Source organism: Oncorhynchus mykiss, chromosome 12, assembly GCF_057628025.1.
Source record: "Oncorhynchus mykiss isolate SJ-2025 chromosome 12, ASM5762802v1, whole genome shotgun sequence".
Lineage (NCBI taxonomy): Eukaryota > Metazoa > Chordata > Actinopteri > Salmoniformes > Salmonidae > Oncorhynchus > Oncorhynchus mykiss.
Window position 1 is genome coordinate 81,141,532 of NC_143033.1, and position 104,578 is coordinate 81,246,109.

Below are 104,578 nucleotides of genomic sequence, written 5' to 3' on the forward strand. Positions count from 1 at the left end.
TCATTAGGAATAATCAGATTTATTTTAGAACAGTCTGGTTTAAGGTTACAGTGGTTTAAGAAAGGCAAGGAAAAGAGAAACAAGGAAACTGATGTTCCTATGGGAATGTCAATGGATGGTTCAGAGAGGAAGAGGGAAAAATAACTGCCAACATCAGTTGTGTTTTTATCTCTGTCTATTCTAGTCTCCTCCCTCTCATCCCCTTGTTTATGTGATGTTTACACTCCTCATGCCTTGGCATTGGAACAAGCCCCTTGTGTGGCTGAACGTGTTCTCTGAAGTCCAGAGCCACGTCTGTTGCCTCTTAATGATGATCCTCTGGGGATTCTTTCCAGCAGGCGGTGTGTGTGTGTGTGTGTATGTATGTGTGTGTGTGTGAAAGTGCATGTGTGTGTGTGTGTGTGTGTGTGTGTGTGGAAACTGTGACCCACTTCTTTGGCATCCGTCTGCTCACTCTGCCATAAAGGCCTGATTGGTGGAGTGCTTCAGAGATGGTTGTCCTTCTGGAAAGTTCTCCCATCTCCACAGGGGAAGTCTGGAGCTCTATCAGAGTGACCATCGGGTTCTTGGTCACTCCCCTGACCAAGGCCATTCACCCCCGATAGCTCAGTTTGACCAGGCGCTAGAAAGAGTCTTGGTGGTTCCAAACATCTTCCATTTAAGAATGATGGAGGCCACTGTGTTCATGGGCCCTTCAATACTGCCAAAATGTGTTGGTACCCTTCACCAGATCTGTGCCTCGACACAATCCTGTCTTGGAGCTCTACAGAGACTCATTTGACTTCATGGCTTGGTTTTTGCTCTGACATGCACTGTCAACTGTGGGACCTTATATAGACAGGTGTGTGCCTTTCCAAATCATCACCAATCAATTGAATTTACCACAGGTGGACTCCAATCAAGTTGTAGAAACATCTCAAGGATGATCAATGGAAACAGGATGCACCTGAGCTCAATTTCGATTCTCACAGCAAAGGGTCTGAATACTTAAGTAAATAAGGTATTTCTGTTTTTCTAAAAAACTGTTTTTGTCATTACGGGTTATTGTGTGTAGATTGATGAAGTAAAATTTGTATTTAATCCATTTTAGAATAAGGCTGTAATGTTACAAAAATGTGGAAAAAGTCAAAGGGTCTGAATACTTTCTGAATGTACTGTATGCCCACCAGACTTTTACCTGCCGTGCAGGGCATCTTGCAGGGTCTATCGGTCAGACGAGTGAAAGCAACAAGGAGCAATAATCAATACCTGTACCTTCAGTATGTCTGAAGGCACCACAGCAGTAGAGATGCCTGAGGATTTCACTGAGTGGAGTGGATGAGGTGCTACAGGGTTTGGGTGAGGGACTGGCTTCCTGATAATGGCTTACCTGATTGTGTTGTGAGTGTTTGTCTCTGTTAGGTGGATGTTGGCTGGATAGAATTAGAACATAAAGAGCAGCCATCAGCATTAGGAAAGCGTGCCAGCCAGCCAGAAAGCCCTGATGGTTGCTATTTAATCAAATGAATCAAAGCCTGCTTACCACAGCCTTTCTCCATGATTTTGCATTATGAGCACAATGTACTAATTCAAGTGGCATCACAATTCTATGTGGAGAAGTAATCTGTTGAATACATTTAAATTGGTTACAGCATATTTGTTTGGACGGGATGGTCTAGCTGAACTGTGTGTGTGTGTGTGTGTGTGTGTGTGTGTGTGTGGTGCAGTGTTGCTCTGTGGGCTGGCTATGTCTGGGCTGAGGGTGAGGTCATCATTGCGTGGGCCATACACTCGGACCGACCATATGTTACATGAAAACAGCGTGAAAGTCCTAATCCTTGATCGCAAAGCATTACACAACCTCTCTCTGCCAAAGGGCAACCCATCTGTCCCTCATCATCATCCCAGGCAAACAAATATGATGGGAGGAACTCATTATAGTAGATCTGTAGATCTATCCAATGGCCAACTGTCCAAGGGCAAACATTGGCCATTGTTTGTGCTCCTTCTTTTCACTCAGGTCATGCACTGTCTGACTGTCTGTTTCAGTTTGTTCACAAATGTTGAGGGCACCAAACCACGAGTAAAACATTCTCTCCACTCAAGCATTTTTCTGATGGAGAGAAACATTCAAAAGTTTCAGCTCCCAGTCCTCTAGTCGTTCATTCTAATTTATTATGCAAAAAATGGATGACAAATGTTTGAGATCTAACCTGTTTGCTGCACATAGGCCGATTGATCAATAACCAGGACCTAACGATATTGGAAATGGGCCAGGAATGATCAGTCGTACCTAGGGGGGTTAAATCCTGGGTATGCCATGCATGATTGTAACGTTCTGAGTGTAGTGGGTGAGAAGTCAGGCGCAGGAAGCAGAGAGTTCAGGGGAGTGCTATTTTAATGCACCACAACGGCGAACATAAGCCAACCCCACGAAAACACAGGGCGTAATACAAAACAAACGCCCCAAACAGGGGGACTTAAACTGTCCAGAAAAGACCCACGAAATGGGAAAGCACGTAACTCACAGACGTGCACACAAGTTTACACAACACAGAAGGTCACAATAATTAATCCCGCACAAGGAACCAGGCGGGCCGGCTGACTAAATAAAGCCTCACTAATTATACATAATTCAAAACAGGTGCACTCAATGAACACATAAGGGAGGGGGAGGAAATAATCAGTGGCAGCTAGTAGGCCGGCGACGACGACCGCCGAGCGCCACCCGAACGGGAAGGGGAGCCACCTTCGGTCGGAGTCGTGACAGTACCCCCCCTTGACGCGCGGCTCCCGCAGCGCGCCGACACCGGCCTCGAGGTCGACCCGGAGGACGAGGCGCAGGGCGCTCCGGATGGAGGCGATGGAAATCCCTCAACATTGACGGATCCAAAATGTCCCCCACCGGTACCCAGCACCTCTCCTCCGGACCGTACCCCTCCCAGTCCACGAGGTACTGCAGGCCCCTCACCCGGCGTCTCGAGTCCAGAATGGCCCGTATCGTATACGCCGGGGACCCCTCGATGTCCAGAGGGGGAGGAGGGACCTCCGGCACCTCACCGTCCTGTAGGGGACCAGCTACCACCGGCCTGAGGAGAGACACATGAAACGAGGGGTTAATACGATAATAGGAAGGGAGTTGTAATCGATAACACACCTCGTTTATTCTCCTCAGGACTTTGAAAGGCCCTACACACTGCGGCCCAAGCTTCCGGCAGGGCAAGCGGAGGGGCAGGTTTCGGGTCGAGAGCCAGACCCTGTCCCCGGTTACAAACACGGGGGCCTCACTGCGGTGGCGGTCAGCACTCCTTTTCTGCCGTCCACTAGCTTGTTGAAGGGATTCCCGGACGGCCCTCCAGGTCTCTTTGGAGCGCTGCACCATTCCTCCACCGCAGGAGCCTCGGTCTGGCTCGGATGCCACGGTGCCAGGACCGGCTGGTACCCCAACACACACTGAAAAGGGGACACATTAGTAGAGGAGTGGCGTAGTGAGTTCTGGGCCATTTCGGCCCAGGGGATGTACCTCGCCCACTCCCCTGGCCGGTCCTGGCAGTACGACCGCAGAAACCTACCCACCTCCTGGTTTACTCTCTCCACCTGCCCATTACTTTCGGGGTGATAACCGGAGGTCAGGCTGACCGAGACCCCCAGACGCTCCATGAACGCCCTCCATACTCGGGACGTGAACTGGGGGCCCCGATCAGAAACGATGTCCTCCGGCACCCCGTAGTGCCGGAAGACGTGGGTGAATAATGCCTCCGCAGTCTGTAGGGCTGTAGGGATACCGGGCAACGGGAGGAGACGGCAGGACTTAGAGAACCGATCCACAATCACCAGAACCGTGGTGTTCCCCTGAGACGGGGGAAGATCGGTCAGGAAGTCTACGGATAGATGTGACCATGGCCGTTGTGGAACGGGGAGGGGTTGTTACTTCCCTCTGGGAAGGTGCCTAGGAGCCTTACTCTGGGCGCATACTGAACAGGAGGAGACATAAACCTTAACGTCCCTAGTCAAGGTAGGCCACCAATACCTCCCCCGAAGGCTCCCTATTGTCCTCCTCACCCCAGGGTGACCCGAGGAGGGTAGGACGTGAGCCCACCGAATCAGTTGGTCCCGAACACCAAGCGGCACGTACTTCTGCCCCGCCGGACACTGAGGAGGCGCGGGTTCAGCCCGTAACGCCCGCTCGATGTCCGAGTCCACCTCCCATACCACTGGTGCTATCAGCTTTGAGGCGGGAAGGATGGGAGTAGGTTCGGTGGACCTATCCTCTGTGTCGTAAAGGCGGGACAGTGCATCCGCTTTCACGTTCTGGGAGCCCGGTCTATACGATAAAGTGAACCGGAATCGGGTAAAAAATATGGCCCACCTTGCCTGACGCAGGTTCAGTCTCCTAGCTGCCCGAATATACTCCAGATTTTGGTGGTCGGTCCAGATGAGAAAGGGGTGCTTAGCCCCCTCAAGCCAGTGTCTCCACACCTTCAGAGCCCTGACCACCGCTAACAACTCCCGGTCACCCACATCATAGTTACGCTCAGCTGGGCTGAGCCTCCTCGAGAAGAAAGCGCAGGGGCGGAGTTTTGGTGGCGTACCCGAGCGCTGTGATAGCACGGCACCCACCCCAGCCTCGGACGCATCCACCTCCACTATGAATGCTAGAGAGGGGTCCGGATGGGCCAACACGGGTGCATCCGTGAACAGCGCCTTCAACTTGTTGAAAGCTCCGTCCGCCTCTGCTGACCACCGCAACCGCACCGGACCCCCCTTCAGCAGTGAGGTAATTGGAGCCGCTACCTGGCCAAAACCCCGGATAAACCTCCGGTAGTAGTTGGCAAAACCCAAAAACCGCTGCACCTCTTTTACCGTGATCGGAGTCGGCCAATTACGCACGGCCTTACTGCGGTCACCCTCCATCTCCACCCCCGAGGTGGAAATGCGATAACCCAGAAAGGAGACGGCTCGTTTGGCGAACACACACTTCTCAGCCTTGACGTATAGGTCATGCTCCAGCAGTCTACCAAGCACCCTGCGTACCAGAGACACATGCGCGGCGTGAGTGGCTGAGTAGATCAGAATATCATCGATATAAACAACTACTCCCTGCCTGTGCAGGTCCCTGAGAATATCGTCTACAAAGGATTGAAAAACGGCTGGAGCATTCTTTAACCCATACGGCATGACGCAGTACTCATAATGGCCCGATGTGGTACTAAATGCGGTTTTCCACTCGTCTCCCTTCCGAATACGCACCAGGCTATACGCGCTCCTGAGATCCAATTTTGTGAAGAACTGCGCTCCCTGAAATGATTCCACTGCCGTAGCAATGAGAGGTAGTGGGTAGCTGAATCCCACCGTGATGGCATTTAGACCTCTATAATCAATACACGGACGCAAACCTCCCTCCTTTTTCCTCACAAAAAAGAAACTCGAGGAGACGGGTGAGATGGAGGACCGAATGTACCCCTGTCCCAGAGACTCCGTGATATGTCTCCATAGCCAACGTCTCCTCCTGGGATAATGGGTACACGTGACTCTTGGGAAGCGCAGCGTCTACCTGGAGATCTATCGCACAATCCCTTCCCGGTCGATGTGGTGGTAATTTAGTCGCCTTCTTTTTACTGAAAGCCAAATCGGCATACTCGGGGGGAATGCACACCGTGGGACCCTGGTCTGGACTCTCCACCAACGTGGCACCGATGGAAACTCCCAGACACCTTCCAGAACACTCCTCTGACCACCCCTGGAGAACCCCGTCTCCACGAAATTTTAGGATTGTGCTGGGCCAGCCAGGGAATCCCTAGCACCACTGGAAACGCAGGCGAGTCAATAATAAAGAAACTGATACGCTCCCTATGATTCCCCTGCGTTACCATGTCCAGTGGAACCGTGGTCTCCCTGACCACCCCTGACCCTAATGGCCGGCTATCTAGGGAGTGCACGGGAAAGGGAGAATCTATCGGCACAAGCGGAACACCTAATTTAGTAGCGATTCCGCGATCCATAAAGTTCCCAGCTGCGCCTGAATCGACTAGCGCCCTATGCTGGGAAGAGGGGAAAAATTTAAGGAAAAAAATCAAGACAAACATGTGACCAACAGGGGGTTCTGGGTGAGTTTGGTGCTGACTCACCTGGGGTGATCGAGAAATGTTCCGCCTGCCATCTCGACTCCCAGACGGACCCCCCCAGCACCGATCGGCCGTGTGTCCTCTCCGACCACAGCTGGTGCAGAGGGAGCCTCCTCCTCCGGTACCCCTCGGCACAGTCCCTCCCAACTCCATCGGAACGGGAGTGGCGGTGCTGGGTGGTGGAACACACAGGACCCTCTCCGAACGCCCGCGGGAAGCCAGCAGATTGTCCAGTCGGATGGACATGTCAATTAGCTCATCCAGGGAAAGAGCGGTGTCCCGACACGCTAGCTCCCTGCGGACGTCCTCCCGGAGACTACACCGGTAGTGGTCGATAAGAGCCCTGTCGTTCCACCCAGATCCTGCTGCCAAGGTCCGGAACTCCAACGCGTAATCCTGGGCGCTCCTCTTCTCCTGCCGGAGATGGAATAGTCGCTCTCCCGCTGCTCGGCCATCTGGAGGGTGGTCAAACACTGCGCGGAAGCGGCGGGAAAACTCTGGGTAGTGCTCCTTCGCTGAGTCTGGGCCATTCCAGACTGCGTTCGCCCATTCCAGAGCACGACCCGTGAGACAGGAGATGAGGACACTCACCCTCTCCGCTCCCGAGGGAGTGGGTCTGACGGTGGCTAGGTACAGTTCCAGCTGGAGTAAGAACCCCTGGCACCCCGCCGCCGCTCCATCATAGACTCTCGGGAGCGTAAGACGGAGGGTGCTGGAGTCGGGAGATGGGGAGTCCTGAGGGGGGGGAGCCGAAGGTGGAGAGAGGAGACCACTTCTCTCCCATCGGTCCATTCTCTCCATCACTTGATCCATAGCCGTTCCGATCCGATGGAGAACGGTGGTATGATGTAGAACCCTTTCCTCCATCGATGGGAGGGGATTGGCTGTTGCTCCTGCTGACTCCATTCCTCAGGGTGCGGGATTCTGTAACGTTCTGAGTGTAGTGGGTGAGAAGTCAGGCGCAGGAAGCAGAGAGTTCAGGGGAGTGCTATTTTAATGCACCACAACGGCGAACATAAGCCAACCCCACGAAAACACAGGGTGTAATACAAAACAAACGCCCCAAACAGGGGGACTTAAACTGTCCAGAAAAGACCCACGAAATGGGAAAGCACGTAACTCACAGACGTGCACACAAGTTTACACAACACAGAAGGTCACAATAATTAATCCCGCACAAGGAACCAGGCGGGCCGGCTGACTAAATAAAGCCTCACTAATTATACATAATTCAAAACAGGTGCACTCAATGAACACATAAGGGAGGGGGAGGAAATAATCAGTGGCAGCTAGTAGGCCGGCGACAACGACCGCCGAGCGCCACCCGAACGGGAAGGGGAGCCACCTTCGGTCGGAGTCGTGACAATGATAAAGATGATCCATGCTTGATCAACAGCGGGTCAGTAGACTTACTGGATTCCATTTGCATGGTCTCCTGATTTGAGCTTTTGAGACCAACATACACCATGAACAGATATTGCGAAAGGATAAATATATACAGTACCAGTCAAACGTTTGGACACACCTACTCTTTCCAGAGTTTTTCTTTATTTTTTTTAAAACTATTTTCTACATGGTAGAATAATAGTGAAGACATCAAAACTATGAATTAACACATATGGAATCATGTAGTAACCTAAAATATATTTTATATTTGAAATTCTTCTCCACCCTTTGCCTTGATGACAGCTTTGCACACTCTTGGCATTCTCTCAACCAGGTTCATGAGGTAGTCACCTGGAATGCATTTATATAAACAGGTGTGCCTTGTTAAAAGTTCATTTTTGAGATTTCGTTCCTTCTTAATGCGTTTTAACTAATCAGTTGTGTTGTGACAATGTAGGGGTGGTATACAGAAGATAGCCCTATTTGGTAAAATACCAAGTCCATATTATGGCAAGAACAGCTCAAATAAGTAAAAATACATGACAGTCAATCAATCGGGAACATTTTAAGAACTTTGAAAGTTTCTACACGTGCAGTCGCAAAACCACTAAGTGCTATTATGAAACTGTCTCTAATGAGGACCGCCACAGGAAGGAGACCCAAAGTTACCTCTGCTGCAGAGGATTAGTTCATTAGTTACCAGCCTCAGAAATTGCAGTCAAAATAAATGCTTCACAGAGTTCAAGTAACAGACACATCTCAACATCCACTTTTCAGAGGAGACTACGTGAATCAGACCTTCATGGTTGAATTGCTGCAAAGAAACCACTACTAAAGGACACCAATAATAATAAGAAACTTGCTTGGGCCAAGAAACACAAGCGGTGGAAATCTGTCCTTTGGTCTGATGAATCCAAATTTTAGATTTTTGGTTCCAACCGCTGTGTCTTTGTGAGACGCAGAGTAGGTGAACAGATGATCTTTGCACGTGTTGTTCCCAAGGCGAACCATGGAGGAGGAGGTGTGATGGTGCTTTGCTGGTGACACTGTGACTTACTTAGAATTCAAGGCACACCTAACCAACATGGCTACCACAGCATTCTGCAGCAATACGCCATCCCATCTGGTTTGTGCTTAGTGGGACTATCATTTATTTTTCAACAGGACAATGACCCAACACACCTCCAGATTGTGTTAGGGCTATTTTACCAAGAAGGAGAGTGATGTAGTGCTGCATCAGATGACCTGGCCTCCACAATCACCTGACCTCAACCCAATTGAGATGATTTGGAATGAGTTGAACCGTAGAGTGAAGGAAAAACAGCCAACAAGTGCTCAGCATATATGGGAACTCCTTCAAGACTGTTGAAAAAGCATTCCAGGTGAAGCTGGTTGAGAGAATGCCAAGACTGTGCAAAGCTGTCATCAAGGCAAAGGGTGGCTACTTTGAAAAGTCTCAAATCTAAAATATATTTTGTTTTGTTTAACACTTTTTTGGTTACTACATGATTCCATTTGTGTTATTTCATAGTTTCAATGTTTTCTCTATTATTCTACAATGTAGAAAATAGTACAAATAAAGAAAAACCCTTGAATGAGTAGGTGTGTCCAAACTTTTGAGTGGTACTGTATATCGTATACAATGTACAACATTTTGATTGTAAAGCTGGTAAAAAAAAAAAAAAGACAATGCAATGGCTCGCAGTAAAACTATCTAAACGCTAAGGCACTCATTCGTAGGCTACGTGGCGCTGTCCATGCTCCTGAATGACCAGTATGGCCGTTCACAAGCATGCGGTTCTCATCGTTGCCCAACAATGAAGTAGTTCACCCCATATTATCCTTTTTATCCCCCCCATTTACCTGTGGCGAGAGGAGAGGGATATAAATTCATCACACTGGCCCGGTTGCGGATTGCGCGTGAAGGAGGGGCGTGAGGGAATCCCGGGCACGAAGGGTTACAGATATCGCGCTATTGTCGTCCGTTATCAAAGGAAGTGAAGGTGGAATAATGAATGGACCGCGATATGCAGCCAGGGAGAAGAACATTCTCTCGAATTTTTAAAGGTTGAGCGGAAAGACGATGTGTTTTGTTATGTCACGGACTGTTATTGCCTTGGGAGTCCAAAGAAGTGGATGGATTCCTGGGCGATTCAGCGACAATGTCAACGGGACTGACTGAGCTCGAGGAAGCATCTTTGCACGTCACGCACCGTTGTTCAAGCAGCATCAACCGCGAAATGAACATTCTGGTGTATTGTGAACATTTAATGCTGTAGGTGTAACTTATTTTAGACACCGCCAAAGAATTGGTGCAGTAGACTATATTGCAAGTTAAGTCTCTAAAGACATTGTTGGTGGTGCACAAAGATGCTCTAAAAACAACCGGAAGAAGTGAAGGTGACAGTCGACTATCAACATGGGGATTTATGAGTTAATAATTTAATTAACATACAGGCTACAGCGAAATAACTTTATTTTAGAGACGTAAAAGCCCGAAGACCCTGCTCGTTTCAGATGCTACGGGACATCCTGGCATTTGGTGGTTTTCAAGCGGTTCCTCAACGTGACACCACACGCGCACTGTGAGCTTTGGCTCGAAGTGAGCAACGCCGCCGTCTCGGCTGTGTTATTTGAGTGAGAACCAGACAGCCAGTGGATGCCGCAGAGTTGTTTGGGTCGAAACCGAAACAAGTGAAGGGTCAGGGGGCTGTTTTGGGGAATTCCCCATCCGACTGCGCCTTATTACAACATGGATGACTCGGGGATAATTCGGCGTCGGAGGCTGCAGGTGAGGTCCGGGTGTAATGTGTTTGATAGTATCTCTAATTGACAGTTAGTTCCATGTAGGCTACACTCATGTCAATAGAAATCGTACAGAATGTGCCATTGAGTTGAGATTATGTTCAATACAATTTTTAGGCTAATATGTTAATAACCAATTACCCACACACAACATCCTTTTTAGAGCATGTGTTATAACAACTGTGTTATGCATTTATGACTTCATATGCTCAGCTGTAGAAATCTTGATTTAATGTATCTCAGCAGAGGTCATATTCATAAGATACTTGGCGACTCTATGTCTATAATGCCATTCAAGGTAATATCTCCATAATGAAAATGTACCGCCATGCATATTGATATGACATGTTCATATTACTAAAGCCTACGTGTTCATCCATTATGAAGTAGCCTGGTTAAGTACGGGTCACCCCTCCCCCTTGGAGTGTGATTCAGTCAAGTGAACTGAGCTGAGCGGTCAGCCAGGCAGGCAGGCAGGCAGGCAGAGTGCCTTAGGGCCTGATTAGGGCTGGGCAGTATAGTGATGAAGAGGAGGGAGGATAGAGAGCTGGGAATGGAGAGACTGGGGTTGACCATTACTCAGTTTCTTTATTGTGCTGGGAAAATCCACATCGTCAACTCTCTCAATTCCATCATGTGTGGTGGGGTCTGTGTCGGTGCACATATGCTTGACTTCACAGTATTTTATTTTTTATTTTACCTTTATTTTACCAGGCAATTCAATTAAGAACAAATCATTAATTACAATGATGGCCTGGCAAGAGGCAAATGGCAATGTAAGACAAAATGGACAACACAGACAGAAGACACTGGCGACAGCAACACAACAGCAAACAAACAGTGGATGTGTGTGTGAAGTAAAACATAAGGCAAAGCAAACTAGTGACATCGGGTGACAACTAGAAACATCTACATGTCTCAACAACAAGCATGAGTCATGAATGTGCATAAGGAAGATGTGTGTGTATGCCAGTGTGCTTCTCTCTGTGTGTTTATGAGGATGGATAGTGTCTGGATGACCATCCTTCAGATACATCCAACAGCTCATCTCCCTGGAGTCTCATCATCCCAGCCACTCTCACAACCGTTAGTGTCTGTTTAAAATTCCCCTTCTGGCGCATCTCTCATCTCTCTGCGCCATATGGTGGGTGACACACCCCACTCCCACAGAGGGCAGGTCAAAGGCCAGCCCCATAATGCACTGCTTCAACATGACTAACATGAAACAAACATCTTTGTATCTGCTCCACACTATCCCTCCAGCCTCCACACACGCACGCACGCACACACACACACACACACACACACACACACACGTATATACATGTACAGTATGTACAGTAGCATACAGGGGGAGGACCGACCTGAATAATGTGTGGGTTATTGAGGATTGTGTGCCAGCCAGTGGGGATGACATGACACTTCCATACTACAGTATCACCCTCCTCCCCAGCCACTTTCCATCTGTCAGACATGGGACGGTAAGCCAATCACTGACACTGACTGAGGTGATGAGTAGGCCCCTGTCTAGGTTCTGATCAGCCCCCCAGACTCACTTTCTAACCATTGTCCTTCGTGTGTCCACGAAATGATGGGGCCAGCGGTGGTGTAGCTGTGGGAAGGGAGTCCAGCCGGTACTGTTTCATTACAGCCGGGGACATTTCTCTTCCGGCTCAGACAGGAGGAGCTGAAGGGCATGACGTCAGACGACCATTTATAGTGCTGCTGTTTCTCCTATCTCGGGAAGCATGGCAGGGTCCGGCAGCAGCATTACTCTCAGCCTGCCTCTGTCTGATCCTCATGGCTGGCTGGTGTCTTAGCCAGCCCATCTCATTATCAGAGAGCTTCACAGAGATTACTGCCAGGAAGTGGTCTGGGGGAAGATAATTAAAATAGCACCATATTGCTGATATTGAGGTGTTGTACAAAAGCTGAAGAACATACGTTCATCCAGGTACTTTTTGCAGGTGCTGGAGTTCTAGGTGAATTTATGTTTAATAGAAAGGAAAACACTGCACACTGTTGCTCATGCTCCCAGGGGATTTTATTACAACAATGTTTCGACCATTAGGTCTTCATCAGCATCCATATCCCAGCTGGGGATGGAAGGTTCTATATACAGGGCTTTCAGAATGCATTCAGACCCCTTGACTTTTTCCACATTTAAATAGTTTTTTCCCCTTATCAATCTACACACAATAACCCATAATGGCAAAGCAAAAACAGTTTTTTTAAATGGTTGCTAATTTATTAAAAATGAAAAACAGAAATATCATATTTACACAAGTATTCAGACCCTTTACTCAGTACTTTGTTGAATCACCTTTGGCAGTGATTACAACCTAAAGTTTTCTTGGGTATGACGCTACAATCTTGGCACACCTGTATTTGGTGTGCTCTGTGAGGTTGGATGGAGAACGTTGCTGCACTGCTATTTTCAGGTCTCTCCAGAGATGTTAGATCGGGTTCAAGTCCGGGCTATGGCTGGGCCACTCAAGGACATTCAAAGACTTGTTCCAAAGTTATACTTTTTTTTGCAAATGTATGTTAAAAAACCCAGAAATACCTTATTTACATAAGTCTTCAGACCCTTTGCTTTGAGTCTCAAAATTGAGCTCAGGTGCATCCTGTTTCCATTGGTCATCCTTGAGATGTTTCTACAACTTGATTGGAGTCGAGCTGTGGTAAATTCAATTGATTGGACATGATTTGGAAAGGCTGCATATATATAAGGTCCCACAGATGACAGTGAATGTCAGAGAAAAAAATCAAGCCATGAGTTCAAAGGAATTGTACGTAGAGCTCCGAGACAGGATTGTGTCGAGGCACAGATCTGGCGAAGGGTACCAAAACATTTCTGCAGCATTGTAGGTCCCCAAGAACACAGTGGCCTCCATCATTCTTAAATGGAAGAAGTTTGGAACCACCAATACTTCCTAGAGCTTGCCACCCGGCCAAACTGAGCAATCGTGGGAGAAGGGCCTTGGTCAGGGAGGTGACCAAGAACCCGATGGTCACTCTGACAGAGCTCCAGCGTTCCTCTGTGGAGATGGGAGAACCTTCCAGAAGGACAACCATCTCTGCAGTACTCCCCCAATCAGGCCATCATAGTAGAGTGACCATACGGAAGCCACTCCTGTGTGAAAGGCATATGGCAGCCCTCTTGAAGTTTGCCAAAAGGCACCTAAAGGCTTTCAGACCACGAGAAACAATATTTTCTTGTCTGATGAAACGAAGCTGGAACTCTTTGGCCCGAGTGCCATGGGTCATGTCGAGCAAACCTGTCCCCATCCCTATGGTGAAGCAGGGTGGTGGCTGCATCATGCTGTGGTGATGTTTTTCAGCGGCTGGGACTGGGAGACTAGTCAGGATCAAGGGAAAGATCAACGGAGCAAAGTACAGAGAGATCCTTGATGAAAACCTGCACCAGGTCGCTCAGGAACTCAGACTGGGGTGGAGGTTCACCTTCCAACAGGACAACGACCCTAAGCAAACAGCCAAGTCAATGCAGGAGTGGCTTTGGGACAAGTCTCTGAATGTCCTTGGGTGACCCAGCCAGAGCCCGGACGTGAACCCGATCGAACATCTCTGGAGAGACCTGAAAATAGCTGTGCAGCGACGCTCCCCATCCAACCTGACAGAGCTTGAGAGGATCTGCAGAGAAGAAATTCCCCAAATACACGGTTGCCAAGCTTGTAGCGTCATACCCAAGTGGACTTGAGGCTGTAATTGCTGCCAAAGGTGCTTCAACAAAATACTGAGTAAAGGGTCTGAATTCTTATGTACAGTGCCTTGCGAAAGTATTCGGCCCCCTTGAACTTTGCGACCTTTTGCCACATTTCAGGCTTCAAACATAAAGATATAAAACTGTATTTTTTGTGAAGAATCAACAACAAGTGGGACACAATCATGAAGTGGAACGACATTTATTGGATATTTCAAACTTTTTTAACAAATCAAAAACTGAAAAATTGGGCGTGCAAAATTATTCAGCCCCTTTACTTTCAGTATAGCAAACTCTCTCCAGAAGTTCAGTGAGGATCTCTGAATGATCCAATGTTTACCTAAATGACTAATGATGATAAATACAATCCACCTGTGTGTAATCAAGTCTTCGTATAAATGCACCTGCACTGTGATAGTCTCAGAGGTCCGTTAAAAGCGCAGAGAGCATCATGAAGAACAAGGAACACACCAGGCAGGTCCGAGATACTGTTGTGAATAAGTTTAAAGCCGGATTTGGATACAAAAAGATTTCCCAAGCTTTAAACATCCCAAGGAGCACTGTGCAAGCAATAATATTGAAATGGAAGGAGTATCAGACCACTGCAAATCTACCAAGACCTGGCCGTCCCTCTAAACTTTCAGCTCATACAAGGAGAAGACTGATCAGAGATGCAGCCAAGAGGCCCATGATCACTCTGGATGAACTGCAGAGATCTACAGCTGAGGTGGGAGACTCTGTCCATAGGACAACAATCAGTCGTAAAAATTTAACTTTCTGGCAACAATGCAAAACGTTATGTTTGGCGTAAAAGCAACACAGCTGAACACACCATCCCCACTGTCAAACATGGTGGTGGCAGCATCATGGTTTGGGCCTGCTTTTCTTCAGCAGGGACAGGGAAGATGGTTCAAATTGATGGGAAGATGGATGGAGCCAAATACAGGACCATTCTGGAAGAAAACCTGATGGAGTCTGCAAAATACCTGAGACTGGGACGGAGATTTGTCTTCCAACAAGACAATGATCCAAAACATAAAGCAAAATCTACAATGGAATGGTTCAAAAATAAACATGTCCAGGTGTTAGAATGGCCAAGTCAAAGTCCAGACCTGAATCCAATCGAGAATCTGTGGAAAGAACTGAAAACTGCTGTTCACAAATGCTCTCCATCCAACCTCACTGAGCTCGAGCTGTTTTGCAAGGAGGAATGGGAAAAAATGTCTGTCTCTCGATGTGCAAAACTGATAGAGACTTACCCCAAGCGACTTACAGCTGTAATCGCAGCAAAAGGTGGCGCTACAAAGTATTAACTTAAGGGGGCTGAATAATTTTGCACGCCCAATTTTTCAGTTTTTGATTTGTTAAAAAAGTTTGAAATATCCAATAAATGTCGTTCCACTTCATGATTGTGTCCCACTTGTTGTTGATTCTTCACAAAAAAATACAGTTTTATATCTTTATGTTTGAAGCCTGAAATGTGTCAAAAGGTCGCAAAGTTCAAGGGGGCCGAATACTTTCGCAAGGCACTGTATATGTAATATTTCCATTTTTTTATGACATTTGCATACATTTCTAAAAACCTGTTTTTGCTTTGTCATTAAGGGGTATTATGTGTAGGTTGATGAACAAACAATTGAATAAATTTTAGAATAAGGCTGTAACAAAACAAAATGTGGAAAAAGTCAAGGGGTCTGTCACGCCCTGACCTTAGAGATCCTTTTATGTCTCTATTTTGGTTTTGTCAGGGCGTGAGTCGGGGTGGGCATTCTATGTTTTTGTGTTCTATGTTTTCTATTTCTGTGTGTTTGGCCAGGTGTGGTTCTCAATCAGAGGCAGCTAGCTGTCTATCGTTGTCTCTGATTGAGAACCATACTTAGGTAGCCTTTTCCCACCTGTGTCTTGTTGGTAGTTGTTTTCTGTTTTGTGTTTCTGCACCTGACAGGACGTTTTCGTTCATTCTCTTTGTTATTTTGTTTTGTGTTCAGTTTAGATAAAAATAACATGAACATTTACCACGCTGCACTTTGGTCAGATGATTCCTCTTCTTCCGACGATGAATGTTGTTACGGGGTCTGAATAGTTTCCGAATGCACTGTACATCACAATCACTTGTATTCTATGAATGAGGATTTCTTATTGAAAGGATAAAACTCCTTGAGATGCACCATCCCGTGTTGAAACGGTCACCAGCGCACCATGTTCTGTTCTGGGCTGAATACACAAGTATATTGTGGTGCATCCGGTGGAACAGTGACTTATAACTGAGAGTTCAACCTCCTGAACTGTATTTGTAATGCTGCCAACCACAGCAATCACAGGACAATACAGTCTATTTGAATATATTCATAGACATTTGACGTATGTTTTTGTCATTGTGTCACAAACATCCCAATGTCGTTGCGACTCAGAAGGACCATTTAGACTCCTCAATCCACAGTGCAGAACCTTCTGGAAGAGCAGTCATCCTCGTCACAGGGAGGGGGTAAATATAGAGCATAATTGTTTTGCTTTCAAATCTGTGATCAGTCAGTGGGAACAGTACGGTTGTGACAGAGCTCCATCTGTCGTCATTCCGCTCCAGATCCATCAGATTCAGAGCACCAATCTCTACCGTCAGCCAGTCGCTGTGCTTTTAGTGTGTTTAACATTCAGAGAGCGGAAACTCAATTACAATCTCTTTCATTAGTCTCAGCTTCCTGGATTGACTAAGTCAATGACACAATGGCTGGCCATCGATAAAGTCTATATTTCAGTGTGACATGAGTTTCTCCCCATATGGCCTGACAAAGTGAGAGAGCATTAAAATATTGGTTCAACAATGAAAATCATGTTGTTTGTCAGGCAGTTTGAGGGGGTGACCTTTATTCATTGCATATTTTTTTAATCGAAAACATGACATTATAACTTACATTATCTGACATTCTCATGCAAATCTAAAGCAAATTAATATTCAGGAGGGGAGGCACCTTTTGTCAGACCACTCTCCAGACCCGATGTTATTCCATCATATATGAGCTGATTGGATACATTGGCTCTCAAGCAGCTAATCTCCTCTCCTGAACTCATTTGTTTTTTTTGAACCTATACGCTTTCCTGAATCCCTTTACTATATCCCTCTTCCATATCCCACTCCTGAGTTGGCTCTGTGGAGTGACCTCCTCCTAAGTATCCCCGGTCCAGGGTCCAGTTTCTTTCCTCCATGGTAGGGCCCTGTCCATTGTACTGATTCCTTCTTCCAAGGTAGGGCCCTGTCTATGGTGCTGATTCCTTCTTCCAAGGTAGGGCCCTGTCCATGGTGCTGATTCCAATGCAGGACATTTAAAACTTGTAGTGTATTTTACGTTGTAAAAGGCTTCTGAAGTTTGCAATTGTCATGCTGGTATAAAGGATTTTGGAGACAGGCGCAATAGGTTTTTTTAATACACCCAAAACAAACACGTATACAAAAACACTGGGCTGTACCCAAACAAAAGAGCGAGGGTAAACCTCGTTGACCAACACAGGACAATACCCATAATACACAATATATATAGCACGCAGCATAACTACTGCACCAACGCATAGGCACTCACACCACCAACGGACATGGGAACAATAACCGACCCCCCAATGGAAACCAAAGGACACATATATACAAATACTAATCAGTGGGAATAGGGGACAGGTGTGCTTGATGAAAGTTTTGGAGGGATCCGTGAAAGCAATTTACATTTTGAAATTTCAGACTTGATTTTCTCTTGCTTAAAATGTATCAACCCCGACAAACATTTCCATTAATTATAATCAACATAATAATTCACATTTCCTGTTGCTGCTGGATTATTTTCCTGATGTCCAAATTACATTTAAATTAATTTTCCAAATTAAGATCCTACACCTGTAGGGCCCTGTCCATGGTTCTCATTCCTTCCTCCCAGACAAATAGAAGGTCGCATTCTCTTTGATGCACCACATTGTTCTCTTTGTTGTCTAGACATGCCTCAGACAGGCCACAGCAGTAAAGGGCCCTACTGAGGACATCAGACAATGAGCAGACTCATTTTGATTAAATGCTGTAGTTGGCTTAGTGCATCCTGCTTTGTTCCTTTGGTTTCATACCTCTATATTCGGAAGGTTTTCTCTTCATTCTTTCTTACTCTAACTAGTCTGCACTTGTAGCATAAAAATATTTCCGCTCTTTGTGTGTCAAAGCAAAACTAGATAATCATGTTATGAGAGGTTACATGACCTGGATGAAAAATTATGCGCAATGGAGAGTATCTATTGAAAGTGCATTTCAGTACAGGCATAGACTCAATATGGATCTATGCCACAGCTCATAAAGTGGCAATTATAAAGTAATTCACTGGTATGTGCAGTATGACGGGTACGATCCAGATAGCTTATGATGTTGTGTCTGAGATATGTTCATACATCTTCCACATTACTAGTCTTTCTCTGCACTGTCTTCCCTCCATCCACACTTTCAAGTAATGTACAGAGCTCTGATGGCTCAGGATCAATTAGTCTGACCAATGGAGGAGGAGTGAGGAGGAATCAATAGGTTGAATATTCGGTCATCCTTGTAAAGAGGAAGTTGTTTCTATTAACACGTAAACCCATGGGAGGAGCTTAACATACACCAACAACTATCGATGACCTTCGGCTTGTGCTGGGTGTAATACTCATGTGAGAATCTGACCTTACAATGGTGAGGTTACTTCTCTTTTGATCCAAAATGATTTATTTCATATTTACTCCTCAATCAAGGTTCTGCTGCCTTCTCTTCCAAGCATTCATTGCTTTTACCAACTCTCTCTGGGGTAAGACTAAATCTGTAGAGTGTTCCATTTGACACTTCAAGGTAGCTGAGTGTTGAAGGTATTCTGCTACGTGGGAGGTTTGTCCCTGGGATACAAAGACATTCTACTTGACAAGCACACACTGTGGAGAGGGTTTCTCTAGTTGTTTCAGAGGGAGAACCTTATGAAGAGGATCACACACACACATGATTCAGTCTATTTCCTATAGGGATGGGAAAAAATTGATACAGTTACATATCACAAACATTATTTTTGGATGAAATGAATTATTAATTTGTAATAATAAAAAAGAATAAAAAATAATTGTAGGTAGAGATAGTTGGCTGTAGCTGCGCCAAAACTCGGGTATTTTTCATCCTATAGCTTGTTCTCTGCCTTCCTTTTAAATAGTGAGCCAACATTATTTCAGCAGTTCTTTTTCCCATACAGATCAAAACTCATTTTATCATGGCTCTCTCGTCTCTCTGCAGCAGACATATAGTGAGCAATATGTTCGCAACATCAAATCGCAATATAGAATCATGATAATTCCAATACATATCGTATCAGCTCCTAATATTGGGATGATATCGTATTGTGAAGTCCCTGGGAATTCCAAGCCCTAATAGCTTATAGTATACATGTAAGCACACACACACACACACGCACGCACGCACGCACGCACACACACACACACACACACACACACACACAAACATGTACACTTTATCTCAAGATTAACCTAATATTGTATTGATTAATGGCATCTTGACTGAGTCGCTCGTCATTGACAGGAGTGGATGTGGAGTTGCTAATGCATTAATTAGCGCTCTACACAACACACACCTGGGAAACGGGCTCAGTGTTAGTCACCAAAGTGATGCCTGTGAGCACTTTTCTCTCCATTATCTCTCTGTTCACCTCTTCTTGGCCTTCTCTCTCTTGGCCCCTCTTTTCCCCGATTTATTTTGCAGTACCTCTTGGTCAATTTGAAAATGTTCTGTCTCTTTAATGTCTGGAGAGAGTGGGAGTCTGTTGTAGTAAGCAGTCTATAGACAAGGTATGACAGCAATCCATGCGTTAGTTTTATTTTCCTGGCATTGTTTCCAAATGCTAAACCAGTGCCTCAGTTAGAAGCATTTCAAAGAGAGAGAGAAAGAGAGAGAGTGAGAGAGAGAGAGGCGCTTGGCGGTCGGCGTCACCGGTCTTCTAGCCATCATCGATCCACTTTTCCTTTTGTTTTGTCTTGTCTTCCCACACACCTGGTCTCAATTCCCTCATTGCATATTGTGTATTTAACCCTCTGTTCCCCCCCCCCCCATGTCTTTGTGCGGAATTGTTTATTGTAAGTGCATGTGCACGTTTTCTCTGGTGCGCGACCGGTTTTGTACCCATTTGTTTGTTGTTCTGGTTTCCGGTGATTTTATGATTAAGACTGCTCCGTTGATTACCCAGTTTTGCTCTCCTTCGTCTGACTTCCCTGCCACCAGTTATGCACTCCCTTACAGAGGGAGCGGTAGAGAGAGTGTTGGTCCACTTCAAAGCACTGGTCCACATTGCTGAAGTACACACTCACATATACAAGCACATAATGCACTTACCCATCCTCTCTGTTCTGCTGTTTCCTGGTATCTTTCCCCCTACGGAATTCACAAACAAAGACACACAGAATACCATGTACTGTGTATATTAATGTCCTGTATATGTGAGTCTTTATAGCAGAGGCGAGGTCCAAGTGGACTAAGAGACTGAAGGGAGGTGTCAAGTCATAACATTCCATTGTTTAGCTTATGTACAAATGTGGTGAGGTGACGTACAGTGGTTTAGTTGATGTCTGTTTCTCTGTTTCTAACCACCTCGTAACCTGTGAATCCCTCTAATGTTACCAGTACCTGATCTCTGTTGTCCTCTCTTTTTCTGCCTTTCTTCCAGAAGGATCTGCCACTGCCCCGCAAGAACAGCAGGTTAGTACATCTTCCCTCCCTCCTGGCCAACTGGGCACTCCCTATGAAACACCCCCCCCCCCCCGAGCATGGGGAAGTGTGTGTTTGGAAACAACAACTCTTTTATCAGCCGAGGGCTCTACTGTCCTGGTTGGAAGATTTCATCCATGTTGAATCCCTGTTAAGACATGATTAGCATTTCAACACCCTATTGTGGGTTTGAGGATACTTGAGAGGTACTTAGAGGGGAATTAGAATGAATGGAGGAGGCAATCCTGCTGTCTGTCTGGGTAGACAGCGCTCTGCGTCTGATTGCTTTCCATGGTGCTGAAACACTTCCTCCTCTTTCTTTGTCTGTCTCTGTCTCTGCCTCTCTCGCTCTCTCTCGCTCTGCCTCTCTCGCTCTGTCTCTCGCTCTGCCTCTCTCGCTCTGTCTCTCGCTCTGCCTCTCTCGCTCTGTCTCTCGCTCTCTCTCGCTCTGTCTCTCGCTCTCTCTCGCTCTGTCTCTCGCTCTGCCTCTCTCGCTCTGTCTCTCGCTCTGCCTCTCTCGCTCTGTCTCTCGCTCTGCCTCTCTCGCTCTGTCTCTCGCTCTCTCTCTCTCGCTCTGTCTCTCGCTCTGCCTCTCTCGCTCTGTCTCTCGCTCTCTCTCGCTCTGCCTCTCTCGCTCTGTCTCTCGCTCTGCCTCTCTCGCTCTGTCTCTCGCTCTGCCTCTCTCGCTCTGTCTCTCGCTCTGCCTCTCTCGCTCTGTCTCTCGCTCTGCCTCTCTCGCTCTGTCTCTCTCGCTCTGCCTCTCTCGCTCTGTCTCTCGCTCTGCCTCTCTCGCTCTGTCTCTCGCTCTGCCTCTCTCGCTCTGTCTCTCGCTCTGCCTCTCTCGCTCTGTCTCTCGCTCTGCCTCTCTCGCTCTGTCTCTCGCTCTGCCTCTCTCGCTCTGTCTCTCGCTCTGCCTCTCTCGCTCTGTCTCTCTCGCTCTGCCTCTCTCGCTCTGTCTCTCGCTCTGCCTCTCTCGCTCTGTCTCTCGCTCTGCCTCTCTCGCTCTGCCTCTCTCGCTCTGTCTCTCACTCTGCCTCTCTCGCTCTGTCTCTCGCTCTGCCTCTCTCGCTCTGCCTCTCTCGCTCTGTCTCTCACTCTGCCTCTCTCGCTCTGTCTCTCACTCTGCCTCTCTCGCTCTGTCTCTCGCTCTGCCTCTCTCGCTCTGCCTCTCTCGCTCTGTCTCTCACTCTGCCTCTTTCGCTCTGTCTCTCGCTCTGCCTCTCTCACTCTGCCTCTCTCGCTCTGTCTCTCACTCTGCCTCTCTCGCTCTGTCTCTCGCTCTGCCTCTCTCGCTCTGTCTCTCGCTCTCTCTCGCTCTGCCTCTCTCGCTCTGTCTCTCACTCTGCCTCTCTCGCTCTGTCTCTCGCTCTGTCTCTCGCTCTCTCTCTCTCACCCTCCTTCTCATACCCTAGCTTGTGTGTGGTAGGGAAACAGCTCCAGTGTGTTATTGTCTGTGTCAGCAAGACAAAGATATGGCTGAAATGATTTATTGTGTTAATTAAATGTTATAATAAGTTAATAATGTGGTAGATGAAGCTTTTATCATTCTATCATTGTGTGTGTGTGTGTGTGTATGTGCACGCTTGTGTGTGTTTATAATCACAGCATACATAACAGAGACACAAGCAGTCTCTCTGTGTAGTCTCTGTCCCTACTTCCATCCAGTCCCTCTCTCTGCCTTTCTTTGTAACCCGTCTCTTCCCCCTGCCCATATCACCCACACCATACCCCTGGGAAATAAACCAGGAAATGAACCTGGGGACTGTGCTGACCTCTGACCTCAGTGCCCACTGGTCATCTCCTCTATCTTTCCCTCACAGTGGTATTCAGCTTTCATTTTGTCCCCCATTTAGTAATCAACTCTATGCTCTCCTCCAGAGATGTACCATCTGGGTTCATTCTGTCTCAGTCTGGTTCCCATTCTAGGCCTCCCTCCCCTTAGACCAGTATCATCCATATCATCCATTATAGATGAGCTCACTGGAGTAGGCCTCACATTCATCTACTGCCTTGATCTATTCATCTGGATGGGGTGTCTCCTCTATTGTTCTCAGTAGGCTTGTATTTATCAGCACTTTTGTGGTTTTACATTTGCTTGGATGAATTATGGAATAGATGTGCACATATCTAATTTAAAATATCTGTTTTTTGTTATGCACAACACGTCCACTTGTATACACACATATTGCAGATAAACACACACACCTCTACCACCTTCTAGCATCAGCTTCAATTAACAAGTTCTGGACTTCTTTGAGAGTATTCTCCTGCTCCCTGGGATTATGAATTCATCATCCCTTCCCTTGCCATGGCCTTTACCCTTGAGACACAATCCACAATTCCCTGTCTGCTTTTTTGTTCCTATTTAAAATCAAAGACAGCCTCCCTCCCTCCCTCCCTCCCTCCCTCCCTCCCTCCCTCCCTCCCTCCCTCCCTCCCTCCCTCCCTCCCTCCCTCCCTCCCTCCCTCCCTCCCTCCCTCCCCTTTACTGTCGTTTGTCTACCGCCACATCACTCAGACACCGGTGCACATCTAAAGGTTGAGGGAGCGTTTGCGATGACATTTTCAAGGGACCCTGCTGCTTCCTGACTCTCACTTCTCAACTGCTCTCGTTGCTTAGCATTACGCTAAGCTACCCTCACTACGCAAGCAACATGTTCCGACGCACCAAAAGGTACAATATAAAACAAAGGGCACTGTTAAATAGGTCAGTGTGTCTTGAGGGGTGGGGGATTCTGTCTTTGTAATACGTGATGTTGTTCCCTGTCCTCCCTTTTGTTTTTATCCTTCTCTTATCCCTCCCTCTCTCCATCACCTCATCTATCTGTGTTTCTCTCCCTCTCTGTGTTTGTGTATCAGCTAAGTGTACATTAGGAGGTGGTTAGCATTGACAGTGCGACTGATGTGTTTGTGCTTATAAGGTCACCGAGTGTGTGTGTGTGTGTGTGTGTGTGTGTGTGTGTGTGTGTGTGTGTGTGTGTGTGTGTGTGTGTGTGTGTGTGTGTGTGTGTGTGTGTGTGTGTGTGTGTGTGTGTGTGTGTGTGTGAGAGAGTGTCCATCTGGTTTTGTATTTTTGCCCAGTACTGCTGAGTGAGGCTGTCAAGTGGCTTAGAGTAGTGTTTATAAAGATTGCTGTGTCAGGGGTTCTACGGACATCCTCTATGTACCAGCTAAGATAGGACTGTAATATAATTTGAGGCTTAATATAGTTTTTACTAATCAGTGACTCAAAAAATGAAAGGTGACTGTTTGATTATATCCATGGCTCTGTTTGAATCAGGTTGACTCAGTGATGCTGAGATAAACTCTTTGTTGAGCGATGACTGTAAGGGAATACGTACAGTTGAAGTCAGAAGTTTACATACACATAAACTACTCCACAATTTTCTTGTTAACAAACTATAGTTTTGCCAAGTCGGTTAGGACATCTACTTTGTGCATGACACAATACATTCTTCCAACAATTGTTTACAGACAGATTATTTCACTTATAATTCACTAACACAATTCCAGTGGGTCAGAAGTTGACATACACTAAGTTGACTGTGCCTTTAAACAGCTTGGAAAATTCCAGAAAATTATATCATGGATTTAGAAGCTTCTGATAGGCCAATTGTCATAATTTGAGTCAATTGGAGGTGTACCTGTGGATGTATTTCAAGGCCTACCTTCAAACTCAGTGCCTCTTTGCTTGACATCATGGGAAAATCAAAATAAATCAGCCAAGACCTCAGGAAAAAAAATTGTAGACCTCCACAAGTCTGGTTCATCCTTGGGAGCAATTTCCTAACACCTGAAGGTACCACGTTCATCTGTACAAACAATAGAATATAAGTATAAACACCATGGGACTACGCAGCCGTCATAACCCTCAGGAAGGAGACGCATTCTGTCTCTTAGAGATTAACGTACTTTGGCGCGAAAAGTGCAAATCAATCCCAGAACAACAGCAAAGGACCTTGTGAAGATGCTGGAGGAAACAGGTACAAAAGTATCTATATCCACAGTAAAACGAGTCCTATATTGACATAACCTGATTGGCCGCTCAGCAAGGAAGAATCCACTGCTCCAAAACCACCATAAAAAAGCCAGACTACGGTTTGCAACTGCACATGGGGACAAAGATCATACTTTTTGGAGAAATGTCCTATGATCTGATGAAACAAAAATATAACTGTTTGGCCATAATGACCATCGTTATGTTTGGAGGAAAAAGGGGGAGGCTTGCAAGCCGAAGAACACCATCCCAACTGTGAAGCAGGGGGTGGCAGCATCATGTTGTGGGGTGTTTTGCTGCAGGAGGGACTGGTGCACTTCACAAAATAGATGGTATCATGAGGATGGAAAATTATGTGGATATATTGAAGCAACATCTCAAGACATCAGTCAGGAAGTTAGGCTTGGTCGTAAATGGGTCTTCCACATGGACAATGACCCCAAGCATACTTCCAAAGTTGTGGCAAAATGGCTTAAGGACAACAAAGTCAAGGTACTGGAGTGGCCATCACAAAGCCCTGACCTCAATCCTATAAAAAATTTGTGGGCAGAACTGAAAAAGCGTGTGCTGGCAAGGAGGCCTACAAACCCGACTCATTTACACCAGCTCTGTCAAGAGGAATGGGCCAAAATTCACCCAACTTATTGTGGGAAGCTTGTGGAAGGCTACCCGAAACATTTTACCCAAGTTAAACCATTTAAAGGCAATGCTACCAAATACTAATTGAGTGTATGTAAACTTCTTACCCACTGGGAATGTGATGTTTCATAATAAAATATGAAATAAATCATTCTCTCTACTATTATTCTGACATTTCACATTCTTAAAATAAAGTGGTGATCCTAACTGACCTTAGGCAGGGAATTTTTACTAGGATTAAATGTCAGGAATTGAGAAAAACTGAGTTTAAATCTATTTGGCTAAGGTGTATGTAAACTTCTGACTTCAACTGTAGCTCTCTGACACAGAATTTTATAAAACAGTTAGTTCTAGCCATGATCAACATCATTTTGCTTTAATCTCAGAGAAGTGTTCCTACTGTGCCCCAGTCCCTCTGACTCACAATGACTTCATTCTCTCCTGCTGATTGGCCAGGGATTAGGCTGCCTCTGGCCTGTTATTACTGCAGTTTTAACACACACACCAACACACACAAACACCCACCAGACAGAAAATACTTGACTTAGTCAGCATGCTGATTAACAAGAAGTCTGTTGTGCTGATGGTAGTAGTTTCATATGAATTTGTGTGTTCCAATCATCTCATAGTGCCCCTATATTATTATTTTCAAACACATGTCTATATTCTATATATTATTGTGTTACCATTTTAAGTTAGCAGCTAAGTTATCAACATCATTCCCTATTTGTTTTGAATGGACATGCCATTACATTATCTACATTATCTTCAAGTCACATCCTCAAGTCAAAGCGGCTTACCAAGTGAGGAGAGAGAGTGAGGGAGAAAGAAAGGGGTAGAGAAAATGAGAGTGGGAGAGAGAGGGAGTGAGTAAGAAAGGGGTAGAGAAAATGAGAGCGGGAGAGAGAGGGAGTGAGTAAGAAAGGGGTAGAGAAAATGAGAGTGGGAGAGAGAGGGAGTGAGTAAGAAAGGGGTAGAGAAAATGAGAGCGGGAGAGAGAGGGAGTGAGTAAGAGCACAGGGCCCAGGGGTAATATCTCTATCTCAGCCTCCATCAAGGACCAACACACTGGGGTTATGTGAGCAGTGAAGACATGCACAGGCCTCTCTCTCTTTCTCTCTCTCTCTCGCTCTCTCTTTCCCTCTCCTTATTTCTTTCTGTCTGTATCCAGCTCTTTACAGTTTAAATGACGAAAGAGAGGATGACAGAGAGAAAGAGAGCTCGTGAGCGAGAGAACGTCCTGGGATGAGTGTCCATTCAGTTGTAGTCAAGCACATGCGTGCACACAAGTCTCTCCTCTTTTTACGTGGGGGTGTGTGTGTTTCCGTGTGTGTGTTAGCTAAATACAGATGTAGTGGGTGGGTGTGTTCAGGATGGAAGGAGTGAGAGGTAAAGAAGATAAAGAGGGAAGGAGAGATAAAAGGAGAGATAATGAGTGTTGATAATTAGACAGTGTATGTCCCTCAGGTGCTGGGCTCAGGTGTACCTCATCACAAAAATGATCAGAGCGAAAACAACACGTCTCCATCCCCAACCCCTCCCTAGACCACACAGACACACACACACACACACAGACACACACACACACAGACACACACACACACACACACACACACACACACACACACACACACATATCTCTCCCTCCCTAATGGCTACACCTTAACCCTTACAAACAAACAAGGCGAGACCCATCAGAGAAACAGGACATCAGACCCACTATTACACAGTACTTAAAACAAGGCGAGACCCATCAGAGAAACAGGACATCAGACCCACTATTACACAGTACTTAAAACAAGGCGAGACCCATCAGAGAAACAGGACATCAGACCCACTATTACACAGTACTTAAAACAAGGCGAGACCCATCAGAGAAACAGGACATCAGACCCACTATTACACAGTACTTAAAGGTAGACTCAGTAATATGACGTTGATGCAGAAAGTAAAGAGCGTAGTGGGTCAATTTTCTCAACAACTAAGAGCATTGAACCACAAGGCTTCTCCACTGTTTGGTGCGAACCCGTGCTCATACGCAGATACTGTGTGTGACTGTGAGAGTGAAGTCTCGCATCTCATTTATCTCAATATATCTTCGGTGCTGCTCGTGGCAATGTGATTTCGCTGAATCTACCTTCAACCAGTACCACACATATCACACATCGAAGGAGATAAGTGGGGTGTCGAGATACCTGGGCCAGACCAAAGAATCCGTCCTTCTGAGTGGTCTCCTGTCTCTCAGGGGATGTTTGGATTCAATAGCAGTAGCTTTGGTGGAAGTGGTAGCATTACTCCTCTCTTAGAGTATAAATCCATTCTGTGGAGTAATGGGGCTTTTATTCTCTTTGATCTTCTTTAGTCCCGTCGGAGCCTGACTTCAGTTCCAGGAAAAATCTACCCCCTCAATACTGAATCTGAAGAATGCCACTCTTGACACTGTCCTGTTTCTCTGTCAGCCTCTATGTTTCTAGACAAAATAAGGGATCTTTGTTAATCAAAGACAATAACAAAAAGCTAATGTTTTGTCTCAGAGACTGCAACTCGAAAGCTGTTCTAGCTTTGAAGTAAGCGCCGGGACCAGTGGTATTCAATGTTGGGGTTGTAATTTTTTTTTTTTATAATTAAGAGTGAAGATTATTGTATGGGACAATTATACAAACGTTTTTGAGAAAGATCATTTGAAAATTGTTATTTTATTGAGTAAATGTATTTATTGGTTTCTTTTTTCTTTTTTTGGGGTGAAAAAATAGTTTGAATATCACTGCCCTAGACACTGATCTACGGTCAGTTGTGATTTCCCTTAACTGGCTATAGCCCCCACAATAGTATGGCATTGGTTGAAGCTCAATGTTAAATTCAGGTACACAACACACTCCCAGCCTCTGGCCATGACCCATCTGGGTTGTTAGGCAAACAATAAAATGTGGGGCAACAGTTTTGATTAAATGTATAATTTATCAATCTCACATGCTCGTTTCTGTCCATTAAGAACCGACGATGTGCTACTCTTTTGTTACATTTCTGACAACGCTAACACCCAGCTAGCACAGTGGATCTGGGCCGATTCCGGCTGAGAGTCGGGCACTCGGCTGAGAGTTAGACTTGGCCGACGTCATGTGGCCCGAGTCTGGGCCGCCTTCGGCAGTATTACTTATGGCTAGGTTGTGGGGATTGAGCTCGGGACAATTTGGCCCAAATATATTACTTGGAACTTGGGCCGATTGTGGTTACTCTCTGGCAGATGATTACACAGGCTGCTGTATATAATTTACATTTCATTATTTATTTATTTTTCCATATTTTCTCATTGTTTCTGTTATAAAAAATAAAATGAACATTTAAATTCTTTAAGTAGTATTTTAGAATGTTGATACTTTGTGCAAGACAATTAAAACCTTTGTGGATGGGGCCTCCTGAATGGTGCAGAGGTCTAAGACACTGCATCGCAGTGCACATTGCATTGCTACAGATGCTGGTTCAATGCCCATGCCGGCCGTGACCGGGAGACCCATGAAGCGACACACAATTGGCCTAGCGTCGTCCGGGTTAGGGGAGGGTTTGGACGGCCGAGATATCCTTGTCCCATCGCGCTGTAGCGACTATCTGCCAGGCGCATACACGGTCACCCGGTGTATTGTGTTTCCTCTGACACATTGGTGCGGCTAGTTTCCGGGTTAAGCATGCAATGTGTCAAGAAGCAGTGAGACTTGGCTGGGTTGTATTTTGGAGGACGCACGGCTCTCGACCTTCGCCGCTCCTGAGGTCGTATGGGAGTTGCAGCGATGGGACAAGACAATTGGATGTGATGAAAAGGGGGTAATAAATCAATTAAATTATTTAAAACAATTGTGGATGGGTATAATTTGTATGTATAAAATGACTAAATCAGGTAATTTTTATAAATGTATTTACAATTGCATCGAGCCACTTCTGAAGGGATTCTGGTAAAATGCCGGCAAAGTCGGCTGAATTCCAGTAGATGGAAACATCGGGCCGATTCTGGTCAATCATTCATTTTGATTTCCGGCCGAGTCCGACACCCGATTCCGAGCTGATTCAATCAGTTATGGCCTCCCGGAAAAGGGCCGCTTCTGGGCAGATTTCTCATTCCTAGCTGGGCATCTTTTAAGCCGAATTTCAAGAGTTCTAAAACCAGACCAAAGCACTTGGATTGCTCAGCAACAGCGCTAGTAGCTAGCTTTCACCAGTCGGATGAGAGGCAAGCTACAAGCAAAGGAAGCTTGCTATATTTTGCTATGGAAGGTTTTTCACATGGCTGAAGTCATCTGTGTAAACTGTTGACCTTGAAACTTGCATGTAATCAGAGCACAAACAAATAAGCACAAATAAGATAGCGAACGTCCTTGGGTGCTATTGCCAGTTAGCTAGCCAACTAATGTTAGCCTGAGACCAACTCTAAACTCTCAAGGAATACGTTGTTGCCCTCATCCATCAAATGCACTCCATCCCTAAGGGACATCCCAGGGACACACTGCTTATCAGGGTGGCAGGTTGTGTTCCCTGAAATGCATACACCAGATGATTGATAGAGTGCCGGGCCCTCTCTATGCACTTGTTTATCCTCTGGCCCCACTGGAACATCCAGCTCCCCCCGCTGCGCGATATCAGAGAAGACCACCATTGTCCCGGGAAACATTTGGATGACCAGAAGTAGGATGTCAGGGGGAGAAGTAGGATGTTAGGGGGAGACGTAGGATGTCAGGGGGAGACGTAGGATGTCAGGGGGAGAAATAGGATGTCAGGGGGAGAAGTAGGATGTTAGGGGGAGACATAGGATGTCAGGGGGAGAAATAGGATGTCAGGGGGAGAAATAGGATGTCAGGGGGAGAAGTAGGATGTCAGGGGGAGACGTAGGATGTCAGGGGGAGACGTAGGATGTCAGGGGGAGAAGTAGGATGTTTGGGGGAGACGTAGGATGTCAGGGGGAGAAATAGGATGTCAGGGGGAGAAATAGGATGTCAGGGGGAGAAGTAGGATGTCAGGGGGAGACGTAGGATGTCAGGGGGAGACGTAGGATGTCAGGGGGAGACGTAGGATGTCAGGGGGAGAAGTAGGATGTTTGGGGGAGACGTACAGTGTCAGCGGGAGAAGTAGGATGTCAGGGGGAGAAGTAGGATGTCAGGGGGAGACGTAGGATGTCAGGGGGAGAAGTAGGATGTCAGGGGGAGACATAGGATGTCAGGGGGAGACGTAGGATGTCAGGGGGAGCTGGCGCAGAACACAGAGCAGTTTGTGTCACTTCTTGCACTTTGTGCCTTGCTCTCCGAGCCACCTAATGTGACAGTCAAGAATGTATGTGAATAGTTCATTGGTAGGCTATATGTTGATTATTTGTATATTTTCCAGTAGCATGATAGATTGTCTTGTTAAATGAGATCCAGGTTATTTTTCCAGTTTACTCCATATTGGCTTAAATGAGTTTTTCACTTCCCTCTGGAAAATCAGCTGTTAATATTAAATTAATACTAATAACTACATTATTTCTGTTGCCATTTGTCATTACTGTGTATTTTTACTTTACTTGTATTGCTGTGTTATGGTGCAAAAACTAAAATGTCTACATACACTGAGTGTACAAAACATTAAGGACACCAAAGTTTAGAATGGGCTCCAGATTGGTGCAGCGGTCTAAGGCACTGCATCTCAGTGCTGGAGGCGTCACTACAGACACCCTGGTTTGAATCCAGGCTGTATCTCAACCAGCTGTGATTGGGAGTCCCATAGGGTGATGCACAATTGGCCCAGTGTCGTCCGGGTTTGGCTGGTGTAGGCCGTAATTGTAAATAAGAGTTTGGTCTTAACTGACTTGCCTAGTTAAATAAAGGATAAATAAATAAAAAATATATATAAACAAAAACTTCCTAATATTGAGTTACTGTGGGTGTTTGATAAGGTTTCAATTCTAAGCAACCTGCATACACATTGTTTGAAGTACAATAGACCAATGTAGCTATTGTATTAGGTCAAAGCTGTGTGCTGAAAAACCTTGGTACAGCATGGGTGGAGTAGTAATTGTAGTGTCCATGAATATCCTTTCTTTTTCGGCTTCAGACCAATGCCTACTTCTTACTTAAAAAGCTTGTTTTTGTTTTGAACAGTTATAAGGATCTGGGGAAGGTGAGCTGATCCTAGATCTATGCCCCAGGGCATCTTGTATGAGGATCTGGAACTTGTGTCTCAACTTGTGTCTCAGCTGTAAGAGGGTCAGTAGAAGGTGACTAGGCTCTGTTTGACTTCTCTGGTGGCGGTAATGAAATTAGCCAGAGCTCTGCTTGAGGGCTGGCATGTCCATTTCAACATCCGTCAGTGTTTAAACTCTCGGGGATAATAATGCCACATCCATCATCTGTATATAAAGTGTAGACATACAGTAGGCTGGGTCCCCTCATATATAAAATATACTGTACATTTTCGCACCTTTATCTCTGTGTGTTTTTAGGAACTCTCAGCTCCGTATATCCATTTCAGTAGCAGTATTTCAGTAGTCGTGTAGACAGTTTTCCAGGCTGGGATGGCATCGCCTCTCCTCGGGTGTCTGTCCAGATTGGGTTGCTGTGATGTGCTGATGCTGGCGACTTTGTCCCAGCCCATGGAGGACAGGAGGAAAGGATGCTGGGAGATGGAAGGAATGTGTGATTTTGGATTGACTGAGAATATTCTTGATGGCTCTAGATGGGTATAGCTGTTGAGTGTCAGGATAGAGGACAAGACAAGGCACTCTCTTTTTCACTGTAATATTCTGCACTCTACCCTGGTTTTCTTTGATTGGTATGTCATCGATTGTGGTCACATAGTGTAGCCTACAGTGCCTTGCGAAAGTATTCGGCCCCCTTGAACTTTGCGACCTTTTGCCACATTTCAGGCTTCAAACATAAAGATATAAAACTGTATTTTTTTGTGAAGAATCAACAACAAGTGGGACACAATCATGAAGTGGAACGACATTTATTGGATATTTCAAACTTTTTTAACAAATCAAAAACTGAAAAATTGGGCGTGCAAAATTATTCAGCCCCTTTACTTTCAGTGCAGCAAACTCTCTCCAGAAGTTCAGTGAGGATCTCTGAATGATCCAATGTTGACCTAAATGACTAATGATGATAAATACAATCCACCTGTGTGTAATCAAGTCTCCGTATAAATGCACCTGCACTGTGATAGTCTCAGAGGTCTATTAAAAGCGCAGAGAGCATCATGAAGAACAAGGAACACAACAGGCAGGTCCGAGATACTGTTGTGAAGAAGTTTAAAGCCGGATTTGGATACAAAAAGATTTCCCAAGCTTTAAACATCCCAAGGAGCATCAGACCACTGCAAATCTACCAAGACCTGGCCGTCCCTCAACTTTCAGCTCATACAAGGAGAAGACTGATCAGAGATGCAGCCAAGAGGCCCATGATCACTCTGGATGAACTGCAGAGATCTACAGCTGAGGTGGGAGACTCTGTCCATAGGACAACAATCAGTCGTATATTGCACAAATCTGGCCTTTATGGAAGAGTGGCAAGAAGAAAGTAATTTCTTAAAGATATCCATAAAAAGTGTCATTTAAAGTTTGCCACAAGCCACCTGGGAGACACACCAAACATGTGGAAGAAGGTGCTCTGGTCAGATGAAACCAAAATTGAACTTTTTGGCAACAATGCAAAACGTTATGTTTGGCGTAAAAGCAACACAGCTCATCACCCTGAACACACCATCCCCACTGTCAAACATGGTGGTGGCAGCATCATGGTTTGGGCCTGCTTTTCTTCAGCAGGGACAGGGAAGATGGTTAAAATTGATGGGAAGATGGATGGAGCCAAATACAGGACCATTCTGGAAGAAAACCTGATGGAGTCTGCAAAAGACCTGAGACTGGGACGGAGATTTGTCTTCCAACAAGACAATGATCCAAAACATAAAGCAAAATCTACAATGGAATGGTTCAAAAATAAACATATCCAGGTGTTAGAATGGCCAAGTCAAAGTCCAAACCTGAATCCAATCGAGAATCTGTGGAAAGAACTGAAAACTGCTGTTCACAAATGCTCTCCATCCAACCTCACTGAGCTCGAGCTGTTTTGCAAGGAGGAATGGGAAAAAATGTCAGTCTCTCGATGTGCAAAACTGATAGAGACATACCCCAAGCGACTTACAGCTGTAATCACAGCAAAAGGTGGCGCTACAAAGTATTAACTTAAGGGGGCTGAATAATTTTGCACGCCCAATTTTTCAGTTTTTGATTTGTTTAAAAAGTTTGAAATATCCAATAAATGTCATTCCACTTCATGATTGTGTCCCACTTGTTGTTGATTCTTCACAAAAAAAAATACAGTTTTATATCTTTATGTTTGAAGCCTGAAATGTGGCAAAAGGTCGCAAAGTTCAAGGGGGCCGAATACTTTCGCAAGGCACTGTATACAGTACTATCACAGATATAACAGATGTTTCACCGGATGTATAAATCTGAAGCATACGGTTGGAATTTCCACTCACCACCAAATATGGTGATGAGAGGAAGCCTACTGGCCGGCAGTGGGAGAAGATGTAGCAAGATAGGTTTTGGCTGACATTCTGCACATTTTCTCATAGATGAAATCTGGAGTAAGTTTTGTAGACTTTACCCTTTGCCAAAGTTTAGAAAAAATTGAATTGTTTAGGGAGTGGTCGAAATGTACACAATTGTTACCTGGCGGAAAATGGGGGAGGGTCATGCTTTTAAAATTTCAGTCAGGGGGAGGGTTTAGTATTTTTCTATTTTGTCCAGAGGAGGGTCATGTAATTTGTAGTCTAAGGCACTGCGATGCTAGAGGCGTCACTACAAACCCGGGTTCGATCCTGGGCTGTATCACAACTGGGCGTGATTGGGAGTCCCATACGGCGGTGCACAATTGACCTAGCATCATCCGGGTTAGGGAGGGTTTGGCTGGGGTTGGTCATCATTGTAAATAAGGATAAAGATTTTTGTTCTTAACTGACTTGCCTAGTTCAATAAAAAAAATACCAAACCCATTGCAATAGATTCGGGGATGTGCCAGATATAAGTGTATTATTTTCACTGCCAAAAATGATTAGCTCAGTGCTTACAGTGGCACAGAAAGGTCTGGGTTTTGATGAATAAATTCAGTGGAGTGGGTGTGTGTTACGGCTATCGTCGGAATGAGACCAAGGTGCAGCGTGGTAAGCATACATTTTGAACTTATTAAATGAACACCAAAAAAACAAGAAAGAATAAACGACACGTAAAGTATTGTAGCGCTAAACCAGCAACTAACAAAAACAAGATCCCACAACAGAAAGTGGGAAAGGGCTGCCTAAGTATGATTCCCCATCAGAGACATTGATAGACTGGTTGGGAACCATACTCGGCCAAAAACAAAGAAATAGACAACATAGAATGCCCACCCCAAATCACACCCTGACGTCACCAAATAGAGAAATAAAATGGCTCTCTAAGGTCACGGCGTGACAGTGTGTGGTCTTGGTTTAAGCGTCTCTTTTCCAAGCTTATAAGGATAAACATTTAACACGATGGGCCAGAAAAGGTTGAATACATTGGTCATGCTGTCAATTCAGCATGACTTCTTGTCACACCCTGGCCCTAGAGAGGCTTTTATTCCCTATTTTGGTTAGGCCAGGGTGTGACTAGGGTGGGCATTCTAGTTTCTTTATTTCTATGTTTTCTGTTTCTATGTTTTGGCCGGGTATGGTTCTCAATCAGGGACAGCTGTCTATCGTTGTCTCTGATTGGGAATTGTCGTGTCTTTGGCAATGCCGGATTAAGTGATATGACATGCTATTCTATAAAATCCTTTCTCCGTAATTAATATTACCTGATTGAGCTAATCATATAAATGTAATTAACTAGAGAGTCGGAGCACTACGAAATAATATCTATAGAGCTGTTATCTTCCGAATAAACTCTTAAATATTTTACATCAACAGCAGTCAATATTAATCGTCACCTTAATTTAGTCTCATCTGAAAGTTGTAAATTCTTGGTTATCTTTATGAACCCTGGCTAACAAGTTGAATCAGCAATACAAAATTGGGTTTAATTATTTATTTACTAAATACCTAACTAATCACACAGAATTACATATACAAAGAATGAATCATACCTTGATTACAAATTACGTCATAAAGGAAAACATCCCTAGTGGGCGGAACAGATATGACAGCTTGTTACACAAAAGAAAAGGGTCTGGGTTTGAGTGAAAGAGCGGGAAGACTGAGGAACAAAGGGCGAAGCTGTGCTATCGTAAATACAGTATCTTATGCATTCTAAATTACCGCCCATTTGGAAAAGGAAAATGCAATAAATATTTACTCTGAGCTGTGCTTCGTTAGATTGGTGGTAGATGGAAGGCCGTGTTGCCAAACCGAGTCCTTTGTCCTTTGAAGAATGTCTCTGGTGTTCAATTGGACACGTTGTAGTAACGTTGTTGTGTGATAGACGGGATAGTCTGTCTGTTCTTTCCCAGCCTGCGTTTGCAGCTGCTGTTGCTAACTCAACGGCTAGGAGATATCACTTCTGTAATGAATAAGAGTTCAAAGTTCATACCATTCGCAACCAAAGCTCATGCTGATGTTGGCTTAGTTCTGTAGTTGACATGTTAGTCCTTTTAACGCAGAGGCTGCAGACCTCACGTACTTGGAACCGGAGGTTATATTAACTTCAAGGCTTTATATAGGAAGGGAGAGGAGGGCGTGTTTGAAAAGTTTTATAACCCATGTCCCTTCACAGGGGCGGGCCACTGATTGAGCAGAGCCCTAACCTTATGAAAACCCAAATCTCTCATTTGGAAGCTAAAATTATATTTCATCTCTTCACCAATAATTTAATATTCAAACATTTAAATTGAACAACAATTCCATGTGAATCCGATAACTACAATGTGCAGACTTTCCACTGTAGAGTTTATGTCATCTTATCATTGATGAGAATGTCTCAGATGACAACCGAACTGACATCATATTCATTAAGTACCACCGCATATGTTCAATTGGTCAGATGACCAGAATATAGTTCATTTCCCCCCACCGTCTGATGTTCCCAGAATCTCTATGTTAACCAAGGGTTTTGCAAATGTAACATCAGTAGGGTAGAGAGAGGAAAAAGCAGAGAAGAGGTATTTATGACTGTCATAAACCTACCCCCAAGCCAACGTCATGACAGAATCATACTTAGGCAGCCTGTTTTGCCACCTTAGTTGTGGGTAGTTGTCTTTGTTTGTGGCCTGTATAGCTGAAGTAAGCTTCACGGTCATGTCCTTATTCTTTGTTTTGTTGGTGACATTTAGTAATAAAAATAAATGTACCATGCTCACCATGCTGCACCTTGATCCGGTCATTTCCACCCTGACGACGATCGTGACACTTCTGCCTTGTTCAAAACAACTGGAAACTCGGAACTGTGAAATCTCAGACTTCAGTGCGTTCAAGACAACTGGGAACTTGGAAAAAAATGAACTGGGAAAATACGTTTTGAACAGTCATCCAACTTGGAATTCCAAGTCTGGAACTTGAACCTCTTTCTAGAGCTCCGACCTGAAGATCACTAACATCATGAATCGACTTTGTTTTTTTTTCTTTGAGTTTTCAGTTGTCTTGAAAGCACCATAAATCCAGAGAATGCCAGACTTTGATGACAAAGTTTGATGAAAAAATTTGCCCACAAAGGACCTCCTCGCCACCCTTCTGTTCAAGTGAGCACAGCACAACATGGTGAGTTCTGTCACGATCGTTATAATGAGTGGACCACGATGCAGCGTGGTATGGTTCCATCCTCTTTATTAGGTAGTGAAACTCAAGGAAAACAAGAAAACGCTAAACGAAATGTAAAGCTCAGGTAGTGCTCGCAGGCAAATCTACATAGACAAGATCCCACAAAGCACAATGGGGAAATGGATAGCTAAATAGGATCTCCGATCAGAGACAACGATAAACAGGTGCCTCTGATTGGGAACCATACCAGGCCAACCTAGATATATAATTCACCTAGATAACCCACCCTTAATCACACCCCGACCTAACCAACATAGAGAATAAAAAGCTATCTATGGTCAGGGCATGACAGTACCCCCTCCCCCCCCAAAGGTGTGAACTCCGGCCGCAAAACCTGACTCAATAGGGGAGGGCCTGGGTGGGTATCTACCGTCGGGGACGGCTCCGGTGCGGGGCGAAGTACCCACTCCGCTCGTAGATACGTCATCGGAGGAACCGGACCGTAGATCGTCGCCGGGGACTCCGGACCGTGGATCGTCGCCGTGGATGGTCGCGGGAGGCTCCAGACTGGGAACCCTCGCAGGAGGCTCCGGACTGCCGACCGTCGCTGGAGGCTCTGGACTGGGGACCTTCGCCGGAGGTTCCGGACTGCGGAACTGTCGCCGGAAGCTCTGGACTGGGAACTGTCGCCAGAAGCTCTGGACTGGGAACTGTCACCGGATGCTCTGGACTGGCAACTGTCGCCGGAAGCTCTGGACTGTGGAGGCGCAGTGGAGGCCTGATGCGTGTGGCCGGTACAGGTGGCACCGGGCTGGTGACACGCACCTCAGGGCCAGTGCGGGGAGGAGGTACAGGATGCACTGGACTGTGGAGGCGCACTGGTGGTCTGAGGCGTGGGGACAGTACAGGTGGCACCGAGCTGGTGACACGCACCTCATTGCGAGTGCGGGGAGAAGGCACAGGACATACTGGACTGTGGAGGCGCACAGGAGGCCTGATTCATGGGACCGGTACAGGGGACACCGGGCTGGTGACATGCACCTCAGGGCGAGTGCGGGAAGGAGGCACAGGACGTACTGGACTGTGGAGGCGCACTGGAGCTCTGAAGCGTAGAGCTGCCACAACGCGTCCTGGACAAATGACCACCTTCGCACGGCAAGTGCGGGAAGCTGGCACAGAACGCACTGGGCTGTGAAGGCGCACTGGAGACACAGTGCGTATCACCGCAAAACATGGTGCCTGACTGGTCACACGCTCCCCATGGTGAATACGGGGAGTTGGCTCTGGTTCAAAACCTGGCTCCGCCAACCACCCCGTGTGCCCTCCAAAAAATGTTTTTGAGGCTGCCTCTTTGGCTTCCGTCGTGGCTGCGAACCCCGGTGTCGTCGTTGTTCCTCCCTCGCTGCCTCTGTCTGCTCCCATGGAAGGCGATCCTTTCCAGCCAGGATCTCCTCCCATGTCCAGGACTTGGAGTACAGGGAGAATACTGTAAGAACGGCTCATGTTCTGAATTATGTTGCTGTACATTTCAGAAGTGCTGAACAAATAGTTATATTGACTACGTCCATCCTAGCTCGCTCATTAATGTCTTAATCGAAATTACGGATGGCCTCTTATCCGCTCATCGTCCCCTTATGTCATAGTTTGTACGTCTAAATTACCAGTAGAAACCACATTTGTTTAAGCAAGTCAGCCATAGGGGGAGGCAGGTAGCCTAGTGGTTAGAGCTTTGGACTAGTAACCTGAAGGTTACATGATCAAATCCCTGAGCTGACAAGGTAAAAATCTGTTGTTCTGCCCCTGAACAAGGCAGTTAACCCACTGTTCCTAGGCTGTCATTGAGAATAAGTATTTGTTCTTAACGGCCTTGCCAAGTTAAATAAAAAATATTAGCTGTTTTTTTAAATGCAGTAAATGAGGCTGAATTAACTGTTTCGCTGCCAGACAAGGCTCCGCTGATAGCCAGGTGTAGCAATGGTAAGGATTCACTCCATGGTGCTGAAAAGAATGCTCTGCTGTTGGGATAGCTTTATGTAGGCTTTTTGTGGGCACCGTTTGTCACCTTTATAGTGCAATTCATTTTTTGGGGGGGGGGTTAGCCCCACCAGGATTTACAGGCTAAAATCGCCACTGGGTCTACCCCTTGTAGCTTTAGATAAATGTTTTTTTTAAATGCCTGATTATATAATGTCGTCTATATCAACACTTTAGTCCGCAGAGCTTTATGCTAGAAGCAAGCTATAAAATGCAGGGGAAAGACGTGACTCCGATGATGAAGGGATATCTTTGATTTGTTTCTATGCCATTCAGAGGCTGCACTACAACATTCTATAGCCGAGGAGACAAAACATGTACTTTTCTTAGGAAGTAATGTGTGATTCTGTCACTAATTGACAATCAATATTTCAACAAGCTATTAAACAACATACCAGTGGGGGAAAAAGTACCCAATTGTCATACTTGAGTCAAAGTAAAGATACCTTAATAACAAATGACTAAAATAAAAGTGAAAGTCAGTAAAATACTAGTTGAATAAAAGTATAAAAGTATTTGGTTTTAAATTTACTTAGGTATCAAAAGTAAATGTAATTGCTAAAATATACTTAAGTATCAAAAGTAAAAGTATAAATCATTTTAAATTCCTTATATTAAGCAAACCAGACAGCACCATTTTCTTGTTTTTTTATTTTATTTTACGGATAGCCAGGGGCAAAACATGTGTGTTTAGTGAGTCCACCAGATCAGAGGGACTAGGGATGATCAGGGATGTTCTCTTAATAAGTGCATGAATGGACCTTTTCCCTGTCCTGCTAAGAATCCAAAATGTAACGACTACTTTTGGGTTTCAGGGAAAATGTATGGAATAAAAAGTACATTGCTTTCTTTAGGAATGTTGTGAAGTAAAAGTAAAAGTTGTCAAAAATATAAATAGTAAAGTAAAGTACAGATACCCCCCCCCCCCCCCCAAAAAAAAAGTTTATATTTAACTGTTTCGCTGCCAGACAAGGCTCCGCTGATAGCCAGGTATAGTATAGCAAGTACATTTTACTTAAGTACTTTACACCACTGTGGATTTCACGTGACTGGACAGGGGCACAGCCATGGGGGAGCCAGGCCCAGCCAATCAGAATGAGTTTTTCCCCACAAAAGGGGATTATTACAGGCAGAAATACTCCTCTTCAGTTTAATTTTTTTTTAAAATTTAGATTGAAATAATAATGAAATGAAAAATGCCTTATTAGGATATACAGTCATTCTACAGAGCCTTTGAATTTACTTTTAGAAACATCAGTTGTAACTGGTTCTGTTGTTGCTCAATTTTTACAGTTGATAGACAACTTCAGCACTGTTCCAAACTTAGACCATCCTCTTTTTTAAACATTAGCCTGTTTAGAAATCACAACCTCTCTGGTGCTGCAGCATGCGCTCATTCCTTGTCATGCGCTGTCGTGCTCTTAAAAGATTCTGCCTGTTTCCAGTCATGTAAAATAATGTAGAATTGCATGAAATGCTTTTATAAAAGGCCATTTTTTCTCAGACCACAAATAAGATGATACATTCATGCAGTGTATTAATTATAATGGATATCTTTTCACAGCTACCCTTGTCCGCAGTGTAATGTGAATCAACAACCTTCTGGCTACTTTGCCATGTAGGCTAATGCTTACAAAATGAAGGACAGTTTCTAAAACTGCATATCTAAAGGCTCTGGTCTATGCTAGGAGTGAGGGTAAATGGTAGGCATGTACTCTGCTATCCACTATTATTTTGGGTCTAGGGGAGGGTCACTTGATTCTTTTCAAAACTTTGGGTATGGTCGGGTAAAAATAAATTTTACTGATGGGAGCGCCATCCATTTTCATTTCAGAGTGGTCTGATTTTCTTCAGGTATCCCTCATTATAAATAACGTACAGTCCCTTAGAAGGGGTGCAGGGGAGAATTGAGTTATTGCACACACACACTTCGCAGAGTAGGCGTTCCCTAACGGAAATATGCTAATATATGCTAGGCCACGCCAATAGGATTTCGCTAGCTCGTGCTTGGCTCTGCCCACCTCCATGCTTGTTCTGCCCACTATGCTTAATTTGATTACAATGGAAACGACAGACTGTGGTCTATCATGGGTTAGTTACAAAAATCTTTGGTACTATTGTAGCAATTGTTTACACCATTTAAAAAAAAAATCTTATTGCACCCACATCATACATTCACTATATTTTGTTCTTTCTCTCTTTCACATTATTGCTTCTCCTTTGTCATTTTATTTTCATCTCACATGGTCTGTGAAATGTAATAACTACAGAGTCGGGTGTCTCTCTCCTCTGTCTCCTCTCCTCGTCTCACTGGTCACCCTCTCTCAACTCTTATCTGTGTCTCCCCTGATGCACATTGCGTAGCAACAAGCCAACATGTGATCTGAGCCCACCGCTCAGTGCTCTCTCCTCTCCTCTCCACGAACTCTCTCCTCTACCTCCTTCCCACCTCTCCTGTACCCAGTAGTCTCCTATTCTACCTAAATCTCTCTTCCCTCCTTTCCTCTACTAATACCTCTCCTTCTCCACCCATCGCTCATGCTACCCTCTATCCATCTTTCCCCTCCTTTTCTCTACCAGTCTCAGCTCTTCTCCACCCATCTCTTTCCCCCTCCTCTATCCATCTCTCCAGTGCCAGATGTAAACACCTGCTGTATCTCAATTCAACCTCAGCTTCTCTCTTTCTTGCTCTCTCTCTCTTTTCCTCCCTCCATCACAGCTCTGTGTGTCTCTCTTTCTTGCTCTCTTCCACTTTCTTGCATTCTCTTTGTCCTTCAGAAAATAGTAAGTTTCAAATTTGTCATCTCATCCATATAAATACAATATTGCACCTGCCTGTTTGTTAGCATGGAGGGAGACATGGTTTGGTTTGGCTGCATCCCTTGTTCTCAGTTTCCGCCTGAAGACATACCCTAATCTAACTGCCTGTAGCTCAGCCCCAGAGGCAAGGATATGCATATTCTTGGTGTCATTTGAATGGAAACACTCTGAAGTTTGTGGAAATGTTAATTGAATGTAGGAGAATATAACACAGTAGATCTGGTGGAAGAAAAGAGAAAGAAATAGCATACTTTTTCTGTTTTTTATTGTTGTAGTATCATCTTTCACATGTACTAGAATAGCCACACAGTCAGATAGGATGCTGGAGATAATTTTGATGGATAACACAAGAGGGCAACTGTAGGTGTGCAAAGTTTCAGACTGATAACTTCAGGAATGGGTGAGCGACATGACATTTAGCATGAAGTCACCCAGGTGTCCCACACAAGTTGCCCAAATGTACCCGAGTGGCCAAATTGGTGAAATGACCTATAACTATATACAACAGTGCAAATAACTATATACAACATATCAAAAAGCAATTCTAACACACAAAAAAAATATATAAAAATGTTTTTAAAAAGATTGGGGAAAAAAACATTTAAAAAAAATTTAGACCCTTTGGAAGTCCTGTACACAATATTTTGCAGCCTGTGCCATGTCCCATAGCAGTCTCTTTCTGATGTAAAGCAGAGGCAAACTGAACAAGTGGTGCAGGTCATGCGACACAGAACACAACGACGCCTCCATGCTGTGCCCTTTTGGCCCTGAGGCACAGTCATGCCTGCAGTAATGCACTGTGGCATATGAACACCACTGGAGGCAGGAGTAGAGGGGGCAGAGGTAGAGCGGGCAGCTTGGCACCGGGGGCTCCCAGTCGGAGTTGCTATCACTGTGAAAGAAAATATTTTTAAAAATGTGTATTGTATGAGCCTTTTATCATCACATAAAATAAACAGATATGTATTTTATAGAGCAGAGGGAACAGTCACTAAGGTGAAGTGCTGTTCCATTCAACTCCGGCCATTGTTGTGGGCCTGCCCTCCCCCGAACAGCACCCAATGGCTATTTCATATGGAAATGGAGAGGAGTAGCAGGCGCAGTGGCCATGTGTGTGTTTGCTGTTCTACTCCATTCCATTTGAATAAAAAATGGAAAATATATATATCTGACATGGAATATATATATATATATATATATATATATATATATATATACACACACACACATACATATATACACACACACCCAAACAAACCAACAAACACACACACACACACACACACACACAAACAAACCAACAAACACACACACACCCAAACAAACCAACAAACAACACACACACACACACACAGGTTATGAGTCGTACACATACATACACGCACACTATAGCCAATGTGTACTTTACACATTTCATTACACATTTCATTGCAAATTGCAAAAATATTTTTGCCAAAAAAAATATATATGTATATATTTATATTTCATAAAACAGCATTAGCACTTACCCGCCCAGAAGTACGTCCTGTCCTTGCAGAAACAGCTCCTCAGCTCCTGTTTGAATCATAACACTCAAAGATTCCTCAAACAAAAAATCAGTCTCACTTTCCCGATCAATCTCTTCTATAATCTGGTGCAAATCTGTATACTTGGACTTCGCTTTTCCTGATTTATTCGCCATGATGTCTTCAATGAAATCGTTGAAAAAACACTTTCCAAAATATTACTTTCCAAAACACTGCTGTGCGTAACAAGCGTCACTGCAACAACTCTGATGGTCAAGGCGAGAATGGAGTTCGTTACGCATGCGTTTACAAACAAGGGATGGTGGTCCTACCCATAACCATCACATACTGGCGTTTACCTCAGCTCATTGGCTATCTACCCAGCTAGATTTCAAGAAGATCAGTGGTCATTGGGCAAGAAATACAGTCAATCAACAAAGCTTCGCTAAAATTATTGGTGCGCAATGAAGTCATTGCTCGTTGTCTTCAAATCAGTTCACTTCGGTCAATACTCCCCGCAAAAAAAAAAAAAATCACATTTGGCTGTGTTGCAAACATCCAGAGGATTGCACTGAAACCAACCATGACTAGATAAACAATTGTTTACTGTGTGTAATTACGTCGAATGCTCCGTAAAAAGTTGATAGAGATGGAATTCACGGCACAAATGGTTTACAAAATGTTTCGATTTAGGCTATAAAAAGGGATTTTATCAAAGAAAACGGCACTTCATTTGATCACTGGGACCCTCAGGAAGAGAAATAAGAGCAAGATATCAGAATGTAAAGTCATAATTTTACCTTCAGATGTGAATGTGTAAAAATTATCATGGCGGAAAATGTTTTTTGTTGTTGATCGCTTTTCTCAAACAAAAGCATGGGATTTGTTCTCTGTAATAGCTATTTTGAATCGGAAAACGTAGTTTGATTACCAAGATTCTAATCTTTTGAAGGATGTAAGACACTTGCATTTTCAATAATATTTAATGTTACGACGTTGTATTTTTAGTTGTCACTCTGAAATGTCCCCTGATGTTGGTCCTTGTACGGGGATCGCAGCCATAAGAGGTTTTAATGAGGTCTGTTCCCTCTGCAGAGGATAAGCATAATAAGGTGATGAGGGCTCCTATTTGCCATGCATTTTGTTCAAGCAGAAGGACCTGTGTTTTTTTGTGAATGTGTGTGTTCGCTATGTTTCATTGTGTTTACATTATAGCGTGTCTGTGTGTGTGTGTGTGTGTGTGTGTGTGTACAGCACTGTGAAAGAACTGGGTCATGTTTACCTTACACCTGTGTAACAGTGTTGCTGCCGTCCCTCTCCTCGTTCCAATCTGGACTTGAGCCAGGGACCCTCTGAACACATCGACAACCAGGTAAACAACTACTTCAAGGTCTCAGAGTGAGTGACGTCACCGATTGAAACGCTACTAGCGGGCACCGCTAACTAGCTAGCCATTTCACACTGGTTACACCTGCAGGGATGATGAGCACCACTGGGAGAACATCCTCCCTTTCCCTACCTCATTTCTCTTTGTCTCTCTCTCTCTTTCCTCCCTCCTTTTTTCTCTTCCACATGATTTTATTCCCTTTCTTCTCTTGCCCTTGTTCTTTTCCATGTCTTCTCCCCACCTATATTTCTTTCTCTATCTCTCCCTTCCTTTCCATCCCTCCTAATTTATTATCTCCTCTCAATCTCCCTCCTTCCTCTTCAGTGAGAAGCCCCAGGCAGTGAGCAGCCTGTCAGCTGGGAGGTTGTGTGGAGTCAGCCGGTTCAGTCCAGCCTTAGTCACTGGGGCTGAAACAAACAGCCACATCTCCCCACTGTCCTGTCTGCCTGTGACCCTGAATGAGCAACCAGAGAATGGGTCTGGGCCCCAAGGCCGTGGGGGACTGGTCCTAAATTATAAAGCCATTACACCAACACTAATTTCCCTTTAAATAATGAGTAAGGGGTTGTACTGATGGGGTTGAGGTCAGGGCTCTGTGCAGTTCAATCATGTTCTTCCACACCGATCTCAACAAACTATTTCTGTATAGACCTCGCTTTGTGCATGGGGGCATTGTCATGCTGAAACAGGAAAGGGCCTTCGACAAACTGTTGCCACAAACTTGGAAGCACAAAATCATAATTCAGGGGGGCAGGTAGCCTAGTGGTTAGAGCGTTACCGAAAGGTTGCTGGATCAAATCCCCGAGCTGACAATCTGTCGTTCTACCCCTGAACAAGGTAGTTAACCCACTGTTCCACGGTAGGCCTTCATTGTAAATATGAATTTGTTCTTAATAACTGACTTGCCTGGTTAAAAAAAAAAACTGTACATTTAAAATGTCATTGTATGCTGTAGTGTTAAGATTTCCCTTCACCATGAAAAACAGCCTCCTCCACCACATTTTAAAATTGGCACTATGGGGCAGGTAGCATTCTCCTGGCATCCCCTAAACCCAGAGATGTCTGTCAGACTGCCAGATGGTGAAGTGTGATTCATCACTCCAGAGAATGCGTTTCCACTGCTCCAGAGTCCAATGGCGGCGAGCTTTACACCACTCTGCACATGGTGATCTTAGACATGTGGTGGCTGCTCGGCCATGGAAACCCCTTTCATAAAGCTCCCAATAAACAGTTATTGTGCTAACGTTGCTTCCAGAGGCAGTTTGGAACTCATTAGTGAGTGTTGCAACCAAGGACAAATGATTTTTACGCACTAGACTCTTCAGCACTCAGCGGTCCCATTCTATGCACTTGTATGGCCTACCACTTCGCGGCTGAGCCGTTGTTGCTCTTAGACGTTTCCACTTCACAATAACAGCACTTACAGTTGACCGGGGCATCTCTAGCTGGGCAGAAATTTGACGAACTGACTTGTTGGAAAGGTGGCATCCTATGATGGTGCCACGTTGAAAGTCTCTGAGCTCTTCCGAATGGGCCATTCTAATGCCAGTGTTTGTCTATGGAGATTGCATGGTTGTGTGCTCGATTTTATGCACCTGTCAGCAACGGATGTGGCTCAAATAGCCACATCTACTCATTTTGAGGGATGTCCACACCTTTTTGGCCATGTAGTGCATCTTAAATTGCATGTGTGTACGTTTGCCTGCGTGCCTTTGTGTGAGTGTGTACATATATGTGTGAACACTTAGCCATATTTATTTCCCACGGCATTGAGAGTGCATTTATCCTGCTAGTCTGAGAACCACAGAAGTAGAATCTCAGCCAGTGAGGCTCTTTGTACTCTGGGTTTCTCACTGATGCCTATGAGCGCCCTGCACTCCTTTAAATAGCCCCAGTTGCTGAAGAAACAATTAACCACAAACGTGATGAAAGCCAAGTGAAACAGTGTTTAATGTGCTCGCCGCCGCTTTCTGGTCCCACCATCATCTGCAGTGAAATTAAACGTTAATTAATACGTCTCCAAAGCCTCTACCTCACGTTGAATTAGGACTGAATCTGGAGAGGCCCAGTGCTGGGGATGAGGGCCACAAATTAGGATTACAGAGGCATCCATCAGTAGCAAAGACTAAAGAGTTGAGACCTTAAATGACCATAACTATAAGCTTGATGATGGATCGTATTTTATAGGATAGGGAATGAAAACAAAAATGAATGAACTCACTTTGGTTAGTGGTTGGGTATATTTGGGTTTAGGCTAACAGCTGGTTTTGTGATCAACTCTTTATCAACATTCTCAGTAATAACCACAAGCACAGGAGTACAATCTTCACAACTGAAACAAACAGATAGAGCAAACACAGGGGTTGATTGACCTGATTTGTTGCAGAGTCATGCTAATCATTAGCATTACCTGCAGCCTGACTAGACTGTCTGTGATTGGTTGCTAGCAGCACTCTGTTACTGTCTCCCAATGGAATAGAGGAGGTTGTCTCTGCGACTGCCTCTGTGTCTGTCCGACTGGGTGATCCTACAGTCAGCTCACGTCATGACTCAGCAATCAGCCTATTAGTCCCAGTGACTCTGCATTTATTCAGACGGAAAAACACTCTTCTGAAACAACGTCAAAGAAACTGTGTGTCTGGTGGTGGGGTGTGGTGATAGTGAGGGGGGGGTATGTGTGTGGTCAAGGAGAGTTCCTCTCACGTATCTGCCTGTGTGCTGGGAAAGGCTGAATGGATATGCCTGGTGCCCTAAATTGATGACATATGTCGTGTAGCAATAGTTGAGTGGGGATTAGAATTCTTCTCGGGTCCCAAGATCTGACCCGAGACATATTTGTGTTCTGTGGGTGTTCATGGGTGCACACTCTATAGGCAAGGCTGTACATATGCATATATTTATGCCACCAATTAACTGTTTTTTTACTGTTTATTGTTAAATGAATAAATTATTGTATTTATTTTTAAGTTATATAACAACATTCCAACCTTGTTTAGCATTAATATCTAGTCTAAATATGGCATTATTCCGCTATCTCTATCTGTTTTGGTCAGTATTAATTGAGGACTTTAATTTTTAAGGTGAAGCAAAAATTCCACTATTGTGGCTAATCCTTATTGTGGCTAGCTTCACACAGGTGTGGGACACAACTGCTGCCTCTCTGCTACTGCCCAGTCGGAAGGAAGAAAGAGTGGGAATTGCACCTCGATGGAATTGCACCACTGTTGCACTGGTCATCAGCATCTGCTTGTCGTTGAGTTAGCAATTGGATTCTCACGGTAACAGTCAACCACCAGACCGAATATGGATGACTATTTAAATCAAGTGTTATCAAGTGTTACTTGATGACATCATGACAACTTGGGGTCAGTGGGTTCAGAACAACAATGACAAAAACTGTATACAGAAAAATACCCAAAAGGGCACTTGAGGAGTGGGATGGCCAAGGGGACGGTCCTCTGACACAGGTAGACCCCCCCCCCCCCATCTGTGCCACTGGTATAAAGTAACTTCTCTGGATCCCCACATGGTAGGAGCTCATCCTCCCGTTAACCAGACAGGCACTAACAAAGTATAGACTGCTGATCACTGTCCATGGTGCTGAAATTGCGACATCTATTCGATGATGGGCTTTCTATGGTAGCAGAAAGGAATGTAGCCTAGATCTTTATCTAATGGATAAATGTTTATTGGTAGGCCTATTTCTTCATCCTTTCCTCATGTTCACATTTCACGACACTATACATGGTGTCGCAATGCTGCCATCTTTAGACTACTTGCTGGCGGCAATAATGTAATTACTTGTTCAGTAATTAATGTTGGAAATTCAAACATTGCAAATTGTTAAATAACTTTTTTGATGCAATTTATCTCTTTCAATAATATGTTGAAGGAGAATGAGAGAAAATTAAATATGTTGTACAATTGCTGTATTTGAAGCACCATTCCCTTCTGCCCAGTTTCCCGGATGTTGCTAGAGCAATCAAGCTGTTTTTACCAACCCTGTAACTGTCGCTTCTGCAGAGAGATAGTTTTCTAAACTTAAACACATGAAGAGCTAGGCCTGCCTGAGAACCATTAGGATCCCGGTCTGATGTGCGCTTTTGAACACGTGAGTAAGCTTCATTCATTGCTCTGGCGCCGTCGTAGCCTTGACCATGGAATTTGTTCACTGATATCCCCTTACTTTCAATCAGTTAAATGTTGCATTGTTCGAGGCTTGAGGCACTTTTTGGGAAGGAAAATCTTTCCGCGCTACAGAGGGCTACACCGGTCCGCTAATAAAGGACTAGTAAAGGCCCAGTGCGCCACTTTTGTGAAGAAATGTATTTTTTATTTTTTATTATTATTATTTATTATTTTATTCCGAGTTTTTATTTAGGGGGATTTTCAGCACCCTCAGCACCCCTACTTCCTGCGGCTATGGCAATAGGCATGTCTGTATAACCTCTCCCCTGTGTGACAGAGGTAGGATGTGGAAAAACAGCTGGACTCTTCTCACATTCACGCGCTATATGGAACTAGGATTATCTTTCTAACTGGTTGTAGTTATATGCTTGCCGTGTCCCACGAATCAGCAAGTTGGACATTTTCGAGTTTCCTATTTCCGACCAGCATATGAACACAGCATCTCTCCTCCTTTCCTTGACGGTAAAGCCAAGCCACACTGACTGACTGGTAGTGCATACAGTATTAAAGAGGAGTGGATGGGGCAATATGTCATAGTGCTGGTGATGGAGCTATCTGAGTATGTTTTAAATGGATCTGAGCTGTGGGCTTTTAGAGTGCCATTAAAGAGGCCTCGTGCCATTACTAAGAACGCCTGTGTGTGACTCAGATAGAGTCATCATGTGTAGTACAACATGGAGGAGGGTGTGTGGAGTGGAGGTTCCAATTAGGATTGAGGTTCTCCCATGGATTTGAGAGGATCCTGTTGTCTTCCCCCTCTCTCTCTCTCTCTCTCGCTCTGTATCTCTCCCCCCTTCCTACTCTTCACCCTTATCTTGCATGAGAGGAGACGGCTGGGGATTGATGGCAAATTGAATGTTCTTTATCGTCTTGTTCCTCCTGCAGTGAGCCCTGCATACACACATGTCCACACACACAAACACACACTTGAACACACTAAACCACAGACAAACACACACACATACTTGCAGTAACACACTCTATCTTTTATGTACCACACTAAACCTTCACAGAAGGTCTCCTACTAATACATCATTGTTCATAAAACTCCCTCTATTTGTCTTTCTCTGTGTTTCCAGTTGTCGTACCAGTAACAGGAAGAGTCTGATCCTGTCCACCACCTCTCCCACTCTGCCCCACCGCCCACACTCTCCTCTGCCCCTCCCTGGACACCTCGGTACGTACTACAGCCATCTCGGACTGGAAACATCTTACTGTAAACACGTCATTATACAGTACCTCTCCCCCTCTTTCATGCTCTGTCTGTTTCTCTATTCCCATTCCTTTATGTTTCCAGGAAGTAGCCCTCTGGACAGCCCACGCAACTTCTCTTCTAGCACCGCGGCACACTTCTCATTCGCCTCTTCCAGAAGGTAACAGCTCCCTGACACTGTGTGTATGCATGCGTGTGTATGTATGTGAGAGAGGGAGGGAGAGTTGAATACCTGTTAGATGCAGGTCTAGCACCTCCCAGTGAGAATGATCACACCTCTCAGAGTCAGTGGTGAGAGGAAGCCAAAGAGCCTAGCCAGGAGGTAGGAATGTGTGTATGTATGTTTGAGATACACAACAACATACACATGTGAAGAGGTCCAATCCAGTCATCCCTTCTCTTCCCAGTCAGTCAGTCAGTCAGAGTTAGAGGAGCAGAGGCATGAGCAGTAATAGCTTTTTGTACTCACTGTTCGTGTTTATCAAATCTTTCTGCCAGTCTGTCACTGCAGCATGCTGCAGCCCCATAGAAACACAAAGGCCACTCCACTCAATTCCCTCTCCCTTCGGATGGCTCTTAAGACTAACACAATACGGTGGATCAGTTGTGTTATACAGGGTGCAGGCGCCGCCTCATTCGCATATTTCCATATTAGTTCGATTCGTGGATGCATTGAGGATGTTGGGCATAAGTCTGATGCTCTCAGGTTTATTACTGTACATTGTTTTTCTCCTCTGAAGGGCGGATGGTCGACGATGGTCTCTGGCATCTCTGCCATCCTCTGGATATGGCACCAACACACCCAGCTCCACGGTAGCACAGATTTACCCTGCTTTGTCTGACTTACTTCACTTTCTCTGTCTCCTTTCTCTTTCTAACACCATGGCACACTCTTACTGTCTCTGTCTCCTTTCTCTTTCTAACACCATGGCACACTTTTACTGTCTCTGTCTCCTTTCTCTTTCTAACACCATGGCACACTCTTACTGTCTCTGTCTCCTTTCTCTTTCTAACACCATGGCACACTCTTACCGGCTCTGTCTCCTTTCTCTTTCTAACACCCTGGCACACTCTTACTGTCTCTGTCTCCTTTCTCTTTCTAACACCATGGCACACTCTTACTGTCTCTGTCTCCTTTCTCTTTCTAACACCATGGCACACTCTTACTGTCTCTGTCTCCTTTCTCTTTCTAACACCATGGCACACTCTTACTGTCTCTGTCTCCTTTCTCTTTCTAACACCATGGCACACTCTTACTGTCTCTGTCTCCTTTCTCTTTCTAACACCATGGCACACTCTTACTGTCTCTGTCTCCTTTCTCTTTCTAACACCATGGCACACTCTTACTGTCTCTGTCTCCTTTCTCTTTCTAACACCATGGCACACTCTTACTGTCTCTGTCTCCTTTCTCTTTCTCTGTCTCTGTCTCTGTCTCCTTTCTCTTTCTAACACCCTGGTACACTCTTACTGTCTCTGTCATTGCCTCAGGGTCTTCTTCAGTTTCTCTCTCTCATTCACACACTCATAGACACACACACATACCGGCACACACATCATCTCTACCCACATTTTCTCTGTCTTTGATTCTCCTCCCTCAGGTCTCTCTCTCTCTCTCTCTCTCTCTGTTTTCCTCACTTATGTAACACAACATCAGAGGCCTGGGGACTGCTCTCGTTTGGACAGTGAGAGAGGGAGGAACAGACGAGGGTAGCTAGATAAGTACCAGACCGGTGGGATAAGAGAGGAGAGTAGAAAAGAGGAGAAAATAGATAGCGCAAGTACATGCTGTTCGGTGCCCAATTCACCACAGGATCTATTTAGCTAAATACCCCCACTGGAAATAATACGCCAACAAACAACACATATATATCTGAATGAGCCCAGACATGGAACTTAGTATGGAGCTGGCAGGGTGGCTTCAAATCAAATCAAACTTTATTTGTCACATGCGCCAAATACAACCTTATCGTGAAATGCTTACTTGCAAACTCTTAACCAACAATACAGTTCAAGAAAGAGTTAAGAAAATATTTAACAAATAAACTAAGTGAATAAAGTAACACAATAAAATAACAATAACGAGGCTATATACAGGGGGTACCGGTACCGAGTCAATGTGCGGGGGTACAGGTTAGTTGAGGTAATTTGTACATGTAGGTAGGGGTAAAGTTACTATGCATAGATAATATACAGCGAGTAGCAGCAGTGTACAACACAAATGGAGGATCAATGTAAATAATCCGGTGGCCATTTCATTAGTTGTTCAGGAATCTTATGGCTTGGGGGTAGAAGCTGTTAAGGAGCCTTTTGGCCCTAGACTTGGCGTTCCAGTACCGCTTGCCGTGCGGTAGCAGAGAACATTTTTTGGGCTTTCCTCTGACACCGCCTAGTACATACAGTAGGTCCTGGATGGCAGGAAGCTTGGCCCCTCTGTAGCGCCTTACGGTCAGATGCCGAGCAGTTACCATACCAGGCAGTGATGCAACCGGTCAGGATGTTCTCAATGGTGCAGCTGTAGAACCTTTTGAGGATCTTGGGACCCATGCCAAAGCTTTTCAGTCTCCTGAGGGGGAAAGGGTGTTATCGTGCCCTCTTCACAACTAGTACCAGTCCTACCACAGAGTCCCCTCCTCTCCCCTGGGACTGAGTCTGATCATGGCTATGGTGGAGACAGATCCATTTGGGAGTGAAAACTGTGCTTTTTCAATACCCTGGCAGACATATTGAGAAAGCAGCATCAATGAATAACAGAACATTTATAACCATGAAATGCAGTGACAGAGATAATCTTCCCGTCCTTCCATCCATCCTTGTCCTGATTGTTTTAAGCAGGGATGCCAATTGGGATTGATTTGGGATTGAGCCTGTGGTGAATGTCAAGTCCCATTGATTTGACTCAGCAGGTAAATGAGTCTGTGTCTGAAAGGGACAGATTAATGTAGCAGACCCTGGTGCTGTGCTCACTTCATTAATGTCTCTCTCCGTCTCTCGGAGGTGAGACAGATGGATGAGGTTAACTGTCCCCACTTCCCAGTATAGCCACTACCAGAGCCACCAGAGTACATGATTAGCTATGGTTCTGGCCAATACAAAAACTGGATTTCATGTATGAGAGAACATCAATTGTCTTCTTCTTTTGTCTTCTGTCCAACAACTCCACTCTTCCTCCCTTCTCTTTCTCCTCCGTCTCTCTCTCTTCCTCCCCCTCCAGTCCTCCAGCTCATCTCAGGAGCGGCTGCACCAGCTGCCCTTCCAGCCCACCATGGACGAGTTGCACTTCCTGTCCAAGCACTTTGGCAGCACGGAGAGCATCACCGACGATGATGGGGGCCGCTGCTCACCACACATGCGACCGCGCTCCCGCAGCCTCAGTCCTGGACGCTCCCCCTCCTGCTATGACAATGAGATCGTCATGATGAACCATGTGTACAAGGAGCGCTTCCCCAAAGTAAGACATGACACACACACAGACACACATCCACACACACACACAAAACATAATTGTCTCTCACACTTTCAAGTGCAAGTAAGGATAAGGATTGGTTATAGCACACTGGTATGAAAAGGAAGCAGGTTATGGTGTTTGCTCAGTGTGGTACTGTATGTCAGAGAAACTCTCTTCTATGGAAGTTGAGGGGAAACGAGGCTGTCTCCTCTCTGATTTGTATGTCAGGAGTTATGTCTACTTTTAAACAGGTGGAAGTGAGAATGATGGAAATACCACGGGTCAATGGAGCGAAACTGAACTATTTCAGTTTTGAATGTAAAATATGAAATGGGTAAAACTCTCCTAACTCTGTTTCCTGTATCTCCCTCTCCCAGGCCACGGCTCAGATGGAGGAGCATCTAGCAGAGTTCATCAATGCCTTCTCCCCTGAGAGCGTGCTGCCGCTGGCCGACGGGGTCATCAGCTTCATCCACCATCAGATAGCAGAGCTGTCCAGGGACTGCCTGTCCAAAGCTCGCGAGGGCCTCATCACCACTGTCTACTTCTTTGAGCTGCAGGAGAACCTGGAGAAGCTGCTCAATGACGTGAGTCACAGAAACTCTGCAACTATAGGCTAAGATGTCATGATAGGTGCCAGGACAGGTCAGTTCTGGGGTTATAGAGCTGCCCATAAGCCACTCTTATGTTGCAGTGTATAACATCAGCATAGCCCTGAGTTTAATTGTTGAATGGGAGCCACATTGTCTCAGTATCAGGCTCTTCTCAGGTCTGGGTGGCCTAGCTGCAGGCTGCTGAGAGGCACATTTAGTTCCTATCATCTCATTTCAAATGACAGCACTACGCCTTTCAGAAGGATAAGAATGAGTAAAGGAGTAAAATAAGGCTAATTGTGTAATAGTGTGTGTGATTTGTGTGAGCAGATAGAACCTATCACGGAACTTCCTCTGCATCCCTGGTTTGGCGGGTTGATTAAATCGGTCTGATTATTTTGGGTTGCCAGTATTCTGTTTGATTGGATTAGTTTTGCCTGGAATATGACTGTTCTCACATCCAGCGCTGCTGCCAAGCTTTGATTTATTTTGTATTTTTCTGTCTGTCGCTGTCTCTCTCTCTCTCTCTCTCTACTTCTCTCTCTCCCTCAACGTTTCTCTCTCTCTCTCTTCCTCCATCTATTTCTCTCTCTCTCAGGCGTACGAGCGATCAGAGAGCTCAGAGGTGGCCTTCGTCACAGAGCTGGTGAAGAAACTCCTCATCATCATCTCTCGCCCAGCAAGGCTGCTGGAGTGCCTGGTGAGAACAGAAAACAGAACTCTCAACACAATCACAGTCATGGTAATGGTCATGAGAGTGTTCACAGTCACATTCACGGTCCATGGCCCCACTAATTATTTAACAGACCATATCCCTGGCCTGGACCAAAGACAAATTAATTTCCTTAAATAAATATGAGCACAAACAGTCATTATAAACATTTAAACAGGGGGTTTATTACACAGTAGGGCAAAAATACTGAGCTCCAACTAAGCACCTTGATAAAAGGCCCAATCTGACTGGCTAGCAATCCCATTTGCATTTAGATTAAAATTCCAGTTGCCTTGCTACAGTATTACAAATACCAGCGGCCCCCTGAAGTCCTGTCTGAGTCTCACAGACCGTGACTGTGTCATTTAAAGTTTGAGCCTGTGTGTGTAGCCCAGACTGACTCAGGGTCTCTGGCAGAGCAGTAGTCCTGTCCTCTGGGTGACCGCAGCCAGCAGGCCTCATAAACTTGGCTTCCATCCAACCTTTTTATGTGCGTAAAGGACATGTTGGATAAAAAAATGTCATGACAGGCCTGATGGAAACATCATGTTTTTTCGGTGAACCTTCCAAATGTCGACCAAACAAAATACATTAGACAAGCCCTTACAAAAAAAGATTGCAATTTTGAAACTGCAGTAAAAGTGCAGTAACTGCAGTTGACTGTGGTGTTTTAGACGCAGTAATTGCAGAATAACTGTAGTGTACTGCAGTTGAACTGCAGTTATACTGCACTCTAACTGCTAAATTACTGCTGTAAATAAAACAGTGGTATTTTGGACGCAGTATTTGCAGCATACTGTAGTTATACTGCACTCTGACTGCTAAATTACTGCTGTAAATAAAACAGTGGTATTTTGGACGCAGTATTTGCAGCATACTGTAGTTATACTGCACTCTGACTGCTAAATTACTGCTGTAAATAAAACAGTGGTATTTTGGACGCAGTATTTGCAGCATACTGTAGTTATACTGCACTCTGACTGCTAAATTACTGCTGTAAATAAAACAGTGGTATTTTGGACGCAGTATTTGCAGCATACTGTAGTTATACTGCACTCTAACTGCTAAATTAATGCTGTAAATAAAACAGTGGTATTTTGGACGCAGTATTTGCAGCATACTGTAGTTATACTGCACTCTGACTGCTAAATTACTGCTGTAAATAAAACAGTGGTATTTTGGACGCAGTATTTGCAGCATACTGTAGTTATACTGCACTCTGACTGCTAAATTACTGCTGTAAATAAAACAGTGGTATTTTGGACGCAGTATTTGCAGCATACTGTAGTTATACTGCACTCTGACTGCTAAATTACTGCTGTAAATAAAACAGTGGTATTTTGGACGCAGTATTTGCAGCATACTGTAGTTATACTGCACTCTAACTGCTAAATTAATGCTGTAAATAAAACAGTGGTATTTTGGACGCAGTATTTGCAGCATACTGTAGTTATACTGCACTCTGACTGCTAAATTACTGCTGTAAATAAAACAGTGGTATTTTGGACGCAGTATTTGCAGCATACTGTAGTTATACTGCACTCTGACTGCTAAATTACTGCTGTAAATAAAACAGTGGTATTTTGGACGCAGTATTTGCAGCATACTGTAGTTATACTGCACTCTGACTCTTTTATGCTAAAATTTTGAAATAATAACCCTTCAAATGGAAGTTAAGTTAACTTAGAGTCTTTCAATGACATGTGTATGGTCCTCCCACTACAACTCATCAGGGAAGCATGCAGTTTATTAGGCTACAGATTCAATCATTTATGATGAACTTCACAGGGTGGTGAAAGTGCAAGGTCATGATCTTGATACTCCTTTCCAATAAATATTGAGGGTCTTATTCTGGTGACATCATCATCGATGCAATAATCAATAATCTCATCAACTCAATTCTGGATCTCGAAGCCAGTTCTACTGCATTACTTTCATTGTTCCCCTCTAATTAGAGACTGATTTATACCTGGGACACCAGGTGAGTGCAATTTATTATCAGGTAGGACAGAAAACCAGCAGGCTCCTGGCCTCGTAGGTTAAGAGTTGAATACCCGTGATGTAGGCTATGCGTGTGCTCTAGCCAACAGCGTGCAGGGCACAGAAACAGTACCATGCCAATACCAGAGTGGGCACAAATCAAATCAAAGTTTATTTGTCACGTGCGCCGAATACAACAGGTATAGTAGACCTTACAGTGAAATGCTTACTTACAGGCTCTAACCAATAGTGCGAAAAAAGGTGTGTGTGTGTGTGTGTGTGTGTGTGTGTGTGTGTGGGGGGGGGTAAGTAAAGAAATAAAACAACAGTAAAAATACATTTGAAAATAACAGTAGCATGGCTATATACAGACACCGGTTAGTCAGGCTTATTGAGGTAGTATGTACATGTAGGTATGGTTAAAGTGACTATGCATTTATGATGAACAGAGAGTAGCAGTAGCGTCAAATAGGGGTTGGCGGGTGGCGGGACACAATGCAGATAGCCCGGTTAGCCAATGTGCGGGAGCACTGGTTGGTCGGCCCAATTGAGGTAGTATGTACATGAATGTATAGTTAAAGTGACTATGCATATATGATAAACAGAGAGTAGCAGCAGCGTAAAAGAGGGTGAGACTCTGATGACTCTGATGACTCACTCGCTATATAAAACATTTGGGGTGAGAAAATCATCAGTAGAGTTGAAAATGTGATGGAAACCCATTTAACTAGTATTTTATATTTGGTACATGCATAGATGCAGGAAGTAGAAAAATCTGAATAATTATTTGAAAAAAATGTCTTCAAAAAAGTAGTGCACTGGGCCTTTACTAATCCAGTATTAGCGGACTGATATCGCGTCTGTAGTGCGGCAATAAAATTAGTTATATCTTGATTCAAGCAGTGTTATACCTGTGTCACACTGAATGTGGTCCCCCTGTTCCTGTCCCTCAGGAGTTTAATCCAGAGGAGTTCTACCACCTGCTGGAGGCAGCAGAGGACCACGCCAAGGAGGGACACCTGATGAAGACGGACATCCCTCGCTACATTATCAGCCAGCTGGGACTGACACGAGACCCTATAGAGGGTGAGCGAGAGAATGAGTCCGAGAGAGAGAGAGAAAGACGAAAACTTGACTTGTGTTGACTACTGTTGCTCTCTCACTCTATGAATTGCTGAAATGCAGCTCATAGGTACTCCCTCTGTATGTCCCCAGAAATGGTGAACCTGGACAGCTACGACAGTGAGGGACCTCTCACCCCAGAAACAGATGACTCAACAGAGGTGAGAACCTTGTCCCTACTCCACTTCTTCCCAGCCCACCCACCATCAACCCCCCTCTCCCTCTGTCCCTTTAGGTTAAGTAAAACTGTAGTCCAAGGTCCTGCTGACTCTAATGAATATGCTTCCTCTACTAATTACTTGGCACAGTGGACATTACCATACGTAATTGAGTCCATTTGCTTTGATTAGAGTCTGAATTCAAAGCAGGATATCCTCTAGTGCCTTGTAGCCTTGCAATCAGCCCTCCTTCAACCATCAGGACAGGTACCAAAATTCCGCTAACTGGACAAGAAGTCAGGAAGACAAGGGCAGCACTGGGGGAAAAAGAGACGACGTCACTCCTGTGGGCCTGGTGTTGGAGGTCTGGCCAGATCCAGTCTCGTCTTACCCTGCTGTCATGCTCTCTCCCTCAGGGCAAGATGAGAGCTATGAAGACGCCCGAAGAGGCTGACTTCCAGACCATAAAGCTGATCAGCAATGGAGCCTATGGGTGAGTGTGAGTGTGGGTGTGAGTGTGGGTGTGAGTGTGGGTGTGGGTGTGGGTGTGTGTGTGGGTGTGAGGGTGTGTTCACACATATGAATGTTACATTAGTACATGTCTCTGAGCCATCTGTTGATGTCCATTGAATGCTTTTAGGAGAAAACACTGGATTTACTCAGTAAAATGTGTATAAAATCAGATTACTAACTGTGTGTATGCGTGTGTGTGTCTCCAGGGCTGTTTACCTGGTCCGTCACCTGGAGACCCGTCAGCGTTTCGCCATGAAGAAGATCAACAAGCAGAACCTGATCCTGAGGAACCAGATCCAGCAGGCCTTCGTAGAGAGAGACATCCTGACCTTCGCTGAGAACCCATTCGTGGTCTCCATGTTCTGCTCCTTTGAGACCCGCAGGCACCTCTGTATGGTCATGGAGTATGTGGAGGGTAAGTTAACACAATAATACACTGGACACCATTACCTGTCTGTTTAGGACAAGAGCAGCATTTAGGAAATTGCTGGTGATGGGAATGTTAGCAGTCAGTCTGATCATGTGTTATCGGTTGCCAGGGGGAGACTGTGCCACCCTGCTGAAAAACATCGGGGCATTGCCTGTGGAGATGGCACGCATGTACTTTGCCGAGACCGTCCTGGCACTGGAGTACATCCACAACTATGGCATCGTGCACCGCGACCTCAAACCAGACAAGTAAGACCTCACTTGGGTTGGCATTCAACAATTATCATATGGGACTCATTGGAGTGAACTCAGTTTGATTATATTACAAACACGAAGAGTGTTTCAGGTAACCTTTGACCTGTCTGTCCCCAGTCTTCTGATCACTTCCATGGGGCACATCAAGCTGACTGATTTCGGCCTGTCTAAGATGGGTCTGATGAGCCTCACCACTAACCTGTACGAAGGACACATTGAGAAGGACACCAGAGAATTCCTGGACAAACAGGTGTGCACTGTATATAGAGCAGAGAAACCCATCACAGTATACACAACCTTGGCAGGCGTTCAAAATGAATTTGCAGTAATATATTTAAATTTCTACATTTTCCATAACCATTCAGAAAAAAAACTATACCTAATCCATTTTTTATGTATTTATTTCTAGACAAATTAATAAATTAAGGCTGAATTTATAAATGTGTGCATATAGTTGTAAAAGCGTGAAGAAATGAAATGATCAACATCAAACAAAATGTTGATCAAAATGATAACCAAATATGCCTTAGTTATTATAATCAACTGTCTTTTCAGATGTTTTGTTTTTCCCACCCTTTGAATGGTGCTGCTTCAATTAAATCCCCAATTATTTATTGGCTCGGCTTTCTCACAGCAACAGATCTGACGAATACCCATCTGCACATGAAAACACAACGTCCAAAGCTTTCATGTTTCATCCTGGCATTCTCGCATTGATCCCCTCAGCTTGGCAGAAACGTGTATTGGCCACACATGTCTCCCACTCACATTTTGAGAGAGACTGGCCTTAGCATCTCACCAGTAGTGTTTTATCCATAAATATGAATACAGAGCCTCTCATAGGAGTGCTGTGGTTCTGCCCTCCATCAGGTGTGTGGCACGCCAGAGTACATCGCCCCGGAGGTGATCCTGAGACAGGGCTATGGGAAGCCAGTAGACTGGTGGGCTATGGGCATCATCCTCTATGAGTTCCTGGTGGGCTGTGTGCCGTTCTTTGGAGACACGCCTGAGGAGCTCTTTGGACAGGTCATCACAGGTGAGAGGTTGGGGGTTAGTGGGTTCATTGAGCAGCATCTTACAGCCATTTTGAAGCCATCTTTCTCACATCTACATTGTCCAATGCAACTTATCTCTGTCTGTCTCTTGTAGATGACATAGTGTGGCCAGAAGGTGATGACGCTCTTCCTGCCGATGCCCAACATCTGATCTCTACTCTGCTTCAGACCAACCCACTGGTCCGACTGGGCACAGGTCAGCATAAACGTGCATGTTGACAACATGCTAACATCAGATGTGTGCTGTAACAGAGATGGACTAAACTGCCTATTCATAGTGAAAATAAAGATTTACTCTCTCGCTCGCCCTTTCATTCTCACTCTCTCTCTCTCTCTCTCTCTCTTTCTCTCTCTCTCTCTCATTCCTTCTCTTTTGCTGCCCCAGGCGGTGCATTTGAGGTGAAGCAGCACTCGTTCTTCACTGAACTGGACTGGAACAGTCTGCTGAGACAGAAGGCTGAGTTCATCCCCCACCTAGAGTCAGAGGAGGACACCAGCTACTTCGACAGTGAGTCTCTCTCTAACTGCACTGCCCCGTGGTCACATGAAGGGGAACTGTGCTGATTTGTTGCATTCTTAATGTATAGAATCACCATAAGGCAGTGGTTTTCAAACATTTTCAACGGGGACCCCATTCTCTTCTCCAGAATTTTTGGGGAACCCATTTTTTTGCAACAGTTTCTCGCGACCCCACCCCACCCCTAATCTATTGACAATAGCTACAGTGGGATAAAAAAGTATTTAGTCAGCCACCAATTGTGCAAGTTCTCCCACTTAAAAGATGAGAGAGACCTGTAATTTTCATCATAGGTACACTTCAACTATGACAGACAAAATGAGAAAGAAAAAAAATCCAGAAAATCACATTGTAGGATTTTTAATGAATTTATTTGCAAATTATGGTGGAAAATAAGTATTTTGTCAATAACAAAAGTTTATCTCAATAATTTGTTATATACCCTTTGTTGGCAATGACAGAGGACAAACGTTTTCTGTAAGTCTTCACAAGGTTTTCACACACTGTTGCTGGTATTTTGTCCCATTCCTCCATGCAGATCTCCTCTAGAGCAGTGATGTTTTGGGGCTGTTGCTGGGCAATACGGATTTTCAACTCCCTCCAAAGATTTTCTATGGGGTTGAGATCTGGAGACTGGCTAGGCCACTCCAGGACCTTGAAATGCTTCTTACGAAGCCACTCCTTCGTTGCCCGGGTGGTGTGTTTGGGATCATTGTCATGCTGAAAGACCCAGCCACGTTTCATCTTCAATGCCCTTGCTGATGGAAGGAGGTTTTCACTCAAAATCTCACGATTTTCATTTTTTCCTTTACACGGATCAGTTGTCCTAGTTCCTTTGCAGAACAACAGCCCCAAAGCAAGGTGTGTCCACCACCATGCTTCACAGTAGGTATGGTGTTCTTTGGATGCAACTCAGCATTCTTTGTCCTCCAAACACGACGAGTTGAGTTTTTACCAAAAAGTTATATTTTGGTTTCATCTGACCATATGACATTCTCCCAATCTTCTTCTGGATCATCCAAATGCTCTCTAGCAAACTTCAGACAGGCCTGGACATGTACTGGCTTAAGCAGGGGGACACGTCTGGCACTGCAGGATTTGAGTCCCTGGCGGCGTAGTGTGTTACTGATGGTAGGCTTTGTTACTTTGGTCCCAGCTCTCTGCAGGTCATTCACTAGTGTGGTTCTGGGAGTTTTGCTCACCGTTCTTGTGACCCCACGGGGTGAGATCTTGCGTGGAGCCCCAGATCAAGCGAGATTATAAGTGGTCTTGTATGTCTTCCATTTCCTAATAATTGCTCCCACAGTTGATTTCTTCAAACCAAGCTGCTTACCTATTGCAGATTCAGTCTTCCCAGTCTGGTGCACGTCTACAATTTTGTTTGTGGTGTCCTTTAACAGCTCTTTGGTCTTGGCCATAGTGGAGTTTGGAGTGTGACTGTTTAAGGTTGGGGACAGGTGTCTTTTATACTGATAACAAGTTCAAACAGGTGCCATTAATACAGGTAACAAGTGGAGGACAGAGGAGCCTCTTAAAGAAGAAGTTACAGGTCTGTGAGAGCCAGAAATCTTGCTTGTTTTAGGTGACCAAATACTTATTTTCCACCATAATTTGCAAATACATTCATTAAAAATCCTACAATGTGATTTTCTGGATTGTCTTTCTGATTTTGATTGTCATAGTTGAAGTGTACCTATGATGAAAATAACAGGCTTCTCTCATCTTTTTAAGTGGGAGAACTTGCACAATTGATGGCTGACTAAATACTTTTTTGCCCCACTGTATATGTTGATTTTTACATCAACAAATAACCTTCAATAACATTTGAATTAGAAAGATCAGTGCGAAGGCCAAATTACAGAGGAATACATTTTTGAGGCTATTAAATCCTTTCAGTCTTGATGGCATACCGGTAGAGCCTTTAAAAAAAAAATGTTTACCCCCTTTTCTCCCCAATTTTGTGGTATCCAATTGTTAGTAGTTACTATCTTGTCTCATCGCTACAACTCCCGTACGGGCTCGGGAGAGACGAAGGTCGATACCCATGCGTCCTCCGAAACACATCCCAACCAAGTCTTAACACAGCGCGCATCCAACCCGGAAGCCAGCCGCACCAATGTGTCAGAGGAAATACCGTGCACCTGGTGACCTGGTTAGCGTGCACTGCGCCTGGCCCGCCACAGGAGTCGCTAGTGCGCAATGAGACAAGGATATCCCTACCGGCCAAACTCTCCTTAACCCGGACGACGCTGGGGCAATTGTGCGTCGCCCCACGGACCTCCCGGTTGCGGCCGGTTGCGACAGAGCCTGGGCGCGAACCCGCGATGCAGTGCCCTAGACCACTGCGCCACCCGGGAGGCCCATACCAAGCCTTTTGTGATATACTAAAAGCTCCATTGTTAGATTGTTTTAACTACTCCTATAGAAATGGTAGTCTGTCAGGTACTCAGCAGGAAGGTCTGATTTCACTATTATTAAAACAAGACCCAGATGGCAAATATAAAGACCCAGTCTATCTAAAAAACTGGAGGCCCCTTACACTTCAATGTTGTGATGCAAAATACTTGTGAAATGCATAGCACTCAGAATTAAAAGGGTTTTACCAGGTGTTGTTCATCCTGATCAGATAGGTTTTTTGCATGGACGATACATTGGAGACAATATACGACAACTACTAGAAATAATAGAACATCATGAAACATCTAAGAAGCAAGGCCTGGTATTTATAGCGGATTTTGAAAAGGCATTTGATAAAGTAAGACTGGATTTTATTTAGAAATGCCAGGATTTTTTCAATTTTGGTAATTCTCTTATAAAATGTATAAAACGAATGTATAGCAACCCCAGGTGTAAATAGTAAATAACGGCTACTTCTCAGAGAGTTTTGAATTGTCAAGAGGAGTTAAACAAGGGTGTCCGCTGTCACCATATCTATTCGTTATGGCCATCGAAATGTTAGCTATTAAAATCAGATCCAATAACAACATTAGAGGATTAGAAATCCAAGGCTTAAAAACCAAGGTGTCAATGCCAATGACTCAAGTTTTAAATTAAGTCCACAAGCTAGATCTCTGCAATATCTCATTGAAGATAACTTTTCTGTACTCTCTGGAATAAAACCTAATTATGCTAAGTGTACAATATTACGTATTGGATCTTTAAAAAATACAACTTTTACATTACCCTGCAGTTTACCTATAAAATGGGCTGATGGTGAAGTAGACATACTTGGTATTCATATGACAAAATATATAAATAAGCTTTCCACAATGAATTTCAATAGAAAACTTGTAAAAATAGACTAAATCCTGCAACCATGGAGAGGTAAATACCGGTCTATCATATCTGTTTACTCACTTACTTATGGTGTTGCCTACTCCTGATGATTCGTTTTTCAAATCATATGAGGAAAAAATATTTAGCTTTATCTGGGATGCTAAACCAGACAAAATTAAACATGCCTATCTATATAATGAATATGAATTGTGTGGGTTGAGATTATTATATATAAAGCACTAAACCTCTCTCTAAAAGCTTCACTCATTCAAAAGTTTTATTCGAACCCTAAATGGTTCTCAAGTAGATTACTAAGAAAAGCTCATCCATTGTTTAAAAATAGCCTTTCTGATTAATTGAAAATGATACTTTCTTCAAAGTATCTCTCTTTTTCAAACAAGCATTGCAGAGCTGGCTACAATTTCAATTTCATCCCCCTGAAAAGATAGAACAAATATTAAGGCTGAACTCAAATATTAAGGCTGAACTCAAATGTGCTGGTTAGTAAAACACCTGTATTTATGGGAAAGTTTGAAGTTTGAAAAGGGTATTTTGTTCTTTAATGATATTGTAAATTGGAATGGAAGAGTTATGTCCTTCATGGAGTTAACAGAATTGTACGGGAAGATCTGCTCGATCCAAGAGTACAACTAATTGATCACAGCATTACCCCTAAAAATGGAGGAGGCAAGGGAACTGGTCTGCGGGAGGAGGTAGGGAACTGGTCTGTCTGCCCAATATAAAGGATCAAAACTGGCGGAGGAATAAAAATAGCATAAATAGGAAAGTATACCAGTTTCATTTGAGGACTAGGATGCTGACAACTGTGCCACACAGATTGCAAAATAGTTGGGAAGAGATTTTTGATGTACCAATTCCATGGGTTGATATATAAAACAACGCAAGATTCAAGACTTCGTACTTTTCAGCTAAAATGATTATATAGAATTCTTGCCACCAACAAAATGTTGAATATTTGGGGAATAAAATCATCGAAGCTCTGCAGGTTTTGTTGTGAGGATACAGATTCAATAGACCATTTATTTTGGTATTGCCCTCAGGTAGCCTGTTTCTGGTCTCAGGTTCAGGAATGGCTGAAAATGCATAGCATTGATCTAAAATTGACCGTAGAAATAGTACTGTCAGGAGATCTGGAGAGACCGGGTCAGTCAATTACTAATATACTAATACTCTTGGTAAAAGTATTTATCTTGAACTTGCAATCTGTGGATTCTATTCGATTACATAGATTGAAATTGTACGTTAAACATTACAGCATAGTTGAAAGATATGTGTTGCATAGAAACCCGAAGTGGGTGGCCAGCAGAGATAGATGGGATGGGCTAAGGGAAGCTGCGGGTTGGGATGTGGAACTGGAGACAAGTGGGAGTGGAGTTGCTGTGCAGGAGATAGAATGATGGTCAAAGATATATATATATATTTTAAAGTAAAAACATAATAAAAAAGTATATTTGAATGACACTGGGGGGGTAGTGTTTTTAGAACTAATGCCGGTTTGCTTGAGGTTGATGCCGTGCAGGCTTTTGAACACATGCATATACACATACTCTCATTCAAATAAACACATACAAGAACACACACATACATGTAATAGTGCCAGACATGCACACAAACATATACAGTTGGCTTTGCTGTTATGATTTTAGTTGTCCATGATGTCCTTTGTTTAAATGATTAGATAGATATTTTTTTGCATTGTTTGCTGTTTATCTGTCTTTTCCTTTTTTCTCTTTAGTTCATTCTCTTGGTTGTTGGGGAATTGGGGAACTGTGGGGGGGATTTTGGAGGGTTCGGGTTCACATTTTTTGGCCTGGTGGGAGATCTGTCAACGTTCCCTTGAGCAGGGCATTAACCCTGGCTGCTTCTGTGTGTCGCTCTGAATGGGAATCTGTTGGATGACTGGTATGATGTAGTTGTTGAGCGGCTTCAATGCAAGTATATTGTATGTTTCCGATATTCAAACAAAAAATGTATAAAAAAACGTTTGAATCTCTTATCAAAGAAACCAATAAATACATTTACATAATAAAATAATATTTCTCAAAAAGGTTTACATATTGTCCCACACAATAATCTTTACTCTTTTTCCTAAAAAATGTTGGTTTGGTCGCAACCCCGACTTTGAATACCACTTGCATAAGGGATAGAGATAAGAACTAGCTGTGTTTGGAGCTTTGAGGCACTTGTCCATGCTATTTGTCTGTTTTCATTTGTAAGTGTGTGTGTGTCATGTCCTCTTCCGTCCCCAGCCCGCTCAGACCGCTACCACCACGTCCACTCTTATGATGAGGACGACACCAATGATGATGAACCTGTCGAAATCCGTCGTTTCTCCTCCTGCTCCCCTCGCTTCAGCAAGGTCAAACTCTACACTTACTCATCTTTACCTTAAAACTTCAATTAAACACAGTCTCAAATAGCCGACCTGTCCATTTTAATAGCCGGCCAACGCTACACATTTCAGCTAATAAACACCTGTTTCAAATAAACACTGGGTCTAAATGAATTGTTTACAACATTACCATGAATTACCATGAATTGTTTACAAGGTTTAATGTTTAATTTGTTACATTAAATAATTCAGTAATGTCTCGAAAAAGTGATGGCAATCAGCAGTTTTTATCACCAGTAAGAAACTGCTAGCCATTGGCTGCTAACAGATGAGAACTGCTAGCCATTGGCTGCTAACAGATGAGAACTGCTAGCCATTGGCTGCGAACAGATGAGAACTGCTAGCCATTGGCTGCGAACAGATGAGAACTGCTAGCTAACTGGCAAGCACAAAAACTGTGCTTGCCAGTTACAGACCCTCCAGAAATCAGCTGTTCGCTCTAGTGATGAAAGTAAGAACTGCAGAAAAAAAATGCACATTCAAAGGGGAGAATAATTATTTTGTCAAGGGTGGGGTTCTTTATACATTTTTATTAGAGGCAAACTAAGACAAAATAAATGTGGCACAGTGTGTAAATGACAGCACATTTGTGCAGGAAATTAAGATATTGATTAAAATACTGGAAGTGAATGCTGGAATTAAACAATGAAGTAAGCAAATGAGCAAACGCTGTGTGCATTTAAGGAAAGAGACTCATGACTCAAATAGAAGCCTGTGTCTAATAAGCGTCTGTTGTGTTTAGTGATTCAAGCAAATAAATGCCTGGGCTATTATTTGATGTTTCCGTAAAACCTATACTTCGGCCTAATTAGTTATTCTGTCTCACCTCCCTTCTCCAACACTCCTTGGAGATTAACTTGATGCCCCTCATTGTACAAGTCTAGGCCATGTAAACGTGCCTTCCCTAAAGCCTGTCAGTAAATCTCATAATCCTAAATTCTCATGAGTCTTTCTTTTAAAATGGTTTCAGTAGCACAATTAGCTTTCACAGATTAGTCAAGAAGGGGAGATCTGAGCAGAAAGAGACATACGTCTGAGCCAAGTGACTTAACGTGACTATCACACATGGTAGACTAAGTCATGAAAGAACCTCTATGGTAACCTTGGATTTTATTGACACACATGCATCTTTCTGCTCAGATCTCCCCTTCTTGACTAATCTGTGAAAGCTAATTGTGCCACTGAACCCCTTGTAAAAGAAAGAATCATGGGAAAATATGTCATTTTTCCCTCTGTGGGTGCTGAAAGCTTATGCGTCCTCTCTCTGTTGGGAACTACAGGTGTACAGCAGCATGGAGCACCTGTCCCAGCTGGAGCACAAGCCCCCGACGGTGACCCGGCGGGAGCACAAGGGCCCCAGGGAGGACCGGGCGGCCAAGAGAGAGAGCCTGGGCAGCCTGACCTTGAGAGATAAGAGCTGGAGGACAGGATCACCTGAGATGTGAGTATGACCACTACTGTACTCTGACTAGTACTAGTGCCCTCTTACCTTGCATAACAAGTAGGAAATGTGACATTGTTGGTCCTCATTATCAAGGCTCTCATTATCATTACTCATTGTTTGTTTTCATAAATACAATACATTTATTCTGTGTTGTGAGTAGGAAGCGACTGTCATGCTCAGAGTCATCCTTCACTGAGAGTGACTCCAGTCCTCCATCTGGGGCCCGGCGACGCTTTTCTGCCCTCATGGACACTCACCGCTTCGCCTCCCCACTAGAGGCCGATCCTGAGCTGCCAGTGCCCACCAGGCAGCCCCCAGTCAAGGCCAGGGGCACCTCTCTGGAGGGAGCCATGGGCACCACATCCAGCCAGGGGGATTTTAGGAAGGAAAAGGAGGGCAACGGTTTGACTGCTGGAGGTGAGGGCATTTGGCATTAGATAATGGATGAATCCTGGCTTGACATACACTTTGATACCTACATGATATTATTCCTCCATCTTTCTGCTCTGCTCCAGACAAGCTGCTGAGGCCAGCTGATGTACCAATGGGAGTCATCCCCAGCCCCAACAGTACTGTGACTGCTGGGGCAACAGAGCCCCAGGGGTCCCGGGCCACCAACGAACTGGTCCTGAGGAGGGTCCGCCACAGCCAGCTCTCAGCTGAGGGAGAGAAACGCAACTCGCGACCCATGACCAAGGTCATCAAGTCTGCCTCCACCACAGCCCTGTCTGTCATCATACCTACAGGTGAGGAGCTGGAAGGCAAGGGAGTGTGAGAAGAACGGGGCTGTCTGTTGCTAATGACAATATTAATGTTAAACAGTTAAAACGGTTAACTGGGCTTGTTATGGAAAATTTTACATTTCTTAAAGACTATCTATTGCTTTGACCTTCAATTGACTTATTCAGATGTTTTTTCTCACACATTATTCCTGTGATTCTCTCCCCCCTCCTCAGTGGAGCAGCATGGTATGTCCCCCCTGGCCAGCCCCATGTCTCCTCGATCCATATCCTCCGACCTGTCGTCTCGTGACTCCTCCCCCAGCCGAGACTACTCACCCACGGTCAACGTGCTGCGTTCTCCCATCACCATCCACCGCTCTGGGAAGAAGTACGGTTTCACCCTCCGAGCCATTCGAGTCTACATGGGAGACAGTGATGTCTACAGCGTACACCACGTGGTCTGGGTGAGACAGCGATAGAGATGATATGTTCTGTGTTAATTTCTATGGAGAAAGTAGTGTTAAGTAGACATCACTCTTTTGATAAGTTCTGTATCATAAGAAAGCATCGCTACAATTGTAGTGGAAAAAACAGACTTGTCGAATAGCATGATTACTTGTTTGATTGATGTTGATCTGTTTCAATCACAGCATGTGGAGGACGGAGGCCCTGCCCAGGAGGCGGGACTCTGCGCTGGTGACCTCATCACTCATGTGAACGGGGAGTCTGTCCACGGGCTGGTGCACACTGAGGTGGTGGAGCTCATTCTGAAGGTGAGAGGAAAGGAAAGAAACAGGTGTTTCTTTTTACAGTATAGAATACAGGCGAAGCCCATCATACACTGTGCACAATTATTAGGCAAGTGAGTATTCTGATATTATCATTATTTCTATGCACATTTTCCAACTCCAAACCATATAAACTTGAATGCTTTTTGGATTTAATCATTTTCAGGTGATATGTATTTGTGTAATGAGGGAGGGTGTGGCGAAAGTGAATAACACCTTATGTCAAGGTGTGCATAATTATTAGGCAGCTTCATTACCTCAGGTAAAATGGGCCAAAAAAGAGATTTAACTAACACTGAAAGTGCCACCATATTCCAGAACTGAGAAGAATTAAACATCAAGCTACCAGGAACCCATTATCCTCCAGTGCCACCATATTCCAGAGCTGAGAAGAATTAAACATCAAGCTACCAGGAACCCATTATCCTCCAGTGCCACCATATTCCAGAGCTGAGAAGAATTAAACATCAAGCTACCAAGAACCCATTATCCTCCAGTGCCACCATATTTCAGAGCTGCTACCTACCTGGAGTGTCCAGAAGTACAAGGTGTCAAGTGCTCAGAGACATGGCCAAGGTCAAGAAGGCTGAAACACCACCACCACTGAATAAGATTCACAAGTTGAAGCGTCAAGATTGGGCAAAGAAATAGCTGAAGACAGATTTTTCGATGGTTTTATGGACAGATGAAATGAGAGTGACTCTTCATGGAACAGATGGATGGGCCCGTGGCTGGATCAATAATGGACACAGGGTACCACTTTGATTCAGGCGCCAGCAAGGTAGAGGAGGGGTACTGGTATGGGCTGCTATCATTAAGGATAAGGTAGTTGGACCTTATCAGGTTGAAGATGGACTGAAACTGGACGATACTTTCTTCAAGCAGTGGCACAGGAAGACGTCCTCAGCATACAAGAAGGCCATGATCTTTATGCAGGACAATTCTCCATCACGTGTATCCAAGTACCCCACTGCTTGGCTAGCCAGCAAGGGCCTCAAAGATGCCTGAATCATGACCTGGCCCTCTTCCTCACCTGACTTAAATCCTATTGAGAACTTGTGGGCCCTTCCCAAACATGAGATTTACAGTGAGGGAAGACAATACACCTCTTTGAACAGCATTTGGGAGGCTGTGGATGCTGCTTCAGCGAAAGTTGATCGAGAACAGATCAAGAAACTGACAGACTCCATGGATGAAGGCTCATGGCAGTATTTGAAAAGGAGGGTGGCTGTATTGGTCACTGAATATTTTTGAAAGGCCAAACTTGTTATTTAATTGTTACTTATTTGTTACACTTACTTTAAAAATTGAGAATAAAAAGTGAGTTGAGACAAATTATTTTTGTAGTTTAGTTGCCTAATAATTGTGCACACTAATAGTTGCCTAACACTTATATATTCCCCTGAGAAAGACAAACCTCTCTATTCCTTTGTTAAACATTCAGGTTTGAGATGCAATAACATTTTGGATTGACTGAGAGCATTGTTTGTTCAACAATAAAATGAATCCTGAGGAATACAATTTGCCTAATAATTCTGCAAGCAGTGTATACTGTACTTTTTTTGTTTCCGTTGTTTCTCCAGAGTGGAAACAATGTGACGGTGACCACCACGCCCTTTGAAAACACCTCCATCAAGATTGGTCCTGCCCGCAAGTCCAGCTACAAGTCCAAGATGGCACGGCGCAACAAGAAGATAGGGGCTAAGGAGGGACAAGAAAGGTACAAGTGGGTTTCTCTGCACAGCAGATGCTACACTATGATTTCAGATGAGCGCTCTAGAAAATCAATGTCATTGACTCTGTTCTTCTAACTCTCTCATCCTCCCACCTCTCTCATTTCACTTCTTATTCGCAGTAAGAAGCGCAGCTCGTTGTTCAGGAAGATCACTAAGCAGTCGAACCTGCTCCACACCAGCCGCAGCCTGTCCTCTCTGAACCGCTCTCTGTCATCAGGGGACAGCCTCCCAGGCTCCCCCACCCACAACCTCTCTGCCCGCTCCCCCACACAGAGCTACCGCTCCACCCCCGACTCCACCTACCTGGGTCAGTATGAAGGGCAATATTCTACCTACATTACTGTACAGCACTCCTCTTAGCATCTGCACCCTCACATAACAAAATAATACAGTTTGAATTATTGCTATATCTCCTCTTCACTCCTCAGGCAACTCTTCTCAGAGCAGCTCTCCAGTCTCCAGCACCCCTAACTCCCCGGCTGCCTCCCAGCACATGAGACCCAGCTCCCTGCACGGCCTCTCCCCCAAGCTGCACCGCCAGTACCGCTCAGCCCGCTGCAAGTCAGCTGGCAACATCCCCCTGTCCCCCCTGGCCCACACACCCTCCCCCACTACCTCCTCTCCCCCACCCCTGTCTGGCCACACGGTGGGTAGCTCCAACACCACCCAGGCCTTCCCAGCCAAGCTCCACTCCTCTCCCCCTGTGGCCCGTCCCAGGCCCAAAAGCGCAGAGCCCCCCCGCTCACCCTTGCTACAGCGGGTTCAGTCGTCAGAGAAACTGGGCGCGACCCTCCTGCCCTCCTTTTCATCTTCGTCATCAGCTTCCTCTCCCCTTGCAGGGGGGGTGTCAATGCGTAAGCACAGCCTGGAGGTGTCACATGGGGACTACAGGAGGGAGTCTTTCCACTGCGAGCACAGCCTGCAGAGTCTGCTGGAGATGGAAGGAGAGAACGGGCCCGTTCCCCCCTCTCCCTCATCTTCCTCCTCCCCCTCTCCCCCCACGGTTGGAGAGACAGGGTGCCTGAAGCCTGTGAGGAGGCTAGGGAGACAGGAGTCGCCCCTGAGCCGGGACACATTGCAGACAGGGAGGGAGAGAGCTGCCCAGACTACAGCATCTGACCCTCACACTGACAGCACACCTGTTAAAGTAGAGCCCAAGACCAGCGCTGGTGAGACAGCTAAGACATTAACCCCTTGTGAGGCTCTGAATAGAAAAGCTTCCCCAGTACCAGGTGAGGCCCAGCCTAGCCCAGCCTCAACCCTCTCCACTCCAGGGGCCAAGTCCAGCCCAGCAGACAGACCTCTAAGCTCTAGTGCTCCAAGCTCTGAAACAGCCAGTGGAGGCCCTAAACCCACTGAGAGGGCCCCAGTCCAGGCTATATCCCAGAGTCCGCTCTCCCAGGAGCGTAAGCACCAGGCTGTCCAGACAGACACCACCCCAGCAAGCAGAAACCAGGAGAAGAGTGAGGAGAAAGGGAGTGTGGGCCCAGACAAAGTCACTACACAGAGGGCGGGAGCTACAGAGTTGGCCAAGGCAAGTAAAGACACACAGATGGGAGAGATCACTTTGAAAGGAGGGATGGGTGGCATTGACAAAGCCACTGAGACCAAGGTTAAAGGACCTGCTCCTTCAGTCCCAACCCAAGCGCCAGCCCCAACCCCGGCCCCATCCCCTCTTACCATAGGCCCAGTTTCTGCTTCAACAAAATCCAGAGCAGACAAGGTTTCTGTCCCGTTGAGCAGCTACCGAGGGGCCAAGGAGGAGAGGAGTCACCTGGAGGTGGTGGAGGAGAACCCTATGTCCCCCTCCTCCACCGCTGCCTCGCCCTGCTCCAGCAAGTCACGCCCCGTCTCCCCTGGTGACAAGCCAAGCTTTGTGACTCAGCTGACCAGTGTGGCCAAAAACGTGCTGGGGCCTATGAAGATGGGATCCCAGGAAGGGCCCAAGGGCGGTGAGGAGAAACGGGGAAGTTCAGCAGGAAAGTCTGAGGCTCCGTCTGGAGGTGGTCGACGGGGGGCTCAGGGGACATCTCAAAGTCCTTCCGGCTCAGCTCAGCCTGAAAAGGCAAACACGAGGAATTCAGGTAAGCACCACTCCTGATCTGCGAGTGAGGGACAAACCTGGGATCTCCCAGAAAATGCCTTTTGGACCGGAATATCATGCCACCATATCAGGCACGGACAGGGCACCCTCAAAAAAGGGACAAAAACATGTACGCCTAAAGAAACACACACCAAATAGCTAGAAAATACAGACCTGTAGATAAAACAAGAATATGTGGAGGAATATGCTTTAATGCTGTTCTCAAATGTGTGTGTATGTACTGTATGTGTAATGTATATAGTAAAAGCGTGTCTTCTTGCATGTTCCAAATTGTACATGAGAGATGAAAGAGAATATTTAAAGAGATGAGGAAAAACATCTAACAGACCTGATGGTAGTGAACACTGTGAACATCATGTCAACAGCCCCCACATGTTCCCAATGTAAACAGCAGGTCAATAGGCAGGCTCCTGTCACAGTCTGTCACCATGAGGAGCATGACCCATGTCCGTCAACTTCGATGCTCTCTCTTCAGTCAGTTAAAATACGAAGATAATACAAAGACCTTGTTCTTTTTCTCACATGGTACCTGGAAAAAAGATTGAGAGAAGAATTGTTGCATTGGTGTAACACATTGAGATGTGTTCCTAACTGGACTAAGATGATGACCTGCTTGCTAAATATGGAACTTGGAATTGTATTGTGTAAGGAAGAGCTGAATTAATTTGTTGAGTGTTTTAAGGGCTGAGTCCTGGTTGGATTTAGGTGGACTATCTGAACTTGCACAGGGACACTATGCAATGGGATTTTTAGGTATTTTCCTGTGTGTCCCCTACAGTGTACCCATGAACGGATGTTAGGGAGTAAGCCAAGCAATAAGCCAAGCAGAGCAGATATATTGTTCTCCGAATTGTCTGCATTGACTCCACCCACTGGGCACACAATGGTTGAATCAATGTTATTCCCACGTCATTTCAATGAAATTACGTTGAACTAATATGGAATAGACATTGAATTGACGTCTGTGCCCAGTGGGCATTGTGAATTGTGCAATTATTTAGGTTCTGACATGAATACAGTGCTAATGAATTGAACTAAAGAAGTGGAACCCATATGTCTCTGTGTGAATTAAGTGTAGTCAGGTGATGAAATAGGTACTATAGAATGGGAGTCTACTTTGAGACTTACTCGTACTCTGGCAACGTAGGCTAGAACCCTCTCCCTTTTCAATGTATGCAAAATTAGCATTGTATAATGTAATGTGCGAATAAACGTGCCAGTTTTAATTGAGGGATAACATGTTGTTTACAGTGATATGTAATGATATGCAAGTTCTATGTAGAATTCCTAGTGAGATCTGAGAGCCCACCGGAGACCTAGGCAGCGCTCTCCTCAGTGATGTAACTTAATATGTTCATGCCCATACCTGTATCAGACTGCCATCTTGTGGCCATCACACGATGGCATTTGAGGTCAAAATGTAATTTACACATAATCAGTTCACAATTGAATGACACAAGATTAGATTTTATCCGAGATATTACCCTCATATCTTCATTATGTTCTATTGTAACCACTGTTCCATTCATATAGCTACTAGAAACGTGTTTGTCTAAATACAATTTGAAAAAACTTTTGTTTGTATAATGACCGATAAAGAGAGATGTATGATACAGATACAGTGCTCCTAGGAGAAAACAAACGGCTCTTATTTAGATGAATGCTAGTTAAAAGCTTGTGTTTGTGTATGCGGGGGTGTGTGTGGAAATTGCACTTTATTTTGTGTCAAATTTATTTATCTATTTATTACACTATTTATTGTATTTGATTATTTGTCAATTGCCCTCAAATGGTTCACTTGTGCATTGTTCTTTGAATTGTTATTTATATCTTTAAATTGTAAGTCTACAAATGAGAGAATTTACCAAATCTGTGTGGTTGTCCTATTTTGTGCAGTTATACTTCTGTCATTCCATAAGAGAATTGCAATACACCATGGCCTCTGTCCATGTTGACTTATTTGTGAGTTTTGACTTTTTTATGACACTTCTCTCAGTTCATTGTTGTCCATGTTATTTTATTCCCTAGGCACTGTTATGAAACCAATGCAGCAAAAAAAAGCCTAAAGAGTAATAAAATACTTAAAGAGAATCCTTAAATTATTATGTGCCTGTTTGTGTTCTTGTTGTCAGACATAACTTTGACAGACAACTTCTAAATGGATATCAGAGGGGTCTACAGCAGGGCCACGTTCAGCAAAACTTTTCCCAACCTTGCTGATAGACGTTTCATGAATAGAGTTATACATAAATCCTTATTCTATACGTCAGAGAGGCATGTTTTTTTTTACGTAGCTTACGTAAAAAAAAAGTATTTTTATATATATATCAACTTTCCAAAACGTTACGTCATGCTGAACACGCCGCCGTGGACGGAGTAAATAAATGGGGGTAAATGCATAGGGTAAATGAAACGTTGGTCCTTTATTGACCAATCACTTGACCGATTGCCAAGTAGACAAACAGGAAGTCAGGCCGCTAGATAATCATGGGATAACTTGTTCTTGAAAGGCATTTCCAATTCCGACCCTTATTTTGTTGACAGTAACGTTAGTTTGTAAGTGAAACATACAAGATGACAGATATGTAAATAAAGGTAAGAGGACAAATTATCGACCAACTATAAAGAGCTCAGGAGAGAACAGCTAATGTTAGCTTGTTTACAGAATATAATAAAGACATGGATGTCGTTGGCTAGCTAGTTAACCCGCTGTCAATTAGTTATTAGCTCATTCACTAGCAAGTCATTCAGCCTGCATTGAGTTCGCTTAACATTTGAAAGCAATATACAATATTTTTGTTAGCTATATTTTTACAATGCAACGTTGGAACACATTCAGCCGGCAAGAATCTCGCCAGTGACAAATGAATACCAACGTGCTTGCCAATGTGTTGGAAAAAATGTTAACTATTCATCTGTAATGTTGAGACATGTAGTTAGTTACCTGAACCCTAGGCGTGTCACTGTAATGTTAGCTGGTTGTCAACACGAATATTATTACTTACGTTAAACAATTCAGGTGCTGACTTATCACACAACGTATCACAGATTGTTAGCTCGCTAACGTTACTGATATACAGTGTATTCGGAAGTATTTAGACCCCTTGACGTTTTCCACATATTGTTACGTTACAGCCTTATTCTAAAATTGATTAAATAAAATGAGCTTCCTCATCAAGCTACACACAATACCCAGTAATGACAGTGAAAACAGGTTAAGAAATGTTTGCAAATGTATTAAAAATAAAATACCTTATTTACATAAATATTCAGACCCTTTACTATGAGACTCTAAATTGAGCTCAGGTGCATCCTGCTTCCATTGATCATCCTTGAGATGTTTCTTCAACTGGATTGGAGTTCACCTGTGGTAAATATCAATTTATTTAGACATGATTTGGGAAGGCACACACTTGTCTATATAAGGTCCCACAGTTGACAGTGCATGTCAGAGCAAAAACCAAGCCATGAGGTTGAAGGATTTGTCCGTAGAGCTCCGAGACAGGATTGTGTTGAGGCACAGATCTGGGGAAGGCTACCAAAACATTTGTAGCATTGATGGTCCAAGAACACAGTGGCCTCCATCATTCTTAAATGGAAGAAGTTTGGAACCAACAAGACTCTTCCTACAGCTTGCCGCCAGGGCCAAACTGAGCAATCGGGGGAGAAGGGCCTTGGTTAGAGTGGTGACCAAGAACCCGATGGTCACTCTGACAGAACTCCAGAGTTCTTCTGTGGCGATGGGAGAATCTTCCAGATGGACAACCATCTCTGCAGCACTCCACCAATCAGGCCTTTATGGTAGAGTGGCCAAACCGGAGCCACTCCTCAGTAAAAGGCACATGATAGCCCGGTTGGAGTTTGCCAAAAGGCATCTAAAGGACTCTGACCATGAGAAACAAGATTCTCTGGTCTGATGAAACCAAGATTGAACTCTTTGGCCTGAATGCCAAGTGTCACGTCTGGGGGAAACCTGGAACCATCCCTACGGTGAAGCATAGTGGTGGCAGCATCATGCTGTGGGGGTGTTTTTCAGCGGCAGGGACTGGGAGACTAGTCAGGATCAAGGAAAGATGAACAGAGCAAAGTACAGAGAGATCCTTGATGAAAACCTGCTCCAGAGCACTCAGGCCCTCAGACTGGGGCGAAGGGTCACCTTCCAACAGGACAATGACCCTAAGCACACAGCCAAGACAACGCAGGAGCGGCTTCGAGACAAGTCTATGAATGTCCTTGAATGGCCCAGCCAGAGGCCGGACTTGAACCCGATTTGAACATCTCTGGAGAGACCTATAAATAGCTGTGGAGCAACGCTAAGCTGACAGAGCTTGGGAGGATCCGCAGAGAAGAATGGGAGAAACTCCCCAAATACAGGGTTGCCAAGCTTGTAGTGTCACACCCAAGAAGACTTGAGGCTTTCATTTCTGCCAAAGGTGCTTCAACAAAGTACTAAGTCAAGGGAATACCTATGTAAATGGGATAATTCGTGTGTATGTATATACAGTGCCTTGCGAAAGTATTCGGCCCCCTTGAACTTTGCGACCTTTTGCCACATTTCAGGCTTCAAACATAAAGATATTAAACTGTATTTTTTGTGAAGAATCAACAACAAGTGGGACACAATCATGAAGTGGAACGACATTTATTGGATATTTCAAACTTTTTTAACAAATCAAAAACTGAAAAATTGGGCGTGCAAAATTATTCAGCCCCTTTACTTTCAGTGCAGCAAACTCTCTCCAGAAGTTCAGTGAGGATCTCTGAATGATCCAATGTTGACCTAAATTACTAATGATGATAAATACAATCCACCTGTGTGTAATCAAGTCTCTGTATAAATGCACCTGCACTGTGATAGTCTCAGAGGTCCGTTAAAAGCGCAGAGAGCATCATGAAGAACAAGGAACACACCAGGCAGGTCCGAGATACTGTTGTGAAGAAGTTTAAAGCCGGGTTTGGATACAAAAAGATTTCCCAAGCTTTAAACATCCCAAGGAGCACTGTGCAAGCGATAATATTGAAATTGAAGGAGTATCAGACCACTGCAAATCTACCAAGACCTGGCCGTCCCTCTAAACTTTCAGCTCATACAAGGAGAAGACTGATCAGAGATGCAGCCAGGAGGCCCATGATCACTCTGGATGAACTGCAGAGATCTACAGCTGAGGTGGGAGACTCTGTCCATAGGACAACAATCAGTCGTATATTGCACAAATCTGGCCTTTTATGGAAGAGTGGCAAGAAAGCCATTTCTTAAAGATATCCATAAAAAGTGTAGTTTAAAGTTTGCCACAAGCCACCTGGGAGACACACCAAACATGTGGAAGAAGGTGCTCTGGTCAGATGAAACCAAAATTGAACTTTTTGGCAACAATGCAAAATGTTATGTTTGGCGTAAAAGCAACACAGCTGAACACACCATCCCCACTGTCAAACATGGTGGTGGCAGCATCATGGTTTGGGCCTGCTTTTTTTCAGCAGGGACAGGGAAGATGGTTAAAATTGAAAATTGATGGGAAGATGGATGGAGCCAAATACAGGACCATTCTGGAAGGAGTCTGCAAAAGACCTGAGACTGGGACGAAGATTTGTCTTCCAACAAGACAATGATCCAAAACATAAAGCAAAATCTACAATGGAATGGTTCAAAAATAAACATATCCAGGTGTTAGAATGGCCAAGTCAAAGTCCAGACCTGAATCCAATCGAGAATCTGTGGAAAGAACTGAAAACTGCTGTTCACAAATGCTGTCCATCCAACCTCACTGAGCTCGAGCTGTTTTGCAAGGAGGAATGGGAAAAAATGTCAGTCTCTCGATGTGCAAAACTGATAGAGACTTACCCCAAGCGACTTACAGCTGTAATCGCAGCAAAAGGTGGCGCTACAAAGTATTAACTTAAGGGGGCTGAATAATTTTGCACGCCCAATTTTTCAGTTTTTGATTTGTTAAAAAAGTTTGAAATATCCAAGAAATGTCGTTCCACTTCATGATTGTGTCCCACTTGTTGATTCTTCACAAAAAAATACAGTTTTATATCTTTATGTTTGAAGCCTGAAATGTGTCAAAAGGTCGCAAAGTTCAAGGGGGCCGAATACTTTCGCAAGGCACTGTGTGTGTGTGTGTGTGTGTGTGTATATATATATATATATATTATATATTATATATATATGAGAAAGATTAGTGGAATCTGTGTGGGTAGCTGGACAGGTAGGATGACTGACAGTGAAGGTGAACAGGTGGTCACGTGTCAGGTGACAGAGGAATGGATGAGACTGAGGCAGGAATTCCTTTAACCGTAAAGTGGCATATTTACTGAGTAGTCTGTGCTGCATCAAAGGAAACAAATAACATGTATCCAATCAAATTCATAATCAAAGATCAAATCAGATCATTCATTATTAACATAAGTTAGGGAGTTCAACAGTTCAGTTCATTAAGTCAATAGTAATCATCCGCGAGTCATTTAGGCTCCTAACTATTTATCATAAATCATGAAAGAATACAAACAGTGAATGGTTATACAATCTATAATCCCCATCAAAGTCAATCAGTTAGCAAACAATGACGTTTCTCATTTCACTCTTTCAATTGTCTTCATGTGTACATATAAATAATTTCAATACATATGAACCATATCGATTGCATAATTGGCCTATGAGGATCCGTAGGGCCGTGAGCATTGACAATTCACATTACACAATATGTTTGAAGCGTGCGCTCCAAGCCGCGCTCCACGGTAATAACTATAAACAATAACTGAATGGCCCACTCTCCCGATCGCCACAGATCATTCAGATGAAAGGTAAGAGTCGGTCGACTTACGTGGATTCATGGACGCACAGAACTTCTGGATCAGATGGAGTTAAGGAAGAGAAAGCAGCGAGATCAGGCGATGGCAATTTCCTCCTTTTATGGAGTTGAGATCTGTCGGACATTTCCACCTGACCTAATTAAAGTGCCCCTGGCCCAGCTGAGTAAATGGCAATGAATTAAAGGATTATTCCACCAACTCCATGGGCCTTTTCTACATATATATATATATATATATATGTGTATTTTTGCAAAAATGTCAACCTGTTTTTGGTTTGTCATTATGGGGTATTGTGTTTAGAATGATGAGGGGGGGGATATTGAATCCAGTTTAGAATAAGGCTGTAATGTAACAATGTTGAAAAAGTCAAGGGGTCTGAATACTTTCCGAATGCGCTGTAGACTAGCCAGCTATAAAATCTTTCAGTGTATATTAAACAGTTGGATACTAGCTACATGTGAAGGCAGATGGAGCTCTACTGTGTGAGTAACTGCATTTTCAGTGTCTGCTGAAAAGAAAGTGCTGCTCCACAATTATTTTCCAGAAGATACTGACCCTACCGTTACGATTGTTTGTTTAAACTGAGCTGTACTGGGGTCGGAACACAATCATGATTACATTAAAACACTGTGGAGCTAGCTGGAGAAATGGCTCAGAAAACATACCTCAATGCAGGGATGGGTGATGTCACTGTACTCCAAGTTTTAGCTTTATCCACATTGATGCATCGAGAAGATTGAAATACTGCTAGTTTTCCCGGAAAACTGCCCTTTTCATCCTCATGCTAGCTAGCGTATGCTAGTAATAATACATATCCCATCCCTACATTGGGATTTATATTCCGACCCATATCTCACACTGGCTCCCCATTGTCTTAATTTAACCATGATTGCGATTCGAGCTCAGTGTAAACAAGCCTAAACGTAGGGTTGGTATCTTCTAGCAACAACATTCTAGTCTATCTATTTGAAAGAAACCCATGTCTGAAATTCCTACTGTCATCACAAGCTAGTCACGTTCCCTCAGTCTAACTCACTGAGGGGAATTATTAACATGTGATGCAGTTTAACATACGTTTGTAGCTACTTCCTGGAGAGAAGACTTAGTATAAGCTACTACTATGTTCTGTGCAGCCAATATCTCTCAGCTTACATCTGAGCTTTGTCCCCGATGGTAATCAAGGTTTCTTCTTAGCTGAATAGTCAATGGTGTGTCCACTCTCAGGTTGATATGGCAATAAGGAAACGACCTCCAGACTCCAGACAGTTGGACAAGCACAGTAGTCATGAACCCCAGTTCTCCCTGTGAGGGCCAGAGCCCTGAGGGTGACCCTCCAGATGATTGGTTCCACCTTTCCACCATGTCTTTGGGAACTCAGGGCTCTGATGGGAGCCGGGATGACCCAGAGGAACCTGAGGAGAGAGGCAGACTCAAGTCCAAGTTGGTGTCGGCATGGAACAATGTCAAATATGGTATGTGTGCCTAAAACCGTTTTGACCTAACAGTGACCAGTCACTTATTGCTTGTCATTTTATAGTTTGTTTTCCTTTGCCCATCCAGGCTGGTCGTTCAAGTCAAAGGCCCGCTTCAGCAAGACCTCTCCTCTGACCATGCTTGGACAGTCTTATCTGCTCAGTCATGGAGGTGAGAGATGTTCTGTTGGTTGCGTAACTCCACCCTTTTAAAAAGACCCACACCTAATGGTAAACTGGTATGTAACTGGATTTGAGAAAATTCTATATTCAAGGCCAGTGTCTGTCCTTGGTTTTGTCAGTGGAGAGGGAGGGCTTTCGCCAGGCCTTTGCCACTCTGCTGTGGCTGACGTACAGGCGGGGCTTCCCACAGCTGGATGGTTCCTCTCTCACCACAGACAGTGGGTGGGGCTGCATGCTGCGCAGTGGACAGATGCTACTGGCACAGGGGCTGCTGCTACACCTGCTGCCGCCAGGTAAAAGACAAAACACACTTGTGCACGTGGGAGACACACACATATATACATACATACAGGTACATGTTTCCAGCTGCATCTCAAAGTATCTCCTGAGTAACACACTACTACAGTTTATCACTACTTAGCCTTGTCCCTTGTCTCTCTATTGTTGCCAGGCTGGACCTGGCTCTCTGCCAACCATGTGTCCAAAGATGACATGGAGGTACAGGAGTCTCGCTCCTTGGGTCCAGAGGTGACTAAGAAGGGAAGGAGGAAGAGCATAGTGTCCTTCCTGGAGAGCCGGACTGAGGTCACTCACAGACGAGTGGTGTCCTGGTTTGGGGACCATCCCATCGCCCCGTTCGGGCTGCACCAGCTGGTGGAACAGGGCACAAGCGCAGGGAAGAAGGCAGGGGACTGGTACGGCCCCTCCATCGTAGCACACATTCTTCGGTGAGAACTTAGAAGCTAAACCTGCCCCCCCCCCCCAGCCATCTGCATTCTATACAATACATCTTCCCTTAGTGATGTGGGCTGTCTGTTTGTTTTAGTAAGGCTGTTGACGCAGCATCAGCAGAGGTGTCCAATCTGACAGTGTATGTAGCACAGGACTGCACTGGTGAGTGTTCCCTTGTTATTTCATTCTCACTGTTTGGCAGGGTTCCCATCAGACTATAGTAATAGGTTGTATCATTATGTGGTCCCTGTGTAGTGTACATAGATGATGTGGTGAGGCTGTGTGAGAGACCTCTATCTGAGGGCTCCACAGGACCCAGTCCAGCCTGGAAGTCTGTCATCATCCTGGTCCCTGTGCGCCTGGGAGGAGAAGTCCTCAACACCACCTACATCAAATGTGTCAAAGTATGTGTCAAGTCAAAGTAACATGCTAGAGACATGCACACAGACACTGACAACCACAGAACACAGTGAGAGATTGGTAAACCATTCTTGTTTTTATTTCCATAGAATCTCCTGAGGTTAGAATGCTGCATTGGAATCATTGGTGGCAAACCCAAGCACTCTCTGTTCTTCGTTGGGTACCAAGGTAGGTGTATGGTCTTCCTGTTGTCATTCTGTAATTGTACCTTCCTTGTACCCTCACTCTGACCATGCTCATGTCTCCTGTGCTAGACGAACAGCTGCTGTACTTGGACCCCCACTACAGCCAGTCCACAGTAGATATCACACAGGATAACTTCCCCTTAGAGGTAATGGAAGGCGCTCTCTTTCTAGTTTGGCTGTCTGTGTTGTTTGCAAACCCTATACATTATTCTATATCCACGACACTAGCCCAGGTCTTAGACCAAGATTGTATCTCGGTCTAGCAGTGTAACACTAAGCCACTTATTTACCGACCTGTCTGTGCCTGTTGGCCATACTTTCGTGATACAATCAAGATAAAATCTCGGTCTAGAAACTGGGCTACCCTGACGCCACCATCTCTCGCCTTAATGGGGCCTTCTCCTCTCCACTCCCCCTGCAGTCGTTTCACTGTAAGTGTCCCAGGAAGATCTCCTTCAGTCGCATGGATCCCAGCTGCACTATAGGCTTCTATGCCAAGAGCCAGAAGGAATTTGAGTTACTGTGTTCAACTGTTAGCACGGTATGTGGGGGGCACACACACAGGCACTATTGCTGCTACTATTTATCTACGCTATACTGTATATTATTTTTGTGTATATATTTCCAAACATAAAAATTCCAAACATAATTTTTTTATTTTGTTACTACTTTAATACTTATTGTGTATTCTTTTTATAAATGGGTATTGCACTGTTGAGGAAAGCTTGCAAGTATGCATTTCACTGTACCGTTTACACCCGGTATCCTGTGCATGTGACCAACTTGATTTTACTTGTGGTGTCCATGTCTGGCTATGAATTTGAACCATGGACAAGATGCTGTTGTTTACTCTTGAGATCAAATATGCATATATGAAGAGTATGCTATATAACTGGAGCAGAACATGTTTTAGTTGCAAGGAGCCAAGTACATTATTGCTTTCACAGTATGTCTGTAATACAGTCATTGGTTAATGGTTAAATTGAGATGAGGGGAAAAATAAGAGCTCTTCTAGAGATGGTTCTCTCATTCATCTCTCTTCCCCAGGCTCTCTCATCATCAACAGAAAAGTACCCCATCTTCACCATTGCAGAGGGTCAGGGACAGGAGGATGAGAGTGATGCACCCCCAAACTCTATCACCCACATCCTGACCAAGGACAAGGCGAGGCTGCGAAGGACCAATAACAGCAACAGCATGGATGAGTTTGTGTTATTGTGAATTAACGTAGCAGGTATAAAAGTTCTAAGCTAGGTTGAATTAGCTGTATCCCTGAAAACTGGAACATCCGGTTGTTGGCAACTCTGCTAAGGGTGCTGTGAACAGACTGACTGAATGTGGCCAGCAGGGAACATAATTCACATACCAACTCATACACACAGTTACTGAACTGAGCTTTATCAGTGGCAGCTACTGACGGGGCACATGCTCCAGCATTAGCCTTTATCCCCAACCTCCACAGGCAATAACCAGGCTGGGTGAGGTGTTGCTGAATAGAACAGGCCAATGACACTATTCTTGTGTATTTATTAGTTTGGGCTAATTATTTGATTTAAGGGGATGTGTTTTTATGAATGTAACAATATTTTTTAAATGAAGGTTTTTGTATAATTGTTTTTAATTTTAAGGTTTTGATATCAGTATGGTTTTGAGGTTCTTACGTTAAATAACCTGCCTTCAACTTCATTGTTTATTATTCTACATGAAGTCATGGGTGACTCTATGCCTGGCTGAAAGACACTAACTGACCCTATTTCATCATTGTGTAGATAGGCTGCTCATCCCATAGTCCTCTCCACTACAACCTTTTGTTGAACTACTTTGTATTGAGTCTAATGCTGGACAATCTGGGCTCTGAGCTGCTGTTTGACATCATGTGACAGGATGTCTGCTCTGTGAATGGATTAGGAAAGTGGATTCCTTAGACCTTGTGACGTGCACATGGAACCGGTGAAGGAATCAATTTGTCTTCTTAGAGATGTGTTGGTTTTCTGTGGTTGAGTGAGGAGAGTATAAAATAATAATTTCAATGAAGAGGCACATTCTGAGCAATATAGGGTTGCATTTGCCCTGTTTTCGGAATTAATATTTTTTACATGGAAAATTAGTGGCACAATGCACTCAATAAAAGCTCAGTAAAAAAGATCACTCCAACTTCATCAGACTGATTTTAGTTTAGGCCATACAAATTTGAAATACATGTTTAACGGATACCCTGCAGTGCTTCTACATTGTTTGTTATTTGGGGTTTTAGGCAGGGTTTCTGTATAGCACTTTGTGACCTGATGTAAAAAGGGCTTGATAAATACATTTGTTTGATACCCCTCTTCAGTTTTCTCCCCACCCAAAAAAATCTGAACATTTTACTGAAAAATGTAATGATTATAGCTAAAATAATGTCCTCAAGCTTCTAGTAGAGAGCTATGCCACTTCCTCTCAGATTATGGCTGAACTATGCCTTTTTTAGCTTCATCTCTTGGTTAGGTCTCTAGGAGTTGAATTAAGGTCGTTATAGTATTTTAACAAGATCCACATTTAAAAATACATTTGGAAAGAGACCTAACAATGTTAGTATTTCTGGTTTATTGGAAAAATGCATCAAAAGCAGAAATTCTGAGCAGTGTAGTATCTAAAAGGGAAAGTGCTGCACATTAGTCTGTAGGTATGGACCTCATGTCATGGCCATACTGCTGGAAATACAGGTGAGAGTGGTACTGTAGCTCAGGCAGCACTAGTCGCACACAGAGCCCCTCTTCCTGCAGAGTCAGGTTCCCTCGTACCTTGTATCCCAGGATGGTGACTGTGTCGGTCTGCCAGGGCCTGACCAGGTCCTCCAGCTCACCAGGGGGCACTCCTCCTCTGGCCACACACTTCTGTCTGAGCCTCTGTGTGGAGGCCCTCAGTAGGGTCACCTCCCTTTTCAGTCTCCCCAGGCCATACTGCTCAGCTTTCTCCCAGAACACCTGCAGAAATAAGTTGTAGAGCAGCACATCCAGACTGTTCCAGGCCCAGAGCCTGGCCTTGGTGTCCTCCTCTATCGGGGTGATGTCCGAGGGGGCGCGGACATTCAGGTGCACATAGGCCAGCTCCTCAGGCTCCAGCTGCAGCAGAGCCCCCAGGAGAACCAGAGACTCGTCAAAGTGCTCAGCAATCATTACCAGCTGGAAGGCCTCCTCCAGCTGAGTCAGCTCCATGGGCCAGGATGCGTTCCACTCTTGGCTGCTGAGGCCCAGGTCAAAGCTCATAGGGTTCCTGGCTAGGCCATTCCCAGGTTCTGTAGGGTCCCAGTAGGACTCTGGGGCCTCCAGGAAGACTGAGAGGGCTGACTTCCTGTTAGCTGTGTCAGCTGCCTTTTTGGCTAGAGTGAAGGCAGGTACAGTGGAAGTGTAGTAGCTGAAAACGGACTCAAAGGTCTGTAGAGGATCACGCAGCAGGGTGATGTAGATAGTGTTCTTGGGCATCACCTGTTTCAGCTGTCCCAGGTCCAGCCGCATGTGGCTGCAGAGCATGTCGAACTGAGAGGAACCCGGTGGCAGCTCATCTACAAAGTCTGCTCGGAACCTGGAGCCATAAGGAAGGTTAAACATGTTAAAGCAGTGAAAGTTATCTGCAGTTAATATCCACCAAATGACGGGGCTCCAAATGTACCAGAGACCTGACAGTATATTTGATCATCTGAACATTGCAATAGAACATATCTACTCATCAGATGAATAGAGGTAACCGTATCTTACAGGATATAGTAGTCGTGCCCATACCTATCTGGGTAGCTGAACTGGTATGCGTAATAGGGGAAGGCGAAAGTGAGGTTCTCCTTCTCCCCAAGGCGGAACATCAGATTCTGGACAGTGCTGCTTCCAGTCTTGTGTGTTTTGAGGAAAGCTACAGGTGGAGGGCTCCTCCTTGTCTTCATAAAGATGTCCCCATTGGGATCTCTTTGATGCTGCAGATTGGGTGTCTGAACCTCCTTCCTCCTGTTAGGGGCAGTGTGAGATGGGACGGGGGTGTTTGGAGGAGCATTGTCGGAAAGTGCTCCCTTCTCCTCCACCTTATGGCCCTTGTGCCCACCATAGTGGCTTTCGACATAGGAAAGAGAGAGGATTTCAACAGACATCTAGGTAAATAAAGTCTCAACAGAACTTATGCAGCTTAGCTGTATGCCATGACAAAGAACTCCTCATTAATCAGTTCTGTATTTGAAAGTTTTTTTTAATCTGTAATGCATTTACGCAAATATATTTAGTGTTTCTCTGGTACATTTTCACAATAACCACTGAGTTAAATCTATTAGTTGTACCACCACCTACAGCTACAGACAGTGCATAATGGTGTGGGGAGAAAGAGAGAGACAGACTGTCCCTTACCTTGGATGCTGCAATGACTGAGTAGCCAGGAGCATGAGTAACAAGGTGACACACAAAGCCATCAGGAGACCCATCACACGGTGTCTCCAAAGTTGGGTGAACAACCAGCGGAGGGTCATCTCCTTTCTGTGGCCCACCCGAAACACTTTCCTCTGGAACCTTCTTCCCTCTTAGCATGGAAAATAGGCTCTGGGACTTTGAAGGTGAGACTGGGTTCCGGAGCTTAAAGAAACTGAGAGACCTGACCTCACCCTCTAAGCTGGCTCAGTGAGACGTCACGCAGCCAGCCAGCAACTCTCCAGCCAAGAAGCCATGATTGAGTTTTTGACTAACATAAGATTTGAGAATGTCTATTCTCAAGCTTTGCTGCTGTTGTGTAAGGTGCAACTGCAATATGACAAGGCTAATGTCCTTATTCACATGTTAAGAGCAGCAATCACTTTTTGTATATCAGGGATGCCAAATACTAAAAGCTAAATTGGACAAGAGACAAGGACATTAAGGAAAATAAATACATACAATAAATTAGATACAATTAAAATAAATAAGAACACAAAATTCCCCAACACAAATAATAGTAAAACCACCTAGGCCTAAATCAAGGTGTGCAACAATGAAAATGTATTTTAATAATAGCCTACACATCTACAAACAAGTTAATGACACCCTTGTTTTTATGGTATTTCACTATTGTCTGATATGAATGTGTGTGATATGATTGTGGCAAACACATTGACAGTGCTTTTCATTGAAAGGGACGGGTCTGATATTGGAGGGGGCGTTGCTTTCCTCATCGACCCTTAATGTGCATTATCATTCAATTGGTTAAAATGCTACATGTCAAGATACTATTGGCTCATAATAAAACCGGTGATAAACGGGTAACCCTTACCCTCCTGTGAGGAGGCCATGTTCATTACAAAAACGTTGCAGATAGAAATGCCATGACTAGAGCAGACCTGATTCTATACACTAAATATTTGTTCTACATCATACATTTATATCTGAACGTTGGCCAAAATCTTTACTGGAACAAGCTACAACAAACACTCAAACTGGACAGTTTTATCTCAAGCTCTTCATTCAAAGACTCAATCATGGACACTTACTGACAGTGATGGTTGCTTTGTGTGATGTGTTGTCTTCTCTACCTTCTTGCCCTTTGTGCTGTTGTCTGTGCCCAATAATGTTTGTACCATGTTTTGTGCTGCGACCATGCTGTGTTGTCATGTGTTGCTGCGTTGTTGTCTTAGGTCTCCCTTTATGTAGTGTTGTCTCTCTTGTTGTGATGTTTGTTTTGTCCTATATTTATATTGTATTTATTTTGTATTTTTAATCCCAGGGCCCGTCCCCGCAGGAGGCCTTTTGGTAGACCGTCATTGTAAATACGAATATGTTCTTAACTGACTTGCCGAGTTAAAGGTTAAATCAAATACAATAAGGTAAAAGGTTTTGTCCTGATGAACGCGGTTCCAGTGGTGCGCGACTTCAGGATTTTTGGAGTCGACTCCGACTCCTGTGATCGGAGTCGAAATGAGTCGCCACTTATTCGACTCTTACTCAACTCCAAAAACACGCTGAAACGGATGCACACACACGTACGCACCACCTCATCATTACAGTCCTACTAGGAAGATTATATTTGTGTTTCAGAGGACTGGCAAGAGCATGATGCCTACCAGTTGCATATTAAATTACTATTTTGTTTGAATATAGAAGGTGATGTGTAAGAAGTTACATCTATACTATTTCAGTGATATTTCTTCCGTGTGCAGCCTCCACGGATCCCATGCAATGATACTGTGCACTCGATGCTGTTAAGCCTATTCTTTGACATGTTATAGCCCTATTCGGACGGGTATTACTAGAGACGTTGGTTTTGTAATTATTATCCAAGTATGTGCGTTGACAAAAATATAGGTCTCCCCATAATATTTATATTGATGAAGTGTGATCATAACCATTATTTTTGCGATCCATTCATGACGTCCTTCCTAATAACAATGCCCCACATCCTGCTGAACGGTATATACACGTTTGATTGTGTATATGGGTGAGAACGTGAATGTTACATTTACATAAAGTTCAGCGGGGATCCTGCTTTGCGAACTATTGCCTAGGACAGGGCTCTCTAACCCTAATCTAGCGCATCTGATTCAATAATTAGCTGCTTGATAAACGGAATCAAGTTAGGCTACAACTGGATCTGGAGCAAAACCCTACAGGAACTCTCCATGAACAGGGTTGGGGAGCCCTGACCTAGGTCATCAAAAGCCAGCCCGAGTTTCATTAAATAAACTATAGGCAATCATTTTTATAGCGCATTTAGTCCTAATTTAACTGATGCATTTGGCGATGTTCAACTTCAATTCACTGGCACTATGAAGATCAGTTTAGCCATACTCACTGACGGCCTAATATATACTTTAATATACTTTTGGTAATTTACGAGGCATAGCTAGATACAGATTACCAAGATACAGCCTATGCGCCTGGTCTTTCTGCCAGCCCATATCTTCTCTCTCCCTCGCCTGCTCCTCTTTCCCTTCGCTATGAAAAACGCTAGTGTGTGCGTGTAGAATAGCTCAGCCTACTCATTGATAGCCCTGACCTTCGTGAATTTGCGCGAGACATTACAAGGCAAGCAATTGTGAAATGCATTGCAATAGCCTACATATTTTGATTACCGATGCACAGTTCTGCCTGCTAGCGGACATGCCTGGCTGTGCCCCTCCCATCTCCCCCTCGCTCTTTCTTTGCGGTGAAAGATGCGAGTTTGTGTTCTTCTGGAAATAGTTTCCTCCATTGCAAAAATACTGAATTTTAGGAGTCGAAGCTTGACACCAAGGAAAGGGAGTCGACAGGCAAGGAGTCGAGGAATCGATTATTTTGGAGTCGACTATCCACCACTACCCAGTTCTCTCTAGTCCCTATGCATTTAAGTTCAATAACCTGTATCATCATATTTTTACTGTACATATGCCAATCTACAAAACAGCACCTTTGGCTATGGTTATTAAACGAGTCAATATTGCTTGTGTTGATAACGGTCAATGTTTTTTTGACATTGCACATTTTATTCAGATAGAAAAATGCATGTAAACAGAGCTCAATTGCTATTATTATTATTGTCAACGACTACTATCAACAATGATACCTCATTATCTTATTTTACTACGTGTAATAATGCTGTTCTATAATAATTTGTACACCCATCCCCCACGTCGACATACTTCGAAAGGACCTACTCGCGAAGGGTGATTTCAATGTAAGTCAGATTCAGGTGTTTTATTTTCAATACTTCGTCGATGTTATCCTTCTTCAGATTAATAATACGTAATTTCACTGTCTAGTACCTTTTGGTTATCGTTGGGTTGGGAAGGAACGGTAGTCAGGACCGACATTACTCGTCTGTCTCTGCAGACAGTGGCGACAGACTGAAATTAATACATGTTTTTTGGTAAATGTATCTAGTTAACTCGAGCCGGGGTACGGGATGCGGGTTGGATCAATCAACTGAGATCATTTTTTTTTTTTACTTGCGGCTTCTCTCAAGTCAGCAAAACAACGTCATTCACACCATACATTTTGTTAAGACAGCATGTTCGGTTAGCAGAGACCATACCATTAGCTAACGTTAGCCAACTGTCTGGCAGTGTTCCAGTTTATTCGCATTTATTATGTGGAAAACAATGTTTGAAATGTAGCCCATCACATGGGTAAATGGATTCTGACCTCAAACAAATATAGCGTGCTATTATGTTGTAAACGGAGCGAACGGAGGTTGTTGTGCTGCTAGCTAGCTTTCTAGTCAAATTATACACCACATTAGGTGCCTTACGCGCTGCAATACTGTAGATCTCTGCGAGTTTTGAAAGTGTTATGACCGATAAGGAGTTAACATTATTTTTTGGTGAGGGAAATGTTTGGGGTGATCAAACTTGAAGTGTGTGTCGCATCTGGATGCAGAGGGCTGGGGCGAGCGGGGAATGGCGTCCTAGATGTATCAGGAGATATATACTTGGATTACGGAGGACGAATGGAAGGAAAAATAGAGGAAGGTGAGCTTGAATTGGTCAAAAATGGAGGGAAAGGGAGATGGTTTGTTGAAGAATGGTAGAAAGTGCGATCTGTACCCTGGATCGAAGACAGGATAAATGAAAGTGAATGAGGGCGAAGTATCGGAGGTGGTAGGTGTGAAATTCTCGGAGCCCGAGGATTACACGGAGGGTTAGGATAAAGATTAGTCTGACGGTAGGAGTGAAATTACGGAAAAAGTGGACCCTTGCCTTTTGGCGGATCCATTTTTAGTTTCGGGGTGGGTGAAAATTGAGTTGGGTGGTATGGAATCGGTGAAGGAAACCCGAAGTGGTCTTGTGATTGTTTGTGTTTCTGTGTTGGGCCAGATGAAGCAGGCGCTTCGCGTCTAACGTCTGGGGTCAGGATATGTGAATTGCTTTGCTCTCAAGCATAGGGCGCCATTAAAAGGAGTGATTACTGGGGTAGCGGTAAATGTGAAAGTGGACAATCTGAAGCCAGGGGAAGATTCCCGGTGTTTGGGATGCTCTTCGTTTGGTGTGACGCAGACAGTGTGGCTTGAGTGGAGAAACAGAGTGGTCGTTGTGTTCTTTTGATGTTGAGTCTTTGCCCGGCAAAGTGATGTTATATCAGTTATCCCTGTACGAGCTTTTGTACCGAATACATTACGATGTTAACGTTGCAGGTGTGTCATGCTAATGGGCATGTGGCAGCAGTGTAGGATGGAGGTTCCTATGTGTGCAGAAGGACATGAAAGGTATGTGTAGCGTTGGTGCATTTTGGTTGAGAGAATGACAAGTGTGCAAAGCTGTCAAGGCAAAGGGTGGCTACTTTGAAGAATCTCAAATATAAAATATATTCTGATTTGTTTAACACTTTTTTGGTGTTATTACATGATTCCATATGTGTTAATTCATAGTTTTGATGTCTTCACTATTATTCTACCATGTAGAAAATAGTTTTAAAAAATAAAGAAAAACCCTTGAATGAGTAGGTGTGTCTAGAGTTGCACATTATGGGGAATATTCAGAGGTGGATACTTTCCTTGGGAATTAACAGGAATATATGGGAATTAATGGCAATATGCAAATTAATATTAATACCATTTAAATATAGATGTTTTCTGCATTGGATATATTTACCATATCATATGTAGACAAACATTAACCTTTTACCTTAAAAGTAGACATAATTGCAAATTATTCAAACCTTCCAATATAAATAATAATAAAATAAAAATTGCTACGAATGTAACTTTAATTAAATGAGATGACTCTTCACATGGAATGAACAACAAAAGAAAGGGAATATTGAATGATCCCCAATGATCCATGTCATCTCCCAAAAACGTTTTCAACATACATCTTTAAAATGAAACTAAAGCTTTGGTTGTCTTCCTCTCAGGCTTCCATGTCTTCTCCCTGGACCTCCTCAATGTCCACCTCTTGATCATCAGACTCTGAGGCCTCATCTTCACTGTCACTTTCCAACCTGGTTGAGGATGGCTCATTGTCAGGCTCAAAAAGCCTCAAATTTGCCTGGATGTCCACCAATTTTTTAACCCATGTATTGGTCAGCCTATTGCGTGCTTTGTTGTGTGTGTTTCCAAACAAGGACCAGTTGCGCTCTGAGGCGGCGGCTGTTGGTGGGATTTGGAGGATAATGGAGGCAACAGGGGAAAGAGCCTCAGATCCACAAAGTCCCTTCCACCAGGTGGCTAATGAGATGTTGGCACGACTACCATATTGCATCTCCATCCCAAAGCCCTTGCTTGGAAGTGTACTTCGCCAGACTGCCAAGAACCTTGCCATCATCCAGGCCAAGGTGGCGAGACACGGTAGTGATGACACCATAGACCTTGTTGATCTCTGCACCAGACAGGACGCTCTTGGCAGCATACATGTACGCTGCGGCGTGTATGGGCTTCAGGCAGAAGTCTTCATGCTTTTTGATGTATTTCAGAACTGCAGTTTCCTCTGCTTGGAGCAACAGTGAAGTGGGCAGGACAGTATGGATTTTTTCTCTTACATCTGCAAGCAGAGTCTGAACATCAGACAGGATGCCATTGTCTCCCTCAAATCTCCTATATGTTTCAGGCTGCTTACCACTCTCCCAAAATATATCATCCAGGAGGATCCTCTTGATGGGGCTGTCCATATCGGCAGACTATGATATGGCCATTTCTTGGAGAGACTCCTTCCCCTCCAGGACTGTCCAACATGATGACAACACCACCCCAACGGGTGTTGCTGGGCAGCTTCAATGTGGTGCTCTTATTCTTCTCACTTTGCTTGGTGAGATAGATTGCTGCTATAACTTGATGACCCTTCACATACCTAACCATTTCTGTGGCTCTCTTGTAGAGTGTATCCATTGTTTTCAGTGCCATGATGTCCTTGAGGTGCAGATGCAATGCATGAGCAGCACAGCCAATGGGTGTGATGTGAGGGTAGGACTCCTCCACTTTAGACCAAGCAACCTTCATGTTTGCAGCATTGTCTGTCGCCAGTGCAAATACCTTCTGTGGTCCAAGGTCATTGATGACGGCTCATCTGCAATGTAGAGACTGGTGTGTCTGTTGTCTCTTGTGTCTGTGCTCTTGTAGAATACTGGTTGAGGGGTGGAGATGATGTAGTTAACTATTCCTTGGCCACGAACATTCAACCACCCATCAGAGATTATTGCAATACAGTCTGCTTTCTCTATGATTTGATTGATCTTGACTTGAACTCTGTTGAACTCTGCATCCAGCAAATTAGTAGATAAAGCATGTCTGGCTGGAGGGGTGTATGCTGGGCGAAGAACATTCAGAAATCTCTTCCAATACACATTGCCTGTGAGCATCAGAGATGAACCAGTTGGCCAGATGCACATGGCCAGATGATTCTGCATCTGTGTTGCAGTCTTCACATATGATTTGGCACGGTATTTGCAAATGTACACAACTTTTCCTTCTACGTTACCTGCAGTGAAATGTCTTCACACATCAGATGGTGCCCGTGGCATTTTCCTGTAAAGATTAGAAAAAAATGAGTAAAAAAACAAATACAATTCTTTACAATGTAAAGATAAATAGTTAAGCAGTTAGATTAAACAACTCCTTTTGTAAGATACATGTTTTAAAATGAAACATGTATGGAAACAGGTGAATTAACAGCTCAAGTGAGCTAAATCCCACATGGTAGCAAAAACTAACTAGCAGAAATTGTTAACAAGTTTGAAATAATTTAAACACACTTTTCTGTAGGCTACAATTCCCTAGTTAACAAAAAAAATATTCACCACACCCAATATTGTAATCAAAACTTACCAGAAAGCATGTAGTCCTTAGATCAGACAGTGTAGTAGTGTGGGCTGAATAGCATCTCATTAGTGTGCAAGATCTTGAGAATCAGCTGTACATGTGATGGAAGAATGCACTGTGCATGCAGAGGGTTGCAATTCCATTGAATTGGGGATAGGTTATCCAAAATATGCCACAAGACCTAGAATGTATCCCACAAAAAAGGTTCACTGTTTTAAGCTAACTTCTTTGATGAATTTAAACAAAATTCCCCAAATTCCAGGGCTTAACTTCCCAGGAAAAAATTCAGGAAATTTACCGGAAAGTTTCCAACCCTTTGCAACCCTAGGTACAGCCAACTAATGCAATATCGTCAAAACGATACAATATATCGTCAACAGTATGTAACGGTATCAATCCCCCCCATCACTAGTACACATTACATTTTACTCCCCATTGCTGGGTTGGTTTGTTGTAAATAGTGGTCAGTATCTCATCTGTCATTTGTCCTCTGCAGAGGAGCTTGGTGCTGTCACATTCTCAGACTCACTTGAGAAATGTCCACCCCGGACCCCCCCATGGGAGGGACGCCTCGGCCGGGCCCGTCTCCAGGCCCTTCTCCAGGCTCTGCTCATAGCATGATGGGACCCAGCCCAGGTCCCCCAGCCTCTGGACACTCCCACCCACAACAGGGGCCCTCAGGATATCCTCAGGAGAATATGCATCAGATGCACAAAGTAAGACAGAAAATGGGCATATCCATAACTGTAATGTATGTAAAATGTCTTCTATGGTCTGCGGTACCATTTTATGAGACTTTTTTTGCATTAATCTATTCATCCTTTACTGTACATAAGAAATGTATGTGCTGTCTAAGTAGGACATGCTTATGTCAATGTATTACTGTGTGTTGTCTTCTCCCAGCCTATGGAAGGCATGCATGAGAAGGGCATGTCTGATGACCCTCGCTATGGACCAATGAAGAGCATGGGCATGAGACCAGGTGGAGGCCACATTGGAATGGGACCCCCTCCTAGCCCCATGGATCAACATTCACAAGGTACCATACCATGGGGTACTGATTAGATTGGATAGAGGAAACATTGACTCTGTTATTGAAGGAGCTTAACACAAAAGGTTAATGACCTAAATATGATGCTTATGATTTTAGACTTAAGCATAATTGTTTTTAAAGCTGATTACCCGAAAGAGAATGCTAACTCGTGTAGACTTGTGTGCACTTGTACTGTGAACTCAACCAGCTAGTTTCTCCTCTTTCACTTCTGTCGTTTTGTTGGGTAGCGTGAGCAGCAGACGCTCAGTGGAGGGGCAGGGGAAGGGGCTTCTCCTTTCAGACAATGCTGGTGGCAGCTGTCTGCTACAAAACTACACCAAGGACAGCGGGACAGAGGGGCTGTTGAAATACTGTAACACAGGAGAGGGTGTTTTTCTGTTGACTGTTCTGTCCTGTATTGACTGGTGACATATCAAATTGTATTCGTCACATGCGCCGAATACAACAAGTGTAGACCTTGCAGTGAAATGCTTACTTACAAGCGCTTAACCAACATGGCAGTTAAGACAATACCTTTTACATAAAATAAAAGTAAGAGATAAGATGAACAAATAATAAAGAGCAACAGTAAATAAAAATAGCGGGGCTATATACAGTGGGTACCGGTACAGAGTCAATGTGCGGGGGTATTGAGGTAATATGTACAGAGAGTGAGACTCAGCTGTAATGTGTGCATGTGACAAATGCCTCTAACCCTATTACAGGGGCTGAGTCACTGGCTTACTGGTGCTCCTGAGGTGCTGACTTGTTGCACCCTCGACAACTACTGTGATTATTATTATTTGACCATGCTGGTCATTTATGAACATTTGAACATCTTGGCCATGTTCTGTTATAATCTTCACCCGGCACAGCCAGAAGAGGACTGGCCACCCCTCATAGCCTGGTTCCTCTCTAGGTTTCTTCCTAGGTTTTGGCCTTTCTAGGGAGTTTTTCCTAGCCACCGTGCTTCTACACCTGCATTGCTTACTGTTTGGGGTTTTAGGCTGGGTTTCTGTACAGCACTTTAATATATCAGCTGATGTAAGACGGGCTATATAAATACATTTTATTTGATGTCTGTTAGAGACTGATTTGTAAAGTGTTTGTATCGCCAGTCCAGCTCATAATCATAATACCAGTCTGGATTTGATTAACATTTCTTCTGGTCTGTTAGCATCCATTTCGCCACCATTTCATGCCCTACCATTCCCAGGGAAGATGACTTTTCTCACCTGTGCTGTTGTCTCCTCCCCAGGCTACCCCTCTCCACTGGGGAGTTCTGAGCACTCTCCCAACCCTGTGCCTGCCAACAGCCCTCCCCCCGGCCCCATGATGCCCTCTGGCCCAGGTGTCCCTATGGAGGGCGGTGACCCCCAGGCCATGGGCCAGCAGAGCCTCGGTGGTGTCCTGAGTGGTGGTTCTGTGCCAGGTGGGGTTGGGCCTGGTGGACCCACCCCCTTCAACCAAAACCAGCTGCACCAGCTCAGGGCCCAGATCATGGCCTACAAGATGCTGGCTCACAGCCAGCCCCTACCAGACCACCTGCAGATGGCTGTGCAGGGCAAGAGGCCCATGCCAGGGATGCAGCAGCAGCCAGGGATGTCCAACATGCCCCCTTCCTCTGAGCCTGGAGCGGGGCCTGGACAGCCACCAGCAAACTACAACAGACCACTTGGTGAGTGGGGTGGGCACATGCAAGTTTATGCTACACAGCCTATTAATGAGGTTTGCAACCCTATGAATGACACACAAATGCACATAATTACAGTCAATCACACACAAATGCTGTCCATCTCAGACAAAGAAAATAAATAATTTGAATGCTTAACAACGACCCTTGGTGGTGAAACTACAAACACATGCTCTCGGTCCAGGCACCATTTTCTACTTTAACTAGACTTCAGTAGGCATGAATGCCCAGGTAGTGTCTGATCATATCTAATGTCATCTTGCAGGAATGGTAGGCCCAAACATGCCTCCTCCAGGACCCTCAGGTGTTCCTCCTGGTATGCAGGGCCAGCCCACCAATGGACCCACTAAACAATGGCCCAAAGGTGAGCCTCAGCTTGACCCCTGGGCAGTGATTTACCTGTGTGTGAGAAGGCACTAGTCTGTAGTGTTTTTAGTCCATGTTCTTCTCTTTCCTGTGCTGATAATTTCACCAGACCTATCACAAGGTTAGTAAGTAAGAATTTGTTCTTAACTGACTTGCCTAGTTAAATAAAAAACTAAACAAGGAATACACGCATATTTAACAGATAATAATTGCACCAAAACACTGTGGAATCAATGGTAGAACTAATAACTCTTTCAATGCCATGTATTCTAGGGCCCATGGTGAATGCTGCTGCTCCATCCAGTGCCCCCCAGAAGCTGATTCCCCCTCAGCCCACTGGCAGACCCTCCTCTGCTCCCCCCTCCCCCCAGCCCCCACCCATGGTGCTGCACCAAAAACAGAACTGCATCACGCCCATCCAGAAGCCCCATGGCCTGGACCCAGTAGAGATCCTCCAGGAGAGAGAGTACAGGCTGCAGGCTCGAGTGCTGAGGCACGTAGCGAGTAAAAATCATCTGTCCTCCGGTCCAACACTCACTACCGAGTTTCAAACTGCCTCTGGAAGCAACGTCAGCACAAGAACTGTTCATCGGGAGCTTCATGAAATGGGTTTCCATGGCCGAGCAGCCGCACACAAGCCTATGATCACCATGCGTAATGCCAAGCGTCGGCTGGAGTGGTGTAAAGCTCGCCGCCATTGGACTCTGGAGCAGTGGAAACGCGTTCTCTGGAGTGATGAATCACGCTTCACCATCTGGCAGTCCGACGGACGAATCTGGCTTTGGCGGATGCCAGGAGAAAGCTACCTGACTGAATGCATAGTTCCAACTGTAAAGTTTGGCGGAGGAGGAATAATGGTCTGGGGATGTTTTTCATGGTTCGGGTTAGGCCCCTTAGTTCCAGTGAAGGGAAATCTTAACGCTACAGCATACAATGACATTCTAGACGATTCTGTGCTTCCAACTTTGTGGCAACAGTTTGGGGAAGGCCCTTTCCTGTTTCAGCATGACAATGGCCCCATGCACAAAGCGAGGTCCATACAGAAATGGTTTACCGAGATCGGTGTGGAAGAACTTGACTGGCCTGCACAAAGCCCTGACCTCAATCCCATCGAACACCTTTGGGATGAATTGGAACGCAGACTGCGAGCCAGGCCTAATCGGCCAACATCAGTGCCTGACCTCACTAATGCTCTTATGGCTGAATGGAAGCAAGTCCCCGCAGCAATGTTCCAACATCTAGTGGAAAGCCTTCCCAGAAGAGTTGAGGCTGTTATAGCAGCAAAGGGGGGACCAACTCCATATTAATGCCCATGATTTTTGGAATGATATGTTCAAAGAGCACGTGTCCACATACTTTTGGTCATGTAGTCTACATAATTGGCAGGGGGGTTAGATCAGCTCAAATGTTGCAGATAGATTGTGGCTTCTATCAGTGTAAATATCTGCATAATTTCCAATCCCACATATATTTTTTGGCTGTATACACCTACTTGTTCGAATTTTTTTTTTAAAGGTACTATTTTCTACATTGTAGAATAATAGTATAGACTTAAACTATGAAATAACACATGGAATCATGTAGTAACCAAAAAAGTGTTAAACAAATCTAAATATATTTGAGATTCTTCAAAGTAGATGACAGCTTTTCACACTCTTTGCATTCTCTCAACCAGCTTCATGAGGTAGTCACCTGAAATGCATTTCAATTAACAAGTGTGCCTTGATAATGTTAATGCGCTTGAGCCAATCAGTTGTGTTGTGAGAAGGTCGGGGTGGTATACAGAAGATAGCCCTATTTGGTAAAATACCAAGTCCATATTATGGTAAGAACAGCTCAAATAAGCAAAGAGAAATGATAGACCATATTTCCTTTAAGACATGGTCATTCATTACAGTTACCAGCCTCAAAAATCAGCAATTAACTGCACCTCAGATTTTTATTTTATTTTTATTTCACCTTTATTTAACCAGGTAGGCTAGTTGAGAACAAGTTCTCATTTGCAACTGCGACCTGGCCAAGATAAAGCATAGCAGTGTGAACAGACAACAGAGTTACACATGGAGTAAACAATAAACAAGTCAATAACATAGTAGAAAAAAAATAATCTATATACATTGTGTGCAAAAGGCATGAGGTAGGCAATAAATAGGCCATAGGAGTGAATAATTACAATTTAGCAGATTAACACTGGAGTGATAAATGATCAGATGAACATGTGCAGGTAGAGATACTGGTGTGCAAAAGAGCAGAAAAGTAAATCAAATAAACAGTATGGGGATGAGGTAGGTAAATTGGGTGGGCTATATACCGATGGACTATGTACAGCTGCAGCGATCGGTTAGCTGCTCAGATAGCAGATGTTTAAAGTTATCTCCAACTTAAGCGATTTTTGTAATTCGTTCCAGTCACAGGCAGCAGAGAACTGGAAGGAAAGGCGGCCAAATGAGGTTTTAGCTTTAGGGATGATCAGTGAGATACACCTGCTGGAGCGCGTGCTACGGGTGGGTGTTGCCATCGTGACCAGTGAACTGAGATAAGGCGGAGCTTTACCTAGCATAGACTTGTAGATGACCTGGAGCCAGTGGGTCTGGCGACGAACATGTAGCGAGGGCCAGCTGACTAGAGCATACAGGTCGCAGTGGTGGGTGGTATAAGGTGCTTTCGTAACAAAACGGATGGCACTGATAAACTGCATCTAGTTTGCTGAGTAGAGTATTGGAACCTATTTTGTAGATGACATCACCGAAGTCGAGGATCGGTAGGATAGTCAGTTTTACTAGGGTAAGTTTTGCGGCGTGAGTGAAGGAGGCTTTGTTGCGAAATAGAAAGCCGACTCTAGATTTGATTTTGGATTGGAGATGTTTGATATGAGTCTGAAAGGAGAGTTTGCAGTCTAGCCAGACACCTAGGTACTTGTAGATGTCCACATATTGTAGGTCGGAACCTTCCAGGGTGGTGATGCTAGTCGGGCGTGCGGGTGCAGGCAGCGAACGGTTGAAAAGTAGGCATTTGGTTTTACTAGCGTTTAAGAACAGTTGGAGGCCACGGAAGGAGTGTTGTATGGCATTGAAGCTTGTTTGGAGGTTAGATAGCACAGTGTCCATATAAATGATTGCAGCCCATATAAATGCTTCACATAGTTCAAGTAACAGACATCTCAACACTGCTGCACAGAAACCACTACTAAAAGACACCAATAAGAAGAAGCGACTTGCTTGGGCCAAGAAACACGAGCAATGGATATTAGACTTTGGAAATCTGTCCTTTGGTCTGATGAGTCCAAATTTGAGATTTGTGGTTCCAACCGCCGTGTCTTCGGGAGATGCAGAGTAGGTGAACGGATGATATCTGCATGTGTGGTTCCCACTGTGAAGCATGGAGGAGGTGGTGTGATGTTGTGGGGGTGCTTTGCTGGTGACACTGATTTATTTAGAATTCAAGGCACACTTAACCAGCATGGCTACGACAGCATTCTTCAGCGATACGCCATTTCATCTGGTTTGCGCTTAGTGGGACTATCATTTGTTTTTCAACAGGACAATGAACCAACACACCTTCAGGCTGTGTAAGGTCTATTTGACCAAGAAGGAGAGTGATGGAGTGCTGCATCAGATGACCTGGCCTCCACAATCACCCGACCTCAAATCAATTGAGATGGTTGGGGATGAGTTGGACTGCATAGTGAAGATAAGCAGCCAACAAGTGTTCAGCATATGTGGGAACTTCTTAGACTGTTGGAAAAGCATTCCAGGTGACTACCTCATGAAGCTGGTTGAGAGAATGCCAAGATTGTGTAAAGCTGTCATCAAGGCAAAGGATGGCTACTTTGAAAAATATTACATATTTTGATTTGTTTAACACTTTTGGTTACTGCATGATTTCATAGTTTTGATGTCTTCACTATTATTCTACAATGAATAGTACAAATAAAGAAAAACCCTTGAATGAGTAGGTGTGTCAACTTTTGACAGGTTTTATGTATATAAATATTTGGTATATATTGTCAGTTTATTATTTTCCCATAACCCTACCACCCCTCCCCTAATTGGATTAAACTAATGGACAACACTTCTACTTACAGCTTATACATACTATATCCTCTACATTTTACGGACACAGTACATTTTACTTTATCTTGTTTTTTGTTATTTTTAGTCCCAACCTTCAGCTCCTCTCAACCCCTCCCATCCATCTCTGAACACCATCTAGTTTTAATGTCTATTTGCCATATATTTTTCAACTGTACTGTGATGTTTCACAAAAGTTCAGAACCTTTCTATTCTCATAGTTTCAACAGATTGTAAATTAAATATAATTTGTTTTGCATAAGAGTATTATTGATTGATTGATTAACTGATTTTTCAAATGACCCAGCAGTGCTACTTGCAGAGTGAGATCCAGGTAAATGTCACAGGTTTTCTATGGAGCCAGATAGCTGCCAAAAGGTTTAACGTACGTATCGTTAGGATCGTAAGAAAATCCATACATAAATTGTTAGGATCGTTAGAAAAGCCATGCGTAAAATGCAAACGTGAAATTTAATCTGTGAACATAGAAACACCATGTTACGATTACGGACTAACATTTTAGGCTTGAACAAATTTTGTTGAAATTCTGACATACAATAATAACTTTCAGAGTATTGGCAGTTTCATGGCACCGTCAAAAAAAAAACGTACACCAAACTGCCTGTGAGGAGTGCTACACGAACAAGTGTAACACAGTGAAAATAAATAAATACATTGAAGCCGGGGAGAAACCGGAAAGTTATCCTGCACGTTTTCAAGTTAAAAGTCTCCATTCTCTATTACTCCTCAGTTGAGTTTACTTCACATTTAGGTAGCTAATGTAATGGATTTGTTTGCCAGCGTGTGTATTATGCCTACAACAGTGAAGTTTCAGTTAGCTTGGTGAATCAATACAGCATGGGCATATTTCTGGGTGTCGTGGACATCCCCATGCATGCACCTTATCAACATATGACTAATTAGTCCTGCACCATCCCATTCTCTGTCTGCAATCATAACCAGTAGTATATACCAGGAATAATGAAACATAGATGTTTGGTGAATCTATGAATTATGTATGACCACTAGAGACTTTGCCACTCAATAATATTTTTAGAATATTTTGACATTTATTTAATCAACTCAATCTTGCCAAAGCATATTCTGTAGGAGGGGTTAATATGAATTTAAAATAATTTTACATGATTTATATGAATCAGGTCATGAACATATGGCCTTTTAAAATGAACAAGGGAGAGATTAAACGTAGGCTAAGTCTAGTGTAACGGATGTGAAACGGCTAGCTTAGTAAGCGGTGCGCGCTTCAATCGGTGACGTCACTTGCTCTGAGACCTTGAAGTAGTGGTTCCCCTTGCTCTGCAAGTGCCGCGGCTTTTGTGGAGCGATGGGTAACGATGCTTCGTGGGTGACTGTTGTTGATGTGTGCAGAGGATCCCTGTTTCGCGCCCGGGTATGGGCGAGTGGACGGTCTAAAGTTATGTTACTACTTTAGACCGTCCACTCGCCCATACCCGGGCGCGAAACAGGGACCCCCTGCACACATCAACACCAGTCACCCACGAAGCATCGTTACCCATCACCCAATAGCATGATCTTATTCCCACACTTTACAATAACTCTGTTGCAGTGGTTTTAAGTAGTCTCCGTGTAGGCTATTCCCTCCATTGTGAAACTGCTGCCCAGTTGAAGAGCTTGTGATCTCCATGCAATACCACAGCACTATGTCCCTCTGGAGGCATGCAGCCATAGTCATTATACCCTAATGTAGGCCTATTTGCCGAATAGCCAAATAAAGTACCGAGCATGCACGATGCGTGCAACTCATTCCCACATATTTCAACATTTAATTAATCCTTCATTCAGTTCAGTCAGTATGTCATCCATTCTGTCTATGGTCTGAGTTGTAATAGGAACTAAATCAAAGAGAATAGAACAACAGTCTTATCTGTTTGTTTATTGAAATCCATGTGTGTATTCAAAAGTATCTCAAGTTGCCTATTTTAATAAATCAATGTTTAATTTAGGCCTATCCAAATAAAACAATGGGCCATTAAATAACACACATATTTAGATGGTGGAATAGGCCTAGCCTAAATCATGTTTACTTTCTATTTTGCAGCTCAGGCGTTATTCTAGACAAGGCTCTTCTATGTCTTTATGGTATCATTCTCGCACAAGTCATTTGCTGAAGGCCCAGGCCTTTACTACGCCATCTACTGAGTGGCGAGCCCGAGTGCCGCTGCGGTCTAAGGCATTACATCTCAGTGCTAGAGGCGTCACTACAGACACCCTGGTTCAAATCCAGGCTGTATCACAACCGGCTGTGATTGGGAGTCCCATAGGGTGGCACAATAGGCCCAGTGTCGTCCGGGTTTGGCCGTCATTGTAAA

The 104,578-nt window shown here is 44.3% G+C and overlaps 4 protein-coding genes and 1 long non-coding RNA gene across 10 annotated transcripts; 3 read left to right on the forward strand and 2 right to left on the reverse strand.

Moving 5' to 3' along the window:
- The first annotated feature begins 9,249 nt into the window (after positions 1 to 9,249).
- Positions 9,250 to 75,653, forward strand: LOC110538482 (microtubule-associated serine/threonine-protein kinase 1). The gene is made up of 26 exons (XM_036938577.2): positions 9,250 to 10,281; positions 20,739 to 20,767; positions 50,159 to 50,256; positions 50,377 to 50,452; positions 51,033 to 51,105; positions 53,504 to 53,740; positions 54,115 to 54,324; positions 54,929 to 55,030; positions 57,976 to 58,108; positions 58,238 to 58,305; positions 58,719 to 58,795; positions 59,022 to 59,230; positions 59,355 to 59,493; positions 59,617 to 59,749; positions 60,370 to 60,535; positions 60,649 to 60,750; positions 60,940 to 61,062; positions 66,618 to 66,727; positions 68,041 to 68,201; positions 68,365 to 68,621; positions 68,720 to 68,950; positions 69,161 to 69,390; positions 69,577 to 69,699; positions 71,298 to 71,434; positions 71,570 to 71,757; positions 71,879 to 75,653. Exons 1-26 carry the CDS (start codon positions 10,243 to 10,245, stop codon positions 73,549 to 73,551), a joined length of 5,124 nt encoding a protein of 1,707 aa, XP_036794472.2. The 5' UTR covers positions 9,250 to 10,242; the 3' UTR covers positions 73,552 to 75,653.
- A 250-nt stretch (positions 75,654 to 75,903) lies between these two features.
- Positions 75,904 to 85,680, forward strand: LOC110538483 (cysteine protease atg4da). The gene is made up of 11 exons (XM_021625332.3): positions 75,904 to 76,149; positions 81,592 to 81,839; positions 81,928 to 82,011; positions 82,142 to 82,315; positions 82,474 to 82,750; positions 82,849 to 82,916; positions 83,010 to 83,158; positions 83,264 to 83,342; positions 83,429 to 83,505; positions 83,781 to 83,900; positions 84,407 to 85,680. The coding sequence occupies exons 2-11, from the start codon at positions 81,653 to 81,655 to the stop codon at positions 84,578 to 84,580; spliced, it is 1,389 nt and encodes a 462-aa protein (XP_021481007.3). The 5' UTR covers positions 75,904 to 76,149; positions 81,592 to 81,652; the 3' UTR covers positions 84,581 to 85,680.
- On the reverse strand, positions 79,841 to 80,466 carry LOC149979402 (uncharacterized). Its single transcript, XR_016485334.1, has 2 exons — positions 80,379 to 80,466; positions 79,841 to 79,877 (listed from the first exon to the last, which is right to left on the reverse strand). It is a non-coding gene; the product is annotated as an uncharacterized LOC149979402 (long non-coding RNA).
- Positions 85,681 to 85,923: 243 nt separating the features above from the next.
- Positions 85,924 to 90,535, reverse strand: LOC110538484 (galactose-3-O-sulfotransferase 2-like). Its single transcript, XM_021625334.3, has 3 exons — positions 87,724 to 90,535; positions 87,118 to 87,435; positions 85,924 to 86,920 (listed from the first exon to the last, which is right to left on the reverse strand). Exons 1-3 carry the CDS (start codon positions 87,840 to 87,842, stop codon positions 86,011 to 86,013), a joined length of 1,347 nt encoding a protein of 448 aa, XP_021481009.3. The 5' UTR covers positions 87,843 to 90,535; the 3' UTR covers positions 85,924 to 86,010.
- Positions 90,479 to 102,486, forward strand: LOC110538974 (SWI/SNF-related matrix-associated actin-dependent regulator of chromatin subfamily A member 4). Of its 6 annotated transcripts, XM_090193643.1 has the most exons (8): positions 91,296 to 91,784; positions 92,447 to 92,518; positions 93,166 to 94,055; positions 95,562 to 95,781; positions 95,969 to 96,104; positions 97,357 to 97,776; positions 98,057 to 98,155; positions 98,431 to 102,486. In XM_090193643.1, the coding sequence occupies exons 4-8, from the start codon at positions 95,602 to 95,604 to the stop codon at positions 99,462 to 99,464; spliced, it is 1,869 nt and encodes a 622-aa protein (XP_090049769.1). In that variant the 5' UTR covers positions 91,296 to 91,784; positions 92,447 to 92,518; positions 93,166 to 94,055; positions 95,562 to 95,601; the 3' UTR covers positions 99,465 to 102,486. The 6 variants fall into 6 exon arrangements, with proteins under 6 accessions (XP_090049768.1, XP_090049766.1, XP_090049767.1 ...); XM_090193641.1 differs by lacking the exon at positions 93,166 to 94,055 and having other exon boundaries at positions 91,290 to 91,784; XM_090193644.1 differs by lacking the exon at positions 92,447 to 92,518 and having other exon boundaries at positions 91,300 to 91,784.
- The last annotated feature ends 2,092 nt before the right edge of the window (positions 102,487 to 104,578 follow it).

Bases quoted from the DNA above. Each gene is read 5' to 3' on its own strand.
- LOC110538482 (XM_036938577.2), top strand. From the start codon at position 10,243: ATGGATGACTCGGGGATAATTCGGCGTCGGAGGCTGCAG. The intron at 51,106-53,503 runs GTAGCACAGATT...CTCCCCCTCCAG, and splicing joins CCAACACACCCAGCTCCACG to TCCTCCAGCTCATCTCAGGA. The intron at 58,796-59,021 runs GTGAGTGTGAGT...GTGTGTCTCCAG, and splicing joins ATCAGCAATGGAGCCTATGG to GGCTGTTTACCTGGTCCGTC.
- LOC110538483 (XM_021625332.3), top strand. From the start codon at position 81,653: ATGAACCCCAGTTCTCCCTGTGAGGGCCAGAGCCCTGAGGGTGACCCT. The intron at 82,316-82,473 runs GTAAAAGACAAA...TATTGTTGCCAG, and splicing joins GCTACACCTGCTGCCGCCAG to GCTGGACCTGGCTCTCTGCC. The intron at 82,917-83,009 runs GTGAGTGTTCCC...GTCCCTGTGTAG, and splicing joins TGTAGCACAGGACTGCACTG to TGTACATAGATGATGTGGTG.
- LOC110538484 (XM_021625334.3), bottom strand. From the start codon at position 87,842: ATGACCCTCCGCTGGTTGTTCACCCAACTTTGGAGACACCGTGTGATG. The intron at 87,436-87,723 runs GTAAGGGACAGT...CTATGTCGAAAG, and splicing joins CAGTCATTGCAGCATCCAAG to CCACTATGGTGGGCACAAGG. The intron at 86,921-87,117 runs GTATGGGCACGA...TTATGGCTCCAG, and splicing joins CAGTTCAGCTACCCAGATAG to GTTCCGAGCAGACTTTGTAG.
- LOC110538974 (XM_090193642.1), top strand. From the start codon at position 95,602: ATGTCCACCCCGGACCCCCCCATGGGAGGGACGCCTCGGCCGGGCCCG. The intron at 97,777-98,056 runs GTGAGTGGGGTG...GTCATCTTGCAG, and splicing joins AAACTACAACAGACCACTTG to GAATGGTAGGCCCAAACATG. The intron at 98,156-98,430 runs GTGAGCCTCAGC...CATGTATTCTAG, and splicing joins CACTAAACAATGGCCCAAAG to GGCCCATGGTGAATGCTGCT.